Source organism: Rhipicephalus microplus, chromosome 7, assembly GCF_043290135.1.
Source record: "Rhipicephalus microplus isolate Deutch F79 chromosome 7, USDA_Rmic, whole genome shotgun sequence".
NCBI lineage: Eukaryota > Metazoa > Arthropoda > Arachnida > Ixodida > Ixodidae > Rhipicephalus > Rhipicephalus microplus.
In genome coordinates this window covers 141074271-141218449 of record NC_134706.1, presented here as the reverse complement: position 1 = coordinate 141218449, position 144179 = coordinate 141074271, and the positions used below count along the sequence as shown (strand labels likewise).

The 144179-nt window shown below is 47.1% G+C and overlaps 1 protein-coding gene and 1 long non-coding RNA gene across 2 annotated transcripts; both read right to left on the bottom strand.

Annotated features, from left to right (window-relative positions):
- Positions 1-41507: 41507 nt before the first annotated feature.
- LOC119179035 (juvenile hormone acid O-methyltransferase) lies at positions 41508-115505 on the bottom strand. Its single transcript, XM_075868315.1, has 6 exons — positions 115352-115505; positions 55587-55714; positions 48622-48740; positions 47357-47669; positions 45371-45530; positions 41508-41768 (listed from the first exon to the last, which is right to left on the bottom strand). Exons 2-6 carry the CDS (start codon positions 55689-55691, stop codon positions 41596-41598), a joined length of 870 nt encoding a protein of 289 aa, XP_075724430.1. The 5' UTR covers positions 55692-55714; positions 115352-115505; the 3' UTR covers positions 41508-41595.
- On the bottom strand, positions 67513-68045 carry LOC142767091 (uncharacterized). Its single transcript, XR_012884747.1, has 2 exons — positions 67894-68045; positions 67513-67807 (listed from the first exon to the last, which is right to left on the bottom strand). It is a non-coding gene; the product is annotated as an uncharacterized LOC142767091 (long non-coding RNA).
- Positions 115506-144179: the final 28674 nt, after the last annotated feature.

Here is a 144179-nt window from a genome sequence, read left to right as displayed (position 1 = left end):
ACTGCCTGTGTTTGGATTGACCAAAGATGTTATCACTGAGTTCTTCCTAGCTAAGTGTCTGCGAAGGAAATTTCTGCTGCACCAAGCCTCCATTTCCCACTGCTCTGCACGTGCCATGGCCCGCAAGCGGTCCCAGCGTCGCTGGAGCAGGACTCTATGTTCTTTGCGCAGTGAAGTAGGAGCCGCGGTGACCCCAGGCCGCCGGAAAATGGCTTTGAGAGCAGGAGAATCACGTCAGAGACCGCTTTGATCTCGGCGCCGCGGATTTAAACGTCACGGTCTCTTGCGCCACGGCACCAAACTAGAGTCGGAAGTCTGTCTGTACATTAGCCTATTTGATCACTCTCAATTGCATCGGGTACTTGAAACGGCTGACCCCATCCGCAGCGCCCACCAATGTAGCTCAAGATTGGGGTTCATGCTTGTGCAATTGTCAATTGAAAAGAAATTATTGCGCATGTCAGGGGCACCATAACAACACGTACATATTCTGCATGTGCGTCTTTTACTGTAAAAGGCTTACATAAGTAATTTTAAGGACCGTAGCGCTTATCACGCTGCGCTGAATATGCAACGCTTGCACGGAACGGGGAGTGTTTCCAACGCTTTGTTAAGACGAGACAATGGATGGATGGATGGATGGATGGATGGATGGATGGATGGATGGATGGATGGATGGATGGGTGGTTGGATGGATGAATGGATGGATGGATCTATGCATGGATTTATGAATACGGCTGTACCCTTTAGATCGGGCGGGGGCAAGCGCCACCAAGCCGTAATACTTAATGAACCAAAAACTAGATTTATCTTTTTTCCTTCAAATAGTGAGGTTGAGGATTCGTACTTTGCAGTGAAGGGTTTAATTTTCATTCGTGACTTGACTTTAGCCACCAATCAGATAACCTCCTTCTAGTTAATTCTACCCGCTTTAGGTCGATTTGGCCCTCCCTGTCCCTAAACCCCAGTGCTTTGAAAAACTCTTCAACATACTTCAGGTTATTGTCATCATCAAGCGGAATTGGAACGGCTCAGAGCGATCCGTCGTCGCGAAGAAAGAAGATATAGGCGCACTAAGTCCATTCACGACTTGAGAGAGGCAAGGCGCCTACAGAAAAAAATTCAGCGGCGAATCATTTCACTTCAATCCTTTAGCTGGAAATATCTGTGCGAATCTTTGGATCCACACAAGCCTTTGACGCAGACATGGAGGATTGTCCGTGGCCTACGAACATCGCCACATCAACAACGCCCCTTCAAGTGTCTTTCTCTCCACCAAGAACGCGCCGAAATTGAAGTAGCAGAAGATTTCTGCATGAAAGTTGCCGGTCATGCGTCCGCGTGCACCACGCGCCCCCTAGAAAACGCTCCAGTTTCCAGAGATCCAAGAATGGACACCTTTTTCTCCCTAGAGGAACTACAAGCGGCCTTGACAGCATGCAAACGACCTTCATCGCCTGGTCCGGATGGGATCACGTACATGGCTCTTTGCAACCTCGGAGAAGCAGCTCGACAAGCCCTTCAATCCGTGTACAACGACTCGTGGAGCAGCGGATTTATCCCTCATTCGTGGAAATCCAGCCGCCTCGTCCATGTGCTTAAACCAGGTAAATCTCCTCTGCACTTGACCTCTTATCGCCCCATCGCGCTTACCAGCTGTTTCGGGAAAGTGATGGAGAGGATGATTTTGACTCACCTAGAGTGGTTCCTGGAGCGCCACGAGGTATACCCTCATGCTATGACGGGCTTTCGGCGTGGGCGGTCCGCAATTGATAACGTTATAAACCTGGTCTCATCTGTTCAGCATAAAAAAAGGTTGAAACTTTATCTGCGGCGTTGTTCTTGGACGTGAAAGGTGCGTACGATAACGTATCACATGAAGCCATTCTGGATGTCATGAAAAATGTTGGATTAGGGGGTCGGGTTTACCAATGGATCCACAGCTATCTGAAAGGCGGAACTTTCTTTGTACAGACGGAGAATGGCACAACAACGCACCATCGCAACCGTCGAGGTGTGCCTCAAGGCGGTGTTCTTAGCCCCACACTTTTCAATTTAGCGCTACTCGGCCTAGTTAACGCACTTCCAGAATCTGTCCATCTATCAATATATGCAGATGGCATCTGCATCTGGGCGTCAGGCGTAACACGCCTTCATTTGCGTGCCCGGCTTCAGAGAGCGGCTACAATAGCGACAAAGTACCTGGAAGAACGGGGACTAGAGATGTCATCAGAGAAATGCTCGCTTATAGCATTCACGCATAAGGCTATGAGACCATATGTTATTAAAATCAACGCACACACGATCAACTACGTGAAGACCCACCTATTTCTCGGAGTCATAGTTGATCGCGACCTCTCCTGGAGCCCTCATATCGCTCACATGAAAACTAAACTCACCATGATCACCCACGTACTGAGGCTTCTTGCTGGAAAGACGTGTGGTGCATCGGTACGAGCAATGCTCCAACTATACACTGTTCTGTTCCTCGGTTATATGCGATACAGCTTACCCGTGCTTTGCGGGATCCGAAGAACAAACTTGCGCGTCCTCCAGTCGATCCAAGCCCAAGCACTGAGAATATGCCTTGGTCTCCCGAGATGCGCGTCTACAGCAGCGACAGTCATCATTGCGCGTGATTATCTAGTCAACGCATACATCCACGTAGACGCTTTGAGAATGCACATAAGACATTTCGCTCGGCTTCCATCTCATCACCTCGCCTCACTTCGAACATCTAGGCCCCACTCAGCGTTCAGCGTAACTGTAGCTCAGCATTGCGCTGTGCTTCCATTGAACTTCACGCATGCAGCACAGCCGCCGATACCATAATGGCGCCTACACCCACTCAAAGCCCTTCTTACAATTCCTGGCATCCAAAATAAGAAAAAGTCGTCGCATTTAGCCCTGAAACAGGCCACATTACTTTTCCTGCAAGAGAAGCACAACGGACGCCTTCACATTTACACGGATGGCTCGGTGTCTTCAGTAAGCTCTGCAGGGGCGGTAGTTATTCCCGCGAGGCACATCACAATTAAATTCATGACATCGCATTTGACGTCGTCGACAGCTGCAGAACTTACAGCCATTCGTGCAGCTCTGGAGTTTATGGTGAAAGAACCTTCGGGAATTTGGTCGATCTTCTCGGACTTGAAGGCATCTCTTCAATGTCTTATATCACCCTTTCGCCATCGACCTAATGAACAGTTAGTAGCTGAAATAAGGCTTCTTCATCACCAAGCAACCGAAAAACAGCACAGCATAGTGTATCAGTGGATGCCAGGTCATTGCGGTATATATGGCAATGACCGCGCAGATGAGGCCGCTAGATCTGCACACGATGGTACCCAATACACAGCCATTCCGTTCTCAAGAACCGACGCAGCTACAAGACTTCGTTCGCTTGCACGTGACCTCACACTGGTACAGTGGAACTCAACAGACTTCACAAACGTGCGCCTGCATAACTTGGATCCCGATTTGCAGCTTCGTCTTCCCCCAAGGATATCTCGAGCTGAGGAGACTCTTCTATGCCGCCTGTGGCTTGGAGTGGCCTTCACGAACGCATACTCTTATCTCATTGGGATGGCCAGCTCTCCTACATGCACTTACTGCAGTTGCGAAGAAACCATCGCGAACCTTCTGTGTGAGTGCACCCATTTCAACGCGCAAAAACAAGAACTCATTGCAGCTCTGGATAGACTAGACGATCGGCCTTTGTCGGAACAAAGGATTCTCGGTCATTGGCCGAGCCCATCTTCAGCCAAGAAGGCTTTGAAAGCTTTGCTGCGTTTTTTGCGGACAACTGGCCTCAGAGACAGACTTTAGTGTCTTATACTCTTCGATGTTACCTTTCCTCTGTCGCAATTTTTTTTTGTAATTTCTCCTTCTCTTCGCAAAATTTTTTTTAACACCTTTCATTCCCCTCACCCCTCTTCCCAGCACAGGGTAGCTAGCCGGTCTAAGAACTGGCTAACCTCCCTGTCTCTCCGCTTAAACTTTCTTCCTTCCTTCCTTCTGCGCCATCATCCTGAACTATAGGGTGAAGCCCTTTACAGAACATTATCAAGTGTTCGGCCGTTTCTTCTTCCTCTCCACACGCACTATGGAGGTGACACCTACCCGTCGCCTTGCGTTCTACACCTCCTCACCTGTGAGACGGGCGCGCACACCCGTCTCAGAGCCACGTGCGTTGTTTTCTACGGAAACTACCAGATGGCGGTCATGTCTCACGTGTGACGTGGCTTGATGCACTCGTTCACCTCCGCTGCACGCTCGAGGCACCCTAACGCAGTGCTTCCAGAACACCACCCACCGATTTTCTTGCGCAGAACATCAAATAGATGTCTTGTTCACTCTCTCCACACGCAAGACTATCGTCTTTCGATGAAATTTGCAGAAACATGCAGATACGGGATCAATTTTTTTAGAGACGATAGTCTTGCTTGGGGACCTTCGACGGACAAATTTTGGTCTTTTAGATGCGGAAGCATCTTATACTCGCGCCTTGTAGTGCGCCGTCCGCACCGCTTCTCGAACATTCGACAGCTGACGCGCGCGCATGCGCCGTTGCGCCGTCGCCCACTCTTCCACCATCTGTGCATCCCTTCCTCTTCTACACACCGCGCGCGCTTCACTCCTCCACCATCTGTGCACCCTTCCTCCTCTACACACCGCGTTCGACATCTACAATTCTCCTGATTCACCAGTGGACGCGCATGTGGCGTCGCGCTTCGAGAACATTCAACAGCTGACAGTGCATGCGCCGTCGAGCTGTATATATACTCAAGGTCGGCGCTCGCTCGCTCAGTTGCCGCTCGTCGGTTGGTTTGTACGGCGCGTCGACGTCCAAGGTCGCGGTGAAATGAATTCCAACGAATCCACAAACACAATGATCGACGTCCCTTCGACCAGCGCCGCCCTTTCGCATACGTGTGTACGTGTTCACTCATTTAACACCCCCTCCTACAACCACGTTAACCAATTTAGCCATCGACCCAAGTAAGTCGCAGTTTAACACCCCATTTCACAACCACGTTAACCAATTTAGCCATCGACCCAAGTAAGTCGCACTTTAACACCCCGTTAACCAATTATATGCTCCGCATCCTCCTCAGTGTTCCCCCGAGGGAAGCTGCGGGCAATTTTTTTGTCTGTCTGTCTGTACACTTGTCTGTATTGTCCGTCCTTAACAATACCTCAGACGGCATTAAACAGCCAACCACATCCGCAGCGCCCACCAATATAATATTGCTCAAGATTTAGCGTTCATAGTTGTGCGACTGACAATTAAAAAGCAATTATTGCGCATATCTGAGGCCCCATAACAATATGTCGATGTTTTGTATGTCTGCCTTTATACTAGAAAAGGCACACACAAGTAAGAAATGTAGCGTTTATCGCGCTGCGCTGACAGTGCAACGCGATGCTAAAAAATGGCAGATCCCACGTAGAGTCAGAATCGATGATATGTGAAGCACGAATGCGAAATGTTGATATGTCACTTTAAAATCAGACCAACGTTATGAGATGGAGGTGAATGATGCCATACATGACTTCCGTGTCATGATTATCATGCTTGTGTTGTTTACCTTCGTCGTCTATTCACGTAACGTGATACCAATTTTAGTATATATGAAGCTAGCGAAACGTCCGCGAGCAAGCTATGAGCGTGGTATGTTGTCATGTTCTTACATGACACGCGTGTCAGGATTATCAAGCATTGCAAAAGTCATATATTTCGTCATTCATTGACGTCACGTAACACCAAATTTGGTATATGTGGAGCTACCAAGACGGTTGCAAGCGCATCATGAAGGGCCCAATATACTCCTATGTAGCTGACGCGCGCGCACGCTGGACAGAGCGACGCTACGTTAGCAAAACACGAGAACTCTATATAGTCTGACGCCAGGCGCGACCAGCGTCCGTCGGCGCGGCCCGACGGCAACCGGTCTGAAATGCGACATGCAGCATTTCGCGCCGAGGCGTAATCCAGACAACACTGCGTCTCCCTCTTGTGAGGGAGGGACGCTGGACGCGCTGAAATGCGCATCCGTCAAAGCACCGCAGCGCGGCGCGCGCCTGCGAGTATTTAGCAGGACTGGTGCCTGGCGTGGAAACGTCGTCGAGATGCAACGAAAGGAACGCCGGCAAGCACGCACACCCACGTCACGTCGAAATGTATTGGTGCCTTGACTGTTGATTGTAGTCATGCTTTCACATGACACCCATCTCATGATTATCATGTTTGCACCAGCCACATACCTTCGTCACCCATTGGCGTCACGTATTACCAAATTTGGCATGTGTGAAGCTATAGCGGAACGGCCGCGAGCGCATCATCACTGTAGCATGTAGGCATGTTGTTACATGACACGCATGTCGTGATTATCATGTTTAGATGTGTCATTTACCTATGTCGTCCGTTCGCGTGGCGTATTACCGAGTTTGGTACATGTGAAGCTAGAGAAACAGCTGCGAGCGCATCATGAATGTATCATGTAGTCATGTTGTTACATGGCATGGATCTCATGTTTGCACCAGTATCATACCTTTGTCATCCATTCACGTACCCTAATACCAAGTTTGGTACATGTGACGCTAGTGAAACGACCACGAGCGCATCATGAGCGTGGAACGTAGTCATGTTGTTTTATGACATGCATATCCTCATCTTAATTTCTGTTGCTTGCGTTCGCCATGCAATCATGTCATAGCATACCAGTTTTGCAACATGTCACTTGAGCGGAACTCCTGCTATAGCTCCGCATTAGGGCTGCAGTATATTCAAGTAAAAGAGCTGCAGGACGAAGAAATGTAACTCATGACAAGCATGACATAGTTGTCATGATTTTCATGTTATGACTTGTCAAATAGAGTCTTCATACAGTCATGTTATGCCACGCCAAGTTTGGCACTGATACCATTATGGAAACGGCCAGGAGGGCTAAAAGTCGTAGGCGGCTAAGCGGCTAGATAGATAGATAGATAGATAGATAGATAGATAGATAGATAGATAGATAGATGGGTAGATAGATAGATAGATAGATAGATAGATGGGTAGATAGATAGATAGATAGATAGATAGATAGATAGATAGATAGATAGATAGATAGATAGATAGATACGCTCAAAGTCGCCGAAGTTCGCTAAGAAATACTTCGCAATTATAAGGCAACGCTTTGCTACGACGTCACGGTGGACCTGCTCGTCGCTTTGCGTTCTACACCTTATCACCTCCGAGACTGGCGCGCATCTTTCTCCGCGAGTACGCACGGCGTCGTTTTCGAAGATAAGTGCCAGATGGCGCTCGTGTCTAACGTGCCTTGATGCGCTCGTTCGCCTCCGCTACACGCTCGAGGCACTCTAATGCAGCGCCTCCAGAACACCCTTCACCAATTTTCTGGCACATAACATCAAATAAACGTTTTGTTCACTCTCTCCAGATGCAATTGAGACAATCGTCTTTCGACGACATTTGCAGTGTGACAAGCAGATTTCGGCCAATTTTTTTTCTTCGGGTCTCCTCAACACCTGTTTTTATTCCGTTCCTCGATGCACGCCGCGCCTGCTCGATACGTTATCCAAACGGGTAAACTGAGTGTGCATGCGGTGCCGATCGGTCGCATCGAAGGCCTGCAGGCTTTTGCTTTAGCATTATATTGATTTGGTGGGAAAACAACATAAACGAAGTTATTTTGTGGTCGCAGTGCTGGTTCAACCCGAGCTCAACTGTCTGAAATGTGCCCTCTGCAGCATTCCGTACAACGGATATCATTGGATGATATGAAGAAATAAATAATTAATTAGCGCGTTCTGAATTTGTTAAGAATTCTGACAAATTTGTGCATTCGTGTGACAACGCACTTCTTCACCCTGCACAGCAGAATGCATGCATGCCGGCCAGCACTGAAGGCAAATGGCAGATCGCTCCATGGAAAAAAAAAATAGATCTGATATGTGGGCTTTAACGTCCAAAAACCACCGTATGATTATGAGAGACGCCGTAGTGGAGGGCTCCGAAAATTCCTATCTCCTGGGGTCCTTTAACGTGCATCCAAATCTGAGCACACGGGCCCGCAACATTTCCGCCTCCATCGGAAATGCAGCCGCCGCAGCCGGGATTCGATCACGAGACCTGCGGGTCAGCCGCCGAATAATTTAGTCTGGAAAAAAAATAAAAATAAAACACGCGAGAGGAGGTGAAATGGGAGTTTTCTGATGGTCTCGTTCGTGACGACAGATCGTGAATTTACCTCCTTTATCCCCTCATTTATCCACCTTATTTCCTACTATGGAAGTAAAATTGAGGTCGCAGAAGCGTATTACTTTTTTTTCTCACACCCTATGGGTGTAGAAGTGTGAATAAGGGTAAGATCACGCCTTTAAAACACCCGATTCGGCTAGTTTGTGTACAGTGTATCTTACGTGTGTTGCTTCAGATTTTGCTGAAAATACCGATTTCGGCGAGGTAAGGCTCCACTCCCTCCACCACCGGGTATCTATTTTTAGGTGTCCTCGTGTGTTTACCCGGCCAAACGTCTTTACGTCAGAATCTCGACTTCAGCTTATGGAGTTCTTTGTTTATAGTTACGCCTGCAGGAAGATATCATAGCACGCAGTGTCACTTGTTTTCTATATATGTAGCCTCAAGATACAGGCGACAACACACGGCCAGCTTAAAACACTGACTCCCCGCGATATTGGTCTAGTGGCTAAGATACTCGGCTCCAACCCGCGTGTCACGGGATCGAATCTCGGCTGCGGCAGCTGCATTTTCGATGGAGGCGAGAATGCTGTAGGCGCGTTTGCTCATGTTTGGATGAACGTTAGACAACCACCGGTAGTCGAAACTTCCGGAGCCTTCCACTACGGAGTCTGTCATAATCGTATGATGGTTTTGGGGCTTGAAACCCTGCAAATCAATCTATCAATACAGGCGAGAACATGGCCAGCTTGAAACACTGACTCACTTTCCAACAATATCCCTGAAGTGCTATACAGCTTACCAATGAAGCTGTAAATGTTGGACAATGACATCTTAGTTGAAACGCCATACAGCCGTTGATATCAAGGTATAAGCCATACCTTGCAGTAGACTCTTATAAATTCTCAATATACGACTGCCGGCTGGCCTGCAGTGCAGTTTCTTCGCAATCGACTTGGACCGGGACTGTATTTTTCGGTCACGAGTGGCCCCTTTGTAAAAGCTGCAGAACTGGGTGAATCGTGGAAAATGGTTGTTCCTATGTAGCTCGATGGCGATTAAAAGTGCACGGGTTGACAAGCGTAGAAAACTTTCGCAATAAGGAGCAACAGATAAATATTAGGATCACGTCACAGAAATACTTATGTTCGTATGAAATGTTGCGTAGCTGTGGTACACTGAAAGAGGCACGCGCGCGTGTGTGGTTTTGTGAATTTTGCCTAAAATATTATCAGAAAGTTTCTGGCTGCATACGCCAAAAACACGAATCCTTTTGCGTCATGACTTATTGATATGTGTGCGCTGAACAGGAATGTGAATTTCTCCACGCTTGTGTCAACCGCAGCCTCTTTTAAGGCACGGGCGATGAATAAAGTTTTACAGTTGTAAGTATTTCATTGCTGCAAAATTATGTTTATACGCCGTAAGCAAGCGTTAAACTGATTCAGTGCTTCAATTCGACGCAGGATGGCTCGTTACCCTTCCAAATACAGCGCGCTTGACGCCCGTGGCCTCAAGATTGCCAATATAAGTGACATAATCCTGGCTTCATAGTCGGCGTTGAGCGGGGGACATCGAAGGAAAAGAGCAGAACCACACAAGGTGGTAATCCTGTTTTCCATCTGCGTTTCTTGCGCTGCAGCCACAATTCATCCTCACCATCGTAGGCGTGCCCACGGGGTAGGCCGGGGAGGGGCGCTACCTCTAGTCATGTTAAATAAGGGTGCCAAGCTCAGCCAGCTTCAACCAGTGAAGGGAGAGGGGCTGCGATTTTGGGAGAGCACAAAGTCCCCTATACATTGCCCACCCTTCATAAATATGAAGGGTGGGCAATTTCGCAGCGCCCACCCTCCATATTTATGGAGGGTGGGCGCTGCGAAGAACCTTCGCCCCCCCTCTCTCCCCAAAGAACTCTGCGCATGCCCATTCCGACTATATAGCCCAATTCGCAGTTCTGTCATTTATCATGCCGTCGTGATGATGCAACGTCACGTGTCAGACGATGACGTCATCACACGACGTCGCCGGTTTGTCAAAAGAAGGCGGATTACAGTGGCAGTGTAAAAACAAGTAAGATGCAGAAAGTTAGCGATGCCTGCAATCTTTGAGACAGTGCATAACCAGGTTTAGTGCGGAGTACTCGCTACGCCAGCGATCTTGAAGGTGATGCAAAACTACGCCATGTGCGGAAACATTTCGATTGATGGCAGAGGAAGATCAGTGCATGTACAGGAATGATTAAGAAGGTAGGTATCACCTTCGAGCCGTTTTACATGATTACATGGTGGTCCATGTAATTGTTTTATTATCCTAAGTTTTGGGTCGTTTATTTACCTTTATGGTAAGGTATTAGAAGGGACAGTCACACAAATGATAATGTATAAAGCCTAAAGAACTGTAAAAATGTTCAGAACAAAAATATGCAGTTTTTATCTGCACTCAGCACACAACGCCAGAGAAAGTTATTGTGAATTCGTCGAGTCACGGTGACTTAGAATAAATTAAAAACGACGAAGCAACGAAAGAATATTCAGCGGACGCATCGAGCAGAAGAGTCTTCGCGGCCAGATATCCTAACCGGAAAGCAGCCAGCAGTATGGTGCCGCAAGTCTAGAAAAAAAAAAAACTCTCTTGACGTAGTTCGTTATGTGGAATATAACGTTTTCCTTCAGCACTGAAGCAAGCCTTTCTACGCGGTGTCGCCATTTTCTGTTTGTGTAAGACAGTTTTTTGAGAAGTCTCTCGCAATCTCAGTGACAGAGGCACCCGGCTAGTTAACTCCTCAACTGCCAGCTGCTAACAAGCATCCAGCCCTTCCACTCCCCCAAGGAAGTGGCCATTTTGGACATGCGCGAGAATGCCCAAATGTTAAAACTGAAATATTTAGCTTTTTAACAATACCGCTCAAGTATGAAGGATGTTAAAAAGTTACTTTCGCGGAGAAACTCGACCTTTCCGCCCCGAAACAGGTCTAGCCAGGAGTTATTGCATGTCTAGGCGACATCATACTCTTCCCTTCGGACCAAATAAGTGTGTTTTCTTTCTCCCTCATTACTTAGTGCGGCGAAAATACGTGTATCTGTGAATGAAATCCTATATTAGTTTTCAAAATTGTCTCCTGGGTATAGTCCCGATTCGGTAGAATGCACGTTTGCCAAGGCATGATTATTACTACTTTTTAGTTACCCCATTGTGTTTTACTTGACACTATACTTCTCAAAGCCATCAATGGACGCGTTGATGATAAACGAGAGGGTCACTAAAATAAAATTTCATGACATCTTAACAAGACCCCCCCCCCCCCCCCCCCGAAAAAAAAATGCGACTAGCGAGAGGAAAGCTCCACATGTGACTCTGCGAAAGAAAACAAAAACAAATCCGCCTAATATAGCTGAACTGGCAACTCTGATTTAATATCAACAGTCCCGACTAGCGGCTTTCAATTGTGGATACAGCTTCCGCGAGTCAGCTTACATGAGGTTTCCTGTGAATGGTGACGAGATTAAGCAGTTTTCGCGTGGATGATGACTCTTTTTGGGAGATTTCGTTCGCGGAAACCAAGCCTAGGCCTCGTAGTGGTTTACCCGAAGAATACTGGTGTCGGCCGTGACTGCAACAGCTCTCAGTTTATTATGGCAGCCAGACCTAAAGCGACGGGCTTGTTGCATTTTGATGGGCACGCTCTGCTGCTTCGCCTGGTAGGGTGCATGGCGTTGTCATCAATGATCGCTTTTTTTCGTACTCACGAAAACCGCATATATATTCACTCGCCTTAAATTTATTCCCTAATATACTTTAGCTAGCATTGTGTGAGTAATGAAAATGATATTTATGTACCAGAGCCTTTGGCCAGTACTTTATTAGAGAATATCTAAAAAAAAAAAACTCGTGGCTCGAATAAACACAGGCTGTTTGGCCTCCTCGCTGTAAAGTTTACTTCGTGCGCTGCGTATTCTCGATGTATGTAGCCAGAGTTTCAACACCTGTACCAGCGAGATACAACTTTTCGTTTTTCTGCTTTTGGCGCAAATAACTTTTGCACAGAGATTCCAGTGGTTGCAAAGTTTGGCTGAATGTGAAGTCGCGTGTGCTTCTCCAAAAGACAACGCCAATGAGACGTTCTCTGCAATAATTTGGCGCTGTTCAGCAAGACCATTGTAGCTAAATACGCCATACCGCCAGTTTTGTAACACGTCTACAAAGGCCAACATGAAGTGTAGAAATACAAGATTGGCCGTAATGCAGCGCTCTAATCAAGCTATCCATGTGGTCGTATGAAACCTTAGAGCAGAGTGGGTCAGGGAGCAAACGGCAATTAAGGGCATCATAGTTAATATCAAAAAGAATAGGTGGACATAGTCCGGGCACGTAGGACGTAGGAAGGATAACTGCTGGTTAACAAAGGGGCCCAGAAACACTTTTTCAAGTAACCACAGAATGAAATTACTGGAAGTTCTTATTACCTCAAAAATTTAACACTGCAACAATTTAAAGAATTCGTGTAGTGCGAGTGGAGTTACATATATAGATTTATCGCATGCTGCAATTTCATTTTCTATTCTCTCGTCCCGGTGAGAGCGCTGAAAGCTAAACAGGGAGAGGTAGTAGGCGCAAATGAAATACGTTACGCGCTCCTCGGGACCTTGTGCACTTTCTACCCTTTTGTTTTTCGAATATGTGTGGCTTTTTCAGTGTGATCGCGCACGCACGCGTGGACAAGTCGCGGCCTCCCGTGGCGATCTTTGTAACGACCGAGGGCACCATGTTGAAATGATGAAATCAGCCAAGTGCTGATAGATGGCTTTCTACAAGTTATTTTTTAGTGTATTCCATCATTTGTCGAGAGAAGAAAAAACAATTTTTAGCTGACTTTGGTAATTTGTTGGGAATTACAGGCCGCCTGCTGCGCTCTAACATATGGCTCGCGGGTTCTCGAGAGCTTCTACTACCGATCAGCATAGTTACCTGACCATGCTCAAAAAGTGTTGCAGCGTCCCTTTAGGAATAACTGACTGGATTCTTAAAGAAGACTTGCTTGAGGGGGAGACAGAAAATTAGGTGGGCAGATGATATTGACAAGTTGTCAGGCATAGCGTGGCAGAAGAAAGCCCAAGAGCGAGTTAATTCGATGGCCGTAGGGAGAGGCGTTTTGCTTCAGTGCGTGAAGTCAGGCTAATGATGATGATGATAATGTTGATGAACCTTGCGAATATGTGTGATGGTAGCGAACCAGGGACATGGACGAGAAGAGTGGTCTTATGAAGATAGCAATAAGGACAACGACGGTCGTCACCGTAAAAGAATATAAACTCGTATGCAATGTACATAAAGGTTCTAGCAGTGCTCTGCGACAGTGGGGAATAATAACGTAAACTCGTAGTACAAGAAGTATATTTATTGAAAACGGCTTCATACAGAACACAACTTCACAATGTGTTACTGCATTAGTTCTTAGTTAGTTCTTAGGTTTCATCAGTCTTATTTCACTTCAGGCTATACTGCGAAGAGTACTTTGGTAACGGATGTGTACGACACTTTCTTCATTTTCTCTTCTTTCGCGGATTATCACAGCATCTGCGAACGAAATATCCATAGTACAGAGCTTTTGGCAAGCTGATAATTGCACACCTTCACAATTCCTACGACATTTGAATAATGAACCCCAACCATCTAGCCCGTAAACGTGACTTGGCTATTAAATTTTGTCCTAACAAACAGGTGCCGTGAAGTTAGGGGCGGCATTTTTTTTACTATGACCGTCAAGTGTATAACCTTTGTCAAAGAATTTTTTTTCATTATGGTCAGTTGTCGGACTATAGTTGGTTTGACACTTTTCTTGGGGGAGCGCGTATTTTGTACGGAGACGAACACTTAGCAAAAAGGATGCTCCTTTTGTGAGCGTCCTTCCTGTTGTGTGCTGTTTTCTTTCCCTAAGCAAAACTATTATCTGTGATATCTGGCGCACAGGTCTAATGTCGCTTTTGGAATAGAGCTGTATCTCACTTCAGTACCAACGTTTCGCTATAAATAATGTTGAGTCCAACGGATTGTACCGCTACTCACAGTGAGTAGAGTCTATAGATCTGGGTCACGTTCACTTAAATTATTTTTGATGATAGCTCCTTCTCATCAAAAGCGAGAATTGACCGCACGCGTCTCGTGGCGTTGACGTCAACAAGAGTGATGTAAGGAGCAAATATGCAAGTTCGTTCGAAGCCCGCAAGGACAACTTCTATACTATCCTGTAACAAAAGTTTTTTTTCGCAATGCCCCCCCCCCCATTTTTGTTCAACTCATGTTTGTGGGTGTTTCTTAACTCTCTGTTGAGAAAAACGCCCAGTCTGACGGCGCAGACCAATTTAGGCAATCAATTTGCATTCAAGCGCACAACAGATGAAAAAGGCGGACCAACAACCGAAAAAGACAGGCCCCATCCTTGTTTAGCGCACTTGTCTTCATCTATTGTCACTCTGTCGTAGTCTTTCATTGTGCGCTGTAGATATTGCAATCACACATGATTGGGAATGATGCTCCACGCAGTCGGTAAGAGTGCCTTGTGATATGATAGTACTTAGATTTCAGCAATCTCGGTGCTCATAGATGAACCGCAGCGTGTTTGCGGCTAAGCTAAAGTTTTCGAATGTACCTTACCATAGTGTCGTTTTGAAATATCAGATGGAGGACATGGAAGGACTGGAAGAACTAGATGCTTTGGAGGTATTGGATGGATTGGATGCATTGAAGTGATTGAAGAGGTTGCGGCGGTTACTGAGGTGCGACTGAGGAGCGGTTTAGACAACCTATCGGTGAATGTGCTTGAGGGCACTGAGAGGTGATGGTGATATTCGCGTCTCCACCGCAGATGGCGAAGCAGCAAAGGCACACCGAACAGGCACCAATATGACAGCTAGGATGAAAACAGTGACCTTCACTAAAGCTGAAAAGACGCCGTCATCTGAAGATGGAAGCGCAGTGGTGGACTGGTTCTATTCACCGAGTATTTGCAACCCGCTTCTGCGAAGTGAGAGAGGAAACAAATTGGCCCCGTATCGGCATGTTTCACTGCAAACGTCGTCTAAAGACGATAGTATTGTGTCTGGAGAGAATAAGCAAAACGTTTATTTGATGTTCTGAACATGAAAATTGGTGAATTGTATTCTGTAGGCGCTGCGTTAGAGTGTGTCGATCCGTGCAGCGAAGGCGAACGAGCGCATGGAGGCACGTTAGACACGAGCGCTATCTGGCAATTATCTTCAAAAACGAAGGAAGACGTGCGTGCCTGTCTCGTAAGTGATAATGTGTAGAACGCAAAACGACGGGCAGGTGCCACAACTTCTCGTCTTAGAAAAGCGTTGGAAACACTTGCCTTTTAGATGCGGAGCATCTTATACTCGCGCCTTGTAGTGCGCCGTCCGCACCACTTCTCGAACATTCGACAGCTGACGCGCGCGCATGCGCCGTCGCGCCGTCGCCCACTCTTCCACCATCTGTGCATCCCTTCCTCCTCTACACACCGCGCGCGCTTCACTCTTCCACCATCTGTGCACCCTTCCTCCTCTACACACCGCGTTCGACATCTACAATTCTCCTGATTCTCCAGTGGACGCGCATGTGGCGTCGCGCTTCGAGAACATTCAACAGCTGACAGTGCATGCGCCGTAGGGCTGTATATATACTCAAGGTCGGCGCTCGCTCGCTCAGTTGCAACTCGTCGGTTGGTTTGTACGGCGCGTCGACGTCCAAGGTCATGGTGAAATGAATTCCAACGAATCCACAAACACAATGATCGACGTCCATTCGACCAGCGCCACCCTTTCGCATACGTGTGTACGTGTTCACTCATTTAACACCCCCTCCTACAACCACGTTAACCAATTTAGCCATCGACCCAAGTAAGTCGCAATTTAACACCCCATTTCACAACCACGTTAACCAATTTAGCCATCGACCCAAGTAAGTCGCACTTTAACACCCCGTTAACCAATTATATGGTCCGCATCCTCCTCAGTGTTCCCCCGAGGGAAGCTGCGGGCAATTTTTTTTGAGCATGGCGTTGCATTGTCAGCGCAGCGTGATAAACGTTATGGTCCTTTGAATTATTTATGTCTTCTCTAGTGTTAATACACACATACAGAATATTGACGTGTTGTAATGGTGCCTCAGATATGTCCAATAATTGCTTTTAATTGGCAATCGCACAAGTATGAACGCTGGAAGTTGAGCAATATTGGCGGGTGCTGTGGATGGGGTTGGCCGTTTGGGGTATGGTTTCAAATTGTTTGGGTTATCGCTACGGCGGACAAACAGAAAAATGTAGACAGCCCAAAATTATTACGTCGAAATACCCCAAAAAGACTATCATCTTTAAAAACTTTAGTAAGTACCACGCATTGAAAGCTGCCGAACAGCCAACCTGTGAGTGGGCAGGTATGCCATGGTAGACTTCAATATACTGCGTTGGTTGGCAAAGTTGTGTGAATACGCATTCTTTTTTCGCCCAACTACCAACACAAGCGATGTGGAAGGACCAGACGCTATAACCTCAACGTATCTGGTCAGTTCACCTGGAAAGTTGAAACTAGCGGATTGCCCTATTTTCTGTCTTATATTGCTGTGTTGTGCTAACAAGGCAGAAGATAGGCATATAGATGTATTAGCTATGGACGTATAGATACACGTATGGACTAAGGCAGTCTTTTGTCATTTCGAGCACCATCATCAATACTGTTACTTCGAGGGTCGTCATAATCATCAACATGACAAATAGTTGTTGTGTTCAACTTCCCAACACCAAAATATGTAACTTACAAGTGTGGCAGTTTGGGCTACTTGGTATGAGATGACGATAGTTATAACGCGAAAACAGAACAACGGCAAACAGTCGTCTCCTTCTGATCTCTTTGTCGTCGTTCTGTTCTCTTGCTATAACTATCGTCATCACCACGCTATGGTTATGAGGTACGACTGAGGTGAAGTCTCAGGAAAGTTCGGCCCCTTGAGCTTCTTTAGCATGCACCCCAAATACACGGGCGTCGAGCATTATCGCCTCCATCAAAACTGCGGCCGCCACGGTCGGGATTTACCTTTCGTTCTACTTAATTCTTCATAAACTTCTTATTCCGGTCACATGACATGCGTGAAACCACACAGAAACCTAGACAGCGAGGGCTCAACTTAGCTCGACCATTTACAAAAAAAAATGTATATAAATGAGGCATTTGTCTACACTCTCATTAAGTGCAAGCTTGGCGATTGAGGGTTTTAATCTCGATTTTAATAACAAACGAACTTCACAGTTAACCTATCTTATATATGCTTAGTGCTTCGATTTTCATAATGCTAGTCGGGCCCTCAGCAAACAACCCGAATATCAGAGGCCTTACTCACTGTAAAAGAATCGGTTGGTGTGCTAGTTAGTACATGTCTTGATATACGCGTATACTCGGTACGTGCAGTACAGAGGAACGAAGACAGAAGACACATAGAAGACATAGAGTGGTACGGACTTCCAACTGATTTTTTGAAAAGGATTGAATGCGGACATGTTAACAACTCAAGACGCTTCTTGGGCGAGCACCCAGAAACTGCGTTTTTCGTTACTTAGATACACACTTGACGTACTCACATACTTGATAACAGATTTCCTGAAGTGAGTTGCCTCTAATATTTCTCTGTCTGTTTTTTTTCTAACAAGTTTGTCAAAGTTTGCGTGATCAAAGTGTGCATTGCATTTACTCTTGTTGCTGTGATCCGCAAAATACCCGCATTTATTCTTCTTAACAGCACAAAATTCTCGCACGCTCTGATGTTGAAAGACCTTCCCGTCTGCCCGGTGTACTCGTTTCCGCAACTGAGTGGTATCTTATGTAGCACTTGAGTCATACGATCGGTGTAACGATCAGCACGCTTCTTCATGCGAAACTTCATCTTTTCTTTAGTTAGGGAAATTTGAGCAGGTGATGCACCTTGATGCAGGTGAAATGCCTGCAGCGTTTTCGCCTCCATCTAAAATGCAGCCACCACAGCAAGGATTCGATCCCGCGACTTGCGGGTCAGCAGCCGAGTACCGTAGCTGCTAGAGCACCGCGGCGGGGCCGCCTTTAGAACTGTGCCTGATTGTGTGCGGGAAGATATTTTGCTAAACGTGACACCACGATTGCAGCTTCTGCAGAAAATATTGGTATTTAACTTACGCGCCGGGCGATGAGCCACCGTTATGTCCCGTCACGCCTTCCAGGTTCACTCTGTCACCTGCGAATGTGAGTGAGCAATAGGCATGATTTTCAAGCTTCTGGAAAGAAAGGAAGCAATGATAATTAGGGGACAGGAACGTGCCGAGAAGCAGATATAAAAGATAATTCAGAGAGTTTCGAGCATTTTTAGTCTGACGTATTAAACGGGAAAAAATTTTCAAGACGAGATTTACACTGCCAGGACTCGAAGAAAACAAACAAAAAAAAATGCTGCCACGCTATGCTGTTTGTCCACTTCCTTCTCGTATTTGTGGCCTTGCTCCGTAATTATACTGTCAAGGAGTAGCGACAGGCTCACGTATGCACCTTTGGCGATTTTCGTGAACTGCGTACCAAGAGTATCCGCCTCGTTGGTCTTAGGTGATCGTGCTCGACTGCCGATATGAAGGTCGGATGGAATCCCTGCCTGGGCGGCTGTATCTACATTAGCGCTAAAGACGAGCTCTCTGATTTATCAAAGTGCACCAGGTGTCCAAACTTCCCGCACCTCTTCACTCAATCACACGGTGATTTTCAGACGTGAAACCTGACAATTATTATGTAAATATGACAGCATAAACAGCTATCTTCCTTTATGCGTCCACAGCATCTCATCGCTTCTTGGTTAATATGTAAAACCAACAAGTACATCATTTGGGGTTCCCCCTCTCGAATTAAGTTTCGAACATCGTTCATCTATTATCTTCCAATAGTGCAGACATACGAAGTTGCAAGCGTATCTAATTTTTGTTTATTGTTTAAAGTAGACGCCAACGACACAGAAATTACGGTGCGTAGCTGCTGTTTCCCGAGTGATCAACAGAAAGTAAACTGCATTTTCACTCAATACGACGGCTTCATACAGTGCCAATGAATGCGTTGCCTTGCATTGCTTCTCAACGCATCTTTTGGTTACGCTTTACTAACACACAAGTGACATTAAGACAAGGACGTCAGGCAAATTAGAGCATTTCGATGGGGCACAATCAGAATTTCATGAATTAAAAACTTTAAGTATCTCTAAAGGATTGTTCAAGCCTCCCCTCACCGCCCACCTTTCTGGCATTGTCAATAATATGCAGGCAGGCTATCGTGTTTTAAACAACCAGAGATGCAACGTGAGTATGAACGAGCGCATGTAAACTCAGATTGCTTTAGCATAACATGCTAAACGCTTGCGACGAATTGCGTTCGATCACGATCGACGTTAATGTCATGTTGTATTCATTCTCAAAATTTATTTGGGCAGTGCCACGTTACTATAAAACTAGTACCATTGTTTTCACAGTGTGTCGATTTTTCGACGGCATTGCTGGCCCCACTAGCTTTTTGACATTGACGGCATATTTCAAGATAAAGTTATGTGTCCGTTCTTTATTTGGTGGTACTCACCCAACGTGTACCTCTTATTTTCGATGTGCTCAAGAAAAATCCTTTCACTGAATGAACGAACTAATAAATGAATCACTGACCACTAGTGCCACTATAAATTTTGCGTGATCAAGATCAAGGTCAGTATACAAATGCAGACGCAGTGCACTTTTGCTGGATGAACTTTCAAGTAAAGCAATTCATTTTCGCCATCAAATTATAAGTAGTGCTGTGTTCATAACAGTCGTGGGCTGTGCTTTTCAAGTATCGCAGATTTCGTTTTATGCAGTCTTCGGGCATGTTAATATTTTAAGAAGAAATAAAGAGATTCTGCGTAAATTCCACCCTTCAAAACTACGTCGTTGTTGGCACAGTATGCATGCACTACAGCAAAACAGAGAGGAATGCCAAAGAAGTATCTACGGCATAGATTCATGTTTGTATAAATGTCTTCTTTTTTTCATGTTTCGTAGTTGTCTACTGTACACATTGAATATCGTGTATCATATATCATCGCAAGGACTTTATATCTGTCACTATAACAGTCAAGCTAATCCCGCAAACTTTGGCTACTAATGTTTTACTGCAGGAACACTGACGCCGAAAGCAGTCTTGACTTACCGGACTAAGAGCTCGAATGGTGAGCAAAGATACAAATGAAAGCAACAGAAGTGATAGTGCCGCGCATCTTGCAAGCTATTGTGATGACGGCTTCACTGCGTTCAATCTGTGTACATTTGGGGGGTCTTATAAAACGTCGGATGTGCTACCAAATCACAGTGGAAGATTAAACTTGGGATGCACATCATCATCTTTTCTTATCCTCAGAGGATGGCTCATACCCAATCCAGGGGATTGGCCAAGTAGTGAGTAAATTTTCCATTATGCTGTAAAGGATGACACTACACCACTAAAGGTAACAATTATATCTATTCAAAGATGAAAATATCAGGCACGAAGTAAGTAAGCAGGCAGATTTTAGGACGAAAATATTTTCCTCTCAACAAGAAACTCCTTAGTCACAAGAAATATGCACATGTCCGTATCCATGATTATCAGCCCCGATTGAACAAATAGCCGGTTAAGGTAGTTGTTGGTCCATAATTTGAAGAGCCAGCACTCGTACTGTGTTCTTCAGAACCAATAAACGACGACAATATTCAAAGAAATCAGATCTTTATTGAAATAATTCTCTCTCTGCAATGGTACTGAAGTTTTCACTCTGTAATGGTACTTCAGTTTCAGTTTCAGTTTATTTATTTTTACTTTCGTACAAAACATACATGCTTACGTAAACATACAGAAGGAGGTCCCAGAGCACTTTGCTGAAGGAGGACCTCCTGTCAGAAAATATGATAAATATGCCCAAGTAAAATGCAGCTCTGACAGCAACGTGGAATAAGTTATACAAATAAATGGAATACAGACTAAAAAACAAATTTTAACAATCATAAGTACAACAAAACACTGCAAAGAACATACAAAAAATAAAAGAAAAACCCAATTATTATTGACGAAATGAACAGAGGAACAAAAAAAAAGCAAGAAAAAGATGAGTGGCTGTGGCACCATTAAGAGTGCATGACTATGAACAGGTGTAGACAATATTGCACATCTTAGAATTCTATGGTATCCAGCAGAAAAGTAAATAATGTGTTTTTAAAAATAGCTAATGATGAAGACTGCTTAACGTAAGGGGAAGACTGTTCCAGGTTAATAAGGACGTGAAATAGCCAGAGTGTTTTCCATTATTAGTATGAACTAATGGCAATAATAACTTGTTGTTAGCTGCAAATTTTGAAATTTTGTTCGGTTGGTGTTTACTAGAACCGCGTCTGAAATATGGTACTGAGAATGATAAAACATTTTCTTGTAGTCCTGCCCGCTAACAGTCATGGATCATGAATAGGGTGGCTGTAGTTATTTATTGCAGAAAGACAGCAATTGAATTGAAGTAAATAAAACATCAAATAAACTCGATGCTTAGACGCATCGGTGCTCTTCATGCATGCTTCTAAGGATGTACAGAGAGTCCTACTGGCTCCGCCTTTTGGCCGACGTTTTCGCTACGTCAGGACATGCCGAGATTGCACTGACTGGCACAGTATTATTATTAGTTCTTGTGAGACAGAGCTTGTGGTGGAGGGAGCTGAAATCAGGGCTACACTACGGTTGCCCTTCTCGAGTGCGGTCAGTCATGTTTACCCAGCTAACCTTCTGGGTCTCACTGGCCAACGGCTCCTCCCATCGCTCCACTTCGGGACGTTGTTGGTCCAACATTGCTATCGTTTAAAATAAGTAACGTTACTTAAACAAACTGTCACTATGGTTCCACCCCACCCCCGTGACACTGTGAGAAAGGGGGGGGGGGAGAGGGGAGTGCAAAGTGCGCTTAATATATTGACTCAATAATTAGGGGAGCACTGCGAGGAGCCGTTGCCCCGCCCCCATCCAGAAAAACCCTGTGGACACCTATATATGAAGACGTGGGCCCTCACTCTCACGATTACACCAAAGAATCAGCCCACGGCGACAAGCTTCCTTGATTTCGCGACAGTACTGCGCTAACGGGCTCCATCACTGCCATCAATGTTCATTCAGGCAAGCCTGTCGCAAGTTGTTGCTGAAGCTGTGTAAGCTGTGTAAGAAGCTGTGTAAGAAAATGCTGGAACCCGTCCAAGGTTTGGCGGAATGCTTAAGTGGGTTTTTATCCTCACAACTTCGAAAAATAACAAAGCCGGGTACTAGTGAGGATGTGAGCCACAGCATAAGGGCTGTCACAGCCAGCTCTCAAAAAGACCGTTCAAATGCACCGCCTTCTCAAAGAGGTCCTGACAAACCGATCACCAATCATGCCTGCAAACAGTTCTCTGCATGCTTGCGCACTAGATGCACAGAAATCTAATAGCGAGATTCTTGACCCGTTTAAAAAAGGCGAAGGGAGTCTCTCCTGAAGACCACCGGTGCCTTTTGAATTTCAAAACTGAGGAAAATTCTTCTGCAGGTCATGGCAACAGTCAATATTATCTAAGATTTATTACCCTAACGACGTTTTATTTACCGGAGTATTTTTAGACCAGGAGTGGAAGAACCATAAACGGTCCAACGGTCCCACACCTGACAATATTGCGTTGAACTCAAGCTTTGGGAAGATTCCAAAAACGAGATTAGAACAGGTGTCAGTTGGCAGGCAAAATTCAAGGCCTACTTCAGTCAGTTTTTATCCGCTTCACCACAGTGAAGGTAGTTGCTCCGGCTTCGTACATCTCGTTTTGTTAAGACAGAGGTTGAGTCATAGAAGCAACTTGAAGTTGATGTCTTGTTGAAACGATAGTTGATCTGACGCAACAGGTGTCTGTAGATCTTTCCACACCAGATTTCTCAAAACCGCGCACTCCCCGCTAACGGCAGCAGCGTACAGGTGAAACATAGGCAAAGTTAGTTGCTTTAGACGGTCCCAATGAGTGCGAGGAAAGCTCGGCTTGCCCTAGAAAGAATATTTTCCAAAGTAATAAAGGGACTCGGTGGGCGCGATCATTCAACACTCTGAATTGGCCTAGCGGCAAGATGTTCTCTTGGCGTGTCAAGACAAGTCTGACATGACTTGTCAGATGGAAGTTGTTGACTCTATACGCCAGAGCTGTGGTCGACAGCATCATTCGGACAAGGCTGCACGTGGTGTAGTAGACCAAGTTTTTTTTGTAGCCCACAAGAAAATCATGCCGTACCTCTGTAAAAAGTAGAATTTCCACCGTCTGCCCGCAAGCCAGCCCGTGAAGCAGGTCGAGTGGCGACCACACAGTGATGCAATACCGAAAGCACATCTCGCTCTCGAGCAACTGCTGCCGCGTCAACAGCTTGTAGAGTCTGCCATCCGTGGCTCGTCGAAGCGTTAACGTCGACTTGCACCTGTGCGTCGCCTGTGCCGTTGGGTGGGCGTTGCGCAACCCGCCGTAGATGGGCCTCCTGGCGGAGTACCACTACCACACTCCTGTCGTCCTCGTTCACGACGCAGACGAGCGAAAGCTGTACCGGCTGCCTAAAATAGCATGGGGCCTCGCACATACGTCTGGGCAGCCGCGTTAGAATGGCCATGGACAGGCGATGCTCGATGTACTGAAGCCCGTTGCGACTCAAGCGGTGCTTCAGCAGGTGTCACAACAAAGTGAAGTTTTGCTGCTTCAAAGGCTGCGCCACTAAGTCTTTGCTCGCGTTCAACGGTAACGCGCTCGCGAAAATGCCCTGATGCGCCGTGCCCAAAGAGTGGACGTTGTTGGAGACGTAGAAAACGCAACGGTGATCTAGGAACACAGGATGCTGATGCTGATGCTCATGACCTCAAACGGATGGCGCTCACCCACAGAGGGGGATGGGCCAAGAACCGGGCGGCAGGATACTTAAATGAAACTAAATTGAAAATGAAGCCAATCTGAAAAAGTAGCTTAAAATAATACTACCAAAAAGCAAAAATGTTTGCTGAGCAAGCTGTCAAACCATCTTTTGCTTTTGAAAGACACAACTACGAATTATAAACTAAAGATCTGAAAAGGCAGGGGTTCACTAGCATGGTAATCTTTTAGTTAGGTTGATGTAATCAAACACAGCGGAGCATACATCCCTGTGGCAGTAACCAAATGAAGTTCCGCCAAGTGATAAAATTACTAGTAGATTTACTTGTATTCCTAGCTTTTGTAATGGGGCTACTAAAAATTTTTTTCTCTGATAAGAATAACGATGACAGAATGAAAAGAAATGTTCAATTGTTTCAATTTTGTTGCACCAAATGCATAGCGGTGACGCCTTGAGCCGAGCTTTATTAAGGTAATAATTTATTTGTGGAACTGCACAGCGCAATCTGGTATAAGTGACCTCTAACTGGCGAGATACACACCACTGTTTATTCCAGCAATAGCTCAAATTCTCGAAATTTTTGAATTTATCCAAATTACCTTTTCCCCATTGCAGGCAAGAATTTCGGAACCTTAGCGCGGTTACGTAAGCCGTATCTGGCAAAACTGGGATGGTGGGCCCACCCAGGGATACTGCTGCTAGAGAGTCCGCCATTTCGTTCAAATATAATCCGCGGTGGCCTGGTACCCATAGCAATTGCAGTTTTTTTACGTTTTTCGGTACTAAATGCCGAAACGTATTCATCAGCTCTGAATTAACTGCCGCAGAAAGTGCATTACAAACTGATAACGAATCTTTAATGATAACTGCTAATGATTTGCTTGAGGGTAATTTGCGTAGGGCAAGAGCAATGGCCAATAATTCGGGTGACTGGCCTACCACCATTGTCATTCTTCTTCTTCTTCTTGACCTTCGCAGTGCATCGGAACTTCATCCCCACGTACCACTGGGAATCAACAAAAAAGCATGGGTTTTAAAGTGTAGTATTGTCTGGCACGGTAGGGGAAAATATTATTTTAGTCCGAATGACTATTAATTATTATTACTATAGCATGGTCACGTAATAAAAGTGCTAGAACGAGACGGAAACAAGAACTTCACAAGATGCGCTTGTAATGTTATTATTACGGATGAAGCACCGTGCCTGTGGCGGCCAGCCAGCTGGAGAAAAGGAAGAAGAGAGCCGGTGGCTCGTGACATCATGCTGAACGTTGGGTATTGGCTGGATTCTCCTTGTGGGTATAAGTCAATATCTAGGCCACAAAACAAAACGAATAATATCGGCTGGCCCGACGCTGCTGCCAGCGCTCCTTTTTGAAATCCAACCTCTTTAGTCAGTCATCCGCTTTTCCCTGTGCTATAAGCGAGCCATGACGGCACGTCCACGTTAGACGCCCTAACATCGCGACACGAAGAAATAGAAGGTGAAAATAAAGAATATCTGAAGGGTATGGCTGGTGCGCGAATTTCTTGGTCGGCTACTAGGACACTTAATTGTGTCTGTGCCTGCTACTGCACAAAAATAAAGCCCGAAAGATACGAAATATTGGTTGTGTAAGTTTCGAAATTTAATAAAGTTATCCTTGTCGGTCTCGAATGAAGCTATAAGCAGTGTGAATAAGACTTGATTTCGTTTCATGACGTTGACCGTGCCGAAGCGAGTCAATGCTTGAGAAAGCTTTAGTGCATGCCCTGGATATTTTCGACCCCAGCGCTACTGTAAACGAGCTTGTTTTAACACGTATCGACTACTGCAAACATTTTTGAAGCCGTGAAGTACAAGCAGAGTTACAGGACTTTGCCGAACGCTTAAATGCACCTGCGACACTTTTGCGACAACCATGCTTAGCACCAGAGCACGGGTAGTAATGATTGCCGATACTAATGCACCAAGAATAATGAAAATTAGTGCATGAGAAGTGAAGTTATGAGTCCTCAAAATGCCGTCTTTTTGGCTCACTCAATCGCGGCACACGTTTCCACATTTATTTTCTGGCGCTCCATAGCTATGGTACCATAGCGGCGTTCGCAGACTATAAAACATGGTCCCTAACTTAGGAATCGGTATAACGCAAAATAGAAGCGTCGCCTTACAGAAGTGGTTTAGTGCTTACGCTGCATTGATATAAGATAGCTTATGCAATGTCAGTTGGTGCGTGACAGCAAAACTTAAGCACATTTTTTCGTTAATTCATGCACGTTGACGCTTAGTGATGCATCTTCATCCCGGTGGCTAACGTCCATGAATAATTATTGATTATTGATTAAGCATAGCATTGTGGTGATAGATGCCTGTGGTAGGTGGCTCTAGCAGTCAACGGTGAAAGTGGAACCAACGAAGGCGACGCGTGTGCCAGGATAGCGTGACTGACTGTTGGAGGGGGGGGTGCTATCACCCCTGTGAAGTTGTTTGCGCCTCTAGATGCATGTGTCACGCGCAGAAGCCGTAACTCGGGCTCACAGCTATTGAGCGGTCGGTGGCATGCGCGCGAGCGTTGATCCCCACTATCATCCTGGTTATATTGGTAGCGCCGGCGGTGACTCCTGGCGGCAGGCCATCATGGCGGCACGAGAGGATTGAGCGAGTCTCTTCGACTGGTGGCCAGTGAAGGTAGCTAAAGTTAGCGTGTTTTCAGTCTTACTAGCCACGATTTATTCTATTTGCAGTATTTTCGACTTTTTGAGGGCTCCCAAACTGTGATGTAGAGTGTTTTAAAGCAGACATAGAACCTTAGTAAACTGTCAGAACAGTAGAATGCTTGGAACCTTCAATAAATGAGGCCACAGCATAAAAGATCAGGCTGCTTGTGACGCTGCGATCTTTACCGTGCAATGTGGCTGCTACGAGCCCTCCTTCTGTTCTAGTTAGAGTAACGGCTCACTGTTAACGGTGAACAGGTGGACTACAGCTGCTAACTGGGTTAAAGTGACATAACCAGGAGGCAGCAGCGCAGTCCACCTTCATTCGCCACCAATAAAATTGATTCACAAAACTGTTTGAATAAAAATAAGTTCGCGTGATATATCAAGTCAAAAACTAAGGACTTAGGCAAAAATTATGACCATCATAACTCTTTAGCGACTTTTTGCTAAAACTGGCGACTTTTTGGAAGCGTCCCCACGATTTTGTCAAAATGAAGATAACACCACTGCTGGTGGCGTTTGGCGCGAACGGTAGTGTCTCGCAGTGCGACCCCGGTGCACCGCGGGCCGTCTGCCGGGGCCGGCATGGTGGGTCAAGTGTTGGCGATGCCGTCTTTTGTGGGCTCCTGTGTTTGTCATGTTGTTGAGTTGTCACTTGTGTAATAATAAATGCGAAGCATTTCTCAGTGAACTTCAACGACTTCGAGCGTATCTATCTATCTATCTATCTATCTATCTATCTATCTATCTATCTATCTATCTATCTATCTATCTATCTATCTATCTATCTATCTATCTATCTATCTATCTATCTATCTATCTATCTATCTATCCATCTATCTATCTATCTATCTATCTATCTATCTATCTATCTATCTATCTATCTATCTATCTATCTATCTATCTATCTATCTATCTATCTATCTATCTATCTATCTATCTATCTATCTATCTATCTATCTATCTATCTATCTATCTATCTATCTATCTATCTATCTATCTATCTATCTATCTATCTATCTATCTATCTATCTATCTATCTATCTATCTATCTATCTATCTGGCCACATCCGACCTTTAGCTATCCTGACCGTTGCGATAATGGTACCAATACCAAACTTGATATGGCATGACCTGACTGCATGAAGAACATATTTGACTTGTCATAACACGAAAATGATGGCATCTACGTCATGAATGTCATGATTTACATTTCATAGTCCAGGAACTCTTGCAGTGGTTTTGTTCACATGGCATGTTGCAAAACTGGTATGGTATGACATTATTGCATGGTGAACACAACCGACAGAACCTAACACAATAATCATGAGTTGCGTGTCATGTGAGAACATGACTACATGGCAAAGTCAAGACGCCAGACACCAATACGTTTCGACATGACGTGGTGTGCGTGCTCGCCGGCGTTCATTTCGTCACGTCACACCGGCGTTGCCACGCCAGGCGCCGGTCCTGCCATATGCTCGCAGGCGTGTGCCGCGCTGCATTGCTTTGTCGCATGCATGTTTCAGCGCGTCCGGCGTCCCACCGTCACGAAAAGAAAGAGACGCAGTGTTGTCTGGGTAACGCATCGGCATAGAGTACTGTTATTCTATGGCATCCGCGCGAAATACGGCATGTCGGATTACGCAGCCGGTTTGGGGCCGACAGACGCTGGTCGCGCCTGGCGTCATACTATAGAGTGCTCGCGCTTTGCTAACGTAGCGTGACCGTGCCCAGCGTGTGCGCGCGTCAACGCTACATTGGAGTATTTCCTGAGGTGCACGCAATTCCTGAGGTGCACACTCGTTTATTTTGGCAACTATAGAGTCAACACGGATTCTGCGCATCAAAACCTCGACTAAGCACAGCTTTGCTTTTAAGAGCTATACCGCACAAAGTAGTACATTATAGTTATTTATATTAGGTAGCACAGTATATAAGATACTATAAGGTCCTGCGCGCTTCTCAGGTGTACCCAAAGATCTTCAGCTTCTTTGTGATCGCTCCCCTGTATGACGGACTGAGCTCGCTCTGGGTTTCCATCACGTGGGCAGAACCTCTGCTAGCGCTGACCCTGGTGACCGCCGCTAAGTTGTGTGGAGGACGGCGCAGATCAAGCAGCGGATGCATAGAAAGATGCGAACGAACGCTGTATGGACCGTCAAAGAGGGTATTGACGGGAAAGGGCCCTGTATACTTTTCTACTTTGACCCGGGCCTTTTTTATTGTTTTGAACACCTATCAATGCTTGCAGTAAGATTCTTTATGCGATCAAGAGAGCAGTGCATGAAAAATGTGTTGAGCGTCTTGCTTGCCGGGACTTTTTATGCGCAAAAATTTTCACGCTTGCCTTATGCCGCTTACTACCGAAGAGAAGAGAATACGTCGTGCTTATTCAATAATGTTCAGTACTTATGATTATCCACAATAGTAAGCGCTTGGATGATGACTAAAACACACTTCGATTTCACCACCTTCGCTGTTGCTGGTTTCTTTGGCTGAGTGGGAGTTTTGTTTTTGCACTAGTAACCGGTTATGGACTATCGAAGTGTTGCAGTGCCGCTAGGGGCTGGGTCCAACGTTTGTTCCTATACACGTCGTTGCACCGGAATTATAAAAAATTACAGGGAAATCGCTTGAGTGCACTGATTTAGTGGCACAGTATGAAACATCAGTTGGAAGAATTTTCTATTGGTCTCTATTACTTGAACCATCATTTCTTTGAAAACCTGGATGTACAACGTTAGAGTGAATATAAATGTTATTTGATGCATGAACGCGAGAGCGTTAACTGGTTTCACTGAAATTTTCGCGTCGGCGTCATTTGCCTGAAACAGAAAAAAATATTTTGTGCGTGACTGACTGAAAAGTTGAGAAAGTGGCAAATAAAATAAATAATAAAAAGTGAAGATCGAATTCAACCAGCCGTGGTGGCATAGTGGCTAAAGCACTCGGAAGCTGACGTGCGTCCACGGAATCAATTCGTGGGCGCGGCGGCTGCGATTTTCATGGGGGTGAAATGCTTGACGCCCATGTTATTAGATTTAGATGCACTGTATGGAACCCCAGGGGGTGACAATTTTTGTAACCCTCCACTGCGGCGTCTCTCATATTCATACGGCGGTTTTGGGACGCTACAGGAACGGCCAGGGCTTGTTCTTGTAATTATATTAATGTTTAATTAAAGGAATGAACCCAGCGCGTTTGCGTGCCGAAAAGGTGTTCTACCGCCTAACCATATGGCTCTCATTGAAAATAAACTGAATATTATTTCTAGTGTTGTTTCGAACTGAAAAATCAAGATAGATGCAAATAAAACAAAAAAAAACCTTCAGGGTTGAAGGAACGATCGAGCCCAAGCAAATTCATGGCAAGCACCTGTTTTGAAACTCAGCTATCTCTTCGCTTTAAATTACAGAGTTTGTAGCAGCGTGCCGTCGTCGCAGATTATATGAAAGGACGAGAGGTACTGGTGGAAGTGAGCTGCCGAAGTTGAGCAGCGACCATGGCATCCAGCCAGCCAGAAGAAGCCCACGAATATTCTAGGCGTCTCGCGCCACGAGCTACCAGCGCTCGTCATCTTTTTCTCTAGCCGGCTGGCCATGACTAGCGCTACGCTACAAGTTAAACTTCCTCTGCTCGGAAATGCAGTGTAGATAACTCTTATTTCTCTAATTAGCGAATTTTACATGCCGGATAAATTTTCTGCACTTCAATAAAGAGCTTTCTCTCTCTCCGACCACGTGCACCTAGCATATGGTTGGTAAAAAAGGCATTAAAAGCCAAGATATTTTTCTTCATAATAAAGAACTGAATCCATTCAGTGCTCTCATAGTTGCTCACTGTTTTGATGACTTTGCTGTTGTGGGTGGTGATGAAACATGTCTTGAGCACTTCGTAATGGGTGCGTCTTTGAACACCCATAAGGTGATAAATTTGGCTGTTTTGATGCCCAGTGCAATTCTACGCGTCTTTACAATTAATACAGGTGTTAAAGAGACTTCTCTCATTACACGACATTCTTATGACGTGATATTTTTTTGTAATTTCGAAGAATGACGTCGCTCTGGGGTGGAACACCTGCTTGTGTTACGCAGTTTGCCTCCTCACCATTTCCGTTCGAACCTATAGTTTTAGGCGTGAAGTAACGCCTAGAGGGCGAGGCTTGTCTGATATTCGTTGTCACGGCTGCAGTGTATATCAGGCAACGCTCAGGTGTCGTATGGTATACTAAAAACTAAAAAAAACTAAAATTCATTATGACTGTGACAGAACTATACAGAGCTACTACAAGAACAAGCACTTAATTCTAGTCAGCGATTAGAACGTAGACGTTACGCAATTTAGTCCCCAGCTTTGTCGTCGAATCTGTCACTCCTAGTCACTCCAGGTCACTTTGTCTACAAAGTTGCATTATATGGGACAATGTTCGGGTAACGTGCAGTTACTCACCCATAGGACGCCCGTAGTTTCGCTCACTCGTCATAATTCACTTTGTAGAGATAAGTAAGTTTTTTATCCAGTGTTTTATTGCATTCTCAAGTTTTCGCTCATTGAGAGCGCTGCCTTTTCACTGAAAATTATAGATGCTGATACTGACGCAAGGATTCCTGCGAAAATATCTCTTAAGTGTATAAGGAGCTGGATCTTCGGCCGCCCCTTTGGTAGGCATGGGACTTCGGCAAAGATGTGCACGCATCTGGCACCCTTCTGTTATGTTGTGCTGATCTCGACCGTCATTGCCTCATCTACCAGTCCTTTTCCCGGAGCCGCGTCTGCGCACCCGGTAGCGTTCCTGGACACGCGCTTCAATCAAACCATGCAATCACCTGACTTTCCCGCTTGCCAGCCTTCCGGTTTGCGCGTTCGTGAATGCCTCCCGGTGCTCGACCCCCCACAGTTATCAGCATCGACGGATGCATCAACTGGCAGCTATATAAGGAGCTGGATCTTCGGCCGCCCCTTTAGTGGGCATGGAACTTCGGCAAAGATGTACACGCATCTGACACCCTTCTGTTATATTGTGCAGGTTAGTTCACCGGTTTCCCTCTATGCTAAAAAAACAAACAACGTTTGTTTGCTGATGCTTCCATGCCCACAAGTTTTGCTTATGTCCATTTGTGAGTGCGTTCATGTCGTTAGGCTTCTGGCTATGTCCGGCGATGTTGAGGAAAACCCGGGCCCGTCAAAAGAAGATACGGGGAAGCGATACAACGAGTTAATCTCGTTGATTAAGGGGCTGCACTCTAAGATAGGCGCAAAACACGAAGAACTTATGGAATCCATTAACGAAGTTAGAGAAGCGCAAGTGTCTCTTGAACAAAAAGTGGCAGAATTAGACAACCGATTATGCGCAGTTGAGGAATGTGTCCGGGTCTCAGACAGCGAGCCGAATCGTCAACGGGTACCGGAGGTACTTTCGATTAACAAGCACCTTGACGAACTTGAAGATCGTTCTCGCCGAGAAAACTTGATTTTTTATGGAATAGAAGATTGCGATTCGGAAACGTGGGCGCAATCAGAAGAAAAAATTTGCCAAATCCTCAATGAAACTCTGAAGCTAAACTTGGGAAGTAGCGACGACCGCATATCCCGCGCGCACAGGCTAGGCAGATTCGTAGTTGGCAAATCTCGACCAGTGATCGTAAAATTTGCTTCTTTTAAGTTCCGAGAAAGCATACTGCAGTCTAGAAGTAGTTTTCGCGAGTCTCATGTGTCAATCAGCGAGGATTTCTGCCGCGCAACAAGAAGCGTGCGCAAGAAGCTTTTTGAATTCGGCAGGGCGAGTGGCGAGAAGTATACCGTCAAGTACAATAAGCTTTACATCAACAAAAAGTGCTTTGTGTACTCTCCGGTGACCGACAGCGTTTGTGAGCTGCATACAAATGCGCAGAACTCATCAGAAGCTTCGTCCTCCGCTACGCATGCCGACGAAGATACGCTCTTATCCTAACAAAGTTCACCCCTCGGCTACTTATCGTAACTACTCAGTTTTATATTCTAACGTACGAAGTGTTCTTAACAAATAGGATGCATTATCTTCAATTTTTGATGACTGCGCCGCCGATGTTGTAGTGTTAACGGAAACCTGGCTTACCCTTAACATTGCAAGTGTAGAGCTGTTCGATTGTGAAAATAATTATACCATTTACAGATGTGATAGAGAAGAATCGCCAGGAGGTTGTGTACTTATAGCCGTAGCTGATTGTATAGTTTCTAGCCATATAGTAATAGCATCACCTTTAGAATTTGTCTGTGTTTCCCTCCATGTCAACTATCAAAATGTCATATTTTGTGGCTGTTACCGCCCTCCGAGTGCGACGCCAGTGTTTTGCGAGCAACTGCATGATGCTTTGAATGATATTGTCAAAAGGCACCCGCATACACCTGTTTTTATTCCAGGCGATTTTAACTACCCGAAAATAAACTGGTCACTTCCTTCCTGTTCATTAAGCTCACTTTCAGCCGACAGTTTACATTTCGTGGAACTGTGCGAAGACTTTAACCTTACCCAACTCGTAACGCAACCAACAAGAATGGGCCCCAATTCATCAAATGTTCTTGATCTGATTCTCACCACTGTACCTGACCTTGTCCATTCTATTTCATATATCCCGGGCATAAGTGACCATTGTTTCGTGCACTTCAATCTAACAGGTTCTTTAAGGCGTCGGTCAAACAATTGGAAAACAATAAGAGACTACTCACGCGGCGATTATGACTCAATCAACAGTGAACTCGAATCGAATTTTGAGAGCTTTGCTAATGGCTTTTTTGATCGCAGCGTTCAACAAAACTGGAACTTGTTCAAAATGAAAGTTGAATCTTTAATCACGTGATACATTCCCACATACGTTATCAAGGGTCGCCAACGCCCCCCTTGGTTCTCAACTGACTTAAAAAAATTGCGGAATAAAAAGAAACGGTTGTTCCGTCAGGCAAAGCAGACTAATTCGTTAGCCCGTTGGCACGTGTACAAATCTGTCCTTTCCGAATACAGAGCAGCTATCAAGGAAGCCAAGCGCGTTTTTATTAATAATACCCTTCCCTCAGTTCTTGTAACCAACCCTTCTAAGTTTTGGAAAGCTGTTAAACCTAGGGAAAAGAAAAACATTTCGCTTACGAACTCAGACGGGCAGCCAGTTCGCTGTGAAGAGTGTTGCATTGCATTAAATGTTTTTTTTGTTACTTCTTTTTCAAGTTGTTCTGCTTCTGCGTTGCCCCAAATGCCTAGTCGTGATTTTTTACCCATGTATCCTGTTACCGTTGATGCCGTTGGAGTGCAAAATTTAATTCACAAGCTTAAGTTATCCTCTTCTTGTGGCGTAGATGAAATCAACTCAAAGTTTCTAAAAAACACTGCATTGTATTCATCAATTTACTTGTCCTTAATCTTTTCGCAATCTATTCAGACCTCCACTTTGCCGCTTGACTGGAAGGTGGGGAAGGTGGTCCCTCTGCACAAATCTGGTAACACACAGTCTCCTCTCAATTACAGACCAATTTCCCTAACCAGTGTTCCTTGTAAAGTGTTAGAATATATAATTTACTCCAACCTTGTCTCATTCCTAGAATCAAATTCTTTTTTTACTCCCTACCAGCACGGATTCCGAAAAAGTTACTCGTGTGAAACCCAACTTCTTTATTTTACTAATGACATAGCATCGGCTTTAGATCGTGGCTCACTTGTGCATTGCATTTTTCTTAACTTTCAAAAAGCTTTCGATGAAGTACCTCACCAATTACTCCTCCTGAAAATTAGTGCCTTAAACATTTCCCCGAACATTCTTAAATGGATTGAATGCTTTCTGACTAATCGCACTCAGTTTGTAACAACTAATGGCTATAACTCACCTCTTTCTAAAGTAACATCCGGCGTACCCCAAGGTTCCGTATTAGGCGCTTTACTCTTTCTTATATATATTGTCACGTTACTCTCGACAAACTTGATAAAAAAAATGGGCTCGTTTAGTCGACTACTCAAGCAGCAGCTCAGAGAGATCGTCTTTGTCTTCTTTCACACTTCGATCTCACCCAAGCAAACCATGTGGCAATAGTCCCCCCCTTTGAAAGCATCGACTCGATGCTCGTAAATAAAAAAAAATGAAGGTATACACACGCAGATATAGAGAACCAAAAGAGGGAGAGCGCCACTACTCGCAGCGCAAATGAGGAAGTTTCGCCAACGCTTCCGCCAAGCGCAAAAAGAAAGGGCATAAAAACACACGAGAACACAAACAGCAGCAGCAACGCAATGTCACGGCATGTCGTAGCACGTTAAACAACAAGGGCTACTGTGTGAAGTAGGGCTTCAGCCGAAGGACGTGCACGGTTTCGGGCCGAAGCTGTCGACGAGAAGACGCTGCGCCGTCCGGAAATACCTCGTAGGTAAGATCTGTGATTCGTCTAAGAACCTTGTACGGTCCAAAATAACGGCTTAGGAGCTTTTCGGATAAGCCTGGTCGCCGGACAGGGATCCACACCCACACTCGGTCCCCAGGGTGGTAGGTGACATTTCGATGGCGGAGGTTGTAACGTCGTGCGTCTGCATCTTGCTTGTGACTGGTGTTTATGCGAGCTAGCTGACGAGCTTCTTCGGCGTATTGAGTGTATTGCTCAGCATCTTGAGCAAGTTCATTGCTTTCGTCGCACGGAAGCATAGCATCGAGCATGGTTCGCACGTTGCGTCCGTAAACAAGTCGGAAAGGCGGAAATCGCGTTGTTTCTTGCGTTGCCGTATTATAAGCAAACGTGATGTATGGGAGAATCTCGTCCCAGGTTTTATGTTGTACGTCCACGTACATTGACAGCATGTCCGCTATGGTCTTGTTAAGCCTCTCTGTCAGTCCATTGGATTGCGGATGATAAGCCGTTGTTTTTCGATGACTTGCGCAGCTCAGTTTAAAAATGTCCTCTATCATTCGTGCTGTAAACGACGTCCCTCTGTCTGTAATCACGCATGACGGGGCACCATGCCGTAGGACGATTTGGTGCACGAAGAACTGCGCGACTTCAGAGGCCGTGCCACGGGGTAACGCTTTTGTTTCAGCGTAACGCGTAAGATAATCTGTCGCAACTATAATCCATTTGTTCCCAGAGGACGACAAAGGGAAGGGCCCGAGAAGGTCCATTCCCACGAGGTCAAACGGTGTCCGTGGTGGTGCGATCGGCTGGAGCAGGCCCGCGGGTCTCACAGGCGGAGTCTTGCGGCGCTGGCACTTACGGCAGCCTTTCACATATCGATGTACACTAGTTGATAGTCGCGGCCAGTAATACTGTTGGCGTACTCGGGCGAGAGTTCGCGAATAGCCCAAATGTCCTGACGTGGGCTCGTCGTGGCACGCCAGGAGGATTTCATCACGCATGTCGGTAGGAACAACGAGTAGGAAGGCCTTGTCGCTACCACGGGCGTTTTTCTTGTAAAGAATGCCTCTTCTTAGACAAAAAGAGGACAGTTCGCGAGCAATGTGTTGAGGGACCTGAGAGTTGCGGCCTTCCAGGGAATCAATGACTGGGCGTAATTCATCGTCTGCCCGCTGCTTTGACATAAATTCAGAGTCACTAACTGCTCCGAGAAAGGCATCTTCATCTTCGGAGCCCCTGACAGCGTTCCCCACAGGTGCTCGAGAAAGCGCGTCGGCGTCTTCGTGTTTGCGCCCTGACCTGTACACAATCGTAATGTCAAACTCCTGCAAACGCAAACTCCACCGTGCGAGACGGCCGGATGGATCTCTGAGATTTGCCAGCCAGCAGAGCGAGTGGTGGTCAGTCACCACTTTGAAGGGACGACCATAGAGGTAAGGCCGAAATTTGGTCGTCGCCCACACGACTGCGAGGCATTCTTTTTCTGACGTAGAATAGTTGGTCTCAGCTCGAGAAAGAGTACGACTGGCGTAAGCTATCACATGCTCAACGCCGCCGTGTCGTTGTACAAGGACAGCGCCAAGTCCGACGTTGCTGGCATCTGTATGAATTTCTGTAGCAGCGTCCTCATCAAAATGGGCAAGAACAGGGGCTGTTTGCATTCTCTGTCGTAACTCTGTGAACGCTGTATCTTGTTCTGCGCTCCATGTAAAAGGCACGTCATCTCGGGTGAGTCGCGTAAGAGGTTCAGCTATCTTAGAGAAGTTGGCGATAAATCGGCGATAATACGCGCACAAGCCGAGGAAACGGCGTACTGCTCTTTTATCTGATGGAACAGGGAAGGCGGCGATGGCAACAGTTTTGTCTGGATCAGGTCGCACTCCATCCACACTAATGACATGTCCCAAACATTTCAGCTCTTCATAGCCGAAAGGCATTTTGGAGGCTTCAGCGTGATTTCAGCTGTCCGAACGGCTTCCAGAACCTTTTTCAAACGCTTCAAATGTTCTTCGAACCTCTCGGAAAAGATGACCACATTATCGAGGTAGACAAGGCAGCTTTGCCACTTCAAACCAGCGAGAACTGTGTCCATCATCCTCTGAAAAGTGGCTGGTGCAGAACAGAGGCCGAAGGGAAGAACTCCGAATTCGTAAAGTCCGTCTGGAGTCACAAACGCGGTTTTTTCTCGGTCTCGTTCATCCACTTCAATTTGCCAATAGCCACTCTTTAGATCGATGGACGAAAAATACTTCGCACGTCGTAACCTGTCGAGGGAGTCGTCTACTCGTGGAAGCGGGTAGACGTCCTTTTTTGTGACGCTATTAAGCTTCCTGTAGTCAATACAGAATCGCAGCGTTCCGTCTTTTTTCTTTACTAGAACGACTGGCGAGGACCAAGCGCTGCTGGATGGTTGAATAATCCCGTCAGCGAGCATCTCTTTTACTTGTGTCTGGATAGCCTCGCGTTCTTTGGCAGAAACGCGATAAGGCTGCTGCCGGATGGGGCGGACGTCATCGTCGGTAATAATTCGATGCTTCGTGAGGTGCGTTTGACGGACTTTAGAAGAAGAGGCGAAGCAAGATCTAAACTCACTTAAAAGGTCGTGAAGTGCAGCCTTTCTTTCGTCTGACAGCGTGGAATTAATGTCGATGTGGTCTAGAAATTCCTTATCCTCATGCGTTTCCTCGGACGCGAAGCACTCCGTGACGTCGGCAACAGGTTCTCCATAAGCTAGGGTGGTTCCACGGAAAAGATGCCGGTGCTCGTAATTGAAGTTCGTAGCTAGTATCGTTGACTGTCCGTCACGGACGCGCACAACACTTCGGGCGGCGCATACACCTTGGAGCAGCAGAAGTGATAAGTTGCTTTCAGCCACCACGTCGCCGTCTTGGAAGTCTTCACAAGTGACTTCGATGGGAACAGTTGCTCGAGGTGGCAGCGTCACACTGTCGTGAGCAACACGCAGCGCACGTCTACGGCAGTTATCGGCGTCTCGATCTGTTGCGCCTTGAGTCGAGAAGGTCACGATGCGCTCACGGAGATTTATTATGGCACCGTATTCCCGAAGGAAGTCCATGCCGATAATCAGCTGACGCGAACAGTCGGGAAGAACGAGGCAGCTGAGCACAAACGTTGACGCACGAATTTTCACTCTTGCGGTACAGCGACCCAGCGGTGTTACAACGTGTCCTCCAGCTGTTCGAATTCGCGTTCCATTCCACGGCGTGATCACTTTCCTGAGATCTTTCGCTAGCCTCCCGCTGATGATCGAATAGTCTGCACCAGTGTCTACCAATGCACTGACCTGAAGACCGTCAACCAGCACAGGTATGTCGAGCGACACGCGGTCACTAAGTTCAGATGCGGATGTCGGCGTTTCTTCGGCACTGCGATTATTCTCTGACGAAATGCCTTCGGCGCTGCGTGCAAGCATCGATGGGAGGTCTTCCGCACTTTGAGTCCCAGCGATCTTGCCCCCGAAGGCCGCTGCCTTCAGTTTTCCCGACGAGGGCTCGGGGAGCGTTCCCTTGCCGTCACCCCAAAACGTGGCCCAGTGGCTGCGGGTCTCCTCGGAGATGGTGACCGCGATTGCCGTCGTGTAAAGGGTGCACGCTGTTGCGCGAGATATTCTTCGATATCCCTTGGCCTTTGACCGATTCGGGGACGAGGGGAATTGACGGAAAATCCGCGCAGTCCAAGTTGCCGGTATGGGCATTCGCGGTAAATGTGACCAGCCTCACCGCAATGATAGCAGAGGGGTCGTCTGTCTGGCGTACGCCAGAGATCAGACTTGCGCGTCGGTGTACGGCGACTATCGATGTCCAAATCAGCGTGCGCTGACTGAATCGCGACTGACGGCATCATTGTCTGGATCGGGACGTATGGCATTGTCTGGATCGGGACGTGCGGCACTGTCTGGATCGGGACGTGCGGCACTGGCTGGATCGGGACTCCTTGACCCGAAAGAGGAGTGGCAGATCGCAAGGCTTCCGCGTACGTACGACGGCGACTGTCAGTAGACACAGGAGCCGTTTCCAGATCAACCGACGTGGGCGGAAAACGATGGGCGTGCAGCACCTGCTGGACCTCGTCGCGGATGACACCGGTGATAGAACCAACATCGATTTGCCTTGTCCCGTACATCTTTTCCATTTCTTCCCGGACGACAGATCGAATGAACTCGCGAATCCATTCGGGGCTCTTGCTCCCAGGGGTGGCGAATATCTCGGGAGTTGAGGCAGCATTCACTTGACGGTCAAACTGGGCAGACCGTTGGTGCAGTACTCGCTCCATTGTTGCCGCTTCAGTAAGGAACTCAGCAACACTTTTGGGGGGACTACGCACCAAACCAGCAAAAAGTTGTTCCTTCACACCACGCATGAGGTGGCGCAACTTTTTTTCTTCTGCCATAGCAGGATCCGCTCGCTTAAAAAGCCGTGTCATGTCCTCGACGTACATCGAAACGGTCTCGTTGGGCATCTGGATGCGTGATTGAAGTGCACGCTCCGCCCGTTCGCGGCGGTCGAGACTCCTGTAGGTCTCCAGGAGGCGACGCTGGAACTCGCGCCAAGATGTCAGAACATCATCCCTGTTTAAAAACCACGTCTTGGCACCGTCTTTTAGGCACGTGTACACGTTCCGGAGCTTCGCGGCATCATCCCAGTAATTGATCGCTGCGACACGTTCGAACTCACTCAGCCAGTCGTCAACATCTTCATGCTGCGCTCCGTGAAAGGGGCTAGGCATGAGCGGGTTCTGGACGGTGCAGTAGATCGGCGTGGAAGGTGTCGGAGCTTGCATGGGATCTTGTGTTGAAGTCATAGTCGCTGCGTCAGTGGTTGGTGTCTCGGGCGGTAGGCCTCGTTGGCGGCGGCTTACTCTATGAACAGGAGTGTCCACGGGTGCAGGGCTTGTGTTCCGGCTGCTGGACGGGGTCTTGGGCATCGGGTGGATTGCGAGACGTTGTACCCAGCACCTCCACCAGTCTTGTCACGTTACTCTCGACAAACTTGATAAAAAAAATGGGCTCGTTTAGTCGACTACTCAAGCAGCAGCTCAGAGAGATCGTCTTTGTCTTCTTTCACACTTCGATCTCACCCAAGCAAACCATGTGGCAATATTAATGATCTCCCAGACATCATTAACTCCGCTATAAGGTTATTTGCAGATGATTGTGTAATTTACCGCGAAATAAACAATGAATATGATAACCAATTTCTACAGTCAGACCTTGACACTGTCTCAACCTAGTGCAATAAATGGCTTATGACTCTCAACTCTAACAAATCTAAATGCATGTCAATAACCCGGCGATCTATTTCTCCCCCCTGTACCTACAGAATTAACGCCGTTCCCCTCCAGCATGTCTCTTCATATAAGTACCTCGGCGTTTACATTACCAACAATCTATCTTGGCACACGCATGTTACCTACATCTGTAATAACGCTAACCGAACGCTAGGATACTTACGCCGCAACTTTTCTCGCGCTCCGCTGTCCCTCAAAATTCTATTATACCGATCACTAATTCGCCCAAAGCTTGAGTACGCGTCCGCTATATGGGATCCCGTGCAGCAAAATTTAATTAACGCGTTAGAATCTGTTCAGAACCGCTCAGTTCGGTTCATTTATTCTAATTATTCTCGTACTGCTAGCATATCAGAAATGAAATATAACCTTGACCTACCCAATTTAACTGTCCGGAGGAAACTGGCGCGACTGCATTTTTTTCATAAGATATTTTTTCACAATCCATGAATGAAGCGAGACCTCATTGCACAACCGTCATACCACTCATCGCGCATTGATCATCAGCATAAGGTTGCCATTCCGTTTTGCCGCACCAAATTCTTTTCAGCAGCCTTCTTACCGAAAACAGCCGCCGATTGGAACCACCTTCCCTCTTCCGTTGTATCAATAACAGACCCTTTGTTATTCAATACTGCAATTTCTCAGCAACGCTTGTAACTATACGCAGTTTCCATTATCTATCTTTGTCTTGTATGTGCTTGAATTCTTATACATTTTTAGTTGACTTATGTTGCCTTCCTGATTTGCGCATCTGATACTTGTTTCTTTATTTTGTCTTTTTTTTCTTGTGTGTTATATATGTTGTACCCACCCCCTCTGTAATGCCCTACGGGCCCTGAGGGTATTCTAATAAATAAATAAATAAATAAGTTGTCTCAATATGAGACAAAATGAGCAGTGGTAGTGCTGCCGTGTGTGCATTGTAAAGCAGGTCATATGTACCAATAAGAAAATGGGCGCACAACCACTGCAAAGATTAACAGTAAGCTTTATAGAAAAGACAACTGTCAAGCATTCTTTCACAAACACGAAAAAGGTGGTTAAAGAAGGGCGTTGTCACGCCTCAGGTTTCACTGCGTGAACGAGGAATGCTGAAAAGACATTCTCGCCACTTTTTTTGCAGTATAAGTCGTGCCACTCATTTAGGTGTCTCGACAGTGTGCCGAGAAAAGCAGGCTTTTCCTCCTCGCTGATAAGTGAGAACAAAGGGTTGGCTATCTGGTAGAGACCTGCATGCAAAACAGGCATAATGGTGGTCAAACGTGGGGAAACACTTTTTTCACGTTTAGCTTTAAGTACGTGAAAATGGGTGACTGAACATTCCTCGTACAGTCTGCACACCGCGGCAAACAATCAGGTGAATGGTATGTACAGTGTGAAACGTGTACTAACGGTGGTCATGTAATCAAAGGCGCGGAAAAAACTCAAGGTATAAGAAGCTTCATGTTTAATTGCTGGAACTGGACACGTCGCGTTACTGCAAATCTTACAACGAAAAGTGGTGTTTCGAATAATAGAACTTGGAGTGCCAATGTTGCACCAATGTCACGTCTCCACGCGACCAAATAAAAGACGAAGTCTACGTAGCATGCTTTTGTGGCACAATTGCATATGTGTGCGGTGTCGGGTGGTGGTTACGCGTTGCGAGGTGGGTGGTTACTATATTAAAGCACACAATGATAGGGAATAAATACGGCATTCACTGATATTTTTAGAATATCTTCATTATTCAATAGCAAATGTTTTGATCAAAATTGTGTAAAATACTCTATTTTGAACGTTAACTATCGATAGTGGCTTCCAACAGTTATTTCAACTTCATCCCATCATATAGAGGGCAATAGGTTAACGACTCGAGCCTCAATGCATCTTTCGAATCATAGACAGAAGTCCTGATTGTCTACTGGTGACCATGTTCATGACGTCCTTTCAGAATTTCGAAATTCTATAAAACAGTAAAAATTCTCACGTTTTCTCAACTAAACACCAACTTTACCAATTTTCAAAGCTTCCATTCTTATAGCTTTCAAACGATACTACTTACTCAGTTATCTACTAGATTTATTACTGCATGTTTATCGACCAGAAAAAAATTTAAACAATGTCGAAGCTTAACGTGATTAGAAATCATCAAACTTAAAACGCTGTAACAGCCCCAAGTATAGTCAGCAGCAGCTATATTGTTTGATCCAGTGACATTCTTTGTTCGATGGTTCTTCTGTCTTTCTTATATTTTTCCTACGAAGCTGTGTTGATTCTCTCTCGCTCTTACTTTTCCTTAATAATGTAAACATTCTCAGGGAGGACTCGAATGTTGCAAATATTTTGCATTTGCTATTGCTATGAAGTCGCAGTGGTCTGAATTGCCGAATTAATAAATAACATCACTTTCCAGCGATGTCATAGGACCTACGTTTTTTTTTTGAAACACTTGCCAAGGGCTCAATCCGCACCAACACTTGCGACTAAATTATGTTGGCTGATCGTGGTACAAATCATCATGCAATTGTTCCAGATAAAACAACCGGTGCGTGTCAAAGAAGTGGGACACATGCGTATCCATGGCGATAGTTTGTTTATTGCAATAGCAAATATATGGACACTCTCAGTGCGGAAAGATGGTGCTAACAGAGAGTTTCTCTCTGGATCAGCCGTATTATCTTACACTATAGTGCTTTATAGAGTTACGCGAGAACATATCAGACGTCTGACTGTATAACATTACAATTTAGGAAAGGGAAACAAGTCAACCACCTGTTTTGTTTTAAGAAGGCACAAGGCAATTCATGGGGATTTCTCAGAAAGAAAGGTCTCTCAGTTGCCCCAAAATTCGTCCTGGTCCGGGGGACGTACGGATTTCTCAGAAAGGAAAGCCTCTCAGCTGCCAAAAAAATTGTCTTGGTCCAGGGTCCCCCTGGCCAGGACGAGTTTTTCGGCATCTGAGACACCTTCTTTTCAGAGAAATGCGTATGAAGTTCCTTATAAATTCATGCTACAAAACGGGTGGTTGCCTTCTTACCTTTTCTTAACCCTTACGTCACCTTGCAGGTTTCCGCAGTTCTCATTTGCAACACTACAGTTTGTTGCTATCTCTTTCGTTGCTTCGCCTCATGGGGAAGCTGTGATTTTCAGAAAGGCGGAAACATCGTTAGACTACTGCTGTACACTGAGCGGTTGTGTGGACACAAGTTGTCAGATGTTTATCGGGTGACTCAGTGCTGCTTTTATGTACACTCTTAAGGAGGTCACCCTTAAAGCGCCGGATATGGGCAAGAAGCCAAACATTTTTATTTGGCTTCCTAGATGTAGCCAGTATTTATCCAGGACTGCTATTGCAGAAGCGCACTTGGGAAGTCGTCTACTTAGCGTACTTTCTTCGCGCAGTCACCACGGTTCCGATATTTCGCGGTCGCGAGCAGCGTGCATGCGCGTTATCAGTGTGACATACCATTCCCGACAGGAAAGTGGCCAGCACCAGGTTTTCGAGAAATAAAGTTCGAGCAAGTGAGATGATTGTTATTGTGTTATAGCAGAACCACTCCCCGAATAATAATTTTTTTTCTGAGAGTGTAGAGCAAAATCCAACAGGCCATTATCGGCCATGTGACCAATCAGGCACAACAATTCAGAAGGGCCTTAAACATGGTGTAGAGGAACTTTATTATTAGAGCAAGACGTTTAAGGCTGGCTGTATAGAAACTGATCATCTTGATTTACTGCTACGTGCCATTTTCATGTTCTCCTGCATCGACTTTCTCTGTCCTCTTCTGCTTCGCATTAGAGGACGTGCGCCGACTTGTCTGGTGAGGTAGGTAATAACTCGATGACAGTGAGAATGAGCCCTTAGAAAGAAAATAAATAGAAAGTAAGAGAGAAAGAGGTGGAGTGGGGTAAAGGAGGATAGATGAGAGGGCTGGGAAAAGCGAACAGATAAAGCGAGGCAGAAAAGATAATGATAGAAAAAAATGGCGCAGAAAGATAGAGAGGAGAAAACCAAAGAAAATAAAGTGAGCAAAAAATGAAAACGTAGAAAGGAGGATAAAACATTAGACAAGGATACTCAAAATATTCAATAGTTGAAAAAAAAAGAGAAATTAGAGCCGTCTACAGCAACTGCTGTCTAGCTTGTGGCGTACAAAACCTAACATTATCATTGTGTGCTAGCAAGTACACTGGTCGGTATCGTCTTCACCTTCGTTCTCTTGCCCCTCTGCTCTTCTCCCGGAACATGTGAGTTGCTTAGTGCACCATCATCTACCAGATTTTTTGTGACCCAGCCTCGCGCCACTTTCAGCAAGCTACGCTAACTTTTTAAATGAATTTTGGTCATTATCACATATATTTACTTATCGAGAATAATAAGGCTCGATAAGTCGCTTCGCTGCATAGTTCTGAGAAAAAAACTGTGAGCAACCATTACACTTGTGAAAGTCCGTCTGATGGGGTTATACATAAATTACCGATTAAAATGTTACATAAGAGAAGCTGAATTTCAAGAAACTTCTGGGAGGTCTGGCCATGCATAGTGACACCACACGAGGCTTACAAAACACCACGAGACCTTGTGTAAGAGTTCCGAGGAAGCTTGATAGCTTTGGTTGCACTGTGTAGTATTATTTGGTGAATGCCATATTGGCAAAAGATTTGCATGCTTCTGTAAAGAATAAGGTTATTTGCAGACCCGCACCGTCGCGTGCACCTGTTTCCGGTGTACGGGTCTAGATCACGAGTTTTAGCTTTAGTTGGCTAAATCAGGGAGTAAATATCTGCCTAGGCTATGTATTTCTGTACAAATTTGTTGTTGTATGGACCGCAATATGAACAAGCTCACCATCAGTCGCAGGATTTTCACTTTGTATGCTGTGTGGGCTGACCAATACTTCGGCGGTGGAAGGTACCAGACCTGCTGAAGAGAGAGCTGAATAGAGGTAGTCTTCCTGGCTTCTTCGATTCACCATGTTGTGGCTTTTTGGCACGGCTCGCAAAAGAACCTGCAAAGTATAGAATTTCTAGTACTGTGCAGGTGAAGAAATCACCGTTAAAACGGTCCCTACAAATGCTTAACCAGCGAAAGCTGGAGCTCGCAGCTCCGATGTTTAGCAGTGGGTTGAACCTAACGCTGCATTGAAGCCTTTCACAATTGTTGGCAACATGTTCATGCTTCTTAATGAGGTACGACACACGTTTGACTCAGGTTTACAAGAGTGTTTGTCTTACGTGCCGCATCAGCGATTCCTTGCACGTCCTGCAGATTCAAAACATGCCAACATCGGAAGCAGCTGGGAACCACCACGTCATTATCTCCATGGCATTATTTAGCTGTTGCAGAGGCAGTATCCTTTCGATCGGTGCCAGGTTGTTCTCTAACCACAGGCAGTCACACACATCGCAGCCGAAGTCAAAGTGCCACTTGAAAAACTCGCGGCGAAATCGGGCGTTTCCCCGGTGTACGCGTACCCACAATTATAATGTTGACGCTGCTGTGCCCTGTTATGCCTGCGAGTCCACAGCGAACGGCCGTGCCTCTCAAAAAGGCAATCTGTGTCAAGGCCAGCCCGCAGCCTGCCTGACGCGATCAACAACTCAACGGCGTCAGCACGCCACGGCGTCTTTCTGTCGGCGCCTCTCTGGCGTGCACGTGCAGTGAGTCAGCCTCGGCAAGCGACCCGTCGAGTAAACAACTGGCGTCTTCATGTCTGGGGGTCTGACGCATTGCGCGGCGACCCCATTGGAGGAGTCTGCCCTGACGACCAGCGGCGCTTCTGATTGGACATTTTGGTTGGACCCGGTGCAAATAAAAGAAGCCCTGCGGCGCGTCGCGATCGGTGGTCCTAGGTGAAAGCTGACATGTGTGTCAGAGCGGCCCCGTTTGAGAGCATACCTATGTGTTAGAGAGGAGAGCTTGGCTCTTCGAGTCTCTGTCGGCCCCAGTTCCGATTTTGTAACGCCTCTGTATATATGCTGTACATAAATCTTGTTTAACTCACCGTCGTCTCGTCCGCTCGTTTATCAGTTCTGCGCAGAAGCAGTCGGGAGCTGAGAAACCTACGCTACCAAACGGCTGGTGACCTTCCCTGCGGAGTTCGAAGCAGTGACGCCTTTGGGACCGTGTTGGCGTCGCCGTCTTTCGAAACAGTGGTTGCAGCGGTGAGAGATTCGAGGTGCGCTTCGCAACAGGGGTGCCATCGGCGGGATTGGCCGTCGTTTCGCAACAGCCCGCAACACCGCTTGTCCGGCACGCAGTTGTTGTAATGGTTTGACATCGTGAATTAACTCGGTGGCGTGGTTTGCGGGACCAGCCCGCCACCAGCTCATGCATTCCTCTTTGCTTTGTAGCGCAACTTGGGAGGCTGCCGGATTATCGGTACCCATTTGCTGTCAGCACTCGGCCTCCCGAGCTGGTTTTTGTGCCCGGATTGCAGCACCGGCCGGGCGAACGTGAGCTCTCTCATGATTCCCCTGTTTAACCCTTGCGGACGTGCTTGGCACCATAGCTGCGACTGCATAAACGACGTCACTCACAATGCAGCCAATGGCCCGCTTTCTTGGGTACGACGCGGAGAATGACGTAACTGATATCACAACCAATCGACGCCGCTAGTGAGAGCAATGCCGAATGATTTTAGTTACTTTCGCTGTGAAAAGCTGTGTTGTTTTCCGCCTGTTTTTTTTTACATACTGAACATAAAAAGGGGCAAGAATAGATTACAGTAGAAGTTAGTCACCGGCTGGTGGCCTTTGCTGCGCTGGAACATAAATCTCACCAACGATACTTATTATTATACGAAGCGATTCAATTGAAAAAGGCCGTTCTTACCTCAGCGTATTTCGTCCATGGCTCCAGGTGACTCAATTCTTTGAAGGACTCAAACAAAAATGTCCGTGCATGAAAGTACAGCAGACACTCGCCACCAGGTGTCAGCAGCTGGGCGATATTGCCCAGACAGTGGTGCAGGTCTCGTGACCAATGAAGAGTCTTGAAAGAGTAGACACGTTGGAAGGCACCGTACTTCTTCTTAAAAGGCGACACGTCGCTATCTATGTCAAAAGTATCGTATACGATCTTCTCGTGCGCGTAATGTTGTTTGGCATACTCGATCATGCTGAACGAGGAATCGACCGCGACGATCCTGTGGAATCGAAAATCTCTATGGAGGCTCATTGTGAATGCGCGAAATGCCATACCAATCATAATATTGTAATTAACTTTAAGGCCAGGTAAGACGCAGATTTTTACAGTCATATAGCCTAAAAGTGTGAAATAAATGTGATGTACAAGAGGTCGTTTAGCTTCTCATTATACTTCCTCATTTGCGTCACTCGCATCGCTTAACGAACACAATATGTTGTGTAGAGCTGTCTTCGCCCTTTTAATATTATCCGCTGTACATATAGTTTTAATACAAATACTGTTTAACTGTCACTAGTACTTTCAAACGTTCACAAAAAATGTTTTCTCATGTGAATCCCGCCAGTTTTTTACATTCTCTTAAATAGACAGCAAAAAAAAACATAATGACCATTTAGCAAACTTTTATCCACCCTGTCGCAACTGCGACTCTAAGGCGCTCAGGCATCTAGAAAACACGCACAAATAAAAATCAACAAGTGGTGACGCTAAGCTGAAGCTTACGCAACTACGTTACCATAATGAAACATATCTCGCAGGCTTCTGTGAAAGCGAGTGCACTAGTTTATTGCTAAAAGCAAATTGCAAGGTACTTCAACGTAGTGAGATGCTTAAAACCGAAAAAAATACAGTGCACCCCTGCAAGACAAACTTCCGCTTTAGTCCTATAAGTTCTGGCACATTTCAAATTCAATTGCGAGTTTAAATATACTTGAGCTTTCTTCTTATGTAACCAACATGCAGTCCCAATACTAAACTAAATGAATTTTCATAAAATTGGTATTTTAATTAGGTTGGTTGCTTTGATTACTGCGTGATTGGTGACTAAAACTAAATATTTATAGAAAGTTATCTTTAGCAGTAAATTGGTTAATGTGCAGAAGGGTTGCCCCTTTGCACAGCTCTTCAATGTGACTTGTGGCCACCTAATTAACTGAGTTTGTTAAATGTACCTCTTGCAAGGCTCGCATGTCGGCAATATACAATTTAGTGTAAAGTCTCCAGGGCCACATCCAATGTCCAGAAATTGGTGACTTTCATCACCAGACGCTCTGAATGCCATCTTGTAGAGCTGCGGAAAAATTGCATCATATTTATGAGAAAGACTATAATGACCAGTTACCATCGGTAGTGCACCGATGGGTCTTTTGGAAGGCCCTCGTAAAATCAAGATACAGATTGACACCTTCAAAAAGGGCAGTGAGGAACCTGACGTCGATTTTAAAAGAAAAAAATCCACGAACTAATATAAAGTTATACCTGTGACAGCGCGACAAAAGAAATGTTCTACTGACGTTTATTGCCGAAAGATAAATACGGCACAATTTGCAGTAAATGTTCGCATTCCAACTCTTCTTTCATTGATTACTGCCATCGCCTCTATCACGGATAGCTTTGCTTTGTGGTACTAGTCCATCGCATGAACGGAGTGCCGTGTTGCTTCTGCAGCCACCATCGCACACGCTATTATAGCTGCGAGTTCATAAACATATTTTTACGCTCTTTAACGCAGCCGCGCACAGCTGCACAACTGCATTGTGCATGACTTCTAGAGGAATTTCTACTTCTTAGAGGTCTCGTGCACGACTGCCTAAACTCTATTAGCGTGCTGGTGATATCAACCAAGGAAAAATAGAAGAATTGGTTTTTATAACTTATAGTGGCGGTAACCTTCACAGCTCTTGTAGTTTGCATTGAACTTTTGTTTTTAAATGTCGTCTAATAAACCTTCTATAGCACTTCAGAGCAACGTCATCATTTCGACCACTGCGTTTCCCGCAATGATTCCGAAGAAAGTTCAGCCTGATATTTCGCAAGCTACCGAATGACAATTAATAATAATTTCAATTAAGTAACAGAGATATGTTGCAGCAAAATATTCTGCTGCGTCTTTTGCCGTTCCCCGCAATAGCCCCACCGCGGTAGTCTAGTGGCTAAGGTACTCGTCTGCTGACCCGCAGCTCGCGGGATGGAATGGCGGCTTCGGTGGTTGCATTTTCGATGAAAGCGAAAATGCAGTAGGCGAGTCGCTCAGATTTGGGTGCACCTCAAAGAACTGCTGGTGCTTGAAATTACCGGTGTCCTCTACTACGGCGTCTCTCATAATCTTATGGTGGTATTGGAACGTTAAACCTCACTTATCAATCATGAATATCAATCGTTCCCAGAATACGATTCCACTGTGTGGCCCTCAGTATAATAAAGAGAGATAAATAAACGTTTATATAGAAAACAGTGTTCCGAGTGAGGCCTGTTGTCACCCTAAGGTGGGAGGGTTCCCTAGTCCAGGAACCATCTGGCTTCGAGTAAAAAAATAATGTACAGAGATAACGGCTTATCAAATAGCTCATTTTTATGTTTTCAAAGTTTTGTTGCAAATAAGAATGCTGGCGGGTCATCACTGGCACTTGGCTGGGGTGCCTGAGGTCATATTTATTACCCTATCCAATCAGCCGACTGTAGTTCTCCTGAGTAACGAACAGCTTTACGTAGGATGGATCGTGCTACGATCATAAAACAACCTTCCTGAAAATAATAAGCAATCACGACATAAATCCTTATTGTCAGCTGGTATACAATTATGAGATAACGACATCAATCATTTTTTTACTGGAGGAGGGCCTGTTTAAAAGTGGCTGCTTAAAAAGGCCTGTTTAAAAGGCCTGTTTAAAAGTGGCAAGACTCAGCCCGCAACAGAAGAACGGGATGTCGATGGCAGTCAGGAAGTATAACCCGCCTCACGAGCTTTATGAAAATACTAAAAAAAATGTTCTGTTGACGTTTATGGCCGAAAGATAAATATAGCACATTTTAATGCCCGTCGTGTAAATTTGTTTAATGGCAGAGTAGAAGATACTTTTCCACCGAGACCTCGGCATACAGTCAATAAATTATTTAGCATGTCGGGAACTCTGGTATAAAAAAACGCGTTGGTTGAGCGCCAAAATATTGGAAGAAGAGAACAATTCATGTCTTTAATTAAAGATAGAGGGGCACACAGACTTCTTTCTTTGTTGATTGATTGATATAGGGAGTTTAACGTCCCAAGAAAGAAGCGAGAAAAAGAAAAGAAAGGCAGGGAGGCTAACAAGGTGCTTGTATCCGGTATGCTACCTTACACTGGGGTTAGGGAATAGGTGGTTAAAAGTCAGAGAGTTAAAAAATAATTAGGAAAACATGGCCACACGTACACACACAAAATCAGTCCACTCAGAGGCGTTTCGACAGGTCAGAAGTTCGCAAGAAGACCAGTAGCGCTTGCACGGCCTTCTTCTGTGATTATGAGTCATGACGATGGCGCAGTATACTTTCTTCTGACAGCGGCTGGTCATCTAACTTATTTAGTGTGTCAGAAAGTTATTGTCTTTCTAGGTAATATTCAGGGCAGTCACACAGGACATGTCCAATTGTCTCTTCATCTGCGCAGCTCACACAGGTGGCGGTGTCGGCCATCCCTATGAGGAACGTCTACGCACGGTTAAACACGACTCCCAATCATAGTATGCAGAGAGCAGTAGCTTCACCTCGTCGAAGTTTTGTTGGAAATTGCAAGCTTAACGTATGATCAAGGGATCGTAATCTCGCATGCGTAAAAAGGCGCTCATTCCACAGTGACATGAAGTGTTGGCTAGCAAGCATGCGGAGCATCCTAGCAGTGCCCGTCCTAGAAAGAAATGTTGACTGATCGTTTTCTTCTGTATAGGCTGAACGGGCAGCCTGATCAGCCCGTTCATTACCGATAATTCCACAGTGGCTTGGCAACCACTGAAATATAACCTGGTACCTATCCTCCGTTACATGGTGTAGCATTTTTGCTGTCTCAAATACCAACTGCCTGTGCGGACCTCGGCGTAGGTTTGACAGAAGTCACAGAAGTGCCGCCTTGCAGTCGTAGAAGATCGTCCACCATTGCGTGCTTTCGTCGTTAATGAAACGCAACGAAGCGCGAAGCGCTGCAAGCTCTGCTGCCGTTGATGTTAGCATAAGCTCTCCTGAATTTGATGGTTGTTGCGTGTGTTGGAATAACCATGCGTCACATGAGGGCTCTATGACATGTCTCTGTCGACTATGACACCCAGAAATTTGTGAGATCGACGATATGGTATATTTTGACCGTTATTTGACACTTTGTAATTTGACATGGATTAGCGCGTAAATGCCAGAAGAGCGCACTTTCCGGAGGAAATTTTCAGGCCTCGATTGCGGAGATACAAAGCAGTTGCAGTAGCAGCTCTCTGTATTCTCGCTCGTAACTGCAGGCGAGTTACCGCAGATGTCCAGATGCAGATGTCATCAGCGTATGTTGATAGATAAATGTTGTTTGGTAGGTGCGTATGGAGAGCGATTAGTGTTATATTGAATAGCACGGGGCTCAGTACACCACCCTGAGTGACACCACGACAACTGAAATGTGCAGACGTGTTCCCGGCCTCCGTACTCACAAAAAAGGATCGCATTTGGAGATAACTGCGTATCCACTTAAGCATTCGGCCACCCACTCCAATCTCTTCTAGTGTGGTAAGGACGGCTTCATGTGTAACGTTATCATAGGCTCCTTTGACGTCAAGGAACAGAGAGGCACAAAGACGCTTATGGCGTTTCTCGTGTTCAACGTACGTGATTAGGTCGATGACGCTATCGATCGATGATCGACCACGTCGAAAGCCAGCCACGACATTTGGCTAGATCTCATGATACTCCAAGTACCACTCGAGACGGCCGGGAATCATTCTCTCCATTACTTTACCCACGCAACTAGCCAATGCGATCGGGCCATATGAGGAGAGTTCCAGTGGTGATTTGCCAGGTTTTAGCAGTGGTACTAGACGACTAGTTTTCCAACTTAAGGGGACAGTGACCTCTAGCCAACAATCATTATATAGATGAAGTAGGGCTATTCTCGCGTGCTCACCCAGATGACACAGGGCTCTGTAGGAGATTCCGTCAGGTCCTGGTGCGGAGGTACGTTTGCATGAAGCGAGGGCTGCCTTGAGCTCCTGAATGGTCAATGGGAAGTCAATACAGGAATCACGTGGTGGCGGACAACTGCTCAATAGTAGTACGCTGCTAAGTGCTGTAGTTTGCCCTGATAATCCGGCGCAGAACTCTTCAGCAACGTCCACCTCTGGTCGATTTTGGTAAAAGGCTAAGGCCTTGAATGGTGAGTTCTGAATGGGGGATAACCGTAAACCTCATACCATCCTCCATGATTGTGATAAAGGCTTAGGAGGGTCGATTGACTCGCAGGAAGTCATCCAGCATTGGAATTTTAGCTTGTCCAACCAACGTTGGATCTTCTTCTGCATACGTCTAGCAGTCCGCAAATCTTCTATGTCCTTCGTGCACCGGTACCTTCTTTCAGCTCGTCGTCGTAAGGATCGAAGCCGCTCCAGCTCTATGTCGATTTCCATGACTTTGACAGAGCATAGGATCGTACACACAGTCTCTTGTACAGTGCTCTTAATGTCCTCTCATAAATCGGATGTGTGTTCTTGGCATTGATCTTCCATACCAAACTGAGATGTTTTCCAGTCCACTCTTTTAACCTTGTCGCGAACTTTAGGAGGCCACAATTCTCTGATCTTGACGTATGTTCAAATGTGATCACTCCCATGCGTATCTATATCCGTAAACCATTCAGTATGCTTGTCTAGGCTTCGCGATAACAAAAGCCAAGTCAAGACAGCTGCTGTATGTGGAGCCACGTAAAAATGTAGGACTGCCATCGTTGAGTAACCAAAGTTCGTTGTCGGAGGCAAAAGACACCAAGTTTCTGCCCTTAATGTTCGTTTTCTGACTTCCCCATAATGTATGATGAGTGTTAAAATCCCCGATGATAACGCACGGGTCAGGCGTTGACGTTATGACGTCTCGTATTCTTTTTGGTCGAACCGACTTGACGATGATAGGTATGCGCCGACCACAAGGATGTGGTTGGCGCATACCTGTGGTTGGCCTTTTCTTTTTCACTCTTAAGCATACGTATTGATTTCTGTCATGAGGTGGTACAGGTTGCAGGATGTGAGGTCTCGGTAAATGAACACGAGCACCTTGCTGCTTTCAGTAGCAGTAGATGACAGAAAAGGTTCGTATCGCGAGAATATTATTGCAGTCGTCAAGTTCGGCTCACAGATGACGATTAGGGGAAACATATTGACGTACACAAATCGACTAAAATCAGCAATGCGTGATCTTAGACCCCTGGCATTTCACTGCAGTATTGCTGCTTTACGAACCTTATCCCTAAAAGACCGTTGTGGGTTAGCCATGTTCTACTTTAGGGCTGCTATCACTGGACTCCGCGCGTCCAGTACTTGAAGGACCCTTTTGGCTGACGGTGTATTCATGTTGCTTAGCACGCGTATGGTTTCCACTAATTATCGCAGCACCACTTTCACGCGATGATCTGGTTTCCTGGTTGCAACATCTTGTGCTTGTTCTTGAGGCGGCTCCTGCTGAGGCTCAACAGGTCGTGTAGGCGGCTTCTGTTGAGGCTCAACAGATCGTGTAGGCTGAAGGGGTGGCCATTCCTTTGGTCAGAGAGATCTCTCACTTTCTTCTTTTTCGGCGTAGATGTTTGCCGTGCTAGGAGCCACGCCTCTCAATTTCACTTGAGTTTCTGACTTTCTCGTTAGATTTGGCACTGTCCTTCATGAGGACCTCCCACGATGACGGCGCCGTCGCCTTACTTTTTGCGCAGCTTCTCTGTGAGCCGAGTGGCCTCTTACAACTTGCCTGGGAATATAAATTTCCTTCTTAATCTGAGGAAAGTCTTTGGAGGAAGCACTGTGAGCACCGTGGCAGTTGGGTCATTTCTACGTGGTTGCACTACAGTTGTCTTCTGAGTGTTGTTCAGCGCATCTAGGCCACACTGCGGAATTTCTGCCATCGTTCTTCACGTTGCCAATCTTTTGGCGCTTAAAGCACTGTATGGGCTTCGAAATAAAGGGGCAAACTTGGTGACGAAAATGGCCAACCTTCACGTAAGAGGAAAGACAGTCACCTTTGAATGTTATTCGCACACAACGAGAGTGGCCTAGGCGAGCAGCATGCACAATGACGCTGCTTTGACTCACTAGTTTTATCAGTACAGGAAAATCTTCATTGGCAATTTCAGTGTCTATATCATAGATAACTCCTGTTACGGTGTCACTATACGATGGTATGATAGATTGGACTTCGATGTTTCCCAGCTCCGACACATGGTGTAGGGTGTTCAGTGCACTCGGATTCATCACGTCGATTGCCAAAATATTCGTCCTCGTGTATATTCTGATTTCCATTTTTGTTAGGCACAATATCTTTAAGATACAAGGACAGCGCTTGCCTGTTGAGGACGCGTAGATTGGCAGTAATGGTCTGCGGCACAAAGAGAATAGAGTGAGGCCATCGCTGAGGCGCAGTTCTCACGGTGGCTGTACTTGATGCTGATGATGCGTTCATGATTCTTCGTTTGGCGTGGCGTTAGTGCGCAGGTTCAAAGCCGTCTTCCGAGAACCCGTCCTCGGAAGACAGCTTTGAATGAACTGGTACCGGGCAGGATCTCCAGGAACTGTACATCCATCGCTGTGATGTAGTTGGGCGGGAGACCCCGCTGTTGCACTGTGGAACGCGGAAAATACAGCACAGACAGCAAGATGTGTTCCAGAATAGAAGCATTTCGTCTTAGACGCCGTAGTGAAGGGCCCCAGAAATTTCGACCACCTGGGGTTTTTTGACGCGCACCCGAATCTGGTCACACGGGCCTAGAGCGTTTCCGGCTCCATCGAAAAGGCAGCCGCCGCAGCCGTAATTCGATCCTGCGACCTGCGGATCAGCAGCCGAGTATCTTAGCCACTAGACCACTGTGGCGGGGCTGTTTTTTGTTTGCTACGTCGGCGTATCGTACACGGGAAAATATTTAAAAACGTATGCGCACCTGGAATATATCACTTGAAATGCCGTGGGTAGAGTGATTCCTTTCTGCATACATCGCAGGAGCCAGCACACTCCGGAATGGTACAGCTTCCATATTTTCGACCATGATGTTGACGGCTAGCGCCTTCCCTGAAAATAACAAGCTCTATATTTACCATGTGCACGTATAGCCCTGCTTATGCAGGCGTACGGCCTAGAATGTTTAAGTTATAAGAAAAATGTATTGTCAGGCCGGGTAGCATTGACCTACTGCATATTTATTTGGTAATACTATAAGCTTAAACTCACAGCAATTGTAATATTGATTACCTCGTATCACAGTTACTCAGTAATCTAGATTACTACGAAATTGACGGCCTAATGGACTTACAAACGATGCCGTTTTTGAGGAGGTCTTATAGAGACAATCATACTTAGTGCCAAGCTTTGTCTCTCAGCACGAGGCTTCATTTTTCATGGTCTCTTTTTCATGACCCTCTTTCTCAAGACCTTGGATGACTACCTGAGTACTGTCTTCAATCAGGCTACTTTTCGACAATGACGGCGTTGGTTACATACAGCAGACACTAGTGAGCATCTTGTAGGGTAAATATGTTCGACAGAGTGAACTGTTGTAGTAAGTTCTTGTGACTCAGTACAAATATCAACCTTTTCCACACACTCGGTTAACTTCCCAGCATGCTCCTGTTTCGTTTTTCATGGCTCTGATTCAAAATTTTCATTTCACGCTCCCTTCTTTTCTTTTTGCTCTGTGGAATAGACTGCACCTTTCATCCAATCAGGGTGTTTCAATACATCTCAAAACAAATGCTCGGATTTTTATGGGTTGTACAAGCAATATTTCAACACACTTTGAGCTTTAGTAATAGACAAACTGAAACCAATGTGTGTTTTGAGATGAAGCTTCCCCGGTATTGTACTAACGAATATCAACAATGCCAGTGCATTCAAGTGCCTGGCGACGAATCATTGTCGTTCCAAACGCCCTGTCTGGGCTCCGCGCTATCAAAGAGCAAAAATAGAGGTACATCAGGACATTGAATTTGTGAGAGCATAATCTGCACCAACGAATGCAGAATAAGAATAACTTGAAGGATGACGTTATGCTTTATCTTTGCACGTTCTAATGCCGTGATATACTGCTCAGGCTCAGTTTATGACTGCTCGCTAAGGTGTAGGAGGGATGAAAGAACAGCACGGCGACCAACATATGAGGATAATGTAGGAACGTCACATCAAAATTTCAATTTAACAGCTACAGGGTCTTGTGATAAACGTACCGTAAGTGGGAAATTTCATAACGCCAATACACATTGTTCAGGTTGTGGAACATAATTTGTATCTTATGCTTCTGTAAAGAAGGTAAAAAAGGTAAGTAGAGAAAAAATGTGTACCAGGTCTTTTTTTCTTTCTAATTGCAGTACACATGAGCATTGCGGCGTGAATGTGGGCTAATAGAAAGTATAGCACAAGAAAATTCAAAGCGAGCATATTCCCTTTCTTTTGCTTTGTTACCGTTGCCTGACTGCGAAAATTGGAGCCAGCAACGTAGCTGCCAGCCGTATTGCAAACGTCTTGTCGTATCATGGCGGCCACCTGCGTTCACGATTCCTCTGTGGCCTTGGCTGACCGTAGCAGTTGCCTCCACATAGATGTCAGCTCTAAACTAGTGCCCGCGCTGAAGCCATATAGAACAGTTCGTGCCTTGCGGTATTGCCAAAATGCTTTGTCGAGAACATTCCTGATAAACATTTTTCTGGTGACCTCTTTATCAACTATATGCTCATCAATTAATAAAGATTGCTTTGTCTCAATGTTTTGCTGGCGAACGCTAAGAGGAGTGCGGAATGTCACGCAAGGGTTATTGGTGAAGGAAGGAAGAGGAAGAAAGGAAAGTATTTGTCATGTGTTGTTATATTTGATGGTTTGTACTTTCATGCATTTAGCGTGCCACGATAGGTGAAAATTTGCATCACTCCAAAGACCCTGAATTCCTCATTGGTCGGTCGGTCGGGTCGGGTCGGTCAGTCGGTCGGGTCGGGTCGGTTGGTCGGGTCGGGTCGGGTCGGGTCGGTCGGTCGGTCGGTCGGTCGGTCGGTTGGTCGGTCGGTCGGTCGGTCGGTCGGTCCATCAAAAACTTTATTGAACGATCCTGAGGAGTTTAAGCCACCAGGGTGTCAACGAGGGACATTCTAGCAGCAGCTACTGTAGGCGACGCCCGAGTCGTGGCGGTAACGTGGTGGCGTTACCCCCGTTCTTGGGTCCTTTGGACTGCCTTTTGTTGGTTTCTGCTATTGGGTCTCGAGTGACTCCTCCCAGTCGGACTCACTGGTGAGAGGTCCTCGAGGCGACGCGGGACAATGGCAGAGCATGTGTTCGATGGAACAGTACACATCTGAGCAGTCTGGCCATTGTGAATCTATGTCTGAGTTGTAACGACTCAGTCGGCCCCGTGATGGATACGATCTCGTTTGTAGCATGCGAAAAGCTACCTCTTGCGTGCGTTCGAGCTTTGCATGCAGTACAGGGTAATGATTTCTATCCTTTTGGTGGTAGGGGGTAATTTCGTAAATTGTGAGTAGAGGATCATTAACCTGCAGGTATGGGCCCAGCTCTTCGGTGGCTGATTCATCGTCGCACGGGGCACTTCTCGCGCTCGATCATGAGCCTTTTCGTTGAGGTTGGGTTGCTCGCGTGGACTTCTCTACCCATGTGGCCAGGAAACCAAGAGAGCTAGTGCGAGCCAATGCATTTGCGTGCTTCTAGAATGTGGACTGCTTGCTGAGCGATGTTGCCGCTTTCCTAAGCCCGAATGGTGGTACGAGAGTCTGTAAATACATGGGTATGTGAGGCGTGCACCATCGATATCGCTATAGCAACCTGCTTGGCTGTGGCGCTCGTTGCTAGCCTAACCGAGGTGGCTGAGCGTAGGGCTCCATCGCCATTACTACCGCTAGTGTGAAGCTGGAGGAGTTGTATTGCGCCGCATCGACGAAGACGGTAGAGTTGCGATTCGCAGAGGTACGGATGAGGATCACGCAAGCGCGGGTCAGGCGTCTGCCTTTGTTGTGTAGCGGGTGAACATTTTGCGACATGGGTTTACCATGTAGGTAGCGCGGACAGCTCTGGGGAGGGTTACTGCACGTTCAAGGTAGGGATGTGGGGACATGCCAGCCTCGCTTAGAAGTTGGCGGCCTGCCTTGGAGGAGGAGATTCGGATCATTTGAACCGTGGTCTGGGCCTCGATCACTTCATCTATGTTGTTGTGCTTGTCTAGTTGGTCGAGAAGGGAAGTACTCGTGTTTTGAGGTAAACCAAGGACTTGTCTAATGCTTTTGCGCATCAGCGTGTTTAGTTTTATCTTTTCCACATTCATCCACTTGTGGGCAGAGGCGAAGTAATTGATGTGGCTCATCAGCAAAGCGTGGTGTATGCGCAGAAGATTCGGCTCTCCAAGGCCTCGTCTGCGACCCGAGACTTGCTCAATCAGTCGGAGCACGTTTTCTGTTTCTGCCGTGAAGTGTGTTATTGTTCGTGCATGGCAGCCAGTGGCCTCTATTAGGAGGCCGAGAATGCGTATGGAGTCCACGCGGAATATTCGTTGCTCTCTTTGGCGTGTAGCGCTATCAGTAGTTCATGTAAGGGCGTTAAATTACAAACGCCTTGGCGAGATGGCCGGTATAGCAACTCTGATTTCGTGGGTGACAGTCGCAGTGCAGTGTTTTTGAGGTAGGCTTCTGTGTAATTGAGAGCGGTTTGAAGGGCCTGCTCTAACTCTGTCAAGGAGCCTCCCGGGCACCAGATGTTGATGGGATCTGCGTATATAGCATGGTTTGTGCTAGGGGTGCCACGGAGTTCATCAGACAGTCGTTTCATTACTACTTTAAAGAGAAGTGGAGAAATGACTGCCCCTTGTGGTGTCTCGTTGGAACCTGAGGTATTAGTGTCGGATGTAAAATGCGATATTCGAATCGTGGCTTTTCGGTCTTGTAGAAAAACACGAATTTATGGCTGGAATCTTTTACCGAGACCAAGGCTGGCTGTGGATTCTAGTATAAAGCGGTGGGAGACGTTGTCGAATGTTTTAGTGAGGTCTAGGGCGAAGACGCGATGGACATCTCTCGTTTTTGAGTCGAAGATCTGTTTCTTTAGTAATAGCATGACGTCTTGCGTTGATAAGTGTGAACGGAACCCCATCATGTTGAATGGAAAGAGTTCGTGATCCTCTATGCAACACGATACGCTATATAGGATGGCATGTTCAGCTGCTTTTTCTATACATGAGGTTAGGGAAAGAAAGCGTAGATTGTCGAAGTTTAGTGGTTTACCTCGCTTTGAGAGAAGGATTATCGTGGCTGTGTGCCATTGTTCAGATACCTGGCCAGTTTTCCACATGTGTATGGTTATTGACTTTTGTGAGTAATGCGTTGGCTTGGTCGTCTAAATTCCGCAACAGGCGATTGGTTACCTTGTCAGGACCAGGGGCTGATAGACTGTTCACGTTGTGTAATGCTTCCCGAAATTCACACTCCGTGAAATGGTCGTGGAGTTCGGGTATTGTTTCGCATTCTATTTGTGAGTAGTCGGTGCATTATGCAGTTTTTAGAGGAAGGTGTCGTTTGGCGATTTCTTCAAGAAAGAATGATACCGTTCCTCGAGTCTTTTTGTGCAAGTGTAGAACACGGTTAATGGCATGGGTCTGGTTGTCTTTTGTTTGGCGGTCGTCAAGCATGTATTTTAGGAGGTTTCATTTACCCTGTAGCGCCCTCGTTCAGGCGGCACGCAAACCAGAGAGCGCGCGATGGCGACAGAAGAAAATAAAGAAGGCGCTAGGCCGTGGCACGTGAAGCTACGGCTTACGTTCCGGGCTGGCATCGGTTATCATTCAGACGTGTCTCTTTTTCGCTCCTGTGGCATAAGCCTACAAGTGGTGACCCGGACGAAGACAATGACCGACTCGAATGGACTCTCAACCGAACAAGCCTCACGTCCGCAGGACGTCTCGGCCGTGCAACTGCGTCTCCCATCTTTCTGGCCACAGGACCCGCAAGTTTGGTTTCATGAGGTCGAGGCGCAATTCTCCCTGTACCGCATCGCCTCGGAAACGACACGCTACTACCACGTAGCCTCCGTCCTTCCTCCTGACATTGCCAGCGAGCTCTCCGACGTCCTCTCCAACCCCTCGGACACGACGCCATATCAGCACCTTAAAACCAAGGTGCTGGAACAATTCATGCCTTCGGAACGCGTCCGCCTACAGCAGCTCCTTGCAGAGGGGGCCACCTTGGCGACAGGCGTCCCTCCCAACTACTGCGCCGAATGCGACAGCTTCTTGGAAAACACGACGTCTCTGCTCACTCAGCGTTGCTTCGCGAGCTCTTCCTCCAACCCCTTTCTCAGCCAATCCGCCTCGTCCTCGCGGCGGCCGGCGACGTCAATCTCGACCGCCTGGCGGAGCTCGCCGATCAGGTACATGAAGCGACCTCCCCATCTGTCAACGCTGTCTTACCACCAGCAGACACAGCGATTTCGCGCCTTGAGGCCCGCATCGACGAACTCGCCGCCTCCATTGCCGCACTCCGGAGCCCCCAACAGGAGACTCGTTCACCTCGCTCCGGTCGTCGAGCTCTTCCACGCACACGAGATGCTCGGAGTCCCAGCCCCCCACCCCTCTGCTGGTACCACCGGCGTTTCCGACACCGAGCCACGAAGTGTACACCCCCATGTTCGTGGCAGGGAAACGCCTGCCGGGATCACTGACGGCGGCGTGTGATCTCCCTTCTCGTCCCAGCCGCCTTTTGATGGTCACGGACCAGCTATCGGGCGCCAGGTTCCTTATAGATACGGGCGCGGAAATTAGCATTGTGCCCCCGACTAACGCTGATCGTGCAAGGTCACAGGGGCAAGTGCTTCGTGCTGCCAACGCCTCGTCTATAGCAACGTATGGGCTCCGATCTCTCACCCTCGACATCGACCTTCGCTGCATTTTCCGGTGGGTTTTCGTCATCGCAGACGTGGTTCAACCGATCATCGGCTCGGACTTCCTCTCATAATTTGATTTGGACGTCAGCGTAGGGCGGTGCCGCCTCATAGATGGTAAGACTCGTCTCTCCATCTCGGGAGTCCTGTCCGACATCGCTCCAAGGGCCATCCGCATGCTGATACCTGCCTCACCGTTCGAAAAAATCTTGGCGAGTTTCCTGGAGTTAACTAAACCGTGCAACCTCACTCAGCCGCGTAAACATACGGTGACACACCACATCGTCACCCGGGGTCCACCGGCAGCCGCTCGACCACGCCGCCTGTTCGGAGACCGCCTAGCTATTGCTAAACGGGAGTTTGACCACATGCTGCAGCTCGGCATTATCCGCCCGTCGTCAAGCGCTTGGGCTTCCCAACTGCATTTGGCGCCAAAGCGTGATCCTGGTGACTGGCGTCCTCGTGGGGACTATCGAGCGTTGAACGCCAAGACTGCCCACGACAGCTATCCTCTACCTCACATCCAGGATTTTACATCGCGCCTCGACGGCTGCACAATTTTCAGCAAAGTGGACCTTGTTAAGGCGTACCACCAGATTCCTGTCGAGCCCGCCGACATACCTAAGACCACCATCACGACGCCTTTTGGGTTGTTTGAATACGTGCGGATGCCTTTTGGACTCTGCAATTCGGCTCAAACTTTCCAGCGGTTCATTTATGAGGTCACACGGGGTCTTCCTACAGTGTTTGCGTACCTTGACGATGTCCTCATCGCCAGCCGCACACCTGAAGATCATGAGCACCATCTACGCGCTCTGTTCCAACGTCTTCAGCAGTACGGCATCGTTGTGAACGCCTCTAAGTGTACTTTCGGCGCATCTGAGCTCGAGTTCTTGGGCCATCACATATCATCCAAAGGAATACGCCCTCTCCGGTCTCACGTTAAAGCAATTCAGGATTATCCTCAGCCTACAACACTGCGCCAATTACGCCGATTCCTGGGGTTTGTGAATTTTTCCAGGCGCTTCATACCACACTGTGCCGAACTGCTACGACCGCTCACCGACCTCCTTCGGTCGACCACCGGCCCGTCCTCCGCAATTCCTTGGTCGTCAGAGGCCCAGGCCGCCTTGGCTGCTGCTAAGCAAGCTGTCGCTAACGCCGTGCTTCTCATTCATCCACGAAGCAACGCCCCTACTCGTTTGATGGTGGACGCATCCAGCGTGGCCGTCGGAGCCGTCTCACAGCAGTGCATTAACTCCGAGTGGAGACCCTTGTCGTTTTACTCTCGGAAACTACTTCCTGCTGAGACCCACTACAGCGTCTTTGGCCGGGAACTACTAGCCGTCTACGCTGCAATACAGCACTTTCGGCATTTCTTGGAAGGATGCTCGTTTTACGTGCTGACTGACCATAAGCCACTGGCGTATGTTTTCCGCACTAACTCATCCAAGTACGTGCCCCGTGAACTCCGCCATCTGGCTTATATATCGGAGTTCACGACTGACATCCGCCACGTGAGAGGAGCTGACAACACCGCCGCAGATGCCCTTTCTCGTATAGCCGCGGTTGACTCTCCACCACCAACCATCGACTCGGCCTCATTCTCCTTGGCACAGCAGGATGATAGAGAGCTTGCCGCTTTTCGGGAGAACCCCCGTTCCCTCCGATTACGCCTGGTGCCTCATCCATTATCATCTGAGCACTTGTGGTGCGATGTCTCAGCTGACCTTTCCCGCCCTTTCGTTCCCGCTTCATTACGACGCACCGTTTTCCACTCCTTACACGACATCTGTCACCCTGGCATTCGGGCTACTCAACGTCTTTTCACCCAGCGCTATGTCTGGCCCAAAATCAACGGTGATGTGCGCGCTTGGACGCGCATGTGCCTGCCCTGCCAGATGACAAAGGTCTCCCGTCATACTAAGACGCCGCCCCAACCTTTCCTTCCACCCGGCCGTCGTTTCGACCATGTTCATCTAGACATTGTGGGCCCTCTACCAGTGTCTCAGGGGTACCGTTATATATTGACCATGGCCGATCGCTTCACATGCTGGCCAGAGGCTGTTCCAATTCAAGATATCACAGCCGAGACAGTCGCCCGCGTTTTCATTTCTACGTGGGTATCCCGTTTTGGCTGTCCTGGCATCGTGACAACAGACCGTGGACGTCAGTTTGAGTCCTCGCTGTTTACTCGCCTTAATCGCATCCTCGGAGCCAGACATTGCCGTACCACGGCTTATCATCCCTGCGCCAACGGCATGGTGGAACGCCTTCACCGACAACTGAAGACCGCCTTGACTACCCGCCTCAATAGAGCCACCTGGGTTGATGCCTTGCCACTGGTGTTCTTAGCTTTACGAGCTGTCATCCGGGCAGACCTGCAGTGCTCAACAGCAGAGCTGGTGTATGGCACTTCCCTACGGCTTCCGGGAGACGTCTTTACGTCAACGAAGCTACCAGACCAGCCACAGCAATTCCTACAACGCCTTCTCGACTGCGTTCAAGACCTCCGGCCCACTCCACCCATACCTTCCGAACACAAGACCATATTCGCCCACCCTGATCTGGCCACTGCAACACATGTTTTCGTGCGCCACCACGCGGTCAGACCACCTTTGATACCAGCCTACGACGAACCATTCCACGTCCTTCACCGCACCCCCCAAACTACCACTCTACTTCAGAACGGCCGTGAAGAGACAGTCCGCTTGAACCGACTCCATCCGGCGTACCTGGAGACTGCCCTAGAGATCCTCTCATCTACGACTGATCTTCCGTTGGAATTCCACAAACGGCATGTCACATTCCGACTTCCAGTCTACACGGGGGGCCCTGTAGCGCCCTCGTTCGGGCGGCGCGCAAACCGGAGAGCGCGCGATGGCGACAGAAGAAAATAAAGAAGGCGCTAGGCCATGGCACGTGAAGCCACGGCTCACGTTCCGGGCTGGCATCGGTTATCGTTCAGGCGTGTCTCTTTTTCGCTCCTGTGGCATAAGCCTACAACCCCAAGTTCTCATGCGGCCGCCGACCACCGAGCAGAGTTCATGCCATTGCAGTCGTGTGAGCTCTGTGCATTATCATCAGCAAAGCATGAATATTTTCCTTGTTTGCTTTCATCTGTTATTTATTTGCTTTCATCTGTTAACGTATTTTTCCTTGTTTGTTTCATACGTTATTTACGCTGCTGTCAGATCGTTTTTTTCTTTCTGCTTTTGTCCTTGTCAAATATTGCACTCATTCCCAATACTGCTAGCGTCATTTTTCAACGAAATCACAGGCGTGACGGCAATGAGCTTATCGGTTGTTTTTCGGTCACACTGAGCCTTTACTTTATTTATATTAGTCGGTCCTGTGTCTGATGAAACTAGCACTGATTTCATTGATATGTGGAGTTTAACGTCCCAAAACCACCATATGATTATGAGAGACGCCGTAGTGGAGGGAGGGCTCCGGAATTTTCGACCACCTGTGGTTCTTTAACGTGCACCCAACTCTGAGCACACGGACCTACAACATTTCCGCCTCCATCGGAAATGCAGCCGCCACAGCCGGGATTTGAACCCGCGCCCTGCGGGTCAGCAGCCGAGTACCTTAGCCACTAGACCAGCGCGGCGGGGAAACTAGCCCTGGTAACAATTGCAGCCACCTCCATAGATTTTACTTTGAATGTTCTAAGTTACCTTAGAGAGATTATAAGAAAATATAGAAAAGCCACTCGACTGTACTGCGCTTTGCAACAAGACTTGGTAATTTTTTATGCACAAATTCCCAGGATGGCGAACGTTCATTCCGCACTCGTTTTTACAAAACACGATGCAAGCAAGCGCATTTATTTTTTTCAGTGCAGCGACTTTCCTCTGTCTGTTTTACCCTGACCAAAGCTCGACAGCATTTTGAAACTGATATCTTGCGCACCATCTACTTCTCTTTGTTCCAATCTCAGATAACATATTGCATCGAGTGTTGGGGATTCACCTATCACACATACATCAAGCACATAGTATGCCTACAAAAGAGAGCCTTGAGAATAATAAACCATGTTCCCCCTCGTACACCCTCTCAGCCTCTATTTTCCAAAACCGCAATAATGCCCGTGCTTACGCTAAGAGATTATCGTATAACTCTCTTGGTATATAAAATAATTTGTAACAACTTCCCCTTTCCTAGAACTATTTTCCAAACACCAGGTAAAAGTAGTCGCTCTGCCTCCGAAGGCAAATTTTCAATCCCTCTTTCTCATAACACATACGGACAACGCCGTCTCAAGTACGCTGTGGTTAAAGTTTCGAATGATCTCCCGTCATCCATCTTACAATAAACCAGGGTAGATCAGGCTTTAAAAGACTTTTTCTTGCATCACACAACATCCAGCTTATCGAAGAAAAATTGAAAATAACATCAACTTATAATACCTTGTACATGTTTTTCCTACGGCTGCTGTTTTGGGGACGACGATATAATTTGCAGCCTCTACCACTGACGATGTACTGCAGTCCGGACGTGTGGTCTTCTGTATGTGTGTTATTGCAATGAGAACTATACACAGCTGTCTTATTCATAGTTTTTGTTTAAACCGAGCGTTTGTTTTTAGCACTGTAATTTATCTTGAATATGTCTTTCCTATTCATACACATGCTTTTTATGGACAATTTTTTGAACACCTGTATATACTACATTTCCCCCCAAACATATGGTTGTACATACATAGCCCCTGATTCATTTGTATTATGTTTTTAATGGATCCATTACTAGCCAATAGGGTAAGGATCCAGACATTCATGCATGTATATGGTGAAAATGAAAAAAAGACAATAAACAATCTTGAATCTTGTATCTTGACTCAATTTGTAAACAATAAATGTGAAATTCAGCCAGCAGCCAACTGGTAAAAGCAGAAAGGTTGTGTTTCCTCTATAACTCATACTTAGCATTGGGCCGTCCTATGCTGCAAACCTCGTACGCACACAAAAATGAAAAAAAAACATCGCCCTAGCACTCCGTATAAATTAAAAGCTGAAACATGCAGCCCGGGTGTTTAGTAGTGGGTTGAACTCGACGTTGCACTGAAGCGTTTTACAAGTGCTGGTTACATGTTCATGCTTCTTAATAGATTTAGACACACTTTTCACTTGGGTTTACCACAGGTTTTATTTCACATGCCGTACACTATGCCTCGCTTGATCACGGTCACGCAGGAGTGTAATGAACAGTTAAATGTGTTTCGCTTTGTGTTAATCACAGCGTTTGTGCTCGAACCGCAGCGGTCACAGACGTCGCACCCGAAGCCAATGTGGCGCTGGAGATACTCCCGCCACAGTGGCGTTTGCCCTGGCGAACATGCTCCCGCAGTCATAACAGTGACGCCACAACGCCACGCTGTTGCAAGCGTCTGACATCAGGGGCCAACAAAGTAAGGAGGTCTAAGGAAAAACTGCATGCCGACTCCGCCCCGGCACTCAAAACGCAACCAATGACGCGCGTTACTCACGTCGTCACCACGACACCACTCACAACGCAGCCACACTCTAAGCCAAAACGGAGCAACAGGGGTATAGGGGTTGCTCCTTTCAGGGAGCAATTGCATTGCCACTCCCATTACTCTCCTAAAAAGAGTAACTGCAGAGGAAGGAACCGTTGCTCTCCTTTGGGGGCTGAACAGTTACACCCTCCAGTTCCACCCTGCAGACCAACAGTTACTCCCACCAGTTGCTCCCTGCCGACCAACCATTACTCCCACCAGTTGCTCTTCTAAGAGCAACAGTTACTCTTTACCGTTCCTCCCACGTGTTCGCAGTTACTCTCTGAAAACCATCTGCACATGCTTCCAGTTACTCCTTGGGGAAATGAGTATTTATCTCGAGTATGCTTGTCACACGCTTAACACATGGCGAGAGCTCCTTGGAAGAGCACTGCTTGGGTGCTTCTAACACAAAAAGTGGACAATATTGAAAGGAAAATAAATGCTTTATTGTTCTTTTTATGAGGCGACGTTTGACCACACGTAAAAGTAGACTTCGCCACACCACAGCCAGCACTAAACAAACACCATAATACATCAAAGGTTTTCTGCGTCATCCGTGGAAAAACAATCTTGAATTTCTAGCATAGGGCAGTCTGTGTCATCATTGGTGAGAGAAGGGCAACTTCTCCAATTCTGAAGAACTCAAGTTTCGCAGCTGGTGTTTCCATCAGGCTAGCGCAGCAGAACGTCACCGCAGGCATATGTGAAGCATCTCATTGCTGCAAGAAAAAAAATAGAAGTGTGAGGTTAAACATGCCAGAATCAATTCATAACAATTACTCACACACACTGCAGCAGCGCTTACATTTTAGGATGTCTACTGCAAAACGAAATGTGAAAAAAAGGAAGGTTCGGCCAAACGTTACTTGGCAAGCCATATAAATGCTGATGTGGTAGACGCTCTTCACATGATGTCTTAGACAGCAATATTCTGGAAGAAAATGTGCAGCACCTCAACAAGGCGTATTTGTAGTAGCTAAAGATACCCTTGGGTTCAGTTAACTTGTTTCCTATACACAGCTGAGTGACATTTCTATGAGCCCATTCACCAATGGGCATTCTAAATGAGGTCATGTGTGTGGCAAATAACACGTACTGTCCGCTCATGTTAAAATACTTATTTAGCTCGTGCACATAGTTGCTCTTGATTCTACTGTTCTATCATACGCTGCTGCGTCTTGAATTGTGCAATACCTGTAGGCACAAGCCAAGCATGCAAAGCCTGCTTGAAAGCAACCATTTGCAGAGGCTACATGATAATCTTCAGTATATTTCTTTGTACCTGACGCAAACGGCTGGACAAAACTATACACAAATAAATGTAGACTGTGCTACCTTCAAAAAATGCTTTAAATTTAGAAAACTAGGGTGCATTTGTTCACTCGGTTGACGAGTCACAGCCACGAGATATGTAAACGAAGCAATATATCTTAAGGCATGCACAGATATTCTGATTCTTTGTTTGACAGTGTCACAGATAGCTTGCCAATACATATATATTTGAGAGCAACAAGATGTGAAGCTTTTATTAGTTCAACGTCTTGTTGGTTCACAGCCAAACAGGTTACTGCTTGTTAGACAATTTGGAATAAGCACACCATGGTTTCCAAAAAAAAAGCATTATTAGAAGTTAGCTCCCGGTGTGAATGTCTGCCTATTTATTTTGTACTGCCTTCTACATGTGCCACAAAGACATTTGTTGAGGATGTGCTACCAGTCAAGCCAAGATCGCATACTTGGTTAATGTGCTGGAAATACAAACATTAAAAAAACTGCCACCTCTAGTAAGAGCATAACACTTCAGTATCTTGGACTAGCAAGGAGATGCACAAGAAAGTTAAGCCCACTCTTGCGGAACTTTGAACGCGAATATTTCAGAGTGGGGGAGGTCAACATGCTGTGGCACTTTTAAACCCACGAAACATCTGCAGAAAACAGGGTAAAGGCAAGTCAAGAAACACAGTTATGAAGGCCTGCGCATGGACAGCTTTGTGAATCTAGGCCCAAATGTTATGCTTTGTGCAAGCCAAAATCCATGTAAATAGGGAAAGCATACTTTTAGGAGTACCAGCGTAAAGAAATCTTGGCAGTTGGCTTTTTAGTACAAACAGCAATCCCTGCAATGAAAACATAAACATTTTATCTTAACGGTAACAGTGTGAGCACACACACGGGCCAGCGGAGCCATGTCGAATTGTCAGTGCCAGTGTAACCATGTGGCATAATGAACTATTCTCTGGCCAACACATGCACAGTTTGCCCCTAAAAAGCGATGCTTTCATATACGTAGTACAAAAAGTCTGCACTTACCAAAATCCACTTGCTTTCTGTACTTTAGCATCGTTGGGAGCATCTTTATCTGCAGTATAACCAAATTTGTGTCATATCACTGAAAAAAAGTAAAAGACATGCATCAAATATTGTTTCATTTGGTAGCAGGGAAGTCAGGTTAAGAACAGCCAAGTGGGAATCAGCCTAATTATGTGCATGCGGCAAATCCCAAACGGCGTTATTGAGGTTGTCGAAATTTTCGTCGACTGGTATTAACGTCGATATGTGACTTCAACGGCATGCCAAGTTTTCACAGCGCATAAAGATTTCATGATGCAGAATAATGACAGCGCTAACGAGAACATACAGCATTTATGATTGTCTTTTACAATATTCAGTTTTGCTAAGGTTTTGCATCACTAAAGAAATCTGAAAGATTTGGGTCATTCCTCCTCCAATTGTTCTGTCAATATGTAAACTGCTCGCTTGATGGTGCGCTTATAAAATAGTACGTTCAGCGCAGAGGTGAAGCAAGTGACGCAGTGATGTGGGCAGATTTTTTTTTTCAGGTGTGCGGGGAGGGGGGGGGGGGGGGGGGTCCGCTTATCTGAATAGGCCGGGCAAGCGAATATGGTCGTCAATTTGGGCTCCCTACGCCCGGCCTAAAAAAATTCTGTGCGCAACCGCCTGGCTATGCCAGTGAAGTGATGAGACAATGATTTGTTCACTTACTGATTTACGTACACTTTACATCTCTAAAAAATGCGGCCCAAGGCCCCAACACTCAGCCGTTAACATTACATAAAGCCAATGGTAGAAAAATGCCCGTATGAATGCAGCTACAACCCAGCCCCAATGTTTTTTCAAGCGAGGTAGTGTTGCGGAAATGAACTTTTAACTCCAAAAGTACACTGGCACTGCAGTGGTGACAAGGGAAGCAAGAGGGTATGCAGGCGGTAATAGAGGTAATTTAGTCCGATACGGCTAGCAATGGATACGGTGAATAAGAGCAAATTATTTCTCTTTCAATAGCGCAACCACTCAACAATGTATTGTAAGAGCATTAAATGTTGCTGGAAATGCCACTCACCTGCACGCTGATGCATGCACAGTCCTTTGTCCGACGAGCGAACAGGCTTGCAGATAGCTGAAGACGTGTTTACGATGTGTTTGTTCCACCCAGCAGCAAAATCCACAACTACTTCGCGCTCCACAAAGATAAATATACACTAACCTTCATCACGAATAAGTAGAAACGAAAATCTGCGACACACACACACACGATCAAAACATAGCTCACAAGCCCGCACGTCCATGTGCTCGCCAACCACAGACCATATGAAAATGAGTAAGTAGTGCGAACGCGAACCTAGTTGCGCCGAAAAAAAAAACGTCGAGCAGTGGCAGCACAGGCGTCCGCGCAATAATTTCAGTGTGTTCTCCTAATACAATTACAAAAAAACTGAGGTACACTAAAACTCATAAATAAATATAAAAAGTTGAGTGTAATTTTTATTTAGTGCTAGTCAACATAAACACTGAATAAAAATTACTTTGTAACTTACATCGTTTACTACACTAGCGCCACAATTGTCGTGCGGGCGCAGATGGCGCAGATTTGTCATTCTGCCCTCAAAGTACACGGTGAAGCGTGCTACTAAGTGTATGGCTGATGAGAAGCGCGTCTGGGTCCGCTTTTTTTTTTCTTCTCCGATATATCTGGGCGGGGGGGGGGGGGGGGGGGCTCCTTATGCACGTGTTTCGGTGCTTGATCGACTTTGACGCCCTTACTTCGCGGACGAACGGCATGTCTAGGCTTTTCTTATCGTTGTTTTGCACGTGTTTCGGCGTTCGGTCCACTTTGACGTGCCAACTTTCCATCCTGCTGCTGTGTGTGTTAGGTATTTGCCGTACTGTATTCTCAGGCCTTCTGTGTTCAGCCAGCGCTGCTATCTTATTATCTACGGATGCTAAAATAAATCACTGTTTTGGTTTGGTGAAGTTTGGCACACAGAACAAAGAATAATCTGGCCCATGAATATCAATTTGGGCGGCATGCATATTTGTGTGCGGTGTCCTGCCGGGGAGTAACCGTTGCGTGACGAGAGCATTTACAGCGGTTCCTCCTTCCGTTGCTCCCTTACAAACTTAAGATGAATACAGTTGCTCCTCCATTCTCGAACAAGTCGGCCATCTTGTTCCGCTTGGTCTTTTCGGAGAGTAACAGTCGGTCCGAAGGAGTAAAAATAGCCGTTGCTCCCATTTTGGCCATTTTTGGCTTAGAGTGCAGTGGCGCACGTGCTTGGGACGACGTAACTAATAAGACAGCCAATAGAGACCGGTAACCACACCAGTGCTGAACAGATTTTATTGTTCCTAGCCATATACAGCTGTTGCAGTAAAAGCAGTCCAGGAGTGAACGAAGCACTAACAGAAGTACCCACACAGTCCCCGGCCTTCAATAAGCCAGCGTCTTTCAGGAGAGTTATTTCTGTTATGTATAAAAATTTTTAAGTTTGTCTACTGGATGTATGTTATCATATCAAAATAATATGTTCAGGTAAGACGTCAATAAAACAGTTTATAGGTAAATAAATATTATTTCATCAGCAAATTGATTTGGTCAGTATTTATTTTTGTAAAGTGTGCGCTATTATTGTTTATTATATTTGGACTACTCTAGTGATGCGCACCTCAAATTTTGAGGCCCAATGCTCAGAATAAAAAGAAATACTTTCAACTAGAAATTATCAGGTCAACGGAGGTGACATCAACGTTACGCATGCCGCTTTTTCGGCATCCGCATGCACTCATTGACTCTATGGTTTTTCATTATGGATTACGCAAAGGATGAATCAATAAATTATTCTAATACTAAATACAAGGAGAAGCATCAACCGTGATCTAAAACGTGTACCAAGTCCACCAATTTGCAGCGGCGGCAACGTGACCACGTGGTCACCCTTTGGGGCGCTATGCAGGATGGCCCGAATTTCGAAGCACTCGTTATCTTTCCGAACCCTGACGACATCTCCTTTCGAGCGAGCTAACAGTTCATGTAATGTTAAATCCATCTCTCGCCGCATGGTATTTCATTATTATGATGAGACGCACCGTCCCGTGAAGGGTGGTCGACAAAGCTGGGTGGTGTTTTCAAGCCAGATGCATCTTCTTTCGTTTGTTTTTTGTTCAACTGAGTGAACTAGTGCGGGCCAATGCAACAAACATTTTCAAAAACCTTTTCTTGAGATACTTTTTAGGGGCACGTACTCTCCGCTTTCAAGCTTTTAAAGTCTACACTAAGAAACCTTTGTTTTAAAATAATCAGCATCGTGGCCTGTGACAGTTCTGGCCGAGTGCCTTATGACATTGCGGCCGTATAGCTCATCGCCATGGACACGTACAGCGATTCCTTTCATGTGCCGAAAGGGACGGAGTGCAGGAAATTGAATTTCTTGGGCCAACCTGCATAAATCGTCTGAAATAGCGCCAATCTGCACCAGAGCCTCGCATAAGTGAGTCCGTCTGTCACCTGCAATAGCTCCTCCGGTGCATCGAGACATGTGTAGCTTGGCCTTGCGGCCGCCAACGTCACAACCGCGCAAGGCTAATTAGTCCTCTGAATAAATGTCTCCTCTATTTCAATGTCAGTGTAAACACTGACTATTTCTCACGTCTCTAAATGCTCATATATAACACTTCCCCCCCCCCCCCAGTGACCCTTATTAATACTTGAATCCGTTTATTGTCGGTATCCTCGCACGTCCAGTCGCTTTGGCGCCTTCAAAACACGACCATGGTGGCTGCGTGGCATACAGCTGGGAACAAGTTGCGAGCATTGTGTGTGCCGCATCTTTCCTGACGACCCCGCTTCAGAGGCCGAATCAGCGCACTCATTAGGAGGCGAACCAAATGCTGCGGGCGCATCTTCTATCTCACGATCGGTACGTGTAGTTAGTCTTGTAGAGAAACGGTTGTCTACGTGTGGAGTGTCTCTTGGCATAGAATAACAAGGGGGACGATTGAACGGTGAATGCGATCGCCGTGTACCTTCTCCTCATGTGATCCACATGACGCATGTGCTTCTTACGATTTTGGGTAATTCGAAAAGACCTTCTGCCGCATTCTTCAGCAACTACAACGGGTAGCCATTCCGAGCTGTTTAGGAAATTCTTAATCCACACTTTTTAGATGCGGAGCATCTAATACTCTAGGCTTGTAGTGCGGCGCCGTCCGCAAGCTTCCTCCTCCTTCTTCCATCATCTGTGCATCCCTTCCTCCTCTACACACCGCGCGCGCTTCACTCCTCCACCATCTGTGCACCCTTCCTCCTCTACACACCGCGTGCGCTTCTCTTCACGAACATTCGCTAGCTGTATAATGTAGCGCGCATGCGCCGTCACGCTTCGAGAACATCGGCAGCTGACGCGTGCGCATGCGCCGTCGCGCTTCGAGAACATCGGCAGCTGACGCGCGCGCATGCGCCGTTGCGCTTCTCCCCCTTCTCGAACATTCGACAGCTGACAGTGCATGCGCCGTCGCGCTGTATATATACTCAAGGTCGGCGCTCGCTCGCTCAGTTGCCGCTCGTCGGTTGGTTTGTACGGCGCGTCGACGTCCAAGGTCGCGGTGAAATGAATTCCAACGAATCCACAAACACATTGATCGACGTCCCTTCGACCAGCGCCGCCCTTTCGCATACGTGTGTACATGTTCACTCATTTAACACCCCCTCCTACAACCACGTTAACCAATTTAGCCATCGACCCAAGTAAGTCGCAATTTAACACCCCATTTCACAACCACGTTAACCAATTTAGCCATCGACCCAAGTAGGTCGCACTTTAACACCCCGTTAACCAATTATATGCTCCGCATTCTCCTCAGTGTTCCCCCGAGGGAAGCTGCGGGCAATTTTTTTGCCATGCACATAATATTCTGACACGCCATCGACGTCATATACATCGGCAATTAAGGTAAGTGTTCGTGGATGTAGCACATCCAGGTGGGACAGCAGCTGCCTTCCAAACACTAGCTCCACTGCTGAGGCACGCTACCGGGCTAGTTGGTGTCATTTATCATTTATATGGGTATGGCGCAGCTGTAGCACACCCAGGTACGACTGCAGCTGCCTTCTAAACATTAGCTCCGCTGCTAAGGCTCGCTGCCGGGCTAGTTGGTTGTCGTTCATCATTTATATGGGTATGGCGCAGCTGCAGCACATGCAGGTGAGATGGCAGCTACCTTCTAATTATTAGCTGCACTGCCCCGCCGCGGTGGTCTAGTGACTAAGGTACTCGGCTGCTGACCCGTAGGTTGCGGGATCGAATCGCGGCGGTGGAAGCTCCATTTTCAATGGTGGCGACACTAATGTGGGCCCATGTGCTCAGACTTGGGTACACGTTAAAGAAACCCTGGTAGTAACGTTTCCGAGCCCTCCACTATGGTGTCTCTCATAATAATATGGTGGTTTTGGGACATTAAGCAACACATATCAATGAATGATCTAATCAACATTAGCTCCGCTGCTAACACACGTTACTGGGCTAGTTAGTTGTGATTCATCATTCATTTGGGTATAGCTCTCCACAAGGACGCAAAAAAGAGACACACACACACAGCGCCAACTATAGCAACTAATGTTTTGTTTGCGATCACGCATGCCCTTTGTACATTAACAGTAGATCAATAAAACGTACAAAACATGTGAAAATACTGCACAGCTCATGCGCGCGTTAGCACCGATTGCGACAATCTGCCCTTACCAACGTTAAAGCGAAGATTTTAGATACCATTTTTTAGCTTACAAAGCTGAGGAAGCCACACCCACACAATTTTAATTAGTTTTGTCAATTTCATATGCTTCAAAATTTTTGAAGCTATGGGCGTGCGTCCTCTAAAACACGCAGACCCAATGCGCGTCTAACGCACGCCCCTTGCGCCGTCTCACTAATGATGAAAATAACACGTTGAAGTTGCTGAGCTCTGAGTACTCCCAACGGTAAATGGCCTATATGAATCGCTCGCCGTGGACAAGTTGGAGAACGTCTACTTGTGGTCTAGTTGGCGTCGTTAGCTGCGGAGCAAGTGGTCTTTGGTTCAACGCCCTGCTAAGAAACTTTTAGGAGCGAAACTCCATAAAGCGTGGGCTGAGCGTCCCGTCCTAATCACATTTAGCCACCTCTTATTAGTTCTTGAACCGGCCGTGGAGGGTGGTACTCGTACATAAATGAAATGCATATACCTTGAAAATGCAAAGGGTACAATACTAGAGGACGTTATTTGTAGTATGATAAATAATAAAAATCGCAGTATATTCAAGGAGTGAATGATGATGAGTGGAGTGAAGCGTCCATCATTCCGTCCGTGCTTCCGGCTATCCGTTCATTCTTGCTTCCGTTCATCCGAGCGTCCATCCATTCGTTCGTGCAGCCGATTTGTTCATCCGTCCGTCTATGCGTCCATTCATTCATCCGTATGCTTTTCCATCCATCCATGCGTCCGTCCATGCGTTCGTTCATGCGTCCATCCATCCATACGTCCGTCCGCCAAACAGACAGACAGAGTGACGACGGACGGACGCGCCCAACGGTGATTCACGGTTAACCGATAAAAAGTATGATATGTGCAAGGCGGCGGCCGCTCACGCTCGAAGACGGAACCTTGATGTGCGAGCGTGCGAGAAAATAGGGAATGACGTCACACGAAGACGTTAGCGATCACGCGATCGTCGGCGGCGCCGTACGCTAAGGCGCGCGGTGTGGGTAAATAAAAGCCATTTTGGCGCGCGCGCTCGTTCAGCAGGTCAGCGGATGGACAAGGCTGGGGAGCGGCGTGCGCGCAAGGCTGTGGCGGCTCCCGCTCGAAGACGGAACCCCGATGTGCGAACACGCGAGGCAGAAGCTTGCCGTGAAGCTGCGTGGGGGCGTGGACAGTATCTTGGCGTACGAAAACGGGAGGCCGAAGTGGCGCGGCAGCAGCGTGTGGACCCAGCTTCGCTCCACTCTCAATCATTCACCCCGTGGATATGCTTTCATTTCTTTCTCCTCACTTTTAAAGGCGATAGTCTTTCTTAGGGACCTCCGTCGCAAAAACTTTGGTCTGTCTGTCTGTCTGTCTGTCTGTCTGTCTGTCTGTCTGTCTGTCTGTCTGTCTGTCTGTCTGTCTGTCTGTCTGTCTGTCTGTCTGTCTGTCTGTCTGTCTATCTATCTGTCTGTCTGCCTGTCTGTCTGTCTGCACATTTGTCTGTTTTTTCACCGTTACCGCAAACCGGGTACTCAAAACAGCTCCAGCCGATACCTTGTATGGCCGACCCCATCCGCAGCGCCCCCCAATGTTGCTGAAGAATCAGCGCTCATACGTGTGTGATTGTCAATTAAAGAACAATTATTGCGCATATCTGAGGCACCATAACAACACATATATATTCTACATGTTCGTATTTTACTAGAAAAGGCATACGCAAGCAATTCTAAGGACCGTAGCACGCCCCGCCGCGGTGGTCTGGTGGCTAAGGTACTCGGCTGCTGACCCGCAGGGCGCGGGTTCGAATCCCGGCTGCGGCGGCTGCATTTCCGATGGAGGCGGAAATGTTGTAGGCCCGTGTGCTCAGATTTGGGTGCGCGTTAAAGAACCCCAGGTGGTCAAAATTTCCGGAGCCCTCCACTACGGCGTCTCTCATAATCATATCGTGGTTTTGGGACGTTAAACCCCACAAATAAATCAAGGACCGCAGCACTTATCACGCTGCGCTGGCCATGCAACACTTGCACGAAGAAGAGAGTGTTTCCAACACTTTGCTAAGACGACACGGTGGTGGAACCTACCACTCGCCTTGCATTCTACACCTTATCACCTCTGAGACGAGTGCAAACATCCGTCTCAGGGCCACGCGCTTTGTTTAAAAAAAGAAACTGCAGGATGACGCTCAGGTCTCACGTGTAACGTGACTTGATGCGCTCATTCACCTCCGCTGCACGCTCGAGGCAATCTAACGCAGCGCGCCCGCAGGGGCGCCTGCGCAAGTAGGCGTTTGGTGTGTAGCGACACCACGGACCCGAGCTAACGGGGGAGTTTTGACTCCCTCCCACGCCTAGCCGTGCGTGGCTTTGCCGTGTCCGGGGAAAAGGGGATCCTGGGGGTTGAGCCGACGCTGGGTGATTGGACCTTTAAGGCCCCCCGGCAGAGGCAACACACCCCTTTGGCCCCGGCTTCACGTAGACGGCACCCCTGGGCTGACCCATCCAGGGGAAATCGGCAGTCGCCTTTTCCTATCTCTCTCTTTCTACATCTTCGTCTGTATCTCTCTCTTTTTATCTGTCCTGTCATCTTCTCTTTTCCGTTTACTTCCGAATTTCCTGGCGGCGAGGGTTAACCCTGTGTAGTTACCCAACCTTGGGTAGTTATATTCGGTTATAGCGGCGATGCATGGCTGGCGTCTCCAAGTGTTCACTAGTCAACCTTGTAGCGTCCCCTTGTTGGGCTCGGTGGTGGGTGGCCACCATCGCCGCCGAACTTTATAGTATTTTTATGGCAAAAGCTTTTCCCCTCCTTCCTGATCGCTCCCTAAAAAGGTGGCGCACCGATGATACTTTCCTGCTAAACACACCAAAGCCGACATTCCCAAAGTACCATGTAATCCACAGTCAAAACGAAAACAAGACAGTCCGAGCCATTTCACCTTTCCTCGTTTCCAAAACTCTCACAGAAGCAATAGGCCCAGGTTATAAAGTAACAAAGATGGGAAGTGGCGATCTTCTTTTAGAGGTACGTGACAAAGCCCAGTATGAAAAGCTGTCTAAGCTTGTAGCCTTTGGGGAAACCCCTGTTTCGGTGGGCCCACACAGGTCCATGAACACTGTCCGTGGCGTAGTTTCTGATGATGACCTTACTGAGCTTTCTGAAAGTGAGCTGCTCGAAGGTTGGCAGGACCAGAACGTGGTCAAAGTCCAACGAATAACAATAAGGCGCAACAACAAACTTCTTCCTACAAAACACGTAATAATTACCTTCGGAACAAGTGACCTACCAGAATCAATCGAAACCGGCTATTGTAAGCTTCGTGTAAGACCATACATTCCCAACCCTCGTCGATGTTTCAAGTGCCAACGTTTCGGTCATGGATCGCAGAGTTGCAGAGGGCGTGCCACTTGCGCAAAGTGCGCATCCATTCAACACATATCAGACAACTGCACCTCAGAAACATCTCATTGTTCGAACTGTGGAGGAGATCACGCTGCCTACTCACGATCATGCCCCGCATGGAAAAAAGAAAAACAAATAGTAGAACTCAAGGTTAAATTCAATCTCACATTCCAAGAAGCACGCCAACGTTTCGCAATACACAACCCATCTTATCCCTCCTTTGCAGATGTGACGCGCCGGGGCGCCGCGCCACACGCCTCGGCACCCGCGAATGTCACACAGTGTGTGGCCGCGGTCGTGCCGCCAGCGCCCCCGGCTGGAGCAGCCTGTACTGCTCCGCCACCTGACAAACAGGGCCGGCAGACCCCGGTGTCTGCCGAACCTGGGACCACTGCAGGCGCAGTTAGGTCCAAAAGTTCAGTGAATGTGCCTGCCCAGCAGGCACCATCCACCACCTCACAAGAGGTGATGGATACAAGTCCCACTCCTCCGGCGCCTCAGACGCCGAAGGATAGGCGCAACTCCTTAGAGCGCGCCAAAAAAGAAAAACCTCGAATCACGGGGCCCTCAAAAGGCCCTGTAAACTAACGCAACACCTCTGTACACACAGCACCACACTACATTAAAATGACACAAATACTACAGTGGAACGTCAGAGGACTGTTGAGAAACCTCGACGATATCCATGAACTTTTACACAAACATACACCTAAGGTGCTGTGCGTACAAGAGACACACCTGAAACCTAAACACACCAACTTTTTACGTCATTACGTTATCTTTCGGAAAGACCGGAATGATGCCATAGTGCCATCCGGTGGTGTTGCCATTATAGTCAATCAAGGGATTGCATGCACACACCTACCACTACAAACATCCCTTGAGGTGGTGGCTGTTCGAGCAGTTCTTTTAAATAAGCTCGTCACCATCTGCTCTCTCTACATACCTCCGCAACACCGTCTTGAAAAGCATGAATTCGAGTCCCTCATAGAGGAACTTCCAGAACCTTATATTCTCCTGGGAGATTTCAATGCACATAGCAATCTATGGGGTGACTCTCGCTGCGATGCTCGAGGTCGCCTGATTGAACAGGTCCTGTTTTCTTCCGGTGCGTGCCTGCTGAATCGGAAAGAGCCAATATATTACAACATCGCTAACAATACGTACTCAGCAATAGACCTCAGCATAATATCCCCATCACTCCTGCCTCTACTTAAATGGGAAGTCATTAATGATCCATATGGTAGTGACCATTTTCCTATCGTTATTAGCACATCAATAACAAATACATGTCCTGCACAAGTTCCCAAATGGCTCACCGACAAAGCCAATTGGGAGAAGTTTCAAAAAATGACTTTATTATCTTGGACTGACATGGCGACATTGAGCATAGAGGATGCTGTATGCTACTTCACAGCTTTCTTGGTTGATGCAGCAACAAAATGTATTCCCCAAACATGTGGACCGTCAAGCAAACGACGAGTACCATGGTGGAATAATGAGTGCCGTGATGCTCGAAAAAAAACAAAATAAGGCATGGAGGTTGCTTAGATACTCGCCCACAGCCGAGAATCTTGTAAACTTTAAAAACTTTAAGTCGCAAGCAAGGAGGACGCGCCGACAGGCGAAAAGAGAAAGTTGGCACAAATTTGTGTCGGGCATTAACTCATACACAGATGAGTCGAGAGTCTGGAGTATGGTTGGTAAGGTGGCAGGACGAGGAGCACATTCTCTTCCTCTAGTGAACACCCAAGGCGAGAGTTTGGAAGACCAGGCAAACACTCTCGGAGCACACTTTGAACAGGTCTCCAGCTCAACACACTATAGTGAAACGTTCCGACGATACAAAACCGCAATAGAAAAACAGAGATTAGAGCGCAAGCCCAGAACACATGAGGCATACAACGAACCTTTCTGTTTGGCTGAACTGCAGGCCTCACTTGCCTGCTGCAATAAATCTGTCCCAGGCCCGGACCGTGTGGCATATGAAATGTTGAAACACCTGCCCACTGAAACCCAGAAAGCTCTCCTCTCTCTCTATAATGCGATATGGTCTTCTGGCGAGCTACCCTCAGCCTGGAAGGAAGCTATCATTATCCCAATTCTAAAACAAGGCAAGGACCCGGCCTCAGTTTCCAGCTACAGGCCAATAGCATTAACCAGCTGTATTTGCAAAGTCTTTGAAAAAATGATTAACAGGCGCCTGATGCACTTCCTTGAAATTAATGGCCTACTTGACCCATACCAGTGTGGATTTCGAGAGGCTCGGTCCACCACTGACCACCTTGTCCGTATCGAAGCACAAATTCGCGATGCTTTTGTTCATAAGCAATTTTTTCTGTCTGTGTTCCTCGATATGGAAAAGGCATATGACACTGCATGGCGCTTCGGCATATTGCGAGACCTGTCACATTTAGGTGTGCGGGGTAGAATGCTGACAGTTATCGAAAGCTACCTGTCCAATCGTACATTCCGTGTCCAAGTTGGCACCGTCTTCTCTCGAGTATTTGTCCAAGAAACAGGAGTGCCACAAGGAGGTGTATTGAGCTGCACACTTTTCACAGTTAAAATGAATTCCTTGCACCTGTCTCTCCCACGAAATATTTTTTACTGCATATATGTCGATGATGTGCAGATTGGTTACAAATCGTGCAACATCTCAATGTGCCAACGTCAAGTTCAACTAGGGTTGAACAAGGTATCTCAATGGGCAAACGAGAATGGTTTTATACTCAACGCGCAAAAGAGCACTTGTGTCTTGTTCAGCCGAAAGAGGGGCCTCCATCCTGATCCAGACATTGACCTGCATGGTCAACCTCTGTCAGTGAAGACCGAGCACAAGTTTCTTGGTCTCATATTAGACACTAAGCTAACCTTCATCCCACACATCAAGTATTTAAGGGACAGGTGCTTAAAAACAATGAACATTTTGAAAGTGTTGTCACGCACTACATGGGGTAGCGACAGGAAATGTTTAATTAACTTATATAAAAGCCTCGTACGCACACGCCTAGATTACGGTGCTATAATTTATCAGTCGGCAACACCATCAGCCTTGAAAATTCTCGACCCTGTCCACCATCTAGGCATTCGCCTCTCTACGGGTGCTTTCCGCACCAGCCCTGTGGAGAGCCTGTACGTGGATTCAAATGAATGGTCGCTCCACCTACAAAGATGTTCCTTGTCCTTTCTGTACTTTTTGAAGGTGAAGGCAGACAAGAAACACCCTTCCCATTTCATAATTAATGATTTGTCTTGTTCTGGCTTGTTCGAGAACCGTCCTTCGTTTAGGCAGCCCTACACGCTGCGTGTAAGGAGCCTGGCCGAAGAAACAGGTGTGCCTCTTCTTGAACCCAGTTTGATGGCTCCTGCAACATATCTGCCACCGTGGCAGTGGCAGCTTATAGACTGTGATATCTCTTTTGTTGATGTCACAAAGCACGCACCACTTGCACACATAGATACATTTTTCCTAGAACTACAACATAAATACACATGCCCCGAGTTCTTTACTGATGCGTCAAAGTCAAACACTTCTGTGTCATATGCAGCGGTAGGCCAATCCTTTTCCGAGGCTGGCGTTCTTCATCCTAATGCAAGCATTTTCACAGGAGAAGCTTACGCAATACTGGCGGTCGTAAAACACATTAAACAGATAAAATTACAAAAGGCGGTAATATACACAGATTCCCTAAGCGTGGTCAAAGCCCTGAAAACTCCTAAAAAACACAAGAACCCCGTGCTGGTGTCACTCTACTCACTTCTGTGCACACTTTACACATCAAAACAGCATGTCGTTGTCTGCTGGGTTCCAGGGCACCGTGAAATACAAGGAAACGTTTTGGCCGACAATCTGGCTGCTTGCGCCAATGTCACTACTGCCAATGCATCAACACCAGTCCCTGCACTTGACTTAAAATCTTTCATAAAACGAAAGCTCAGGGAGTATTGGCAGAGGATGTGGGATAAACACACAGATAATAAACTACATGCTATTAAGCCGCAACTAGGTTATTGGCCGCCACTATCAAAATCACGACACACAGAAGTAATACTAACAAGGCTTAGAACAGGACACACACATTCCACACACTCATTTCTTCTGTCCACCGGTGATCCACCATATTGTGAGAGATGTGGAGACCCCCTTACGGTTCTCCACATTCTCGTCCAGTGCAATGAGCTAGATGCTCTAAGAAAAAAGCACTTTTTACTGCCCTACCGACAGCAGCTCCCTCTACACCCTGGGATGCTCATCGGTAGGGATCCGCTTTTTAAACTGCATACACTTTTTAGGTTTTTAAAAGATGTGCAAAGCTTTCACCCGATATTTCGAGGTCATCCGTAGCACGACCTCTATAGTGTGGTCGTCGCTGCGGTGACTATATCTTCATCATGGTTTGATTATCAAGACAATTTTGCCATCAGCTATCACCACACATATGTCACGCCACTGTCATAATTTTATTACTTTCATGTTTTAACCCGCGTTAGAGCGAGGAATTTTAAGGCCCCTTTACAGCCACGCACCATATCATTGTTCATATCTGTAGTCAATTGAAATGGCGCTCTTTGGCCATCAATTGGCCCTTGCGCCACTAAAATCTACTCATCATCATCAATCTAACGCAGCGCCTCCGGAATAACATACACCGATTTTCTTGCACATAACAACAAGGAAATGTTTTGTTCACTCTCTCCACACGGAAAACTATCGTCTTTTGACGACATTTGCAGACTACATGCAGATATTTGGCCAATTGTTTCCTTTGCAATCTGTTAGTATATATTGTTACGGGGAGAAGGCGTCTGAGAAATGCCTTTACTTTCGGTAAACAGGCAGGCATACAATATGGAGCCCGGTCTGCACGAGCTCGCCCTAAACATCGTCCTCTTTTCTACAATGTTCATTTGTGGCGCCCCGTAGCATCACCCCCGGCGGCGAAGGCACCGTCTCGGTGCCTGGTTGGTCTGAGTAAAATCGTTTCAGCCGAGTGACGTGAACAACGTCAGAACACGATCGCGCGCTGGTGGCGTTAAGAGGTTCAATTTCATATGTCACGTCGGTGACTTGGCGCACCACACGGTACGGACCCGAGTACGGTGAAGTCAGTTTTTCGCACAGGCCAACTCGCCGCGACGGCGTCCAGAGAAGGACTGTGTCACCTTGACTGAAGTGGACATCACGATGGCACGCGTTGTAGACTAGTCGTTGTCGTTCCTGGGAATCGCTCAGACGCTGGCGAGCAATCTCACGTGCCTCTAGAGCTCTAGAAATCACATCGCGGGCATATTCTGACGTGTGGCCAACGGCAGGAAGGAGCGTGTCGAAAGGCAACGTAGGTTCTCGTCCGTACAGGAGGAAAAATGGCGAGAAACCTGCAGTGTCATGCCGAGACGTATTATAGGCAAATGTTACAAATGGAAGGGCGGTGTCCCAGTAACGATGGTCGGAAGAAACATACATGGCGAGCATGTCCGTGATGGTTCTATTCAGCCGCTCCGTAAGCCCGTTGGTTTGAGGATGATACGCCGTTGTGAACTTGTGCTTTGTAGCGCAAGAGTGCAATATGTCTTGGATAACTTGTGATAAAAAGTAGCGACCCCGATCGGTAAGCAGTTGCCGAGGAGAGCCGTGGTGTAATATGACGTCTTCTAGAAGAAAGTCAGCGACGTCGGTCTCACAACTGGTAGGAAGGGCCAGTGTGACGGCATACCGAGTGGTGTAATCCGTGGCGACTGCTATCCACTTGTTTCCGCTGGCCGAAAAAGGAAACGGTCCTAGTAAGTCAACACCTATCCTATAAAATGGTTCGGATGGGATCTGAATGGGTTGAAGGTGTCCCGCTTTAAGTGTTGCTGGTTTTTTGCGATGTTGACAGGATTTGCATGAGGCGACGTAACGGCAGACGGATCGGTAAATACCGGGCCAAAAGAAGCGACGTCGAACGCGGTCATAAGTTCTTGAAACTCCCAGGTGACCAGCTGTCGGAATATCATGCAGCTGTGCAAGGACAGTCTGACGCATATGTTGTGGTATGACCAACAGCAGCTCAGGTCTGTCAGGATGCATGCTGTAGCGATATAAGACGCCATCTTGGAGCAGGAACATACGGAGAGACGGAGGAGTTGTGGGACCACTAAGCCGAAGGATTATATCTCTGAGGTGAGGATCACGGCGTTGCTGATCTCCGATGTTGCTAAACGCCGAAAGTGCCAAAACGCAAGTAGCGTCATCGCTCTCAGAAAGGTCTGCTGGGTCTACTGGATGACGCGACAAGCAATCAGCATCCTCATGGTGGCGACCTGATTTGTAGACAACCGTGTAAGAATATTCCTGTAGCCGTAGAGCCCACCGGCCGAGACGTCCACAAGGATCTTTTAAGGACGACAACCAGCATAAGGCGTGGTGATCAGTGACAACCGTGAACGGGCGTCCATACAAATACGGCCGAAATTTAGCCACTGCCCGGACGAGTGCGAGGCATTCGCGTTCTGTGATGGAGTAATTTCGCTCTGCTGGCGATAAAAGACGGCTAGCGTATGCAATAACGCGCTCGCAGCCATGCTGTCGTTGTGCCAAAACGGCTCCGATTCCGTGGCCGCTGGCGTCGGTACGCACTTCCGTTGGAGCGCATATATCAAAGTGGCCGAGAATCGGTGGCGTCGTAAGTCTACTCGTCAGTTCAACGAATGCTCTGGTTTGTTCAGGTCCCCACACAAAAGTCCCATTTTTCTTTAGTAGTTCCGTGAGCGGTCGTGCGACGTCAGCAAAATTCCGCACAAATCTACGAAAGTAAGAACAAAGGCCCACAAAGCTTCGAACATCGTTCGCAGAGGTCGGCACAGGGAAATCTTTGACGGCACGGATTTTCTCAGGATCGGGACGAACACCAGAAGAATCGACAAGGTGTCCAAGGACAGTGAGCTGCCGGCGGCCGAAGTGACATTTGGACGAGTTTAGTTGGAGCCCTGCTTTGCGGAAAACCGAAAGAATTGTTGAGAGACGCTCGAGGTGAGTTTCGAAAGTTGGCGAAAAAACAATGACGTCATCAAGGTAACATAAGCAGATTGACCACTTGAAACCGTGAAGAAGAGCGTCCATCATTCGTTCGAATGTAGCTGGGGCATTGCATAACCCGAACGGCATTACTTTGAACTGATAGAGCCCGTCGGGAGTTATAAATGCCGTCTTTTCACGGTCCAGATCATCAACTGATATCTGCCAGTACCCGGAACGGAGGTCGATGGAAGAGAAATAATTTGCTCCACTAAGGCAGTCAAGAGCGTCGTCTATCCGCGGCAGAGGATACACGTCTTTTTTTGTAACCTTGTTAAGATTTCTGTAGTCGACACAGAAGCGCCAGCTGCTATCCTTCTTTCTCACAAGCACAACGGGCGAAGCCCAAGGACTTGAAGAAGGTTCAATGATGTCTCGGGCAAGCATCTTGTCGACTTCTTGCTGGATCACGTGGCGCTCGGTGGAGGAAACTCGATAGGGTCGCCGGTGTACTGGATTTGCATCACCGGTGTTGATCCGATGCTTTACGACGGTCGTTTGACCTAGGGGTCGGTCGCAGAAATCAAAGATGTCTTGATACGACGCAAGAAGGCCACGAAGCGCAGGCACATGCTCTGCCGGGAGATCAGAGGCAATCATTCCAGTTATGCAGTCTAGTGTACTACGCGACTGAATACTTGCAGATGACAGTGTATCCTCTGTCAGGGCCGATATGTGGTAGTCGCCGGCCGGGGCAAGGGTTGCAAGGGATATTCCTCGTGGCAGCACTTCAGGGCAAAGTCCAAAGTTTACAATAGGGAGACATGCCACGTTGTTCTTCATTGTGATGATGGTGTGGGGGAACGTAACATTGAGCGAACAGAGTACTGTAGGATTAGGCGAAATTACATAATCGCCATCAGCCACAGGTTGATCAGAACCGACGTCGATATACGTCACAGCTCGACAAGATAGGCGAACAAAGTCGGCGGAGCATAGCTTTGGCGGCGCAGGATCAGGAGGGTCAACGGCGTGTGGTAGGACAAGCTGAACAACACCAGCAGAACAGTCAATTAGGGCGGAATGCTCCGACAGAAAATCGAGTCCCAGTATGATGTCATGTGGGCAGTGGTCCAGTACGTAAAACAGAACAGTGGTATGACGTCCAGCAACAGTGACACGGGCGGCACACATCCCGGTGACCGCTGGTGTTGCACCATCAGCTACTCGGACAAGAGTGATCGGAGCAGGAGTGAGCACTTTCTTGAGTCGAGCACAAAAGTTGGAGTTCATGACTGATATGTGAGCGCCGGTGTCAATGAGTGCTGCCACAGAAGTACCATCAACATTTACTTTAATCAAGTTGTTGTGTCCGGGTATCGTTTGTAGAGGAATTTTGGGTCGGGTCGTCGAAGCAGGCTCACCTCTAGGAGCTGCGCCCGTCAGTTTTCCGAGGACTGTTGGTAGGAGGGTGAGGGGGAGCGACGTCGGTTTGTTGAGCGGGACATGCGTCCAGAGGGCGACGGGGAGCGGCTTGGTCGGGCGGGCCTGGATGGCGAAGCATCATCTTGTGCCGTGTAGATCGGCATCCGAGAGCTAGAAGGGGGGCGTCGGGTGTTGGCATAATGCGACCATGGCTGCCAACCCCAGGAAGTGCGGCAATGACGTGAAATATGGCCCACTTGTCCACAGTTGAAGCAGATCGGCCTTCATCGGAAGTTCGCCATTCTGCCGGGTTCCGGTAACGTGGTCGGTTGTTCAGTCCGCGGGACATATTAGGTGTACTGGGCAATCGGTAGTCAGGTCGGTTAACGGGGCATAGCGTCTGAAGTCCGGCGTTGGCCAGTTCCTGGCGTACGACACTCTTGATTAAAGAAATCGTGGCGCGAGAATCGTCAGGGGCCTCGACTTGGTCAGACAGGGGAGATGCTGCCTCGATTTCGTGGCGCACAATGCGCACGATATTGTCGGAAGCAGCAGAGGCTGGTACCAAACGGGCGTCCTCGCAGGTTGATGTTGCAGCCGTGTTGGGAAGACGTGAAAAGTGTGGAGTGATACGGCGACTTTTCGCGTCTTCGAAGCGTCGGCATTCATTAATAACGTCGTCTACGGTCGATGAGTTGCGAAATACGAGGAGATAAAAGCGTCATCGGCGATTCCTTTGAGGATGTGCGCGACCTTTTCAGATTCCGGCATCTTGTCATCAACCTTCCGGCAGAGGGCGAGCACATGCTGTATGTATGTGACGTACGACTCGGTGCCGGACTGGAGTCGGGACGCTAGTTCTTTTTGCGCAGCACGACGACGCCCGATGGGCTTGCCGAAGAGATCGATGAGTTTCTGCTTACAGATGTCCCAACTCGTGATATCTTCCTCGTGGTTGGAAAACCAAACTTTAGCTGTACCGTCAAGGTAGAAAATAATATTGGCCAACATGAGCGTTGGATCCCAGTTGTAAAGAGCGCTCACCCTTTCGTACAGCTGAAGCCATTCCTCCACGTCGGTACTGTCACTGCCCGAAAATGTGCCTGGGTCATGCGGTTGAGTCAGGACGACGGTGCGGTTAGTTGCAGCTGGATGCGGTGCTGTTGGTTGCTGCGTAGTTGGACGAAGCACGGTTGGGGTAGTCTCCGAAGAATCCTCGTGTTCGTCTTGATCAGGCATCGCACAGGCAGCCAAGGAACGTCCGCTGCGTAGAATCGTCGTGGTGTTGACTGTGGAAAGACCCGCACTCTCCACCAAAATGTTACGGGCAGAAGGCGTCTGAGAAATGCCTTTACTTTCGGTAAACAGGCAGGCATACAATATGGAGCCCGGTCTGCACGAGCTCGCCCTAAACATCGTCCTCTTTTCTACAATGTTCATTTGTGGCGCCCCGTAGCAATATTTTAAAACGTCATATCCACGACGGCAATACGTTAGCGGAGCTGTGGTACACCCCAGCATATGATAGTTTTAGATTCTAGTAATAAATATTGGGAGTTCGCATCCCAAAACCTGGATGTGATTATGAAAGAAGCCGTAGGGGGGGGGGGGGCTCTAGAAATGTCGACTACCTGGAGTTCTTTAACGTGTACCTAAATCTAGGCACACGAGCCTCAAGTATTTTTACCTTTATCGAAAATGCGGCCGCTGTGGATGGGATTTGATCCAGCGAGCTGCGGGTCAGCCGCCGAGTGCCTTAGCCACTAGACAGGCGGGTAAGGAGTTAGCCGACAGGAAAGGCTTCCACAAGTCAGTTTCTAGAGAGCCACTTTTTCTTAAGCTTCCATTCTTAGCCAGTGGATATACAGGTGATGTTATGTGTTAATCATGTTCTGTTTGAAGGAGTGCTGCATTTCGGAGGAACTCAATGCTGTTCCATTATATAAAGCTATTATTTGCGGTATGCGAAGAGCGGCGAACAGTGGTCGTACCACATCCGTTGCTGTGAAAGTATACTGTGACAGCACTTGTACTACTTCTGATCACTTGAAAAAGGCATCAACAATGAATAAAGAACTCTTGGTCAACGGCTCACAAACTTCGCATGAACAACCTCCCATGGTTCAATCAAACGGAGCCATTCCAGAATCGCAACAGCGGAAAGAAAATGGTTGTGCGTTTGACGTGTCTCACTTTATTGCACCTTTGACTCTATGTCAGCGTCCAAACCAGGCGACTACAGGTGATTGCGAGTAAAATATTTCAACATAGCCATTCCCAAGGATTAGCAGGAACGAGAGTCAAAGCTTCTTCTCTTGCTTTCGTACTGACTCGTATGTCTCATGTAATTTATGACTCGTATGCCTCATGTAACACAATCATAGTGCGTGGAGAGTTATTGAACCCTACCTTTGTACGGTTGCAAACTTGCACCCTGCCAAGATGCCGTTGATCTGGTTTGTAGCTTAAGGTGAACTTGAAAAAGCGAGGGTCCACCCACTGTCTGTCTGACTACCTTCTCAGCAGCCCATGTAGGTTACCGCAACCTTTTATGCATGAGCACATCCCCTAGTATCACCAGCTCATCGATATTGAAAGCCAGAGGAAGTGTACTCAAAGCATCTGCATCCTGGTGTCTTTCTCCTCTCGGTACATGAACTCATAGACATAGACGCTCAAAATCACACACCAACGAAGATTTCATGGCGATGAAACTTGTTGAGTTTAGTTTATATGACAAACTATTCGGGAAAGTATCTTATCCTCAGTCACGACGAGTACCTGAAAACCGGCACTTAACTGGTGAAAATGCGTGGCTCCAAACACAATTGCAAGTCATTCCTTGTCGAGCTGAGAATAATTTCTCTCAGATTTTCCAAGGGTTCGTGAATGAAAGGCAATACCTTGGTTTTTATTGCCTGTTTTCGTACATTTGCGCAAGTAGTGCTCCTAAACCATAACGCGAGGAATTACAGCTCAGCATCCACGGACGAGAATCGTCGTAATGCACAAAAACCGTACATGCACACAACGCATCCTCAGATATCTTAAACCAGCCTAGTGCATAGCTCTTTTAAATGCGAAGCGTTTCTTAGCGAACTTCATCGAGTCTATCTATCTATCTATCTATCTATCTATCTATCTATCTATCTATCTATCTATCTATCTATCTATCTATCTATCTATCTATCTATCTATCTATCTATCTATCTATCTATCTATCAATCAATCAATCAATCAATCAATCAATCAATCAATCAATCAATCAATCAATCAATCAATCAATCAATCAATCAATCAATTATTCAATCAATCAATCAATCAATCTATCTATCTATCTATCTATCTAGCCGCCTACAACTTTTAGCTCTCCTGGCCGTTTCGATTATGGCAATGATACCAAACTTGATACAGCAAAACATGACTGTATGAAGAACATAGTTGAGTAGCCTTAACATGAAAATTATGACATGTATGTCATGAACGTCATTATTTACATTTTATGGTCCTGCAGCTCTCGCGGTGGTTTCGTTCACATTGCATGTTGCAAAACTGGTATGGTACGACAAGCTTTCATGGTGAATACAAGTGACAGACCCTAAATAAAATCATGACATGCGTATCATGTAACCGCATGACCACATGCCACGCTCATCATGCGCTCGCGGCCGTTCCGCTAGCGTCACATATACCAAATTTGGTATACAGTACGTGAATGGATAACGAAGGTATATGACTGGTGCAAGCATGATAATCATGAGATGCGTTTCATGTAACAGCATGACTTAATGCTACGCTCATGATGCGCTGGCGGCCGTTTCGCTAGCTTCACTTATACCAATTTTCGTATTACGGGACGTGAGTGGATGACGAAGGTATGACACTGGTGCAAACATGATAAACATGGGATCCGTGTCATGTAACAACATAACTACATGCTAGGCTCATCATGCGTTCACGGCCGTTTCGCTAGCTTCACATGTATCGAATTCGGTATTGAGCAACGCGAACGAATGACATAGGTAAATAACACTTACAAACATGATAATCACGACATGCGTGTCATGTAACAACATGACTACATGCCACACTGGTGATGCATTCGCGGCCGTTTTGCAAGTATCACATATGCCAAATATGATATTACGTGACGCCAATGGATGACGAAGGTATGTGACTGGTGAAAACATGATAATCCTGAGATGCACGTCATGTGAGAACATGACAACATGGCACAGTGAAGGCGCCAATACACTTCGACGTGACGTGGTGCACGTGCTCGCTGGCGTTCATTGGTCACGTCAAGCCGGCGTTGCTACGCCCGGCGCTGGTCCTGCCATATACTCGCAGGTGCGTGCCGCGCTGCGTTGATTTGACGCATGCGTGTTTCAGCGCACCCGGCATCCCTCTGTCACGAAAAGAGGGAGACGCAGTGTTGCCTGGGTAATGCATCGGCGCAAAATGCAGCATGTCGCATTTCACGTTGGTTGCCATCAGACCACTCTGACGGACGCTGGTCGCACCTGGTGTCAGACTATAGGGTGCTCGCGTTTTGCTAACGTAGCGTGGCTGTTCCCCTCATGCGCGTGCGTCCATGCTACATTGGAGTATATTGGTCCCTTCATGATACGTTCGCGGCCGTTTTGTTAGCTCCACATATGCCAAACTTGGTGTTACGTGACGTCAATGAATGACGAAATATATGACTGGTGCAAATATGATAATCTCTACACGCGTGTCGCGTAAAAACATGACAAAATACCAGGCTCATAGCGTGTTCGCGACCTTTTCGCTATAGCTCCACATATCTTAAATTTGGTATCACGTGACGTGAATATATGACAAAGGTGAACGACACATCTAAACATGATAATCATGGCACGGAAGTCATGCACGGCATCATTTACCTCCCCGTCGTAACCTTGCGCTGAATTTAAAGTGACGCAGCCATTTCTCTCATTTGTGCTTCGGATATCATTGATTCTCACTGTACGTGGGATCTGCCAATTTTTTCGCTTAGTTTCTTTATCCAATAAATGTGCAGAGGTACGGCAATGAATGTCTTGTCGCGGAGGAAGCGGCCACAAAAACGTCTCATAGTGGCAAAGGATTCTAGTTGCCACTTGCTTGTTTTTTTCTGGTGCCCTCGTTATTTCGTCGACCTTTACAGACGTTGGCTCAACTCTCTTAGAACTCACTTTGTATTCCAGGAACTGCGCTTTGCGTGCCCAAATATTGACTTTTTTTGTTGTCTTCAAGGCCTCCTTGGTGCAAACGCTGCAGCTTTGTTTCAGTAAATCTGAATGTTTAAGGGCGAAGCTCTTTAAAGGCGGGGGTCTGTAGATCCTTCGATGTATGTAGTTGTAGTAAGTAGCCACCAGTGGCGCATACGTTATCTAGAGTCGGTATGTGCCACAAAAGATGTGGGATACGAGATGGCGGTACTTGGACTATGCACTATATAGACGCACGGACGGACGTACAGAAAAACAGACTAGCAGACGGATGGATGGACGCACTGATGTACGTGCAGATGAACGCGCGAACGGATGGACAGACAGATGGACGGGCTCACGGAGGGACGCACGGACAAACAGACGGGCACATGGATGGGCGCACGGATGGTCATGCGGACGGAGCGAAACAAGAACGAACGGTCAGACGAAAGCACGGACGGGCTGACGGACGCTTCGCCCCTCTCATCACCATTCACACCGTGGATATGCTGTGATGTTTTTTTTTCGTTTCGCGCTCCATGAAGGACGCCCTCATAAGCGTCCTTCGTGGGACGCTCCCATGAAGGATGCCGAAAATTGAGACCATATGTGCGGGTCGCCTCTGCTTGCCGGAAAGTGGGGTGTACAGAGGGTGAACTGATATTGTCGCGAGACAGGCTTCAGGCAACCATATGTCCATTTGATTATCCTCGGCTTGCCTGGTTGGTCTGCGCTACCGGGGACGCTAGAAAACCCTATTTAAGCAGCGACTCGGGCTCTTTTGGAGGTGAGCGGAGTCGGTGTCAACAGCGGATCTCACCACCGGAGACAAGCTATGCAAGCCAAGGGGTATGCCACCATTTTCTATGTTTTGTGTTTGTGACCTAGTGCATTTTGTAAATTGAAGTTGCGTTAGTTAAATAAACCACCAATGAGTGCTCCCTGAAATCATCGTGTTGACTTCTCATCGATTGCCTCTGCGGAGTTTCAGCTACACTTATTCGTCTCCCTGGTCGTCCGATGCGCCTAACTTTGAACAACCCCGGCATTTCGCTACAAAGTGGTCGAGGTTGCTCGGTAACGATAGCCCCGCTCTGAAATTATGCCCCTAGTCAACAACAAATATCAGAAACCTACCTCTGACTGCTCTACTATGACGGAACCCGCTACCTTCTTCTCAGGTATGTCTACCCCCCAAGCTAAATCATTCGTCGGACCACCAGTCTTTAGAGTTGCGCCGGAGGAATCTATTTCCGAGTGGCTACTTTGCTACGAACATGTAGCGTCACTTAATAATTAGGACCAAGCGACGAAGGTAAAATTTCTATGTCTGCCTTTAGACGGAGATGCGAAAAAGTGGCACCCCACTCAAATTCTAACCGGTGCCCCTAATACATAGGAAGAATGGGCGACGCTACTAAAAACGTCCTTTACGAGTCGCCACTAAGTCGAGATCGCCTATTTGCGACTACAAAACCACACCCAACTGCCCTCCGTAACCCCCGAGCAGTACTTCTATGACGTCGTACAGCTGTGTGCAAGAGTGAATCCGCCCATGACGGAAAATGATCGGTTGCGGCACCTTATGCGCGGTTTGCGTCCGGATGTTCTAAAGAAGATGATAATCGCAAACCCGGAGAGCCGCACTGCATTCCTCCAAATTTTCCAACGCATACATCTGGCAGCTTTGATGAGCCGTGCGTCGGGGCCACAACCGATGGGCATCCAGTATTCTACCGGATCGCAGTCGTGAATGCAAAACATCACGCATCCCGTAGGGTTTGCACCCGCCGCAGCGACAGGGCACCCTCCTCCTACGTGTGTCGCCACTTGCGCCGCGGCCGAATTGCGTTGCCCACGGGAGGCTGCCGACCACGAGGGAGACCTGAGAACGATTGCGGACTCGATCGCCTTGCTGTCTGACCGGCTAAAAGCCATCGAAGACGAGGTACGTCGCCCCCCAATGCCTTGGCCTCAGAGAACTTCCCGTGCCATCGACGGACGTCCCCGATGCCAGATTTGCCACCGCAAAGGTCACATAGCACTAAAGTGCTGGCAGCGGTTCAGAAATGGCAGGAACGATCAGGCGGAGCTCCTAGGCAATCAGAATGGGCAGCCTAATCCTTCGGGAAACGAGAACGGCCGGGCATAGGGGGCCAGCCCGGCCGCCCCATCGGCACATTGTCGGAAGGTCAGCTTCTCGCAGTCCACACACAAGCCAACGGTACAGAAACGAAACTTGTAATTCACACTGGCTCGTCCGTAAATGTGATCTCAGAAGAGTTAGCTAACAAAATATGTGCTTCATCCAAATCAAGAAAAGACATATTCATCCGACGAATTAGTGGAGGCTTGCTCACCCCCAATGATGAAGCTGAAATAAAACTCAAGTTTGGCACCACCAAAGTTCACGAGACATTTTTAGTGGTCAAGAATTGCCCGTACAAGCTACTCGGTGGCCTTCCTTTTTGTCGAGCAGCCCGGCTTCTCATTGATTTCTCCAAAAAAGAGTTGCCACTAAACGGTGAAATTTTCCGGCTGCGTATAAACTCAAGTGCCCCCGAACATAACGATGTACTTACAGTGCGGTGCCACGAGCAAATTCGCATTGAACCTTGCACAGAAGTCGCTATTGAATAAAGGCCGCAAGGGACGGAATTCACTTCGTCGAACCGAACAGCACGCTGAGAAACGAACTTCAGGTTGCACGCACAATAACGAGGATCATGCATGGGAGAGGCCTCATTCGCATAGCTAATCCTACCATGTCGCCAATAAACCTGCTCAGCGGAACAAAGCTTGGATGGGCTTCATCTATTCATGACGCACAGCTGGCAATCACGGCCCCCGGGAACAACCGAGTGCCTCAAGAGTGTGACATAAAGACTGAGGATCACCTACAGCCATCTTAAGGGATGAGCTGCTGTCGCTCATTGAGAAGTACCACCATCTATTTACGAGCAGTGACAACCCCATCCGGCAGACTCATGTCGCTGAACCTGTGATTGACACAGGCGATCCTCGACCAATGCATCAGCACCCATATCATCATTCCCCTTCTGAAAGGCAGCAGATTGAGCAACAAGTAGAAGGAATGCTGCGCGATGGGATAATTAGAGAGTCTCACAGTCCTTGGCCATCACCTGTCGCCCTCGTGAATAAGCCAAATGGGACTTGGCGTTGCTGCGTCGATTCCCGCAGAGTCAATGAGGCGATTAAAAAAGATGTGCACCCACTGCCACGAATTGATGATATTCTCGACATGCTACAGGGGTCAAAATACTTCACCACACTTGATCTAACCTCAGGCTACTGGCACGTGCACATCAAGAAGGAAGATAAGAAAAAGACCGCATTCGCCTGTGGACCCGGCCTGTACGAATTCAATGTTGTCCCTTTCGGCCTGTGCAATGCCCCAGCCACATTCCGGAGAATGATTAACAACGTCCTCAGTGGTCTTCTCTGGAGAGTTTGTTTGGCCTGCTTGGACCACCTCTTTATTTTCTCGAATACTATGGCAACTCATTTGGAAGATTTGGAAAGTGTGTTTTCAGCTTTGGACGCGGCAAACTTACGACTGAAGTCCGAGAAATGCAGCTTCGCCCGCCAGGAGATCAAATATCTTGGACACATTCTCACAGGTGAAAGCATCCGGTCGGACCAAGACAAAGTAGCAGCGATCGAAAAATTCTCCCAGCCACGAAACAAGAAAGGTGTACAGAGCTTTCTCGAAATCTGTAACTACTATCGGCGATTCATGAAAGATTTCTCTCGTATTTCTCGACCTCTGACCAACTTAACAAAAAAGGATGTTCCTTTCGTCTGGGATGCGGCATGCGAAGTGGCCATGCAATCCCTCAAAGAGAAGCTGATCACAGCCCCAATTCTGCGTCAGTTTGAGCCGGCAAAGCCGATAGAGGTGCACACTGATATCTGTGATTACGGCATTGGCGCCGTGCTTGTACAGAAAACTGGAACTCAAGAGAGAGTCGTCGCCTATGCCAGCCGCCACCTTAACAAGGCTGAGATGAACTACTGTATAACTGAGAAAGAATGTCTCGCCGTTGTGTACGCCTGCGGACAGTTGCGGCCATACTTCTTTGGTGCTAAATTCACAGTCGTGACTGACCAAGCCAGCCTGGCTTGGCTAATGAAAGTAAGGAATCCGAACGGTCGTCTTATGCGATGGTCCCTGTTGCTTCAGGAATTCGACATAACGTTCCGACACCGCCCTGGCCTTAAGAATGGAAATGCCGACACGCTTTGTAGCCTTCCTCATGATCCCGCGCGTGTAAGCGAAGAAAACCCCTTTGTTCTGGATCAGGTGGATGTTGGAAAAATGCAGAGGGCAGACCCATGGATGAAAGAAATTATGCAGCACCTCGAGCACCCGGATGCGCCAGTTGTCAGGAGAACTAAAAGAACAGCACGGAGCTTTCGTTTGATCGACGGTGTACTCTACCGAAGGGCGAAAGGAATTCAGGAGGATCGTGCAGCGCTCGTTGTCCCCAAGTGCTTGAGATCTGAGATTTTAAGGTACTGCCATGACGACACCACGGCAGGCCACTTAGGTGTCAAGCGCACATGGGAGAAAGTTCGTTGCCGATATTTCTGGCCGAAGATGTTCTCGTACGGAAGCAAGTACGTTCTCTCCTGCCCCGACTGCCAGACACGAAAGCAACCACCGGGGAGGCCGGTTGGTTTTCTCCAACCAATCCCACCGGCAGGTCGACCTTTTCAACAGGTGGGCATGGACTTTATTGGGCCTTTCACTATATCCAAAGCAGGGAACCGCTACATCGTCGTGATTAGCGACTACCATACGAAATGGGTCGAGGCTGTCGCGTGTCCAGCGGCCACTGCCGCAGAAGCAGCAAGAGCTTTCGTCGAACAAATCGTCCTACGTTATGGTGCCCCGCAGAAAGTAATAAGCGATCGTGGGCAGCACTTTGTCGCAAACTTGACCGAAGAAATATTCCGGCTTGTTGGTAGCGAGCATGCCACCACAACAGCATACGACCCAAAGGCCAAGGGCTTGTGCGAGCGTTTTAACCGCACGTTGGCTGACATGCTCAGCATGTACGTTTCTTCACACCACCGTGACTGGGATGAATTTCTACCGTACGTTCTTTTTGCATACAATTCTTCCACCCACGAGACGACTGGATTCACTCCCTTCTTTCTTTTTCACGGACATGAACCTACACTACCAGTGGATGTAGGGTCGGGCGCGCAACGCGGATTCGACTACACCCTGGATGCAATGAAAGTGGCTCGCAGGCTGCGGCAGGCTTGAAAAATAGTAAATGAACGCGAGAAGCGTCAGCAGGAGAAGAACAAATGCAGCTATGATGCTAGGCGACGAAGCGTTGTTTATCATCAGGGCGACTTGGTGTACTTGTGGACTCCCTCCTGGGCGAAAGGGAAGACGACGAAGCTTCTTCACAAATATCACGGACCTTTCCGTCTTGTGCACCGGGTAGCCGAGAACAACTGGGAGGTGGTAGACCAAACTGGGAAAAAACGTGACGTTGTGAATGTGGCGCATTTAAAGCCCTGCCACGTTCGATTGGGCTCCGATGCCGACGACGCGGACGATGAGTCTGATGATAATCTTGAGGTGCGCGATCTAGGTGGTGATGTGCGCGAGTGCAGTGCAAGGAGAAATGACCGCGGATTGCATCGAAGTGTTGTGCGCGGGAACAGTGCAACGAGTGATGAACAGGGATTCTATCAAAGTGTTGTGCGCGAGTGCGGCTCCAATGGTGATGTGCGCGAGTGCGGTTCGCGAGTGGGTCAAGAACCCCGTTTGCAACATTGTGTGCGCGGGACACAGACCAGTGTTCCAGTACAGCAGTGCAAAAGCTACGACGCGGACACTGAACTTTACTCTGACTGGAAGACATTTAGGGGCGAAGCTCCTTATAGCGGCACCCATTCGTCCACCGTAGTATGTAACAAGGATAACACTCTGACCTCTAAGGTGGTGCCGGTAAGAGACTTCTTCTGCGCGTTGTTGAACAATAAAAAATAGTGCTCAATGTACATGGCAATGGCTGCTAATGGGGAATGACAGACAGGAACATTCGGCTTTTAGTTAAGGCGCAGGCTGCGATCACCATTAGCAGCCATTTGCATGTACATTGAGCACTATCTGACAAGAAAGGGTTGCTACGTTATACTCGCTGGGTGTAACCTCCTTAGCTTTAGACTGGTTTAGCGAGCGTTGAGCCGCAGTTCCATGAATACAACGAACTTGTATATACCACGAATGAACTCGAGGTGGTTAAAAATGGGAAGTAGATACGAAGCGCAAGCTGTAAGAAAGTAAGAGCCGAATTCTCCGCCCCTCATTTCCCATTATCAGCCATTGGAATGTACATTGAGCACTATCTCACTGAAAAAGGTTGCCACGTCATACTCGCTGGGCGTAACCTCCTTGGTTTTCGAAAGGTTTAGCGAGCGTTCGGCCGCAGTGCCATGAATACAGTGAACTAGTATATACCATGAACTCGAGGTGGTTAAAGGTGGGAAGTGGACCCGAAGCGCAAGCCGTAAGAAAGTGTGCTTGTGCCACCTCTCGTTTAGTCCTTGGAATGTCGGCTGGATGGCAGTGCTTTCATATGGGGAATATATGATGAAAAGATGCGAGATGGTGGTACTTGGAGTGTTGAATAGATGGACGAACGGACACATAGACAGATGCATGGATGGACGCATGAACGGACGCAGGGGCGACTGCATGGACGAACGCAGGGACAGACGCACGAACAGACGCACGCACGGACGGGCTGATGGACGCATGGACAGTCACACTGACGCACGCATGGACGAACGGAAGCGAGAACGAATGGACGCACGAATTCTTCGCCCCACTCTCCATCATTCACTCCGTGGATATGCTGCCATTTTTTTCAAGTGGTAACAACGCACAACAGAATGTCAGCGCTTACGACGCGGACACCGAGTTATATTGCAGTACCGACGAGTGAACCTATATGTTTCTGTGCCCAATGATTTTGTTTTGTTTTTTCATCTGTTGTTTTTTTGCTTAATTTTTTTAAAGCTTCTCACCTTTTATACACATGCATAAGTGTCTTTAAATAAGCATCTCACACACTTGTTGAATGCAAAACCTTTTTGTATATTTAGTCTATTTCTTGTCGTGTTTTGCAGATAAAACAAGTGGGATACTCTTTTTCGTAAGGGGGAGGTGTCGCGAGAGCAATGTCTCGCGGAAAACCTTGTTCTTTTTCAGCTACAGCTGGAGCTTGTTCTTTACCAGATTCCCTTGTTGGCGGCGCCGTTTAACTTGTCTTGGGGAGCGCGCCTTGAGGAAGAATGAGGGAACAGAAAGGGCCGCGTCTGGTCGGTCACTGTGCGCTTCGCGCCAAGGCAGGCACCGCGCCATGCTTTGGACCAGACCGCAGAAATTAGGTGCCTTTCTCCTTCTTCTAACCATTGAGCCCCCACGCTTCAAACGAACGAGCCGCCGCTTCGGTCCTCCGGGGACAAAGGGCACCTAAATTTGAGCAATCGTTAGCGCGTCAAGGCCGTTTCGGAGAACGCGCCCATTTCCAGAAGCTGCCACAGTTTTATCGCGAGGCAGGATTCGTTTCCTTCACGCCCCGTGCGCAAACGGCTTCAGGCAGACAGCGGGGGTACTTCGCGGGACGACAAGAGGCCAAAAATTGAGACCATATGTGCGCGTTGCCTCTGCTTGCCGGAAAGTGGTGTGTACAGAGGGTGAGCTGATATTGTCGCGAGACAGGCTTCAGGCAACCACATGTTTTGATTAACCTCGGCTTGCCTGGTTGGTCCGCGCAACCGGGGACGCTAAAAAACCCTATTTAAGCAGCGACTCGAGCTCTTTTGGAGGTGAGCGGAGTCAATCAATCAATCAATCAATCTGATTTTTATTGACCAACAAAAGAAAAGATTACAAGATATCTGGACTGTTAGCCCTCATTGGCTAGTGATCGGTCAATATCGGAGTACATAAAAGCAGCTTAGCAGAGCATATTTAGCAGTAAACACATATATACACAATTATTTATACATATAACTACTCACATATGCACATACATGCTACATACATAAGCGCGTGCACATATATGCCTTTTCACAACATACCCAAATATAGTTTGTTTCATCATCATCGTCATATATAATAAGTGACTGGGTAAAAACACTAATTGCCGCAGGAGAAAGTGAAAAAAAAACATATTTATATGTCTTGATGCTGCAAGCAAAATAATTTCACTATGTGCTTAAAATTTCTTGACCCTTTAAGTTCTAAGGGTAGTCGGTTCCAAATTTTACTCCCATGAAATTCCAATAAGCGTTTTTCATATAAGTTATAGCTTGTAGGTAAGTTGAAATTGCCATTCGATGCGTGTCTAGTGTTTCGCGATGGTATTGTAAATAGAGTGGAGGAAAGGGGAAAGCTAGTGCCTATAATTTTCTGAACAAAAAGGGCAACCTTATAATCGCGAAGTGCCCAAACTGATAAGATTTGTTGTTCCTGAAATGTAGTTTTATATGAATTTCCATGGTTTCCACCTATTATGCTTAGGGCTCTCTTTTGTAGTCGTAGTAATGGCTCTAGGTAGTTCGTATACGTTACAGCGCACGATTCAATGCAGTAGCTAATATGTGAATGACAGAAGGAAAAATACAATGTTCGAAGCACGCTGGGGGAAAGCATTCGCGTGCTTTGATCAAGGTATAACAACCGTAAGCAACCTTTCTAAAAACACTATGAATTTGTTCTTCCCAGTGAAGGTGTTGGTCAAAAAACACTCCTAAATATTTAAAAGAAACTACTTGTTCGATAGGACTGTTGTTCAGGTAAAGTTGCATAGACGCCGTGTCAATATCCTTTCGCCTTGATTGAAAAACAACATAATTCGTTTTCCCCGAATGTAGTGTCAATTTATTCTGTATAAACCAGTTGCTTACGTGTGTCAATTCAGACATTATGTTGGCTTGCCGTGTTGAGAGACTATCTCCTGTGAATACTATGGCGGTATCGTTCGCGTACATTAATGCTTTAGAGTACACTAGTGTTTTGGGGAAATCATTTTTAAACAGAGAAAAAAGTACCGGGCCTAGTATGGATCCCTGGGGCACTCCGCACACTATTGTGCTGTATGGTGATTCTTTATTGTTAATCACCACTTTTTGTTTGCGCGAGGACAAGTAGCTTGAGAAGAACTGGAGTGAACTGCCACTGAAGCCATAACTTTCAAGTTTTTGTAATAGTATGTCATGAAGAACTGTGTCGAATGCCTTTTTAATAATTAGGAAGACTGCTATTGCGATTTCACCGTTGTGGAGCGCGGTGATTATATTGTGCGAAAGGGTTAGAATGGCTGAAGCAGTAGACCTAGCGGAAACGAATCCGTGCTGTTGTTGGCATATGATGTCGTTGTCAACCAGAAAGCGTTTTAATTGAAGGACAATTATCTTCTCGAAAAGTGTATTATTACCTGTGTCACACGGGCGCGCGAAAAGTCTTTTAAGTAAGCGGTCTTTTACGAAGTTGAAAGAATTTTAACAAAGAGGTATTTGCGGCGCAGACACACGGCAGCAACGATCTCCTTTAAGTGTTTTCGTTCGAAGACGCTAGCGAAAGCGTGGCGCTAGCAGTTAAAAGCGAAGAAATCAAAATTAAACGATGTATCCCGATGTACAAATTAAAGACTTGTTGCACTGCTCGTTTCTTCAAATAAATTTAAGAATAAGAGATGAAAAAACACCAATGTGAATGTTTTTTGCACTAGATAAGGAAGCATTTCCATAACTAGCGACGTGCGCAAGTCTGTCTGGCACCACTGTGCTTTTATTTACCGTATTTGTTTTTCGCTGCTCTCGACTGCTCTCGACACGTTACGGGTGACCGTACGGGTGAAAAAGCGAGGATCGGAAGCCTCACGGCCAGCCTTCTCGCTTTGGAAAGCGAGGCAGACGCTGCAAAAGCCGCCAAGGAGAGGATAAAGCAGCGCAAGACCGAGCGTCACCACGTGATATATCCGACGCGTTGTAGCTGCTTACGAGAGTAGAAAAGGTAATAACCATTAAAAGAGCTCATTACACCTTCTGCAGGATATGAAATTTGTTTTTACAAACAGTTTTGGTGACAGAAAAATAAGCATTCACTCTTTTTTTCCCAGCACTCGAAAATTGCTGGCGCCCACTGGTTTCGAGGCTACTCATTCGGAGCCGTAAAAGAGATCGACGAACGCCGTTTACGAAAAAGACCGCTTCTGAAAAGGAGTTCGCTCTGTGCCGTGTGTCTGCTGTCAGGAACTCCTTTTCGGAAAAAGACCGCTTACTTAAAAGACTTTTAAGTGCCCGTGTGACAAGGGTATAAGACAGCTTAGAACCGAGATCAGTCTGTAGTTTTCAGGGTTGTTTGAGTCCTCTGATTTGTATACGGGAACTACTTTGGCGTTTTTTAAGCTAGATGGCTATATAAAGGACAGGTAAATGTATGGTTGAAAATATGACATATCGGAGTGCAAAGAAGGTTAATGTTATCTTTAATAACCTTAACTGGTATTCTATCATCCCCAGTGGCTTTATTGACCGGCATCTTAGCCACGACAGATTTGATTTCATCTGTTGTGACAGCTGCAAGGTTGAAATAATTATCAATTATTTTGGGGAGAGAAGGAGCAGATATCGACGAGCAAAACTCTGAAGCAAGGTTAGCGCCAATACTAGTGAAATATGCATTGAAATTTTCTGCAACCTTTGAGGAGATGTTATCTGGAAGAATGCGTTTTGTCTGACCTATGCCTGTAACATCTCTGACTACTTGCCACACCTTTTTGCATTGCTCCTGTTTCGTGTAATACTTTTTGTATAGTACTCCCTCTTCAATTTACGTTTCATAGTAACTGATTTATTCCTATAGAACTTGAAGCTTTCGCGGTAATATGTGTTGCCTCTATTGTTTTTCCACTTACTATAATATGAATCCTTTAATTTCAATATTTCTAAGAGGTCGTTAGTCATCCATGGACAAATGGCGTGATTGTAGTCACGACACGTACGTTCACGTGTCGACCGCCTAATCAAACTGCTTATTGACTCCAGAAAGTTTGCACATTCCTTTTCTATGTCATTATCATATATGCTCTCAAAGTCAACATCCTGAAGCAATCGGTTCAATTGAACATAATCCACATATGCCGAACGCTGCAATCGTGATGCACCGACCTTCGATAGTTATTTACATGGAATAAACAAAAATGTTGGGTTATGATCGGTAACGCTTACGTCATAAACCCCAGCACTCACGTCCCATTCGGCGTGACATATCATGTGATCAATAAAGGGTTCAGATTGGTCAGTGACACGAGTCGCAGTTGAAATAACATTTTTAAGGTTAAGTGACTCGAGTAAAAATAAAGAATCAGATCTATCTTTCAGCAAATTAATATTGAAGTCTCCGCATGCAACAAGTGGAACTTTAGAGGCTATCAGAGATGTCGTCAGGTATTCCATAGCGCAGATAAATTCATTGACCGCTGAAGAAGGTGGGCGATAGACGACGCCCACTGTGATTCCGCGCTTATTCTGAACAAATATTGTTTCGGCGTAGGGGGTCAATACAGAGTTTTTAGGAAGAAAGTCAAAATCAATTTAATTTTTAAAAAACAGCGCAACGCCTCCGCCACGGGATGAACTCGGGCGAGGCATAGATGCCACAGTGTAACCAGGTAAAGTAGCGGTCTCGCCTTCTTTCAACCAAGTTTCCGTTACCGCAATTATATCGTATGTGAAGTTGTGTTGGGGCAAATATACTAGTAGGTTATCCAAGTTCTTTCTAATGCTACGAAGATTGCAATGCGAAATTGAGAAATTATCTTGCTCTTGCCATGTTTTTTCAACTTGGGGGATAGTCAGAGCCATTGTAAATAATTAGGTAGTGCGTGGTTGAGGTCACTCAACAATATTTTAGATAACTTGAGCAAGGTCATTAGCGCACGTGATATGGATCACGCGCTAGTTCCCTGTCTTCCTCATCAAAATGCTCCCCTGTGACACCCAAGTATACTTCCACTTTTTTTCACGTTTAGTCTTCAGGCCGTATCCCAGAAGTACCTTGTTGGCAGGGCTTAGGTGCTCATTGATGTAAACTGGGCTGTTTTCGCCTTCAATACCCAACACTGAAGTGTTGAAGTCTCAATTTTCTTGCCGCCTTAAGACATTCCTCTTACAGTCCTTGTAGCAAGTTTCACTACTATATTCTCTGTCTGCTCACGTCTTGAAGGTACGCGGTGAATGACATCAATGTCCGATTTTTCTACGTCTACTTTTACACAGCTACATATTGTTTTCATTGTTGAAACTAGGTTTTCCGATGAGGTCATCGGGATTCCCTTGATTTCAAGGTTATTACTTCGACTGTACGGTTCTAACGTAGTCAGTTCCTTTTTCACCTCGTTTAACTCCTTTGAGAGGCGGTCATTATTTTTTTTTTATCTCGGTATTCTCAGCCCTCACAGTGGTAAGTTCCTTCTTCACTGTTAGTAGCTCGGTGTTGAATTCCTCGAACCTCTTATTTATAAAATCCATTCCCTCCATGGCGGGTTCAATTTCCTGCTCAAATATTTTTTTTCAGGTCCTTCTTTAGATTGTCATGGTTGTCACTAACTCTAGCACTTAAATCAGCAAGAGCCCTTGCCAGTTCCTTCACAGTCGAAGGCTGTTTTTCGGACATGTTCAAAATGATCACACTTCTTCACAGCGCAGTCTAGGAGCCTAATTTTAAATATTCAAAGTGGACAAGGCCAGAGCACGTACCTGCACGAAGCAAAGGAAGTGATTATGTACTGCTCAATGCTGCTGCTGCCTAGACTGCTCTGGAATGATGAGCCGTCTGCTGTGGGCAGCGATTTTATAGCGTTATGGTGACGTCAGTAGTTCAAGCGGGGGGCGTAACTTTCGATGGCCAGGTGAGGGGCGCACTTCACAGTTTCGGCACGCGTAGTCAAGTGGCAGCGAAGTCGGATGTCCCCGGCAATATCGCGAGCGGGTACTGCCGTGGATTCGCCGTTGCTCGTTGGAGTGCTGCACGAAGCAAAGGAAGTGATTATGTACTGCTCGATGCTGCTGCTGTCTAGACTGCTCTGGAATGAAGTCGGGGTCAACAGCGGATCTCACCACCGGAGACCAGCCATGCAAGCCGAGGGGTATGCCACCATTTTCCATGTTTTGTCTTTGTGACCTAGTGAATTTTGTAAATTGAAGTTGCGTTAGGTAAATAAACCCCCAACGAGTGCTCCCCGAAATCATCGTGTTGACTTCTCATCGACTGCCTCCGCGGAGTTTCACCCACACTTATTCGTCTCCCTGGTCGTCCGATGCGCCTAACTTTGAAGAACCCCGACGTTTCGCTACAGGAGTATCAATAAATCTTCGAAATATAAAGGGTGATGCGGAAATGCCAAATGCTAGCTACATCACTGCGTACAACCTTTTAGTGGTGCAGCGGGCGATGACGCCGGTGATTGCGATGATTTTATTTGTGTGCCCATACCAATTCGTATGCCAAGGCGCACGGCGCAGACGTGGCCAACATGCCTCACGTTATCTCCGGAGGGCCGCGGAAGATACGCAGCCGCGCCCCTTTTGGTTGTCCTTTTCGAAGCCTGTTTTTCTTGGAAAATAAACTAGTCTTGTCCCAAACTTCAAGGAGTGTAGGTGCCTTCTTTTCGCGCCTCCGTGGGGTGAGTACGCTACAAAGTGGTGACCCGGACGTTTGGAAAAACAGCAGCCATGTCAGACGAGGAAGGCACTTTAGGCTCACCCACAACAAACGCTTCGGTGTTAAAACTTCCTCATTTCTGGCCCAAAAACCCCAAGGTGTGGTGCAGCCAAATCGAGGCCCGTTTCGAGCTTCGACGCATCACATCGGAGCAGTCGAAATACCTGCACGTCGTTTCAGCACTGCAACCTGACATCGCTGACGGCGTAGACGATGTGCTCGCCTTCACTCCATCGGAGAAGCCCTAAGACGAACTAAAAAGCACCGTTCTGAAACGTCTTGAGGTGTCCGAATAGAGCAGGCTGCAACAACTCCTGTCTCATGAAGAGCTCGGTGACCAGCAGGCCTCACTACTCCACCGTATGCGTCAGCTGCTGAACCAACAAGGGTCAGAGGAGCGTCAACATCCATTGGTTCGCGAGTTGTTTTTGCAGAGACTGCCACAGTCAACACGAATGATACTCGCTGGCTCGGATGACGTGACTCTCGAACGTCTGGCTCAACTCGCCGACCGCATCGCCGACTGCACTGAGCCACCAAAAATGCCTTTGCTGCAACGGGAAGGCCCGAACATGCAGACCGGTTAGGTCGCTTAGAGCACAGAGTTGACCGACTGACCGCAGCAGTTGAAAACCTCGCCTTGTCCAACAAACACCGGCCTGCACGGCATCGTTCGCCGTCCCGTGCTCGAAGCCCGCAGCACTGCGGACACTCAAGCGAGGCAGAGCAGAATATCTGCTGGTACTACCGTCGTTTTAGAGAGCAAGCCACTTGCTGCACCCATAAATGCTCGTGGACGGGAAACGCACCGGCCAGTCGCTAACGGCGGAAAGCGACACGGGCCATCGTTCAAGCCGCCTCTTCTTCGTTGTCGACCATATCACCAGCACACATCTCGTTGTCGATACCAGAGCTGAGCTATCTATCTTACCAGCAGCAGCTCAACATCGCCGGGGCGGCAAGTTCATTTCGAGCCTAATTGCAGTCAATATTACGGCTATTGCAGCATATGAAGTCCAATCAATGACGATAGACATCGGACTCAGGCGTACATATTGATGGCTCTTCGTTGTGGCCGACGTCAGAGTTGCCATCCTGGGAGCGGACTTTCTGAGCCACTTCAATCTTGACGTCAGCGTTCGCGATCGTCGTCTCAAGAATAACGTCACTTCGCTCGCTGTTATCTGACTGAAGTCTGACCTGTCCTGATGCGGCATTTGCACTTTCAACCCAGAGTCAAACTTTCAAAAGATTCTGGCTGAATTCCCTGAAATCACCAGACCTCGGAACACCGAACTGCCAATCAAACACAAGGTGACGCATCACATTGTCACCACCAAACCGCCCGTCACCCTTAGACCTAAGAGACTCGCTGGACAAAGACATGAAGTCGCCCGCCGTGAGTTCGACCACATGCTCCAACTCGGCATTATTCGACCTTCTTCTAGCAACTGATCTTCCGCGCTGCACATGGTGCCAAAACAAGTCTGGTGACTGGCGGCCTTCTGGTGATTATCGGGCACTTAATTCTGTGACAACGGCAGACCAATATCCCCTTCCTCACATCCATGATTTCAGCGCTCGCCTCACCGGAACGACCATATTCTCTAAGCTGGATCTGATGGCCGCTTATCACCAGATTCCAGTAGAACCAAGCGACATCCCAAAGACGGCCTTGACAACGCCTTTCGGCCTCTTGGAATTTGTTCGTATGCCGTACGGACTGAGGAACGCGGCACAAACTTTCCAGCGTTTCATTAATGAGGTCACTCGCGGACTACTCTTTGTTTTTATCTACTTAGACGACATTTTGGTCGCCAGCAAAACGCCGGAGGAGCATGAAAATCACCTGCGCCTCCTCTTCAAGCGTCTTGACGAGCACGGTCTGGTTTTGAAGCCCCAAAAGCGCATCTTTGGTGTTGAAGTACTAGATTTTCTAGGTCATCGAATCAGCCCACAAGGCATCTTGCCGCTCAAATCACGGGTTCAAGCAGTCAGGGAATTCCCCACGCCTACCTCTTTCCGCAAGTTGCGCGAGTTTCTTGGGCTAATCAACTTCCGTAAGCGCTTCATCACATCCTGTGCACACATTCTACAGCCGCTAACTGACTTGCTGTGCCGGGACGGCAAAAAACGCCCGAGTTTTACTGGTCAGCGGAGCACAAAAAAGCCTTCCAGGACGTAAAAACTCAGCTTGCCTCAGCAACACTTCTCATGCACCCGCTTTCCGACGCGCCAACGTGGCTCATGGTTGACGCTTCAACGACGGAGTGGGAGCAGTGTTGCAACGATACGACGGCAAGGACTGGAAACCTATAGGTTTCTTTTCTAAACGTCTGAAAAAAGCGAAAGTGCGCTACGGCACCTTTGGAAGAGAGATGCTGTCCATTTATTCCTCCGTAAAGCATTTCTGTTTCTTCCTAGAAGGCCGCATTTTCCACATTATAACGGACCACAAGCCGCTGACGTATGCGTTTAAGAACAACAGTTCCTCATATACGAAAAGAGAACTGCGCCAACTTTCTTTCATTTCCGCATTTTCCACGGACATCTGCCACATAGCGGGGAGTGAAAACCAAGCAGCCGACGCACTCTCCCGTATCGACACAGTTTCAGCGTCCGTCGACTTTGAGAGATTAGCCGCCGCCCAGCGGGAAGACCCAGAGCTAACCGAGATGAGGCAGAATCCACTGTAACTGGTGCTCGAAGAGATCCCGCTACCATGCACAACGACTATGGTCACATGCGAAACATCGCAGAAATCTCCAAGACCCTTCGTCACCGTCCAGTTTCGGCATGCAGTGTTTGACAGCCTTCACGACCTCAGCCACCCAGGAATCCGCGCGACGCAGAGGCTCGTCACTGACCGCTTTGTGTGGCCCGTAATTAACGCCGACGTTCGACTCTGCGCGACGACGTGCCGAACCTGTCACGCGGTCAAGGTGACTCGTCACACGCGCACAGCACTCTAAGCATTTCGGCCACCAGATTGTCGTTTCAACCACGTGCACTTGGAACCACGTGCACTTGGACTTGGTGGGATCTCTTCCTCCTTCCCAGGATTACAGATACCTGCTCACTTGTGTAGACTGCTACTAACGGTGGCCCGAGGCGACGCCGATTCTGGACATCGCAGCCGACACCGTCGCACAGGCGTTTGTGGCCACATGGGTTTCACGCTATGGCTGCCCACTGCGCATTATGACCGATCGTGCACGACAATTCCAGAGAAACCTATTCTCTGCGCTGACAAGGATTCTGGCAAAACGGCTCCTGTACACCACGGCTTACCATCCAGCGAGCAATGGAGTGGTGGAGCAGATACACCGTCAACCGAAGGCATCTTTAAAGGCCAAATTGGATAGAGAGCACTGGGTGGAGAAGCTCCCTTTCGTTCTTCTGGGCCTGCGTACGGCGATAAAAGAAGACCTCGGATTCTGTGCAGCAGAAATGCTGTACGGCTCTACAATCCGACTACCGGGAGAATTCTTCGGTGAGAAACCAAGCGCTACGCCGACGCCTTCAGAACATATGGAAAGGCTACATTCCTGGTTGGAGCACCTGCAACCCAGCGCGCCACGTGTCAGCCGCAACCGAAGAGTGTTTTCTTTCCCAGACATGAATGAAGCAACCCATGTGTTCGTGCGACGTGACACAGTGAAAGAGCCGTTGACTCCGGCGTACGACGGGCCCTTCCGTGTGCTTTCGCTGTTGCACAAAACTGTGACCATTCGTGTTCGCGACAGGGAGGACGTCGTTTCCCTCGATCGCGTGAAACCGGCTCACCTCATGGACTAACTCGCACATTCGCTCGTTTTTTTTCCAGGCTCCGCGGTCTAGGGGGGGGGGGCGCTTGTAGCAGGCGATGACGCCGGCGATCGCCATAATTTTATTTGTGTGCGCATACCAATTCGTATGCCGAGGCGCACGGCGCAGACGCGGCGAACATGCCTCACGTTATCTCCGGAGGGCCGCGGAAGATACGCAGCCACGCCCCTTTTGGTTGTCGTTTTCGAAGCCTGTTTTTCTTGGAAAATAAACTAGTCTTGTCCCAAACTTCAAGGAGTGTAGGTGCCTTCTTTCGCGTCTCCGTGGGGTGAGTACGCTACAGTGGTATTGATGGTCAGCATCTCTGAAGTAGCCTTGTCGGCAAGCAGCTGTTGATATGTCTGTGGCAAAAAAAATGTTGGAGGATATCTGGACACCCCGAAGAGTTGGAAGCAACTCAGCAGCCTTGTGCAGAGGAAAAGGGGCTGTATTGATGCTCGCATTCACTGTGCTTCTGTAGTACCCTTACAACCGCAAATATTCATTGTTCTTCCTCACTACTACCACAGGCGTTGCCCAGTCAAGGCGGCGAGGGAGGAGGAGGAGGAGGTGGGAGGGAAGAAATGAAAGACAGGGAGGTCAACCAGACGCACGTCCGGTTTGCTACCCTGCACTGGGAGAAGGGGTGATGGAATTAAAGGAGAAGAGTGAGAGAAGTGAAGAGCAACGTGTGTGTAGATGTGACCTTGTCCATTGCACGCTTATAAGCGGTCGCGTAGTCCGGTCGTCTTTAGAAAACTTAGCAATGCCCACGTCGCTTTGCTGGCCTGCGATGCGTACAGCCATGAACCAAGGATCTTCTCTTCTGAAAAAGGTCCACTGTTTAGTGTCTCTAATGATTCGCGTAGCAAGTTGCGTTCGCTCGCAAAACTTTTTCATGAACACAGTAGATGTTCTATTGTCTCGTTAGTGTCGCACGATTCACATCGGAAGCTATCCACCATTCCTATGCGAAAGGAGTACGCCTTCGAAAAAGCTACTCCTAACTACAGGCGGCACAGTAAAGTTGAATCCAGGCGGGAGAGGTCTGACGGAACTGGAAGTTTTCTCGGTAGTTACAATTTCTGTAGGCGGCGGTTTCCGACACTGGGGTCACTCATTCAAGTTTACGACATGGTGTTAGCGTACGAGTGAAGGCCCCTTGCAGTTTCGGTTCTCAACAATAGAATTGGGGTTGTCTGGGCGTCTGCGTGGGCGGATCGGGCAGCATTATCAGCAAGGTCGTTACCGACAATACCACAATGTCCCGGTAACCACTGAAACACCACGTCATCTCCTTTCGATAAAACTTCGTGAAGTACTTCTCTTATTTCATTCACTAGTTGTTGATGCACCCTTTGTCGTAAAGCTGACCGCAAGCTCTGAATGGATGCCTAGGAGTCGCAGAACACAGCCCATTTTTGAGGCCGGGCTTGCGTGATATAAAGTATAGCAGCACGTCAGGCGGCAAGCTCTGCCGCTGCGGATGTTGTCCTATGTGACAGGTTGAACTTTGTAGTGACCTGGTACGTCAGGATGACAACAGCATCCGTGGAGCTGTCAGCCGAGACCGATTCATCAATGGAAATGTGGGTCCTCTGGCCGTATTTTTTGTTAAGTAGCGACAATGTCACCTGTCGTAGGACCACTGTTGAATGACGGCTCTTGTTTGTTATTCCCGGAATAGTGAGGCATACCTGTGGTAGTTGTAGGCACCACGGAGGTATTGCTGGTCTTGTTGCTGGAGTGAATTCAAAAGAAAGGCATTCTCTATGGACAGAAATAATCTTTGAAAACATCGCTTGTGGTCTTTGAAGTGGCAACACTGCAACATGGTGACCAGGAACTCGGCAGAGGTGTCTTATGTGGGCTCTCAAATTGTCAGTGGTGATGTATGTTTGAATTGGATGCTCTCCTGCGATCATAATTGCTCCGTAGGTTGAGGTGCATTGCGGCAATCCCAAGCACACGCGTAGTGCTTGTCCTTGCAGACTTTCGAGGGTGCGGATGTTTGTCTTGCACGTACTTTTGCACGTACTTGCCAGTAGCGGCAAGCTGTATTGCAAAAATCTCAATAACAGTGCCCTGTATAGCTGCATCTTTGACCTTATCGATGTGCCTCAAGATTTCCCGCAGAGGAACCACAGTATATGGACGATGGAAGTTAGCCTTCTCTTCAAGTAATTGCAGTGGGCACTCCGCGAAAGGTCCCTGTCAAGAATCACACCCAGGAAGCGATGGTTCTTCTGGTATGGAATATTTTGTCCATTGATGATAACGCGGTATTGTGTCATGGCTCTGCGAGTATATGCAACCAATGGACATTTCTACGTTGAGACGGAAAGACCCTGTTTGCGGAGATATGAGCATGTCAGGGTGGCAGCCTGCTGGACTTTTGCACGTACTTGTAGACGAGTTACAGCCGAAGTCTATAGACAAATATCGTCAGCATATATAGATATGAGGATCGTACTTGGCAAAATTTTAGGAAGGTCTATCATCACAGGGTAAATAAAGCGGGTCTTAATACGGCGCCATGATGGACGCCACGGGATGCACTCAATTATGCCTTGGGCCTGCAGCTTGTCGAGTTCTCGACAGACTTTTCCTATGTGATTCTTGAAGAGAAAAGAAGAGAAATGTGAGCCCCGTAACTTTCTGCATCAGAGTGCGACACCTCAGCAGTAGCTCACTAGGGATGGGGGTAAGGAGGGATTAAAACGATAGGATGAAAAGGTAAAAAGATAGGAAGAGGAAGGAGAGAGCGAGGCCCAGGGACAGCGAACGACAGAAAACGACGGAAGTAAATATGAGATATGAAAGATGGACGTGGTCGCAGGAGTGTGAGGGCGAGGCACCACTCCACGACAGTTCTTGTCGGCGTCAGGAGATGGCATAGAAGGAGCCCAGTCAGCCAGAGCTGCGCTGTCGTCGGAGATCGTGGGGGCACAATCGCTCTGCACGAAATCCAGCGAGCGAGTCTCTCGACAGACGAGTCTCTCGACAAAAGCCACGGCGATGACGAGAGGCCCAAGGACAGCCGCAACGTCTCTTGCCGTGGTAGTGATGCAGACGCCAAAAGATCCACTGACCTTCCGCGGATCGTCGTTTAAGGCCTGAAAACTTCGTTGGAAACCTACGACCGAGTGGCCACTCTCGATCACTGGGTCACGGAAGAGAAGTTGTGTCGCGTGTATTTCCACCTAGAAGAGACGGCAAGGATCCGGTTTGAGAATCGGAACTGTGAACTTGGAACCTTGCGCCTCTTCCGTGGAACATTCACGGATATGTTCAGGAGCATCACTCGAAAGGAAAGAGCCGCCACCTTGTTGGAGACATGGATGCAACTCTCTAACGAAAACGTGGCCATTTTCGTCGAAGAGATGGCCTGTCTGTTTCGTCATGCTGACCCCGCTAAGGTTCAGAAAAATAAGCTGTGGTTCCTGATGCGTGGGGTCAAGCAAGAACTCTTTGTGAGACTGATGCGGAATCCACCCAAAACAGTTGAAGAGTTTTTTTCGGAGGTTACTACAATCTAGAAGATGAAGGAAATGGGTACCTTCTGCCAGAGTAAGAAAAAAGCCGTAGGTAGCACTCAGATACTTGCTTTCTGTAATTGTTCAATATTATTGGAGACATCTTTTTAAACATCCTCTAGTTCCGGGCCTTATACGGGCCTGACTCAGGCCCAGGCCCGACCTGATCCCGTATCTCGTGGGCTGAAGCCTGGCATGGACCCGATCCAACAATGCGTTACCCGGCCTTACGCACACGTCGGGCCAGGGCCAAGCTTTTGAGGCAGAACGAGCCCTTGCCGTGCTCTTGTGCAGGGCCGTAGGGAATGGGGAGGAGGTCAATGGAGTTAGAAGCCCATTAAATCTTTCACTTTTGCTTGCATATGAATACACGCGCACAAAAAACGCATGCACGAACACAGATGAGGAATTTATGAACGCCTTTTTCTTCCCGAAAATGTTCTCTTTATAGGTCACTGTTTTTAAGCAGACTCGCCTCACTTTTTTTATTTTTGCTGCGCCCAAGGGGGTTCCGAATTGGGTATGGATTTGGTATGGCGATTTGGTCACTTTTACATATCGCAGCCTAGAAGCGTGAACGTGTGAAATTCACGTTTCGGGAGACTCGTACACGGCATGACACATGGAATATTATATAAACAAATCTTGACCATTTCATATATAAATCAAGTTCTTCAGCATATAGAGTACGTTATAGTGATGTGTTAAAAATGCGAGCAGCTTGCTGGGGCGGGCGAGGCTGGACGAATATTGGAGCGTATGACTGATCTAAATACTGAGTAGTAGGTTCATCAGCACGCTACTAGCATATTAATACTCCACGCTTTCCTAATAAGTGGAAGCTTTAGTAGAATCGTATGAATCGGCAAGGGCCTCTATCTCCCGAGCTGTTTTCTCCTTCATGTTCTGTTTATTAAAGAGTACAGTTTTTCTTGGGGTACTTCGGCGCAAAAATTTTGGTCTGTCTGTCTGTCTGTATTTCTGTCTGTCTGTACGTTTGTCTGTTTGTCTGCCGTACTGATACTTCTCATGGCCAACCTCATAAGCAGCGCCCATCAATATTGCTCAAGTTTCAGCGTTCATACTTGTGCGATTGTCAATTAAAAAGCAATAATTGCGCATATCTGAGGCACCATAACAACACGTTAATATTTCATGTGTGCTTATCTATAGTAGAGGTAGCATATATAAGCAATTCTAAGGACCGCAGCGTTTATCACGCTGCGCTGACAATGCAACACGATGCTCAAAAAAAGCAAGTGTTTTCAACACTTTGCTAAGACGACATGGTGGTGACACCTGCCTGTCGCTTTGCGTTCTACACCTCATCGCCTCCAAGACGGGCAAGCACACCTTTCGTCGTTTTGAAGAAACGGCCAGATAGAGCTCCTCTCTGACGTGCCATGATGCGCTCATTCGTTTTCGCTGCACGGATCGAGACTCTCTTACACAGCGCCTCCAGATTACAATTCCCCCATTTGCTCACGCAGAACATCAAATAACTATTTCGTTCGCTCGCTCCAGAAGCAAGGCTACCGTTTTTCGGCGACACTTGCAGTGAAACATGCAAATATGGGGGCAATTTTTTGCATACATTCTTTTAAGCGTTTAACTGCATACGTCTTCTGTTTACCTCTATGTGAGCTGTTCAGCAATCTTGTAAACTAGGTAACTATCACGTGCTTGTTTTTTTACAAGAGAGGTTTAGGTTAGGGTGTGATCATAAAATTTGTCAATTATTTGTACACCGCAACATTGACCATAATATCTGAGTACTCACATCTATAGGTAGAAGCTTTTCATGCAAAAAAAAACTTACAGTTGGGGAAAAAATAAACAGGCAGAAAGTAGGCAGCTCAATGCTTTGTTCCGTTTCAAAGTCATATTTACAAAGACCATTGTTTACAACGAAGAGTCATAGCAATAGCGTTGTTACATGCTTAACAATATACATTGTGTAAAGAAAGGCAGAAAGCAAAATAGAGCACGAATTAACTATAGCGTGAATTATCACTGCAATCATATTCGATCCCGAGCACAAGATGACGCCGTGCTTACACCGCTTCAGAGCTGTGAAAACTCACCAACTGTCTCAACTTGAGCGAACAACTTCAGCGTTGTTCAAAAGAGCCTGGCGTCTGAACGAGTCTGCTTACAGGTGGTACCTACGGGCGTTCTGCGCAGCAGGGCTTCGGCTGTACTAGAGCTCGTAGTTATCCACCCAACCAACAGGCATTCTTAACCTCTCTGTTATCATCGTTCCGGTGCACATATGCACAGCGAATACGCCACCAAGTCGTGCTGGTGTGCTTGTAGCAGACAACACCAGGTGGTTGATGTTCATGAAAGACAGCGGATGTTGCATCAGTCTCTAGTCGGAATGCGTGTGTGCCCGGTGAAAAATAGCTGCAAAGGCGGGCGCTCTATATATTGCGGCTTTCGATAAATGCCAGCGACGCAAAACACCATCGATGCTTTCCGCCAAATGCCTTTAACAACTTGGCATTCTGTCAGAACCATTCTTCGGCGTTGGCTTACACCTACCTGGTCCTTTCCCCTTGTCCTTCTTTGGCAGCATGTGGATAGTTGACGCTACATACTATGCCACGCGCTACACCATCGCACGAGCTCTTTCAACAAGCTGCGCGACAGATGTTGCCAGCTTCCTCCTACATGACGTGATTTTGCAACATAGAGCTCCACGCTAGCTGCTTACAGACTGTGGCAGCACTTTACTATCGCAGGACATAGCCGACATCTTGAACTCGTTTTGAACGAGGCACAACCTCTTTACGTCATGCCATCCGCAAATTGACTCAAGGCAAACCTCTTTGTCATTTTGCTTTATCGTACGTGACATTTGCATACGATTCTTCGCGCCATGACAATGCCGGTCACTCTTTATTTTTTCTCAAATCCTCTTTCTCAAATGCTCGTCCAGAAAGCAGCCGTTGGCGGAAAAATTCGAAACTCCGAGCTTTGCACAAGGTGTAGTGTGTCAGAAGGTAACACATACCGTTTTCTACCTTCTGATAACTATTTTGGCTCCTGCAAATTGTATCTTCTGGCACAAATAAAACATCATGTGCCAGCAATAACCAACTCTTTACGAATAAGTGCATGTGTTAACAATGAAAAGAATGTCAATAAAAAATAAGGCCCGGGGGAGACAGAAATAGGGGGAGCCAGAAGGTTAGGTGGGCAGATGAGATTAAGAAGTTAGCGGGTATAAATTGGCAGCAGCAAGCACAGGACCGAGTTAATTGGTGTGAACACGGGAGAGGCCTTTGTCCTGTAGTGAACGTAGTCAGGCTGATGATGATGATGATGATGATGATGATGATGATGATGATTTGGAGGGCTCCGGCAATTGCGATGACCAAGGTTTTGATTTTTTTAACGTGCACTGAAATCTGAGCACACGGGCCTACAGCATGCATTTTCGCCCTGCTGTCAGGGAGTCCCGACAGGCCCAACCATGTACATTTGGCAATTTTTATGAACCGCGTAGCAAGAGTATCGGCCTCGTTGATCTTAGGTGATGGTGCTCGACTGCCGATCTGAAGGTTGGATGGAATCCCGGCCTGGGTGGCTGTATTTACAATTGCGCTAAAGACGTGAACTTTGACTTATCAAAGTGGACATTAAGAAACCACGGGTGTCAAAACTTTCCACAGCTGTTCACTCAATCAAATCGTGCTCTTGGGACGTGAAACCTGACAATTATTATGTTAATTACGACAACATAAACAGCTTTTTTTCCTTCATGTGTCCACAGCGTTCCATCGCTGCCAGTCAAATATGTAAAACCAACAATAAAATCAACTTCCCCTCGCATTACGTTGCAAACATCGTTCATCGATCGTCTTCCAGTTGCGCACATATACAAAGTTGCAAGCGTAGCTGATTTTCTTTATTTTTTAAAGTGGACGCCATCGACACAGAATTACGGTGCGTAGTGGCTGTTTCCTAAGCGATCAAGCGAAAGTTAACTGCATCGTCACTCAATACAACGGCTTCGTGTAGCGCCAACAAATGCGTTGCCTTGCATTGCTTCTGAAGGTATTTATTGGTTATCCTTATACTAACAAACACATGGCTATACGCAAGGACGTCAGGCCAATTCGAGAGTTTCGATGGGACACAATGAGAATTTCGGAAATTCAAAAGCTTAAACACTTCTAAGAGGTTGTTCGCTTCTCCCCTCACCGCCCATTTTTTTTCTGGCGACGTCAATAATATCGAGACCGGTTGTTTTTGGTTCAACAACCGGGGGCTGCAACGTTAGTTTGAATAAGCACGTGTAAGCTCAGATCACTTTACCATGACATGCCGAACGCTCACGACATATTGCGTTCGATCACGATCAACATTACGTCATGTTATTTTCATCCTCAGTATTTATTTGCGCAGTGCCACGTTACTGTAAAACTACTACCATTGTTTTCATAGTGTGTCAGTTTTTCGAAGAAATCGCTGGCCCAACTAGCTTTCCCTCATTGATAGCATATTTACCGATAAAGTTATGTGGCCTTTTATGTTTTCGTGGTATGGATTAAAATTGTACCTCTTATTTTCGGTGTGCGCAAGAAAAATATTTTCAATGAGTGAATATATAAAATACTTAAAGAAATATTTATTCAATTATTATTCAAATATTTATTATTTAATGACATCCAGTGCCGCTATAAAGTTTTCTTGATCACAGTCAAGGTCAGTATTAATATAGTCGCAATAGACTTACTGCACGAACATTTAAGTACAGCTATATGTGTTCTCTTTCAAATAGTAAGCAGTGCTGCGTCCATAGCCATAGTGCGCTGTGCTATTGAAGTATCGTATATTGCGTTTTCACGAGGTCTTATTGGATGTTAACTTTCTAAAAAGAAATAAAGATGTTCATGAAAACTATTGCGTTGTAAGCACAGTTTGCATGCACTATAGGTAAATGAAGAGGAATACCAAAAAATATCTACAGGCAGAGTATTGTCACTGTAAGTGCCTTTTCTCTCATGTTTTCTAGTTATTTGCTTTGCAACACCATGAAAACCACGTGACAAATTCCCTAATGAAAGGTACTTGCATCTGGCCCCATGACAGTCGAGCTCATCGCACAGACTGACCACTAATGTTGTGCACCAAGGACACTGGCGCCGTAAGCAGCCTATAGGCTTACCAGATCAAGAGCTTGAATGGTGAGCAAACATGCAATTGAGAACAGCAGAAGTGATAGTGCCGCGTATTTTGCAAGACACCGTGGTGACAACTTTACAACGCCCAGTCGCTGTGCTTTACAGCGGTCTTTTAGGACGTCGTATGTGCCACCAAATCACAGTGGAAGATGGAACTAGGGGTGCACATCATCTTCTTATTCTCAGAGGATGGCTCACACTCATTCCAGAGGATCGGCTTACTAAGGAGTAAATTTTTAGTTAGGATATATAGGAAAACACTGGACTACTAAAGGTAACTAATACATCAAATGAAATATGAAAATATCGGTCATGAAGTAATCAGGCGGGCGGAATTCATCACGGTGATATTTTCGTGTTTATAAGAATCTCCTCAGTGACAAAAACGTTCGCGTGTTTGTATTCATAATTATAAGCCCCGAAGGAACAAATAAATGGGTATGGTAGTTTTTGGTTCATAGCATGAACAGCTGGTACTCCCATTGTGTTTTTCAGAACCGCGAAACGGCGACAATATACAAAGGAATCAGCTCTTCATTTAAATAGTCCTCTCTTTGTACTCATGACGACAAACAATTTTCTTGCAGCCATGGCCGCTAACGGGCACTTTTCATGAAATAGGTGGCAGTAGTTATTTATTGCAGAGGGGCAGCAATTAAACTGAAGTAAATAAAACGTCAAATAAACTCGACGTGTACACACCTCGATGCTTTTCGTGCATGCTCCTAAGGATGTAGACGGAATCCTACTGGCTGCGCCTTGCGGCCGACGTTCTCGCAACTTCAAGACATGCCAAGACTGCAACGACTATCTCGGTATTATTTTTTGCCCTTGTGATGCACAGCTTGTCGTGGAGCGAGCTAAGACAAGGGCTACGCCGCAGTTTCTCTTCTGCGAGCGCGGTTAGTCAGCTCTATTCAGCTGACCGCCAGGGTAACACTAGTTAGCGTTTTTCCCGTCGTTCCACTTTCGGACGTTGTCCAACATGCATATAGTTTAAAATAAGTAACGTTACGTAATACAACATCGAAAAAAAAATGTTTGCTTGTTTTGCGCGAATAAAAACGAGGTCGCAGAGTAACTACGCATCATGCGTTGCCAACTGCGCTTTGACATCCAAACGTTAGGGCCATGGGTGTCGAGAAACCGCCGCAGAAAGCAAGATCATTTCCTTTTGAAAAGGAAAATTGCGGCTTCATCCAGAAAGCTCAATGCCGATTCATTTCACTAAAAATAGATACAAAAATACGTTGGGAGTAATTGATCTGATGACCTGCAGCACTACCACTCATCGAACAGTACGCCTAACTACAACGACTATATGACCTGAAGGTGATAAGGTCTAAAATTACTGCAAATTTACAGTAACGGCCCTCTAATTTTTAGGATCCTTGCGCACTAAGAAAAGTAAATTTCCTTCAAAATTCAATACCAACCAGCCCAAGTAGCCACTGTTTTGTGATCACACTACGTTGATGGTACCCCTAATTTTCTCGATTTTGCTGCAAAGACTAGTCCCCTCACTTTTACGTTATAACTACGCTGATGAGCCCCGTCACTGTAGTCATTGATTCACAGAGACAGGGCCCGTAACTAATGTTTCACCACCATTAAGACGGGCATGGGTGTAAGCACAAGGAGGGCAAGGGGGTGGCCACATCCAATAACCACATAAGAGGGGGCGCAAGGTCATTCCCCCGCATTGACGTAACAGAGAGTGGCGGCACTGTGACTCGGGGGGGGGGTGCAAAGTATGTTTGATACATTAACTCAATAAGGAGGGGGGCACTGCGATGGGCATTCACCTCTCCCTTCCTGAAGAACCCTGCTCACACCTACGAAGACGCGGCCTCTCAATCTTATGAATACGCCACACAATCCCGCTACGACGACGAGCCCCCTCGATTTTGCGACAGTACGGCACTGACGGGCTCCGATGCCGTTATCACTGCGTATTCACGCAAGCATGTCGGAAGTTGCGGCTGAAAGCTGTATAGAATAAGCTTTGTCCCAAATGCTGGAACCCGTCACAAGAAGTTTGACGGAATGCTTGAAGGGCCACTCACCATGATCGACAATTTCGAGCTGAAAAGCACAATGCGTATATCAGGCGTTCGTGATCACGTGTGCCAAAATTCGCAACGCCACGCGCTGCGGATATGGGTCAAATTTCAAGATGAACGCTGCTCCTCCTTCATCTTGCGGGCGCGCGCTCAGATAATGAGGGGATGACGTGCGCGTATGAATGGCCCTACGTACACGGAAATGCAGAGACGTTGATCATCTACATAAACAACTGTGCTCTAACGTTGTCAACAGCATACCACGTGACATGCCTTAAATGATTCAACGCGACATGCGTTGTATATGCACTTAGCTACTTGAATGCATTAATAATACTGGAGATAAATTATAAGACGCAATAATAAAATGTGGACGCATTTCTATTACCTTGTACTGTGAATTGACGAGATGCGGGGATAATGCGCCGTCGTTTCGCATGCGTTCGTGTTCCCGCGATTAGCGCATCGAGCAGACGACAGCCACGGAATCGAAACTAACATTTCTACGCGTTCGCGCACTCTTTTTGCTCATATATAAAGAGAAAGAAACACCTTTTTTGTGCTCATCTATTTTCCCGCATCTAAGCCAGCATTTCAAAAGCATCCCGCAGAAACCGGTAATAGACCCCAAAAAACAAGATGGTCAAGAAAACAACGCCACTAGCGTGGTCGGAGGTTGGGCTTGTTCGGGCACGTCATGCGCACCTGACCTCTTGGTCGGATGCCGGAGACGGTAGGGAAGAAATTTGGCTAACGAAGGCTACGTGGACGAGCGTCAAGGGTTTCGAGCTCGGCTCCTCTCATTCTCGTTTCGCGCCGCTTCAATAAAACTCTCAACGCAGCTTGTAATGAACCGATTCAAAAAATTTTCTGGCAAAATGTTTCTCATCGGACACCCAACAGCTTTCACTGTCTAACTGAAATGTGGTATCGGGCCTGGTGAACGGTCCCTTAAGTGGTTTCTTAGCGTCAGAACTTGGAAAAATAACGCAGTCGAGTACTACTAAGGCTGTGCGTCGCACCATAAGAGCTGTCCGAGCAAGCTCTCAAAAAGAAGGTCCAAATGTACCTCCTTCTCACAACGATCCTGTCAAACCTATTGCCAATATTGCCTACAAACAGCTCTCTACATGCTTGCGCACTAGATGCACGAAAATCTTAAAAGCAAGAACATTACCCGTTTAAAAAAGGCGAAGGGGATCTCTCTTAAACACTCCGGCACTGAAGCAAATTCTCGCGAAAGTCATGACAACAGTCAATATTGTCGAAGAATTAATAGCCTAGTGGCACTTTATTCACCGGAGGATATTTACACCAGGCGCGAAGGCACCGTAAGCGATCTCAGTCCCGCGCCTGACATGAACTATGTTAGGTTGACCTCAAGCTTTGCGAACGTTCCAGAAGCGATATTTGGAAAGGTGTCAGTCGGCTGGCGAAATTCAAGGCCTACTTCAGTCAGTTTGTATCCGTTCTACCGCAGCCAAAGAAGTTGTTCCGGCCTGGTCCCTTTCGTTTTGTTGAGGCAGACCTTGAGTTTAAGAAGCGACTTGGAAAGGGTGTCTTGTAGAACGAAAAGCTGATCTGACGGAACGTGTATCTGTAGATATTTCTGTGCCAGATTTCTCAGAATCGGGCACTCCTCGCTAAGGGCAGCATCGTACATGTGAAACATTGACTAAGTTAGCCTCTTTAGACGGTCCCAACGAGTCCGAGGCAAAGCTCGGATTGCCCTAGAAGAAATATAGTAAAAGGAGCTAAAAGGCTCTGAGGGGGCGATCATTCAACACTGAATTATCATAGCGGTAGAATGTTATCTTGGCCTGTCAAGGCGAGACTGACACGGCCTGTTAGACGAAAATAGCTGGCTCGGTGTGGCAGGGCTGTCGTTAACTCCAACAATCGGGCTAGGCTGCACGCGGTGTAGTCGACCAAGTTTCCTTTGTAACCTACTAAGAAAGAAACCACTACCTTGGTAAGAAATAGAATTTTGACCGTCTGCTAGCAAGCCAGCCCGTGAAGCAGGTCGAATGGGGCCCACGCAGCGATGCAATGCTTAAAGCACATCTCGTTCTCGAGCAACTGCTGCCGTGTCACCAGCTTGTAGAGTCTGCCATCAGAGACCAGTCGAAGCGTTAACGTCAACTTGCAGAGCTCTATGACTCGCACCTGTGCATAGTACGTGCCGTTGGGTGGACGTTGTGCGATCTGCCGTAGATGGGCCTCCTGGATGGGTACCACTACCACACTCCTGTCATCCTCGTTCAAGACGCAGACGAGCGAGAGCTCTACCGGCTGCCTGAAAGAGCATGGGGCCTCATGCATAAGTCTGGGCAGCCGCGTTTGAGTGGCCATGGCCAGGCGATGCTCCATGTACTGAAGCGCGTTGCGACTGAAGCGGTGCTTGAGCAGTTGGCACAACGAAGTGAAATTTTGCTACTTCAACAACTGCACCTTGAAGTCTTTGCTGGAGTTCAGCGGTAAGGCACTGGCGAATATAACCTGGTGCACCGGACCCAGAAAGTGGACGTTGCTGGAGACGTAGACTACGCGACGTCGATCTAAGGACACAGGAAACTAGCCTTCGCCATAATCAATCTTCTTCTTCTTTTCGACCTTCGTATTGCTTCAGACCTTCATACCCACGACAAGGGAGTGTTTATTGTCTGGTATGGTACGGCATAGCAGAGAAAAAGTTTATTGAAATTCTAAAGATATATAATAATAATATTATAGTGTGGTCACGTAATAAAAAGAGTTGGAACGAGACGTTAGATTATTGTCAGCGCAGCGTGATAAACGCTACAGTTTTTAGAATTATTTATGTATTCCCTTTCCAATTAAAAGGCACACAAACAGAATATTGACGTGTGTCGTGGTTCTTCAGATATGGCACTTATTGCTTTTAATTACAAATCGCACAAGTATGAACGCTGAATCTTGAGCAATATTGGTGGGCGCTTCGGATGGGGTTGGCCGCTTCGGGTATCGTTTGGTGCCTTTTAGGGTACCGTTAAGGGTGGGCAAACAGACAAATGTACACACAGACGCACCAAAATTTTTGCGTCTAATGCCACCAAGAAAGACTATCGTGTTTAAAAATTTAAGACAATCTCGTATTGTTATTCTTACGGATGAAGCATAGTGCCGGTGGCGGCAAGCCAACTGGAGAAAAGGAAAATCAGAGCCAGTGGCTCATGGCACGGGGCGGAACGTTCGGGGATATTGGCTGGCACTACTCTGCTGCCAGCGCTCCTCTTTGACATCTGGCTTCCTTTGTTAGTCGTCCGCTTTTGTCTCTGCTATACGTGAGAGACGACGGGACGTCTACGTTGCACGCGCTAACATCGCGACACGAAGAAAATGCAAGTGAAAAGAAAAATCTGGAGAATCTGGCTGAAGAAAGATTTCGTTGGTCAGCCACTTGGACACTTAACTGAGGCTGTACCTGTTGCTGTACGTAAATTAAAGCCCGTAACAATAGAAATATTGATTTTGTAATTTTTGAAATATAACAAGGTAATGCTTGTTGGCCTCGAGTGAAGTTGCAAACAGTGCGAATAAGGCTTGCTTTCACTTCATGAGGTTGACCGTGCCGACAGCGGCAGTGTTGTAGACAGCGGCAGTGTTGTAGAACCGGGTGTGTTGTTGCTTTGCATATTGAAGTTTATTGTAGTGTATAGAGTGAAGCGTGATGTTGTTACATAACGAAGTGTATTGTAGCGTGTAAAACAAAGTGTGTTTTTCGTATGATGTACGTCATTACGCCTGTGGTATGCGTGACGTGCCCTTCCTGCTTAGACCACGTAGTGTCCGCAGTATGTATTAAATAATAATAATAATAATAATAATAATAATAATAATAACAATAATAATAAGTGAATGCTTCAAAACGCTGTAGTGCATAGCCCTGGATATTTTCGATCACCAGAACACACAGAACACAACTTCACAATGTGTTACTGGATTGAATACAGCCAATCTAGCACTGTGTCGTGTTAGTTGTTAGGTTTCATCTGTCTTCTTTTACCTCAACCTATACTGCGAACAGCTCTTTGGTAACGGACGTGCACGACACTTTCTCCATTTTCTCTTGTTTCGCGGATTATAACAGCATCTGGGAACTAAATATCCAAAGTATAGAGGTTCAGGCACGCTGATATTTCAACACCTTCGCAATTCATATGGCGTTTCAATTATCAACCCCAACCAACTAGCCCGTCAACGTGACTTTGCAAACATCTTCGCCCTAACTAACAACTGCCGTCACGTAATGAACGGTATTTTTTTCTATGAACGTTTAGTGTAAACCCTCTGTCAAAAAAAAAACTTGTTTTTCATTATGGTCAGTCGTAGAGCTAGTTGGTTTGCTACCTTACTTAGGGTGTATTGATGACATGATACGCCTGGTAGCCGGTGGGGAAAAGAACCCGGTTTATTGAACGTGGGCTGGTTTTATGCGCTGAATGCGTGCGTATCAGGTACATCTCACAGAGTTCATGCGCATATCTTGCACCACGTGTACGATACATCTTTATTTTTTTTTTCAGAAAACAAAAACAGAACAAGAAAACATCGCACCGCCTCCGCAAGGTTAGTACATTGTTAGTGAGGTGTCAGTACACTGCTAGTGGCATGCACCAAAAAGCACGCTTCTGGAACTTGTTCAAAGTTTCTGTCATATCTTAAACGATTTGGTGGTCTACGTTGCCTCTAACCTTCGGAGTGTTGAAGCGTTCGTCACTGATGCCCCAGTTGATAGCAACTGTTCTTGTGCCGATGCACCTCCACTGCTGTCGAGTGGCTCGTCCTCATTGTCGTCCTCGCTGTCATCTGAAAAATACGCACAAAATGTTCTCTGGTTCGCAACAAATCTCTCCTGTTACGTCGTAGGATCCTCCCCTCATCTGTGACCACATTGTAAGGTCTAGGTTGTGTGCGGTGCTCCACCACCCGCGCTCTTGTGTCCCACAATTGCTTCTTTAGACGCACCACATCACTGCGCTTCAGAGCTAGCAGGGGACGCCTCTGGCTCTCTGTCTGACGATGCTTCATGATGCGGAGACATGTATCACCTCCGAAGTCCTGTATGCTTGTTCTCAGTTTCCTGCCCTGGAAAAGCTCTACCGGTGTCGCGCTGCCTTCCAGGGGTGCTGTCCTGTAGGCAAGCAAACCAAGCCAAAAGTCATGTTTTGCTTTATCAGTTTTCTTTAAAGTCTGTTTCACTACTTGTACACCCTTTTCTGCTAGACCGTTCGATTGTGGGTAGCCAGGGCTAAAAGTGACATGCTGAAAATCATACTTTCTCGCGAACGCGGCAAAAGACTTGCTCGAAAAAGGTGGCCCATTGTTGCAACACACTTCCATTAGTATACCATATCTGGCAAAAATGGCATGTCGCTTGGATAACCGTGACAGCCGATGCATCTTTGAGCATTTCTGCTTCGGGAAAGTTCAAAAATGCATCGTAGACGCATAGGTACGTTTTGCCGCCGTAGTGGAAAACGTCTATACCTACTCGGCTCCATGCTTGCTCAGGTATCGGTCGCATCTGCAATGGTTCGCAGGGCTGGCTGTAGGCAAATTTCCTGCAAACTGAACACTTTTGTACGAAGTCTTTAATGTCTCGACTCATTCCAGGCCATAAAACGCTATCAAGCGCCCTAGACTTGGACTTCATGATGCCTAAATGCCCTTGGTGGATTTTTTCTAGTATTTCATGCTTCATGCTAGCAGGACCGTAGGTCGCGGGTTCGATTTCCGGCTGCGGCGGCTGCATTTCCGATGGAGGCGGAAATGTTGTAGGCCCGTGTACTCAGATTTGGGTGCACGTTAAAGAACCCCAGGTGGTCAAAATTTCCGGAGCCCTCCACTACGGCGTCCCTCATAATCAAATGGTGGTTTTGGGACGTTAAACCCCACAAATCAATCAATCATGCTAGCAGGAATCAATATCTTGCACCCTTTCAACAACGCACCTTGCACGTGTGAGAGCTCTCCATTAAGCTCTTTTAGCTGGCCATCAATAGGTGTGTTTTTGCTCAGGCTTTCTACAACGTTTGCCAGGTATTTGTCCTTACTTGTCTCATTGGCTAGTCATTGCTGGGTCCTGTTGCTGATACGGGATGAAAGCACACTCACGGCGTGTACCTCCACATCATCGTCCGTGAAATTGTTGTTGCAGTTGACAGTCACCCGGGAAAGCATATCGGCCAGCAGGAGGTGTTTCCCTGGAATAAACGTAATTTCCCAGTCGTATCGAAGCAGGCGCAAAAAAAAGCGTTGAAGCCTTGGTGGCATGTCTCTGATTGCTTTCTGAGAAATCGCTATCAGTGGGCGGTGGTCCGTTTCCACAATAATCTTACGACCATATGTGAAATGGTTGAATTTTTCGCACCCATACACTATTGCCATGGCTTCCTTTTTGATTTGCGAATGCCTTTGTTGAGATTCGGTGAGCGATTAAGACGCGTATGCCACAGGCTTCCACGTGCCATTTTCACACTGTAACAAGGCAGCACCTACTCCGTTTTGCGACGCATCACATGAAACTTTGGTTTCCTTTTTTGGATCGAAAAAAGATAGCAAGGGCTGGTGACACATGCTATCACATAGAATCTGCCATTCTTTAGCGTGGTCATTAGTCCATTCAAAATGTGTGTCATGCTTAATAAGCTCCGGAGCAGTACAGTTTTCTGAGCCAAGGATGGCAAGAACTTGCTGAAGTAGTTTGCGACACCCAGCATCCTTTGAACCGCATGCTTGTCCTTTGGTTCTGGCATTTGAGTCATGCACTTCACCTGATAAAAATTGAGTCTGATGCCCTCATGACTAACTATGTCCCCAAGGAATTCTATTTCTTTTACACGCACCGCACACTTATTCACATTAAAAGTTAGTCCAGCTCGTTCTGCTGCTTGCAAAGCACACTTGAGTCGTTGATCATGCTCCTTCATTGAAGAGCCCCAGATTATCACGTCGTCAACGTATGCCTTTACCCCTGGCAGATTCTCAAACACTTCATTCAAAGCTTTTTGGAACACCTCTGGAGCTGAAGAAATGCCGAACGGTAGCCTCAAGAAGCGGTATCGACCAAAAGGCGTTGCAAACGTGCAAATTTTTGAAGTTTCTTCATACAGTGGTATCTGGTGGAAACCAGCATTCGCATCGAGCCGGGTGAACACTCTTGCGCCGGCTAGTTCCGCTTCTATGTCCTCTCGCGTCGGCATTTGATAGTGCTCCCTTTTTATGCATTGGTTAATCTTCCTCGGATCCATGCACACTCGAAGTTTTCCACCCTTTTTACGTACTATCACGAGAGGACTCACCCAATTCGTAGGCTCTGTCACCCTTGCATTGATGCCGCCTCGTTCCATACGCTTCAGTTCTTCACGCAGTGGTTCGCGCAATGCTAGTGGAATCCGCCGTGCTGGTTGGACCACCGGAACTGCGTCGTCGCGGAGTACCATGTGGTAATGGCGCTTGGCGCATCCCGTGCCACTGAAAAGGAGCAAGAAATCCTCCGCTAAGCCTTCCGCTGTGCTTTTTTTCACGCTGTGCACTGGGCGTGAAATCAGCTGAAGGCATTCACATGCTTTCAGTCCCAAGATTGCTTGACTTTTACGTACGACGAAAAATTGAAGGACTTCGGTGTGTCCGTTCAGTGTCACACCGGCTGTTATGCTGCCGCAGTGTTTGATTTCATTGCCGCTGTACGAGCGTAGAGCTGAGCAGTTGGACTTTAACAGTGGTTTTGGCTGCATCTTGGGAATGATGTTTGCTTGCGAGCCAGTAGCGACTTTAAAGCTCACTGATACGTGCAAGCCAGTCATGGCCGCTGACCTTGCTTCTCAAGGATACATCCAGCACATCAAAGCATTCTTCATTACCAGTGAGCTCGTTGACTTGACTCCCTATTTTGCAACAAATTGCGAAGTGGTCCTTTCGCTGGCAGTTGTAACAAGCACGCCCGAACGCAGGACACATTCTTATCACGTGTGTTCGCGCGCATCTGGGACATATGTAGTCTGGTGGCTTCCTGGAGTTGCTGTTTCCTTGTCTCGCTTCTTGGTGCGGCCTTCCTGGCGCTGGGAAGTTCCGAATTAGATTCACTTGATAGTACTGTATCCAAGTTTCTTGCTGGGCTGTTGTTGCTTCTGCTGCCTTGCAAGTCTGTTCCGCTTTCTGTAGCGTAAGATTTGTGCTCCTCAGCAGCTTCTCTCGTAGTTTCTCGTTTTGTATTCCAAAAGCAATCTGATCGCGGATCATGGAGTCACGTAAGTTTTCAAAGTTACACAGACGAGCTTGCGTCTTCACGTCGCGCACGAAGTGCTCAAAAGGTTCCCCTGGCTCTTGCATTCGTTTTCCGAACAAGTAGCGTTCATATGTCTCATTGCTCTGGCTCTCACAGTACTCGCTAAACTTTTTGACTTCCGTAGCGTAATCGGTGTTGCTTTCGCCTTTCGAAAAAACGAAGGTATTAAATACCTCTATGGCTTCTTCGCCTGCAGTTGTCAGCAGCAACGCAGTCTTCGTCTGCTCTGGTCGTGGTTTTTTGGAAGGTTCTGTAGTCGTCAAGAAGAGCTCAAATTTCTGCTTGAACAGTGGCCAGCTCTTGCCTATGTCTCCTGAGGAGTGTACTGCATCCGGCGGTGGAACAAATTCCATCCTGACTGCTCAGCGAGCCGTGGGCGCCTACGTGTGCGGCGATGGAGGCGTGGCACTTCTGACACCATGTATCGATGACATGATACGCCTGGTAGCCGGTGGGGAAAAGAACCCGGTTTATTGAACGTCAGCTGGTTATATTTATTTATTTATTTAGTTACAGTACCTTACAGAGCCCTCGAGGGGCATTGTGTAAGGGGGGCGGTACAGATAATATGTTAGAAAAATATATATACATAATATCTACACATACACAGGCAAATAATGAATTAAATAGAAAATGCAGTTCAACCTATGAACACGTAAGCAAAATACATACTAGAAAAGTGAGTTACAGTATTTGAAGGTGAAATTAAAAAAAAACTATTATGACAGTAACTACAACCAAGAAATAACATCGGGAACAGTCCTCTAAACACTGATGATTACGTAGATGCGATGGAGCGAATTTTGGTGCATAGGCATTTTTAAGAGTATGATAGAACTTTGTGTGGTCTTGTTCCGACGCAATAGCATCTGGCAAATTATTCTACAAACGAATAGCTCGAGGAAGAGCCGACTGGTTGAAAGCGTTAGTATTGCCGTACATGCGTGATAAGCTAAAGGTGTTATGTAGTCTGCTCGAAGTTCGATGTGCTAGATTAAGGTGAACAGATGGCATCATGCTGGTGTGAATGAGTTTGTGAAATAGTTATAAAAGTGAGATGTCGCGGCGAATTTTCAGTGGCTCGAGTGCAAGGCTATGTTTAATCTGTGTTACGCTGGATGGGTAGCTGTGATAACGCGCTATAAATCGACTAGCTCTGTTCTGTATACATTCTAACTTATCTATGAGGTATTGTTGATATGGTGACCAAATGGAGAATGCGAACTCCAGTTGAGGACGGATTAGAGCAAGATAAGCCAGTTTGCGCACATCGGAGGGAGCACTGTATAGATTTCGGCACAGAAAACCTAATGATCATGATGTGTTAGCGCAGATAGAAGTGATATGTGTGGACCATGAAAGTGTAGAAGTTAAGTTTATGGCTAGTTATTTGTAATGATCAGTGCGTTCTACAATGCTATTATCAATTTTGTATTGGCTATTAAAGTTATCACGTTTTTGACTAAAGGTGATTAGTTTGCATTTGGAAATATTAAGTGTCATCTGCCATGTTTTGCACCACTCAATTATATGCTCGAGGTCTTTTTGAAGAGTTAGATGATCGCCATTGTTTCGGATGGGACGATAGATAATGCTGTCATCGGCAAATATACGCATACATGAGGATAAGTTGTCAGGCAGGTCGTTAATGTTGATGAGGAAAAGTAAGGGACCAAGAACTCTGCCCTGTGGTACACTAGAGGAAACGTAACAGAGTGATGAAGAGTGATTGTTGGCGATAGTGAATTGTTGGTGGTTAGTTAGGAAGTATCTGAGCCATGTTAGCGTGAGTGAATCAAGTTTTAGTGATGACAGTTTAAATATCAAGCGACAATGAGCAACACAATCGAATGCCTTTGCAAAATAAAGAAATAAACAATCTGTCTGTAGATTACTGTTCATGTTAGAATGTAGGTCGGTGGTGAACTCAAAGATTTGAGTTTCGCAAGAACGACCCTTTCGGAACCCGTGCTGGTTTGAGAAAAAGAAATTGTTAGATTCTAGATGCGCATAAATGTTAGAAGCTAGGATATCCTCAAGCATCTTGCAACATATGCACGTCAAGGAAATGGGGCGATAATTTCTAGGTGAACTTTTTGTCACAAAACGAGCACTCAAAAAGGGCGCACCGCCAAATTCTTGCGACGAAACGCCGAAGTGACGCCGCGAGGCCAACAATAAAAAAAAGCATCCAAACAAAGACCCCCCCCCCCCCCCCGGGCACGCGTCCCTCTCCCCTCAAAAGCGTAGGTTCGCCAACGAACCTCCTCGCATCGGCGGCTGAGCAAGCCCTAGAGAGTTTTCGATGGAAAGGGGCGTGGTGATGCAGGGCTGCGTCATCTTTCGCGGGCGGCCCTCGTACCGTCTCGCCCTTTCCCCAGCCTTCGCTGCGTATCGCGCAGACGAAATGATGAGAACTTTCTGGAATCTCGCGCGGAAGGTATTTAACCGAGCAGCAGAGATGGGAGATGAGCAGAAGAAGGAAGTTAACGCCAGAGTGCGTAGGGTATTCCGCCGTATTTGTCGGCGAAGGTTTTATCGTTAGTGACAAAGCAGGAGAAGAAGGAATTTCGCACCGGAGTGCGTAGGGTGTTCCGCCGTGTCGTCGGCGAACGTTTTGTCATCAGTGACAAAACAGGAGAAAAAGGAAGTTAACGCCGGAGAGTGTAGGTTATTCCGCCGCGTCTGTCGGTGAAGGTTTTGTCCGTAGTGACAAAGCAGGAGAAGAAGAAAGTATGCACCAGAGTGCGTAGGGTGTTCCGCCTTGTGGGACATCGTTCTAAGCTGTAAAAGGAAAGCATCCCTTCTAATCAATGAAAAGAATAAAAGAAAGGGGGCTCTGTGGCTACCAGAAGTAGATAAAAAAGATATAAAAGCAGCTGCGAAATTTTGGAGCCATCTAAACTCCCTAAGAAATGAGACGAGCTTGGAGCACAGGTTTATAACTACAGCTCAAGGTGCTAGGCTAGAAGGGGACGAAGTTATTGAATATATAAGAACAAGGGTGACAGAAAAATTTCAACAAAGAATGCTTTATGCACCACAATAGAAAAGGATAAATCAAGTGGCGCAATGGCTCATTTTTCACTACGAGAGTGGGAAAGGGCTGAGAAGAGGGTTTCTAGTAGTACACCGAGAGACCCAGATGGCATTACAATTATGCTGATAAAGACATTGGGTGTGAAGTCTAAGCAGGCTTTGAGAGAGGCAGTGAGCAAAATAATAATCGATGGTGAAGTTCCCGATGGATGGAAACTTAGCAGGATGAGTATGATCTGTAAAGGAAAGGGGGACAAAGCTGACATAAACAACTACCGTCCCATAACAGTGACATCAGTGGTCTAAAGGCTGGCGATGCAGATTATAAAGGAAAGACTTTAGGCATGGATAGAGGATGAGGGGGTGCTGGGGGAACTGCATAATGGGTTTCGGAAACACAGGAGGTTGGAAGACAATCTGTTCTCACTGACGCAGTGTATCGAAATAGTAGAAAAGAAACACAGGCCCCTGTGGCTAGGATTTTCGGTTGTCAAGGGAGCGTACGATAGCGTGGTTCGAGGGGAATTGTGGGGAATACTGGATACACTAGGCGTGGAACATGTAGTCACTAATCTTTTAAAGGATATCTATAAAAGTAACAAGGTAGTTATAAATTGGAAAAAACAGGTATCCAAGCCCACAGAGGTGAAACGGGGGCTTTGGCAGGAGTGTACTCTGTAACCCTTAATATTCATGACGTCCCCTCAAGGATTAGAGGCCAAATTAGAGGGAAGTGGACTTGTTTTCAACCTCTCTTTCGTCAAACAAGGAAAAGTCATTGATCAGACACTACCAGCATTAATGCACGCAGATGATATAGTGCTAATGGCCGACAACAAGGAAGATTTGCAGAGGTTGATGGACATATGCAGTAATCAGGGAGATAGATTAGATTTCAGAATCAATAAGGAAAAATCAGCAGTCATGATTTTTGATGATAATAAAGGTTGTGAGCTTAGGATACGGGAAGTCACGCTAGAGATAACAGCTAAATACAAATATCTTGGCGAATGGATAAGCAATGGGACCGAGTACCTAAGGGAACACGAAATATACGTGACGACTTAAGGTAACAGGAATACAGCTGTGATGAAAATAAGGGCACTGTGGAATTATAATAGGTATGATGTTGTGAGAGGAATATAGAAAGGGCTCATGGTTCCTGGGCTGACGTTCGGCAATGCAGTCTTGTTCATGAGACCAGAAGTTCAAACAAGATCAGAAATTAAGCAACGTGGAATAGGCATGCTTCCTTTGGGAGCTCACGGAAATACACCAAATCAGGAGAAACAAGGTGATATGGGATGTACATCATTTGAGGGCAAGCAAGCTAGCAGCAAGATTAAACTTGAGAAGCGATTGAGAGAAATGGGGAGGAGCGTTGGGCTAGCAAGTTATTTAGCTACCTGTACATGAAGAATGTCGATACAAAAAGGAGGAAGCGAACCAGAAAATTGACTGGTAAATACTTAGAAAACAGCAGGGGGGCAAACCAAAAAGAATTATCGGTTAAGAAGAAGGTGAACGAAGCTGAGACCGATGTGTGGAGAATCGGCATGATTGAGAAGTCCGCATTGGAGATCTATCGAACTTTTAAGCAGGAAATTGCCAAGGAAAGAATCTATGATAATACCCGGAGTAGTTTTCAACTGTTTGAGGCCAGGACAGGAGTATTGCGAACCAAGACATATCGGGCCAAGTATGAAGGGGTAGACACGGTATGCAGTGCGTGTGGAGAGGAAGAGGAAACTGCCGAACACTTGATGATGTTTGGTAAAGGGCTTCACCATATAGTTTTGGATGATGGCGCAGAGTTTTTCAAAGCATGGGGGTTTTAGGACAGGGAGGGCAAAATAGGCTTTAAGCGGATAGAATTAACTAGAAGGAGGTTATTTGATTGGTGGCTAAAGTCAAGGCACGAGTTAAAATTAGACCCTTCACTGCAAAGTACGAGTCCTCAACCGCACTATTTTAAAAAATACCTAGTTTTTGGTCCATTAAGTATTTAGACTTGGTGGAGTTAGCGACCACCCGATCTAAAGGGTATATAGCCGTATTAATTCATCCATTCATCCCATCATCACGGTGGTGGGCGGTTCCAGTATAGTGAACTAGAATATGGGGTAGTGTGTTCAGGGAGGAGCCGTGGCTGACGCATTTGGTATCGACAGCCACGAGATCACGCCACCTTAGCATGGCCTGTCATCCTACGCTTTGCTTTTTATGTACCTCTGTACTTTGATATTAGTAATAACAGGGGTTTAACGTGCCAAAACCACCATACAATTAGGAGAGACGCCGCACAGGAGTGCTCCGGCGATTCACCCCCCTGGGGTGCTTTAACGTGCACCTAAATCTATGTACACGCACATCAGTATTTGCGCCTCCGCCGAAAACGCAGCCGCCGCGGCCGGGATTCGGTCCTGTGATATGCTCCGGCATACGTGATTGCTGACACGTCTACGAAAATCTTTCTTATGGGTTTGTTTGTACTGCATTCAAAACAAAATGAAATGTCAAAGCCGCAACACACGGTTTGATTGCAGGTATTAACAGACGACGGCGAAGCAGTCATCCCTGGGTAAACTGCCTGCAGTTTTGAAAGCTCGGTTGGTGAACAAATAAAAAAATAGGAAGACTGAGGTATCGAAGGAGCATCTATAAACCCGAAAATTTCTTGTTATATTACTGCTATATCAAGTCGTAGTCTGCACACTGCGGCAGCTTCGACTTCCTTCGTTACGGGCGCGGCACCGTTGTTGTCGATAGTTGCATCATGCAATTTTAATTATGTTGCTGAGCTGACAAAAGTGCCATTTGATTGAGAGGCACGCCGTGGCTGAAGACTTGGGAATAATTTTAACAATATTGGGTTTTTAAACGATTACGTGCCCGCTGAAATACTGCTGCTGTGGCCGAGATATTGCACTGTACAGTCAAAAGAAAACATCACTTGGCACCACTGTCATACTTTAAGAAGAAACCCTTTTTTTACGAGCGTGCATACTGCAGTGAGCAGTAACACCGATCAAATTCGACGCCGTTCTATGGAATTATCAGTTCACGATCACTTCATCACGGTGGCACCTTTATGAGCGACGACTGATTTTCGCGTGCAGCTTTTTTTTTCGTTTTGCCTCTTGAGACTGGTTGATACCCTTCACGAAAAATTGAAGTCGTGACAGCACGTAAATTACCGCTCTCTTTGACACGAGATGCGGTGCGATTGAGCTCATATAAATTCAAGGTAAACAAGGCTTGAGTAAGCGTTCCAGCGAAGCGGCCGTCCTTGTAGTGTTCGCCACTTCGGGTTCGTAGTCAGCAGGAAAGTCCATCGATGAACCTGAATCAGTGGCCTCACCGTCAAGACAGGGTGCTGCAGTTTTCTTGGAGATAGTAGATTCGACTGCAGAGTTCTTCCGCTTTCTCGGATTCCGCTTCCGCTTTCTTTGATGCGGCGCTTTATTCGATAAGTAGCTTGGAACGTTAGGCAGTAACATCGGCACAGCGTGCGGCGTTAGCTCTGGTCTCCTACGTGTACGCGAACTTTTTCGCCGTTTATAACGTGCACGTAGTCTCCGAGAACACATGAAGGCTCAAAGTGTAGCTCACATACAGAGCAGCTTTCGTTCAAGGTCGCATCCTTTCAATGTAAGTTATGTTCCTAAACCTTCTTCCGTGCTTCGTCTTTGGGTGCAGCGTAAAGAGACGGCTGCTCACTTTTTTTCCAATGGTATACCCTGTTTCGCACCTACGTGCAAAGCAGTGTCGTTGCTGCCGATGACTCAACATTGTTTCACTGTCGTATGGCCAGCAAAAACATTACCAGAAAAACTTTCTTTAAGAGGGCGTGAACACAAGCAGCAGGTCACTGAACAGCACCCGAGAGCGGCGCGGAGCTGACAATTCTGCCGGCCCATGCTTTGAGAACCGCCTTGAGAACCGGTTTTTTGTCCACGTGCGATGCTTCACGCGATGCATGACGAGAGAGGGTGTTGGCCTGAACACACTACGTCATATTCTAGTACTACAATATAGTTCCAACTAAGCGTTTTTCACCTGCGGACCATAGGGGCGCGTCAGTCGAGAATAGTTTGAGACCTGCAACTGTACATTACTGTTTCGGAGGCTATGCAAAGTGTTGCGTTGTTGCACCACCCGCCACAAGTGACACTAGCGACCAACAACATTTTAAATTGAAAGAGGGAAAGAGTGTGACAGCTGTTTTTCTTCTCATGCGGCAGGAATCTAAATAGAGGAGGCACTGGTACAGTTTACTAGAAGGGGGCAGTGGAGTGAACGAGGCGGCCGCCCCGCATCTCGGCTGATTCTCCGGCGGGGTACAGCAGCGGCGCTGTAGTCCCATGGTATTGAAGATCTAGGGAGCGTCTGCTTTGGAAGCGCGTGCGCCTGAGCCTACGAAAGCGTGTAATTGCTCGTTTTTAGCGCGTTTATTGCGTTTCTGAGCCTTTATCAGTAGACGCACCTGCTATGCGCCATGTTGCACGAGTGACTATGCAGGCGCGCCGAAATTGCGTCAATAAATTCACTGTTTCAAAAGCCTGCTGAGCCAGAAAAAACAATGTCGATCAGAACTTGCATGGATCCGCCTAGCCTCTTACTCAATGCTGCGTTAAATCATAAGTGGCTACTGGCGAACTACAAAGAGAGGAGAAGTATCAAAACCATGATTAAATCATACGCTCGTTTTGTCGGTAGTCTGTACAATATCCAGAGCACAGTGTTCCTCACATCGAGCCTACATGTGCTCGATTGTTTCACGAGAAACCCGAGTATAAGTAACGTTGTCACAACATTATTCGGTGACGACTCTGTTTTATCTTTCCAGTTTTGCGGAAGATAGTAATAATTGCTTTCCGAAAAGCTTATAACATAATAAACTTATTAAAACAACACGCAAACATATTGCTACGGTATGAGCCGCGCGGTAGTATGTGCCGGGTAGGTAGAAGAGGAAGACGACGTGGTCTGGTGTGGCCTGAGGACTCCATCTTTACCGCGACTGCCGAACTTCATCCTCACCTTGTAAATAAATCCACCTATCCTTTATTCCAAGCGTAACAGTTTTGTGGTGGAGGCGCTGGGCAATCAACCAAGCAACACGACGCTTCAAGCGCCTGATCTACGACGAAGCCGCCGCCTTGCTGCACTGCCCCCGTTACCACTGGCAGATGAGATGTCTCACGGCGAAGAAGGAAGCCGGATCCCCGCAGCTGCAGACCTTCTACCAGTCCCAGCAGCATCGCTAGTACTAGGTTCGCGTGCGGCTGGTCCCTGGTTGCGTCAGGATCTGATAGTGCCTCGCACATTCGGTGGCGAATCTGGCGAGGACGTGGACGCCTGGCTCACACGCTACAAACGGGTGGGCAAATAATACCAGTGGGACGCGGCGACCCAGCTGACCAATGTAGTATTTTTCTTAACGGACACAGCACTCGTGTGGTACGAGAACCACAAAGATGCCCTCACATCATGGGATCGCTTCGTTTCCTAAATAAGAGCGTGCTTCGGAGACTCTGTAGCTAAGAGAAAGCAGGCGGAATAAACGTTACTGCAGAGACCTCAGATCCCAGGAGAGACGTGCATGACCTATGTCGAGGCAATCTTGAAGCTCTGCAAGATTGTCGACCCTTCTATGTCAGAGGAAGACGAAGTTCGCCACCTGTTGAAGGGCATTTCCGAGGACGTGTATCAGTTCCTCATCAGCAAAGACAGCCTTGCTACGGTAACCGACGTCATAAGCCACTGTCGCACATTCGAGACCCTGAAGATGCGACGTATCACCCCCAAGTTTGGTCGCCTACCGAATGTAACCACCGTGGCAAGTGTTGACAAATACACGCCGCTTGATCTCGCGTCGACAATACGCGAGATCGTTCGAGAAGAGCTCACTCGACACGCTCGCCCGACGGCGTATGAAGCTACACCCGCACCGCCTCCCTCTCGCCCTTCCGTGTCAATTGCCGCAGCAGGCAACGATGACTGCAACTACAGGCCACTCTCACCACCGAGGTCACAGCGCAATAACTACCCGCTGCCGAGGTACGAAGACCGCTTCAGTTACCCCCATCAGCCAGTCAACACCTATTACGACCCAAACGAAGATGTACCCGTACCACCACCACGTCAGCGCAATGCCTTCTAGGAGTACAATGCATACCGCCAAGCCCCTGTGTGCTACCGTTGCGGTATCGCCGGGCATATAGCTCGGTTCTGTCGTCGACAGAGAGAGCTGACATCCCGATATCGTTCCCCATCAGAGTTTTCGCCAGCGGGCACTGGTCCCAACAACGGTCATTGGCCCGCCTATTCCAGTAGTACCTCACGGCGGGGAAATCACCGTGGCAGTTCTCCCGCTTCTGACCGTAGTTTGGCGCCTCCATCTGGCCGACTGCATGGTTCCCCTTCGCCGGGACGACGCCTGTCATCACCGCCGCCGCCGGGAAATTAGTCAGCGCGACCAATGAAGGTGAGATCGCACAACAGGATTTGCCTCAGATGCCTCCGCCAGTTATAATGTCCAAGAACAAGATACGTGGGGAAATAGATGGTTTTTATACAAGTGCTTTGGTGGACACTGGTGCTACGATATCAGTTATGAGTCCTTCTTTCAAAAGTCGCATTGGCCGCAAAGTTATGTTTTCTTGGGGCGAATCAACAAGGTTTCGTGGTGTTGGTGGGGAAGTACTTCATCCTGTCGGAGTTTTTGCCGTCAATGTCTTACTGGCAGGAAAGGTGTTCCCAACAGAGTTTCTTGTGCTGCAACGGTGTACCCACGATGTGATTCTCGGTCTTGACTTTCTCCAAGGATGTGGCGCTTTCGTCGACTGTAGAAGCGGTGAACTTTCCGTCAGTGGTGACATTGTTCCTGCCCTCGTCAATGAGGCGCCGCAGGCCGCGAAGGACGCTCTGATTGTTTCCGATGAGCTGACAGTGCCGCCATGGTCAATGAGGTCAGTGCGGTGTTCGCCCCAGATTCTGCCACATCTTTTGACGCCATCGTTGAACCTGCCATCGTTAAATGCGCTAAAAAAGGCATACTCGTCCCTCGTTGTTTGGTATCTGTTGATGAAGGAGCAACTTTTCTGTGAGCACTGAACTGTTCGCCAATGCCGGTTGTGCTCCCTCGAGGAATGAAGCTTGGCGTCTTCTATGATTCCACTGAAGGTTCTGTAGCGGTCGTTAACAACGATGAAAGCGAGAAAGGTACAGTCTATGACAAGCGCAGTTGCTCTTACGAGTCGCAGATCCTAGGCATGATTAGTACCACTTTGCGTTCACACGAGCAGCAGACGTTACGCCATCTGTTGAGGCGACATGCTTCTGTGTTCGACTTTTGCCAAGAGAAGAAGCCACTAGCTTTACCATGTTCTTGCGCTCACCATAAGATTGACACCAGCACTGCCCATCCGATCCGACAAAAGCCTTACCGAGTGTCGTCATCAGAACGAAAAGTTATTGCCGACAAGGTTCAGGAAATGCTGAAGAAGGATGTTATTAAAGAGTCGTGTAGCCCGTTGGCAGCACCGGTCATCTTGGTTAAAAAGAAAGATGGTGCCTGGCAGTTCTGCGTTGATTACAGAAGACTCAACGCCGTGACCAAAAAAGATGTATATCCGCTGCCTAGGATTGACGACGTTGACTGCTTACACTCGGCTTCATACTTTTCTTCAAAAGACCTACAATCAGGATATTGGCAGATACCTATGCACCCTTCAGACAAGGAGAAGACCGCATTCGTGACGCCTGATGAACTGTACCAATTCAATGTGATGCCGTTTGGGCTTTGCGATGCCCCCGCCACGTTTGAAAGGCTTATAGACTCTGTCCTTCGTGGTCTTAAATGGGAGGTGTGCTTATGCTACCTGGATCACGCCGTCATTTTTGGGCGTACTTTCCAAGAGCACAACGTCCGTTTAAGCCTTGTTTTAGACTGTGTCAGAAAGACTGGCTTCATTTTGAACTCTAAGAAGTGCCGGTTTGGTGAACGACAAGCTTCAGTCCTCGGTCACCTAGTTGATAAAAATGGTGTCAGGCCGGATCCCCGCAAAACCGAAGCAGTCCGCACATTTAAGCCACCCCAGACACTGAAGGAACTACGCAGCTTCTTGGGTCTATGTTCCTACTTTCGCCGCTTTGTGCCCCGATTCGCGGACGCAGTACACCCACTGACGAGCTTGTTGCGAAAAGACAGCCCATTCGAATGGACACCTGATTGTGATGCTGCATTTTCTGAACTGAAATTTCTACTAACATCTGAGCCTATTCTTCGTCCTTTCGATCCTTCTGCTCCGACAGAAGTGCACAGTGACGCAAGTAGAATTGGCATCGGAGGTGTGCTTGTTCAGCGCCATGATAATGCAGAGCATGTTGTTGCTTATACGAGCCGATCTCTAAGCAAGGCTGAAATGAATTATACGGTGACCGAGCAAGAATGTTTAGCGGCTGTATTCGCCATTCAGAAGTTTCGATGTTACCTCTACAGTCGTCCATTCACGATTGTGACAGACCATCATTCATTATGTTGGCTTGTTACCCTCCGAGACCCTTCTGGCCGCCTTGCTCGATGGTCTTTACGCCTTCAAGAATTTGACTTCAGCATTTCGTACAGAAGTGGACGACGTCATTCGGATGCTGATTGCCTTTCTCGCCTACCTATGACCATGACGGAGGACAGCGCAGATACCCTTGACATCTGTTTCGCTGTGGTCTTTCACACGTTTCCTGACGCCAATGCCTTCAAACGAGAACAATTGAATGATTTAACTTTAGACCCTTTGTTCGTTGACGCTCGGAATCTCAAAGGCAGTGGTCGCTTTTGCATTCGTGATGAACTGTTGTGCAAAACGAATCACTCAGCAACCGGCGCACGTTATTTACTCGTTGTACCTAAAAGTCTTCGATGCGACGTTCTCCATACTATGCACGATGATCCAATGTCAGGACACCTTGGGTTCATTCGCACCCTGTATAGAGTGCAGCAGCGTTTTTACTGGCCCCGAATGCGAGATTTCACGAAACAATACGTCCCGAGATGCAAGAATTTCCAGCGCCACAAACGACCTACCAGTGCACCGCACGGCCTTCGCCATCCCGTAGAACCGCCTAATACGCCTTTCGAGCAAGTGGGCATCGACCTATTGGGCCCATTTCCGCGATCTTCGAACAACAACCGCTGGATAATAGTGTGCGTCGACCACCTTACCAGATACGCCGAAACCGCTGCGATACGATATTCTACAGCTGATGGCGTCGCTGCCTTTTTGTTACGCGTAGTTGTTCTTCGCCATGGTCCACCTCAAGTAATCATCAGTGACCGTGGGCGCCAATTCATCGCGGATGCTGTAGAAGAATTGCTTCGCCTCTGCACTTCACAGTTCGGGCATTCAACACCATACCATCGCCAGACGAATGATCTTGTAGAACGTACCAATCGAACTGTTACTAACATGCTTGCAATGTACGTCGCGTCCAATCACAAAAACTGGGATGAGATCTTACCATTTATTACTTAAGCATACAATACAGCGAAACACGAGACCACGGACTTCACGCCCTTCTACCTGCTCTACGCTCGATCACCACGCAGCCCCCTTGATACAATCCTCTCATTTAAGCTCCATACCGATGAGTCCGTGGCCGAAACATTGTGCCGGGCTGAAGAAGCCCGCCAAATTGCTCGCTTGCGCACACTGGCATCACAAGATCGCTCCAAGCAACGATACGATCAACGCCATGATGCCATTTCATTTCGCACGTGAATTCGTGTGGTTGTGGACCCCCCAACGAAAACCTGGTTTATGTCAGAAGTTTTTACCGTAGTACACATGCCCCTATGTCATTGTAGATCGCTTGACTGACTTGACGTACGTTGTGGCACGCTTGACGACACCTTCTCGTCGGTCAAATCGAACGCAGTTGGTTCACGTGGCTCGCCTCAAGAAGTTTCATCCCTCCATTGACATAAACTCGCCCAGCGGGCTTCGTCTGTGAACCGGCGATGGCTACGGTATGAGCCGTGCGGTAGTATGTGCCGGGTAGGTAGAAGAGGAAGACGACGCTGTCTGGTGCTGTAAATAAATCCACATATCCTTTATTTCAACCGTAACAATATTAAAGAGGGCCAATTGTATATGTAGCCCATCTGTTAATCTGCGTAAATTCATTGTAACCAGTTCTCTTTTTGTATCGACAGCTTAAATTGTGCTGCTTTCCAAATATTCTATTGGCGTAACGCCATCGCAAACGAGCAAATTTATGACGATGTTTTGTATTATATGCGTAGTTCTATTATTAAGTGTCTAAAGTGTAGGCAGGCTGCGATGCATCTTGTTTTGAGAAATATACCTTCCTTGCATGAGTACACACACACACACTCATATATATATATATATATATATATATATATATATATATATATATATATATATATATATATATATATATATATATATATTGTCACGAACAAAACAAGACCTGCAGCCAGGAGTTCACTTGAACCAGAGCAACGAAGATGTTCTCTTCTTCTTCGTCCCCAAAAACGCGTATGAGCCACAGTGGCTCGTTCATCAATGGTGGCATTACCCCCTCTCCCAAGAAGCATCGTCTCGATGCTGTACATGAAGGCAAAAAAAAGAAAAGACAATTAGATGAAAATTAGCATGCGAGCAAAATGAATGGCGTAAGGCGGATAACGTAGTTGGTTGTGGGGACAAAAGTTAAATGAGAAATAAGAAAAATAGGAAAAATGTAAGGAAAAGACGAAACAAAAAGAAAGACGCGAAGTAACCAATAAAGTCAGTCACTCACTGGCGATTCACAGCGCGAAAAGTATGGCTTGAGACGTGAAACGTGAATGACTTCAGTTTGCGGGGTGAAACGGGAACGTCTCGAATTGCCTTGTGGTAGAACCTCGTAAGTGACGTCGCTGAGACGTCGCACAACCTTGTAAGGGCCGAAGTAGCGGCGAAGAAGCTTTTCGGAACGTCCACGCAGTCGGATAGGGGTCCACACCCAGACTTCATCACCTGGCTTAAAAATAACTTCACGGTGGCGAAGATTGTAGCGGCGCGCGTCTGCGGTTTAGTGACGTTGAATACGGTGACGAGCAAGTTGACGCGCCTCTTCTGCGCACTGCGCGAATTTGGCGGCATCCGTGTGGTATATTCCTAAGTTGTCGGGCAGGAGCATGGCGTCGAGCATCGTTGTGATGTCACGACCGTGGACTAAGCGAAAACGTGTGAAACCGGTACTTTCTTGAACAGCAGTCTTATAAGCAAAAGTTACGTAGGGAAGTATGGTGTCCCAGTTCTTGTGATCGATGTCCACATACATTGACAGCATTTCTGCAATTGTCTTATTGAGTCATTCAGTCAGCCCATTTGTTTGCGGGTGGTAAGCCGTTGTTTTACGATGTTCCGTGCCACTTAATCGCAAGACTTCCTGCAGCATCTCTGCGGTGAAAGCTGTCCCACGATCAGTTATGACGACAGCTGGAGCACCGTGACGTAAGACGATGCTGTTAACAAAAAATTGGGCGACATCTGCTGCGGTGGCTTTTGGAAGTGCCTTGGTTTCACAGTAGCGTGTTAAGTAGTCTGTAGCGACGACAATCCACCGGTTTCCAGACGAAGACGTGGGGAATGACCCCAGCAAGTTCATGCCAATCTGATGAAAGGGCGCCTTTGGTGGGCCAATTGGGTGCAGTAGTCCCGCTGGTCGTAAAGGTGGAATCTTACGTCGCTGACAGTCGTGACATGTGCGAACGTAGTGCTTCACAGTCTTCGCGAGACGTGGCCAGTAGTAGGAGCGTTGAATCTGTTGCAGCGTGCGCGTATAGCCGAGGTGTCCGGATGATGGCTCATCGTGACATGCACGTAAAATGTCACCACGAAGCGTAGTTGGCACAACAAGCAGATACATAGCTTGTGTAGAATGAAAGTTCTTTTTATAAAGCACTCTATCACGGAAACAAAAGGAAGATAGTGAGCGCGCAAAGCTTCGAGGAACGTGAGAATTGGGTCCTTCCAGGTAGTCAATGAGCGGGATGAGCTCCGAGTCGTGACGCTGTTGCTCAGCTAAGCTGGTCGCTGATACGGCAGAAAGAAAAGTGTCGTCGTCTTCAAGGTCAGTGTTGGCATTTTCGACCGGTGCACGTGAGAGACAGTCGGCGTCGGTGTGTTTCCGCCCAGATTTGTGGACGATGGTGACATCGAAATCTTGTAGCCGAAGGCTCCATCGTGCTAGACGACCTGAGGGATCTTTGAGATTCGCGAGCCAACAAAGG

Coding starts and splice junctions, on each gene's coding strand:
- LOC119179035 (XM_075868315.1), bottom strand. CDS start 55,691: ATGGTCGAAAATATGGAAGCTGTACCATTCCGGAGTGTGCTGGCTCCT. Junction 48,741..55,586: donor TTTCAAGTGATATATTCCAG/GTGCGCATACGT, acceptor ATTTTTCCGCAG/CTCTACAAGATGGCATTCAG. Junction 47,670..48,621: donor ACATGCGAGCCTTGCAAGAG/GTACATTTAACA, acceptor TCGATTCCACAG/GATCGTCGCGGTCGATTCCT.